Source organism: Bombyx mori, chromosome 19 (assembly GCF_030269925.1).
Source record: "Bombyx mori chromosome 19, ASM3026992v2".
Lineage (NCBI taxonomy): Eukaryota > Metazoa > Arthropoda > Insecta > Lepidoptera > Bombycidae > Bombyx > Bombyx mori.
Genome location: NC_085125.1, coordinates 6,710,586 through 6,816,558, shown reverse-complemented (window position 1 = coordinate 6,816,558; position 105,973 = coordinate 6,710,586). Strand labels below are relative to the sequence as shown.

The window sequence follows — 105,973 nt, the reverse complement described above, 5'->3', positions numbered from 1 at the left end:
TCTCACGACATTTTTCCACTGAAGTAGGAAACCTATGGAAATGAAACGTCAACAAAAAATTCGTGCCACTGTGACGTCATCTGGCCACAAAACATGGCGGTTTTAGTGCTGCCCAGAAGATTTTAATGTTAGTAGGTTTTATCGATAAACGTTCTTGGCTTATTTTATTTTAAATATTGTTGAGTATGAATATATTTGTAGAATTTATACTTTAATAGGAAGTAAGTATATTGTTATGTGCAAAGATGATGTGATTTAGATATTATGTGAAATCTAAGACTAGTTCGTGCTTCAAATTTTCCAAGTAAACGATATGACGATTTTTAAAATTTGCTACACTGATTTTATAAAGTTGTCGTTTGCCGTTAAACATAAAGATATGGCATAGTACAGTGCCATCAGCCCATTTCTAGCATGCTGAATGTTATCGTATTTTGAGTACGTGTTTTTCTTAGACTATTACAATCTATTTTAATTGTTTTGCTGACTTTAAAGTCCGTAACACACTACTGCAGCGCACCTCAAGGAAGGTGCACCGCACTACCGCACCGCACGCAAATTTTAAACTTATCAAGGGACCGCCTGATAAAAAAAAAAACACCCACAGAACATTTATTCATTAATGAAATTACAAACGTCATTCCTTGTAACTTCCTCTCTAAAATAACTTAATTAATAAATATTTAACGAATTTACAATAGTGTTTTACTCACTGCGGAATAAAACTATTTTATTTAAATAGTTCCGAAGAAATTTTGTCGGTAGCCTTTTTCCCGAAATATCTAAACAGAATGTCTAAATATGTTTTGATGACATATTTTAAAGAGGTATTTATGATTAGTGTCATGATGAATAGATTCCGACCGAAAAATGGTGTCCGATATTTCGGATTCAAATATATTAAGTGTATAATCTATGTTTCGGATGAGGGTTCATAATGAATTTAAATATATATAGATAATAGTTTTGGGGCATCGACTTTCTTGAGATCCTATAAAATATGTTTTAATTATTATTTTTGTATGTTTTAAGCATGATAAAATTAGAAATTTTATATAAGCAATCATATTAAATCGATATCAAAGTCAATAAATAATGTACAACCCAAAACAGACGTCCGAACTGACGTGACAATGACATTTGGCGCGCTAAGCATGGCGGATTTTCGGCCTCATTAGACGGAGACGGAGACATTTACGTATATTCATGTTTCATTTTATGTACGCACTGAAATACTGTTATATTGTTTTCCTGCGAGTTAAAGTGCTGAGTAAGAACGAGATAGATATATGTTTATGTGTGTGCCTTCAAAATGGGTGCTATTTATATAAGCAATTGTACGTATAGAACAATATGTCGTGTCCCTATTATATAGGTCTATGCATTTTTCCCTCAATCTGACAGCCTGTCTTTCTTTTTTTCCGGATGTCTACCGTTGTTAGTCTGTGTGTGAAAAACCATTCACCACAAATTTATTATTATTTTAGTACTTCACGTACTATCTGCCTAGTTAAATATGGTAGCGTTTTTGTGGTGGTTTGAGGGTTCGCTAAATTTAGTGGTTTCTGGTGGCTTTTTATTTTGTTTCGATACAGCAATTTGTGGATTCGTTAAAATAAAGCTGGCAGCACTATTTAAGATTTTTATAGTACTACTTTAATAATTAATCTGTGCCTACAAACAACTAATCTGTGCTTGACGCTATGGGTTCGAATATTTAAAAATTTAAAAAGTGCATTCTAAACCCACTATAGTCGGATTTTTAATTAGACGAAGTCAGCTGACAGTAGCTAATGTCACTTTGTGAAATAATGTTGCTATATTTAAAGTAATAGTGATGCGTTCAGTTCTCGTTCAATCACATGAATGAACAATGAGTGTGAAGAGTTAATCATTAATTTCAAACTATAAAAGAATATTATTTATATTTTACAATAAAATTGTATTAAAGTGCTCCAATATATGTTACTAGTAGTATGTAACTACAATCAGTTTTTTTTATTTTCATTACATACCTTTAATTGTTATATTTTATACATCTATAATTTCAACTATATGATGTATTGGAAATAGGACAGTCATACAAGCTTCCTCGCAATGTTTTTCTTAATGTTTAAAACACTCGGTATTCAGTACAGGTAGATACTATAGGAACATAATATTTCGTCGAAAACTCGTTGGTATGTACAAAGCACGCCTAAAATTCGAACCCCGTACCCGATATCGGCAATTGGGCACACCAACTATTCACTAGACAATCGAGGCAATTTCGTTAATTCAGGAGTTTTTTCAATCGTTCACTTTGTCACAACACTATTTTTATTTCATCAAAACCTGACAACACAGTAAACGTCAGTTGACTTCGTCTAATAAAAAATCCGACTATACCTACCTACGTTAACTTTGAAATTTAAAGAAATAAAAAGAGTTTATAGAAATGTCTGAAATCATGTTACGACCAGAAATCACTAGATTAGTTCCCGCTTCTATAGTGAATAATGTCTCAAGTTTCGTATTTTACGACAACCATCCGCGCGACCAAAAACTTATGGATATCGTAATATGCAGCAATTCCGGAGAAATCCAAGAGTTTTACCAAAGAGACTTGATTTGTTCTTTGTTACTCGATAACACATCAGGACCTTATAGCATTAAAATGCTCAGAAACCCAGAAGCTGACTTATTTTACTTGGTACAAACTAGAGAAGATTTTTTCGTTTTATCCCGTAAAGAAACTTTAAAAGTAATCAAAAGAATATCCAGTGTCGAGAAATATGAAATTGATGATACCAAATGTACTGGTAGAATACAATTAAAAGTTTATTATAAAGATGATGCTATTCCTCTGATATTTGATGACAATTTAGCAATTATTGAAGAAAACACTACGACGATTGAAGAAGATGAATCGCCCATGCTCGTAGTAGAGTTGCAGAGTAAATTATCTGAGGCAAAATATAATTTAGAGTGCAATGAGAAGACTTATCGAGAGCTGGTAAATCTACGTCAAATGGCCTCATATTCAATTTACCAAAAAAATCAGGGTATCAGTGATAATCCACAACCAAAATGTGTAAAAGAGGTGAGCCAGTATACAATTTAAAGTAATGTTTCATGTTTGATAGTATGTTTGTTTATTTATTTATTTCATTTCATAGATTCAATTGTTTCTCTTCTCTACTTTCAGATGAGCGAGTTCAAGTTGAAATTGAAGTCACCATGGGTGAAGTACTGTAACAAAAAAGTTGTCATAGCCATTGATACTTCAAATCATTATCATGAGTAAGTATTCAAATTAATCGTCAAGATAATTTTAAAAAAGTATGTAGCATTTTGGAAAGTATTGACTTAGAGTTCAGTTTCGAAGTTTTTTGTTATAGATCTGTCAATCTCCAAAGAGTAGTTCAATAAATAACTATTTAATACAATTAATGATAGTCTCACATTTTTTTGTTAACAAATACTAGTAGCCAATTTAATTAGTAGTTTATTGGATTGTGGCATTGTTGGCCCTTATGAGAAGATAGAACATTCTCCTCATTTATACTGCGAAGCCCTCATACGTTCTTGTTTGAATAGACATTATACATTAGAATAGAAGTTGATCTTGTGTCAGTGCTAAAATATTCCATTATTGTGTTTTTTAATGGTATACTGGAGATTTAACAGCCTCACCAACTGTGAACAAAACATCAAAAACAAAAAAATACTTTAATTTTGTTATATTCAGTAATTGTATATTAATTATATAAGATGATTGGGGACTGTTTTTTTTTCATCAGAACCAAATATACTCTATTTTTAGGAATGATAACTCGAAACATAATTATTTTGACTATTAGGATACCAATACCAATTGAAGAAGTGCAAAGTGCAATCTGCAGCATAGATTTATATTTCAATATTTTTTAATTAGTTTACATTTTAAGTCTTTACTTGTATTTTACAGAGATGTGGAGGAACTTCACCTACTTTTGAACAACAATTGGTCATCACTAACATACACAACAAAATTATTTAAAAAATACCACAAACCACCTTATTGGATTGAGAAAAAGAAAAATATGATGGAACCAAATTCAAAAATCACAATCGTCGTGATTATAGAATCTGATGAGTTGTTTAATACAAGTTTCAGTAAAGTTGAGTTGGATGGTGTTGTAGCTTTTAAGAAAAATGGAAAAGAGTACCTGGTGCCTTTTGATCATGTTTTGATATCCTCTATGGATGCTATGGGAGAGAATTTTGATGTATTACCCAGTGATTTTAGTAAGTTGTGACATTTTGTTACCAAAGCAGATACACTTACATGACTGCATTATATGTGATTATATCAAGGAATCTGCAAGAGTACTATGTGTAATCTCAAAACTTCAATTATAACACAATCATGAGAGTACAAATTATTCCCTGAAAATGGAATGTGTATTAAATACTAGATAATGTTATTGAAGATAGGTAAAACTAAAAACTTCAACCTTGGTTTTTTGCTTTTTTAACTTCTCAATACTGAACATCCTGTTATGTTCTAACTTATGGCAACTTATGCTTTATAAGTAAAGTCAATAAATTCAAAAATATAAGACCTAGAGCCTTTATTCAGTACCATTGATACTTTTACCTCACGTTTCTAGGTGGGTGGCGATTTTCACATTGCAATATCTATGAAAACAGTAAAAAAAACAAAAATGTAGTACCATGTCGTTATTTATAAATACTATGAAACAAATTGTAGTCTTTGTTGTATATATGTTTATAAACAAATTCAATGTAACGCAATTAAAACTACTTTTACCGCTGACCGTCGTCAGTGATCACGAAAACTGTAAAGTATTTGAAATATCGGAAATAATATGTATAATGACACTAAAAAACACGAGATTAAACCGTAAAAGTAATTCTAATTATGTATACAACAAGCAAATATCAAAATACTATTTTTAGTGTAGTTTAGATACGAGTTTAAAATATCTTTATATATTTTTAGATTACTCTGAAAATAATGCGAATGTTGATGATTGTTTTTCAGCTGACCAACACAGTGTTTTGGCTGCAATAACTAGTACAGTAAAAACGGATCTTATTCTAAGACTTATAAAAGCTGAAATAAAGCAAGACTTTCTAAAATCATTAAAAGCAATTTTGTGTGACTATTTACAAATGGAAACAATTCCTAAAATGGATAATGTTTTGATTCATAAAAGATCTCCATATCATAAGTTGAATGGTATAATCATTGTTTTCAATGATAAATACACACTTGAAGAAGTGAGATTTGATGTCACAGCTTATAGCAGGTGAGTTAAAAGCATGCCATGCATGCATCAAAAAAATAACAAAAAAAGTTCTTTAGACGTTTGGGTGAGCTCACAGCACATCTGATGTTAAATAATTATTGGAGTTAATAGTTCTTGAAATATCAGGTCAATCTGAAAACTTGATAGCTTTGCCAAACATAGATTGTAATATTTACCCAGTATAATATATTTAAAATAAATAATATATTCAGGTGATATATTATTCTATTATATTCATATCATGATATTTTTTATTTCAGGACACCTTCACAAGTTTTGGCTCTAATACGCTACATTTATGACGCTGTTCCCTTCAAAATACTCATTACGACGGCAGACCAGAAAGTAACTGCAAAACTAGATGAATTTTCTTCATACAATGATACTCTTGAAAGTCCATCAACTGTGAATAATTTAGCGTATGCATCATCAATACTGAATAGGACCAGTTTAGTGTTAGAATATCTAGATCGTTCAATGATAAAAATGAATGAGAGCAAAGATCTGACTGTGAGGGACAAGATCGGTAAGGTAATTGATTTGCTTGCGTGTGGCCAGACTGATTATAATAAGTTTAGAGCGAAAATGTCAGAACTAGGGGCGAAAGGTGTTATAAAAATGTTGGGGGATGATGATAATTCTGACAACGAAATCGAAGTGAACAGTGATTGATCAAAAACATTCATTACAGTCAATATATGTCTGAGTATTTTTTTAAGTGGTTTTTTACCTATAGAGTACAATGTGAATGTGACCACCTACTTTGAGACATGAGGTCGAAATCTCAATTACATTGTATATAGGTACTTTATAAAATATCAATTAAGAACAAAACGGCACCTGGTTGTGCAGGCTTAAGCTATAGTTGCATTGCCGTAACTGCTATACCCCCCCTTAAGATAAGCGTGCTAAGTGCGAGTTTTTTAACTTCTCGATCGCGTAAAAGTATATTGAAATTTGTATGGAGTTAGAACAGCGCCCATAGCGGCAAACGAAGGAACGAACCCGCACTTTTTTTTTTTCCTACCTAAGCTGATAGACTTGAGAGGCTATTTCAGCGGGGCTCACGGGGCTCAAACCTGACGACGTTGCTAACACGAACCCTAGCAAGAGCAGTGATCCGTAGAATCTCTACCACCGGATCAGAAACGCGACCCACTGAGAAGATTCGGCGATAAACTCAGTACAAACTCGCACTAAGCAAGTATGATTGTCTCGCAACCGAACTATGCGGAACAAATAGGCAATGCGTTTTTGTAATATAAGGGTCTGTATGTTTTTTGTTAATAAAATTGTTAATGTCTGTGATATTAAAGCAATATGAAATTAGTTAAGTTTAAAAATAAAACGAATTTTCTTAACATTATAGTAGTAGTTTATTTCAATACAATATCAGTCACCTTTTTAAAATACTTAAAACTATATTTAACGAAAATAAATTGACAAAACAAACACAAATAAGATTTTTATAGTTTGGTATACTTAATAAATAAAAAAATTCGATGCATTTCAGTTTTAAGATTTTTTTTTATTTTCATCTATATACATATAAATATTTTTAATGAACTAATATTTACAGTAGTCTGTCGTAAAATTAATATTTTATCGACAAGACGATTTTTTTCCTATGTCGGTAGCCTTAGAGGAGGGCTATGCGAGCGTTATCGAACGAATAGGTGAGCTCACGGGGCTCTAACCTGTGACACTAAGTACACACGAGGTTATTAACGTTATCGATAGCGTAAAAGTTAACTCAAATTTGTATGGTGTTGGAACGTTTACCTACGTTTGTCGCTAGGGGTGCTGCATACAAATTTGAGTTAACTTTATCGAAAACGTTGAAAAATTTGCACTAAGCACACTGGTGTCGATTATTTTAGGGACAATATACCATTATAAAACAGCAAAAATGAATTTTCGCGAAATATTTTGGAAGTAAGAAATTTTTTCAAATATTTAAAACATAATTGTTATAGTGTACGTTTCTAAATACCAATGGGGGCCATTTACTCGATGTCAATGTTAATGTCATGCTAATTATTACGCTAGGGTAATTTAGATGACGTTGTAGTTAAAAACGACGCATGTTTTGCAAAACGAAATTGGTGATCATCAAAATGCATTGGACCCGATTGGTAGTGTAACAAAAGTGTGAAAATAAAACCAATTTTCAGTGTGCTTAGTACGAGTTTTTTTTACGCTCTCGATAGCGTGAAAGTTAATTCAAATTTGTATGCAGATGGAACGTTTGCCGCTAAGGGCGCTGATCTAACTACATACAAATTTGAGTTAACTTTTACGCTATCGAGAGCGTTAAAAAACTCCCACTAAGCACAGACGTACATCGGATACTTTTAAAAGTATTTTAGTTATTTATTCTGGTGTTAAATCAGGTGTATTTTTAGTGTTTTTCAACATAACGTCCAAAACATAATTACTAGCATTCATTCACCCTAAAATAAATATTTACATCAATATATAATTAATTATTCTTTCAATGTTCTACAAAATTATAAAATATAAAAATAGTATTTGTATAGAATAAAAAATTAGTACTAGGATTGAAAAATGAGTATACATTTTTCGAAATTGAATACATTTATGGTACGTATCCAGTTTAACCCAATAAACTTTATAGCACCGTTTACTCAGCGACTTAAAACTATAAATTAAGGCTTTGCCCCAAAAATACTACTAGCGCATTTAAATTACACACAAAATAATCTTAAATTCTAAATTAACGATAAAACAAAATATCAAGGAACTAATTCGAACAATTCTAAAACGTGACTTGTAGTCATTTATAATAATATCAATAAAATTAACATTTATAAAAAATATATTGAAAACATGATATCTATTAAATAATATCAACCACAACCGAAGACCCTTAGCTTGTAACGAACAATCCGAATTAAAGAAAGTGATTTTATTTAAAATCTATTATTATAAAATCTTTCGATTCCTGTTAATTCCATATTGAAATTAATGTTCCCAAAAAATCAATAAAAAAAGAAAATGAATATTTTCATTTTGACGCACTGATAGAAGTTAAAATCGCCGGCCGCCATTAATCGAATATGCTGTAGCGCACATTGTCATATTGTATCAATCAAAAGTTTGTGCGATCTATTATGATATTGTAGTCTTCATTGAAATTCCACAAACAGGTACCTACTAAATTTTCTAATGAATTACTACGTACTTATCCTGTATTGGTTCATGGACATCGCTTAATAACAATCAAACCACTATAAATTTTAATTTGTGTAATTAATATACAAATGAAATGATCTTCAATTCATATTAAATGAGATGTATTTTGAAGCAGCAATTAAGATCCATCATGCCGGCACTATATGATTTACGGGTCCTCGTGATCAGTAACTTGTTACAATTTATTGTCATTTTTAACTTTTTTCTGTGAAGGAAAGCAGTACTGGTTTCCCAAAGGCATTTTTAAACGCATAGAGAATCGTTGCGTGTAAACACGATTGCTCGTATGACTAGAGATATTTTAAACTGTAGGCAGCGGCTTGGCTCTGCCCCTGGCATTGCTGAAGTCCATGGGCGACGGTAACCACTCGCCATTTGGTGAGCCGTATGCGTCTGGGCCGTCTACCTAAAAGGACAATAAAAAATAAATAAATAAAACAATTTATAGATTATGTCAATCTGTTTAGAATATAATATGCGACGATACGGTAATCTGCAATAAAAAATAAATTTAAAGATAAGTTTGTCTGCAACCTATTTGTGTGCGTATTTAACCAAGATAAAAATGAAATGTACAGGATTGTTCGTTCCAACCAATTTCCTAAGCAAAAATTATATCGACAAATCAATATGCTCTAAACGGAGAGGGTACATTTACCCTTTCTGGAGCAATATTTGACGACAAATAAGGATTCGCTCTAAAGGTAGTGTGAAATATATGGAGGGTGGAGGTAAGGAGCACCATCTTGTATAAAGGCTCACCGCTCACCGAAATAGCGGTAGTGTAGGAATTGGAAATGACATGAATGTAGCATATTTAAACAGTGAAATGTGGTAGTTTATTACGCTGTTTTTAAAATTCTTTCTTCCACTTTTTTATTGCTTAGATGAGCGTACAACCTCACGGCCCGCCTGGTATTAATTGGTTACCGGCGCTCATAGACATCTACAACGTAAATGCTTGAGTTGTAAGGTCTCCGATTTTACAGTACAACGGCTACCCCGCCCTACCCTTCAAACCGAAACGCATTACTGCTTCACGGCAGAAATAGGGTGGTGGTACGTACCCATACGGACTCACAGGAAGTCCTACCACCAGTAATTACGCAAATTATAATTTTGCGGGTTTCATTATTATTACACGATTAACAATTCCTTTGTGGTACGTACCCGTGCGGACTCACAAGACGTCCTACCACCAGTAAAACCTATGGTACCACCATAACTGCTATCTCCTTTTCAGCGGACACCTTTTAATACACGCTGAGATGGTGCTCCTTGCTTCTACCCTACATAGCGAAATATCATGATATAGGTTACTAGTTTTTGTTACCAAAAGTAATTAACAGTCGACGGGAAGATGTGACCTACTATGTATCCCTTGAATTTATAACCTCATCGCGTTGACAATTCGTAGGAAGTTTTAGTTAAAGTACAGAATGTGCGTAATAAGAAGGAGGCATTGAGATACTGAGATATCAGGCAATTAAAAAAAATGCTACAGTTTGAATTACTTAAAAATGAAAAAAATTATAAAGGTTAACCTTTGACTAATAAATAATTAGCATTTTTGTGGCACACGTGTACGAAGTGATATGTACGAACGGTTTTGGTATACTTGAAATCTACAATGTAGATTTATATCTATGTTTTCCTACCGCCATGCTGCACCTCACTTTCTGTTTAACAGGGACCGAGTTTTTATCTGTATCTATAGTTATTAATCTCATGAATTATTCATATATCGTCAGGAGATAAAGTCTTAATTACTTTTGGTCAATAAAAATAGCACTGTATACCTACATAGGAAAGATAAGTGAAATAAAAGAAAAACCCTTTTCGCAATAAAACAAAAAATGTTATCTTAATTATGTCAGGTACTAGGAAGCTAAACAATGCTGCCTGACTCTTCATAAACATATACAGCCTATATTATATTTAAATTAAAAAAACAAGAGAATCATACCTACTCATTGGATATGTCATAAACTTAAAAATAATATTGCACGTCCGGCCATTCATAGAATCTAAAAAATTAAATTAAAAAAATATATTTTATAATTTACTTACAATTAATAAAATTTAACTATAAATTAGACCTATATTCACAAAACAGAGTACACAAAATGTTGAAGAGTATTTAATTTACCTAACGTATTGCACTATGAATATTGCACACAGTTCGTAAATATTGCACACAACGTTTAAATTATAATCAATCGTCTTGAGAACTCTTGCTACTATCGTTATAACTAGTACTTTCGATATTAATGTCTTGCTCTCTAAAACAGTTAAAAAACACTGAATGAGTTTCTACACTTTCAGCCCCGGATTCACTTCTAGCTTCATTTTCCGTATCGTCACTTTCACTGCAACTCACAATTTTTGCTACAACTAACTTTCGTTGGAATGGCGTTGAATTCGTCGAATCACTACTCAAGTAACCAGAATCTTGAACGTTTGTACCTTTCTTTTGTCTGTTCCGTGGCTTGTTATCGATTTTGTCATTCTTCACGAATGTATTAGTGTTCAATCCACTACTGGATGCGTCCACTATACGTCGCTTGGTGAAGGTTCTGCAAAAATTGCCAGTCGTATTTGGTTGAGCATGAAAGTTATCGTATTCCGAGGATTGTGATTCGACAGAAGCTCTCATTGGACCACATGGCAGTCCATGATATGATTCAGGAGTCGTTGATGTATCACAGTCCACTATGTCCGTTGTTAAATTCTTTTCAAATGTCCTCGGATTGAGGCTTCTGCCGTTATCGTTTTTTGAATACTCTCCTATAGGTATTCTATCATTTTCTACTTTCCTAGGAGGACTTATTGGCTGTTCGTATATTGGGTAGTCAATCGCGGGGGGTAAAGGCGGAAGAACGTCCGGTCTTGCTAAATTTTTCAATTGCTTTATAGTTGGCGGTGTGGATTGTCGTTGTCTTTTCGAATGCCTTAATTCTAGAGTCAGAATACGTCCTTCGTCTGAGTTCCATTCTGTTGCCTCATCCCACGTTTCATCTGTAGTACTGTCTAAGCTCTTCGAGCCGCTAAAGGAAGTTACAGAGAGCTTAGGTCGGTCGTGAATAGGTTTTCTTTGATCACATGCGTTCCGCAAACTGTGAAACTTCGTTGTAGACAATACTTTTTCATCAGATTTTACAAAAGTTCCACTACTTCTCAATTTTATACGTTGCCGTGGAGGACCTTCCTCATTCTCAATACTCTCAATAGATTTTATAAAATCTCTCCTACTAAATTGTACATTATCCATTAAATCTTTGTGTTTTGTATGCTTTCTATCTAATGTATCCGGTTCGAAGCCATCAGATTCATGAATTTTAATATAATTTTCTGGGGGATCTTTTACTTCTATTGTCAAACAACCAGGTTTTTCTTGTAAAGCATTGGTAAGGATAAGTTTCTTACTTCCCATGGAACATTCTGATCCACTTGGAGATGTCGGTGTACTTCCAAAGTTATAATTATTATTTACATACACTTCGCTTACTAGACTGTAATCATGATCCTGATTTATTATTTTACAAGACTTACTTTTGTCGTTTGTTTGACGAATAGTTTCATAATAATTTGGATGCAAAGTAATGTCGTGATGAGGTGATGGGGTATTACTATTGCTACTCGAATTAATTTTGTATATCGCATTGCGCATCGTAAGCTCTTCTTCTAAAGGTAAAGCATTGCTTAGACTTGGACTAGCTTGGGATGATGGAACATCTGGATATTCAGTTGGTGTTACAACACCTTTTTTATTGGAATTTCTTTCCAGACTGTCAGTTTCATATTCATTTCCTGATGGTATCTCTGTATTACGTCTATTTAATAAAGCGATATGTCTACCCTCGTTTAATTCGTCTAATATATTACCATTAAGTTTCTCATCGTCTGAGCTACTTGCTTCATTGTAAGCTTTAGAACTATCTAAAGCTACAGCCTCATTTATCATGTCAGGTAAAACATTATTATTTTTAGGTATATAGTCAATTTTTCTCGGAATACCTGAAAAGTAATGTTCTACATCTAATGCGTTCATATCATTAACTTCCGCAATGTTTTGTCCATATCGAGAATAGGTTATATTATCAAATTCAGGCAATGGCAAATTATGATTCCGAACACCTGGTTCGGATCTTATTGACATTGTACCAGAATTTTTGGGCACGTAAAAGTCATCCCCGTTGTTCATAGAACTCGATGTTGTAAAGCTGTGTTGCTTGCGTATTTTGGGAACTCTGTTCTCTGTTAGTGGTGGTAAGGACATCATAGAATTAACAACGCCATGTTGTTCGGCTAATCTTAAGAATTCACCATCTGATTGCTTAGCTGGTGGTATATCCTCCAACCATTTTCTGATACTGATCTGTTTATCTCCTTTATTCCCTAAACAGTTAGAACAAGACGGGAGATTGTGTTTCACAAAATACTGCATATCATTTGAATTTCCCGATTGGCACCCGGGACATCCAATACAATCTTTTCGTCTGCTATTGTCTCGTTTCAAACTAAATACGCTGTCACTTTTTTGACTTCCCAAACGTTGATATAAATCTAAGTTGTTTCCACTTGACGAGTAAGTTTCTTCTTCTGGTATTTCATTGAGAACGGGTTGAAATCTTTTAGTTGCCATCTTATGTTTTGCTATAGATATTACTTCTCGTATTTTCGTTAAAAATTCTAAAGCTGCTTCTGGAGGTTCCTGTAATCAAAGAAATCATTTATAGGAACTTATTTATCCACTAATTATTCTTAGTTGCACAATTTTGGCTATAGCATTATCTTCTATGATTCTCAAGAAAGACTGAATTTATGTCACTTTATTTTTAGTTCTGCATTTCGTGACACGTTTTTACGACTTTTCATAGTTAACGATAGTTTTTGTTACTAAGCATACTTTAATAATGCTGTGCTATCTCCAATGGACCCTAAAGAGTTGTCCGATGATTGCACAGACTAAAAATTTGTTGATACTTACAGCCATTAGTTGAGGTTCGAAATAAGCCGGGTTGAAATACAGCTTCCTACGCGTTGTGCCAACTGGTCGCATTATCTCTCTATCGTCCGTGGTTTCGACAATGGACACGTGCTCGTCTGGTAATCTTTCGATTCCGGAATCATCACGATGCGATAGTTCAGGGTTATCACGGTTAATTTTGAATTCTCGATGTTGGTGGATGAGAGCTGATGTTGTTTGGTTCTGTAATATATCATTACATGAATACCGCTTTAGGATACTGAGGTTTATAAGACTACTGGTGGTTCGACATATTGTGTACAACACCTTAGCAATTTTTTATTTTTTTTAAATTGCTTAGTTGGGTAGACGAGCTCACGGCACACCTGATGTTAAGTGGTTACCGGAGCCCATAGACATCTACAACATAAATGCCGCCACCCACCTTGAGACATGAGTTGTAAGGTCTTACTTTTTAACAGTACTACGGCTGCCCCACCCTTCCAACCGAAACGCATTACTGCTTCACGGCAGAAATAGGCGGTGGCGGAGGTGATACCTGCCCGTGCGGACTCATAAGAGGTCCTACCACCTTTTTTTATTTCACAATATATATGTAGTATAGGGGTCGCAGCGCATAAAATAAAACTTCCACTGTTACAAAATCTTCTGTTACTGTAATAAAAAATATATCTAACATCTTTTAGGTACGCCTTAATAGTCTTCGCCATCTTCATTTTTCTGTGTCATTGTGTCTGTCATTCTCACATTCAGACCTTAGAACTCGTATCTCAAGGAGGGTAGCGCATTTACGTTGTAGATGTCTGTGGGCTTCAATAACCGCTTAAAACCAGGTGCGCTTTGAGCTCGTCCAACCATCTAAGCAATAAAATAAAAGCAACTAACTTACATGATACAGGTTGTCATCACTCATAACACTGCTATCACCAAAATCATCAGAATCCGATATATTGCTGGCGTCACTAATAAAACCTTTGTGATCTGTGTACGTGTTGCTTAATAGTGGATTTTTCTTGATCATTCCATCATCCTGTCTCATTGCATTCGGCAAAGACTGCATACGTTCGTTATTAATTCTAATTATATCTCGTTCAGTGATAGGAAGGCCGTCTTTCTTATTTGATCCTTGCCGCCTTTTGTCTTCGCTAGAGGTTTTTCTGCGTTTACGAATATGTAAGAAAAGGAGCACTGAAGCAATATATATGAGGCCGAGCAATAAGGAGCTTATTCCGATAGCAACATATTCGGAGATGGAAAGTCCTGATGTGGTTGTGGCGTCCGATACATGGGCGTTTGGCGCAAACTGAACCTCTGATACGTCTAGAAATGAATAATAACATAATTTTATTATACGATTATTAATGTACTTACTGGTGTAATTTACTGGTGGTAGGGCCTCTTGTGAGTCCGCACGGGTAGGTACCTCCACCCTGCCTATTTCTGCCGTGAAGCAGTAATGCGTTTCGGTTTGAAGGGTGGGGCAGCCGTTGTAACTATACTGGGACCTTAGAATTTATATCTCAAGGTGGGTGGCGGCATTTACGTTGTAGATGTCTATGGACTCCAGTAACTACTTACACCAGGTGGGCTGTGTGAGCTCGGCCACCCATCTAAGCAATAAAAAAATGTCTAGCTTTCGTTTATGTATTACTTTGACTAATTGATAAAGTTTATGTTTGAGATTGATCATATCGAGAGGTGAAAGGTTATTTTGTTTAAGCGACATCTGTGCAACTTCACAGGAGACATTTAAAATTTAAAATTTTAAAATTTTGGAACAATTTCATAACAAAAAAAAAACTTGTTCAGCTATTTCAATGGAGTAAACTTAATTGAAGTTCAATTAAAAACATCGAACTGTTGATGCGGTAGAAACGGCAGAAATAGATAGGTATTAACCTATCTATTTCTGCCGTGAAGCAGTAATGCGTTTCGGTTTGAAGGATGGGGCAGCCATTGTAACTATACTGAGATCTTAGAACTTATATCTCAAGGTGGGTGGCGGCATTTACATTGTAGATGTCTATGTTCTCCGGTAACCACTTAACACCATGTGAGCTGTGAGCTCGTCCACACATCTATGCAATAAAAAAACAAAGACCGTCTGTTGTAAGTGACATGGTCACTACATAAGAGGGTCGCGGGTTCGAATCCCGCCAAGGGAAGATATTTTTATGATAAATATAAATTTCTTTTCCAGGGTTATGGATGTATATTAAATATAATATGTATGTGTATAATAAAAATCTTACATTTATTTCCGTTATCTGGTACCTGTAACACAAGTTCTTTACGAACTTATCACGGGACCAGTTAACGTGGCGTGATTGTTAGTAAATATTTATTTTATTTAAATCTTTCAATCCTCGAATATGGAAAAATAAGTTTATAGTCGTTTCTACTAGGGGAGATATTTGAGTCGTCTATTATCAAAGGTGGCAATCTGTGCATTTGGACAAAAAAAATTATTGATATGTCAATACAGATTGATTTGAATATAATCGTCTCCTTCAAAGAATACGGTTCAAAACCTGCATTAAATAAAGGTTAATACTTAACCTGTTATTTATCTAAGATGTCGTTCAGAAGAGTTTTGTGACTGCCAACGGAATACAAAGTCAATAATTCGTTTTTCTGATTTACCAATAATTGTCCAAAAGTCACATTGCCGGCTTTGATAATAGTCGACTCATTTATAGACGTACTTATATAGGCTTTCGGGGGTGTTCCTTGTACTCGGAACGCGACGCATGGCGTGAAGACTCCGCGGAGATCTAAAGGTGAATTAGGCGTGGCGGCCACGTCCCGACAAAGCAGACGCACCAGCATAACACGTCCTGTCATACGTGCACGAACATCATTCTCACCGTTCCACTAAAGTAGCAAATGAATAAATAAAAAAAACAATTAGAGCATTTATTGATAGCATCACAAGAACCAAATAGGTATGAATGTGAGGGAGTCCATATAGAGTCCCTTCTTTATTTCGCCGTAAAGTCGTGTTTTATGTAATTAACACCACAGTTGAAACAATAGAAATTTTATTGTTGTAGCGGCATAAACAATTCTAAGTTATTATATTATATTAGTTAATAAACACGTTATAATTTATTTTAGCGTTTTAAATTTTTGGCGGTACACAAAGGTCCCGTGTCACAGACTATATTCTTCTTCCTACCTCTCGTGCGTTCCGGCTTACGCATCATAAAAAGGTGCGTTCTTAAATGTCACAAATGTAACAAAAAAATAAGGCTAACAACATTCCGTCTGTGTTTAAAGTCAGAGAAATATTAACATTAATATAGCACATATAGGTATATAAAAATACTTTTAAGGCTTAGGTTTTTAAGGTGTTCTTTTCATTTTATTATTTCGAAAGTTTCAAATTATTTACAGTTTATCGTGCTCACGGGTGATTCAGGTATTATTCGTCGATATTTAGTTGTCTTTTTAATTTATTGATGCACAAAACAAATTACAATCATTACAGTACAAATTAGCTAAATCGTACAAATAGTAGGTACCTAAATTTAATCTGGATTGCAATCTAAATGGCATATGCACTCAGTAAACCCGCAACAATGTACATAGCTTTGTCTATTGAAAACGATACTGCAAAAAGAAATAAAAAATTACGAATAAAAATAAAATAAAACGAATTCCATGAAAAAAAAACGGTATCCATATATTAAGTAGGCAACAATACAACGATTTGTGAAGACCGAAGAAAAATATAATATACAATAAATAAACTATTAATACTATAGTAGTCGTAGCCTTAAGGATGTGACGCCTAAGGGTATGCTTCGTATTAAGTGAAGCGACCACTCTGATATTCAAATCCTGCATGCAGTTTTCGATTTTTTGGTGTAAATGAACATTCATCAAAAACTACAATTTTTTTTCAATACGATTCTCGTTTAAATTCGCTTAGCGCTTTTCTTTAGGAATTTATATTATATGTCTCCGTTACAAGTAGAAAAGCACATCCTTTATTACAATACTAATCTTGATTTATTTGAAAATAGTTTTTATAAATATTGTAAATTAGTTAAACTTATTCTCAAATAATTAATATTGTCCAGTTAATAATACATTAGATTTAATTTCATTAGATATTAACTTAATATGTGTGTGAGTGTGCCTGCGGTTGTGTGTGTGAGTGTATGTGTGTATGTATATACATGTATATATACACAAGGTATTTAGGCATCTGTTCAGTTGTTATAATTTTTCTGTATTGCACCTGTTTTGAATTGCAATCCAGATTGTTATATTAAATATTTAAACTTATAATTTCTATAGTTGTAATTTGTTTTGTGCATCAATAAAGGACAAAAAAAATACTCATTAAAAGATGGTTGATTGTCTTGAAATTTTAAGTTCCTACATAAGTTTTAAGTCTCACCTGAAGGAAAGTTCGGCCTTCGTCTCGAAATAAGTTGAAAGGTACATCCGCGTCTAGCGTGTTTCGTATGTCAACAAAGCCTTTGCGTGTAAGAAACTGGGCTCCTGATACAGCGCATATAGGAGTTTTGACGTCTGAAATAAAATCATTTTGGGTTTTAGATCTTAAAATTTTCGAACGTCTCTATTAGTTTGATATACTCGTATATGATTATATGGAACGGAATCTTTCAACGTCATTCGAGATGTTCTTATTAACTTGAAAACTTGAAAACGCATCAAGGACCGATGACAAAAAAATAATTGTATAACTTCGATCTAACATCCTGAAGAGTAATAACAGGGAACTTTACTGGTGTTAGGACCTTTTGTGAGTCCGCGCGGGTAGGTACCACCACCCTGCCTATATCTGCCGTGAAGCAGTAATGCGTTTCGGTTTGAATGGCGGGGCAGCCGCTGTAACTATACTTGATACTTTAGAACTTATATCTCAAGGTGGGTGGGCGTTTACGGCGTAGATGTCTATGGGCTCCAGTAACCACTTAGCACCAGGTTGGCTGTGAGCTCGTCCACCCATCTGAGTAATAAAAAAAAGGGTGAAAAAAAATATTTTTCAGGCGGCTCAGGTGTCAATTTGTGTAAGAATAGTTCCTCCAGTAAAACTTCTTAGAATATTTTAAAAAGAGTTGATGTCGGCACTGGCTCCTTAAAAATCGGCTTTAACGAAACACACATGCGATTCCTTTAACAATATGAATAGGTTCCTATTCAACCATGAGCGACGTTGAAGACATGCCTTATGCAATTTACAAATGACTTTTAGAAACCAATCTCAAAACTGACCTCCGACAACGCCGCCGCGTGCCACCCCTGCCGCGTTATAATGAAGATGTCAACAGTCACCAGTGACTATTGCCGACAGTAACCACTCAAGACAAGGTTGGCTTTCATCGCATCCTTTAATGGTACCCATACACACAGCTCACTGAGTTTATCGCCGGATTTTCTCAGTGGGTCGCAGTTCCTATGCGGTGGTAGATACTGCAAAGCACTGCTCTTGCTAAGGATAGTGTTAGCAAATTCTCTCAGGTTGAACCTGTGAGCTCACCTACCAGTCCGGGCGTAGCTGGAATAGTCCCTTAGGCCACCAGCGAATAGGTAAGGGAAAAATCAATGGCGAACGAATTCTGAATATGCTGCACATTAAATTATGATTTATTGTTGAAATTAGGCTAAATACTCACTTTGAAAAGTAATTTCTCTTGAAGGATGAATGATTTGACCTTTCAGAGGTAGATAAACGAATGGTATCCGTTGGTTGCTTAGGCCAGTCCCGAACGTTGCTAGTGCGCATTCTGCAAATAATAATACACTGCCAATGTAACGTTGATAAATATCCGAAAACGTACCTTATTTGTACGTACAAAATGTATAATGTACGACGTATATATTTCACTGGTAATAAATGCTCTTGCATAACATTAAATATAATTTGGTTCCCGGTTAACCGGTATATAGTGTTGTGTTAAAATTTGCGACCATGACAGTTTATACGTTGTTGTTCCGAAATCGGAAAAGGCCGATGCGACTCAGATTTGCCAGATCCATTTGACCTTTCAATGCATGGTTTTACCAATATAAAATGCATATGGTTTTGAGTACGGCATATCCGAAGCATGCTGATTTTTTTTTGTTATGAAGAAAAGGTTTACTGTTACTGTTGGCCCGAAGGCCTTTCCAGTTTCACCAAGACAAGTGGGCGAGCACGTGCTCAGCCAAGGGAGGTGGGGTTTGCTCACAGCTGCCCGAGCTCCTCCGATGGAAATCTAACAGCTCAAGGGCAGCTGCTTTGAGAATGTATCTACTACAGGATCGAAATCGCGACCCGCTGAGAAAATCCGGCGAGAAACTCAGCGGGCTGACGTATGGATTAGGTTGCATGTCGGACTGTTTTCAGAGTTCGACGAATACGATTACCAAGGTCCCTAAGCGTGCTCCTTCTGCTAGAGCTGCTGACGTCTAATAATAGTGTTAGTGGATCGAAAGATCCTCGAGTGGAGACCACGTACTGGCAAACGCAGTGTGGGATGGCCACCTACCAGATGGACCGACGACCTGGTGAAAATTGCTGGGTCACGTTGGATCCAGGTGGTAACGGACCGGCTGCACTGAACATCAGTTCGAGAGGCCTATGTTCAACAGTGGACAGTGGATAGGCTGAGATGATGATGACGATGATGATGATAGATCGGAAGGATCCGTAAAGATATGTCCAGGACGTCGACGGTAGTTGGTTCTGGTAGTTGGGTATCAGAATACTGATACAACGCGACGTGCACAACAGTTTATTTTAAACTATTCTATGCGTTTTAATTCTTGTCTATAAACTATAAACAGTCCGTTAAGATTATTTACAAAACAAAATATAGGACTGCAGATGTCAAATATTAATGAAACAATAAAAATACAGAAAAAATTGTTGATAAAATCACTGATTCACGTGTTGAAGTTTTTAGTGGACATCTCGTTTATAAAAGAATTCATACTTCGTAAATCCATTGCGTTATTAAGAACGAACTGGACAAATAGCACGTATTAACATCAAAAGTTTAATAACAACGATGTAAATTACGAGCCTCGGTATTTTAAATCGATAAATAACCGAATTAGCGAAAATGCGTGAGATTAAGTTCACAAAATTTACATATTGTAATATACTTTATATGATTTAAGTTCCCTTGTAAGCTATAAGTATTAACTTGTTGTGTTATGTTGGGATAAAAAAGAACATGGCCTGTGCTGATTTTAAAAATGGCGATAGAATGCGTTAAGGTCATTGAAAAATGGATCTCTGATTGAGGCGCACTAGGTTGTAATTGTTAATCCCTAGTAGAACACTCAGGGACATAAGGTTGAAGTATATTTTATGGTACCTTATATATTATACCTTTCAAATTGGAATTGATGATGTTCGCCGACAATAGGCCGGATCTATTCTTACAGAATTAGATTATTGCAATAAATTTCAAAAGGATTTCAATTAAAATTTTAAGCTTAGGATAATACGATAATATTATTATAATTTTTTTTTCCATATCTAATGTCTGGTAGTCTATGGGGCTATTCCAACTACTACACGCATCAGTAGGTAAACGTACGGAGTTAACCTGAAAGAATTGCTATCAGTGGCCTTAGCAAAAGCAGTGCTTCGCTGACTCTACCACTGAATTTGAATCCCGTCTATATTAAGGGATAGCGCAGCAAATTTTATCGATACATTGCTTTTAGATTGTATTTGTGTCAAAGCTGGATTATAAGTTCCGAGATTTAATCCTGTTTAGAAGCATCACTTAACTATCTACGCTTAGGATTCTATTCAGTGCGTTCTATTCTATCATAAGTAGCTTACACGGTAATGTAGATTCTTTGTAAAACTAAATACACTTACTAAACACGTAGGTATTCTCAGACTAAATACTTAGTAAAATTGCGTTATTTTAATAGAAGATATCTTAAGCCTGTCGCGGAGTAACGAAGTTAAAATGATTATTATTGGCGCGTTTGATATCAATGATGTTGTTAAGAGAATTCCTTAAACACTCCATGGCTTTCATTTACTGAAGGGTTTATAAGTATGGACGACGGACGTAAGTGGATTGTAAGCTGGTCTGCCTTTTTTTTATTGCCCTTGTAGCTAGACGAGCATATGGCCCACCTGCTGGTGAGTTGTTTCCGTCGCCCATGGACAGAACCAAGCCGCTGCCTACCGCTTAATACTCTGGATAGAAATTGTTTTTGTTACCTGGTAGATCATCGACGCATAACTCTCTGTCTTCCCTGAACAAGGGGGCTCGCTGCGGACAAACGCAGGCGCATCCTATGCCATCTTCAGCGCCTTGACCAGCCCCGTGCTCTGCGCATTGCGCAGCCCCACATTCTTCTCCTTAAAATTTACAAGAAAAAGAAAAAAAATATTAAGAAACATTTTTTTTATTAGAACCTCTATGTTTAAGTTAACAATATTTTAAAATTCATTTTCTTTTAAGTGTAAGGGATCAGTATTTTTTTTCTTAACCGTAAATGGTTATAACGTCCACATCACGAGCTCTTCGAAGCTAAGCGACTAAGAAACACTGTCGTCAGTTCTACTGTCAAACACAAAACCATCGGTCAAAACCTCAAGTCCATTGGACCAATGGCATTTAAAAATCCAAACATTATACCTATTCAAATTGGGGTGAGAAATAATAATGTTAATTTTAAATGCCCAGCGAAGCAGGCGAGTACGGCTAGTCGTATTATATAATCGTGATATACCTATTAAGGTGAAAATATCGCCCGTATCACGCCTGGCGAGGTCCCCGAGTCGGGCGGCCGCCGCCGTGGCCAGCAGTAGCAGCAGCGTGGCCATGCTACCCCACGCCGCCCGCGCGACCACGACCGCCCGCCACCGGCATTGCTCTTATACCTACAAAATACAAGTAAATACAAGTAAACACAAGTAAATGAGATACTGGTGGTAGGACCTCTTGTGAGTCCGCGCGGGTGGGTACCACCGCCCTGCCTATGTCTGCCGTGAAGCAGTAATGCGTTTCGGTTTGAAGGCTGGGGCAGTCGTTGTAACTATACTTAAGACTTTAGAACTTATATCTCAAGGCGGGTGCCGCATTTCCGTTGTAGATGTCTATGGGCTCTAGTAACCACTGAACACCAGTAGGCTGTGAGCTGCTCCACCCATCTATACTAATATTATAAAGAGGAAAGATTTGTTTGTTTGTTTGTTTCGAATAGGCTCCGAAACTACTGGACCGATTTGAAAAATTATTTTTCCATTAGAAGCCGACATTGTCCCTGATGAACATAGGCAACTTTTTTTTTTTTTTTTTTGGTTTCATGTGTGTTTTAATGTTTCCGAAGCGAAGCGAGGGCGGGTCGCTAGTTAAGAAATAAAAATAAATAACTCATTTGGTATCACCAGTATTTTTCTTATAAATACTGTCAAGAGAGCGTAGTTTAGTTTTAGTTTATTTTGTTTTTTTTGTTTACCTATATTTTGACTACTTTTAACAAAATTTTATATAACACATAATTTTATCTTACTTTAAAAAACAGATAATGTAACTGGTAAAAAATAAAAAGAAATGTTGCAATATTCAAAATATCACATTAAACCTTTAAAACACTCTCCTGTAAAATTAGTAAGTTTTGGGATTATACAGTTTTAATGCGAGAGGACGATATGTCGTCTTGTGAGGAAGAGGTAGATAGAGCTTAGAAGAAATGGATGGATTGCGTGAAAGACGATATGTGTAACAGGGTAGTGAGCGAAGATGGTATAAGATAGAGGAGTATGGAAGCAGAAAACATATTAAGCCGACCCCAGATGACTGGGAGAAGGACAGGAGAATGATGATATGTCGTCTTGGGAATCCGCATTGATACATACCACCACCCTAACTATTTCTGCCGTAAACCAGTAATGCGTTGAAATTTGAGTACAACCAGCGTATTTAAGCTTGTATGTCTATAGGACGCGCTGACTATCTAACACCAGATGGGTCATGAGCTCGTCCACCCATCTAAGCAATAAATAAAAATAAACAAAACTAAACATGTTTGTATCCTTGTATAATTATAAAATATGTATCATTAAATAAATTTAAAATTTCCGACGGCTCAAACAAATACATATTCGAGTTTTTAGTTGCCACCGGTTTCACTGTAAAATGTTATTACCTGTAACAAGAATTATAGTTAACTCCGAGAAACATTTTAGATAAGTAGTATTCTAGGCCGGTAATTTGTGAAGACTAAGCGGCTTGAAGTTGATAATATTTTTCTGTAGTAGGATCTTTGAGTATTCTCGCCCACCCGGATCTTAAATGTTTTTGCTGTAACCTTAAAATACAAATAATGACTTCAATCTTGTTGCTATCAAAATATTTATTTATATATATCCAGTAAATTTTAAGATGGCATTGTTTTAAAATGGATGTTGATTAACGAAGTCTCGCATGTTTTAATTTTATGTTTAGAAGACCTTTTTTTCATTTTTCATTCTTAATTTTTTCATAGATATTTCATATCAGAAAATAAACAATTTCAATGATACGTGCAAAAAAGAAAGAAATGAATGAAAATGAAAGAAGTGGATGAGGAGAGCCGCAGACCGGGCTCAGTGGTGTGGATTGGGAGAGGCCTATGTCCAGCAGTGGACGACTGTGGGCTGTTGATGATGATGATGATGATGATGATGTGCAAAAAACGAATTAAACTCCCGGGATGAATTTGCATCCAGCAAACCAAAATCACATTAAACTAGATTTACAAAAGGTTTAGTTCAGATTCGCGAATTTTGCAGCGTATTGAAACATCATACATTTTTTTTTGTAATAATTAATTTGTTTGAAGACGCAAAAATTGAAAACTGGCAACATTAACGTCCAGGCATAGATAATAAAAGACAACAAGACGAATTACCTGTGAAAGTAACCATTGTTCATTGTTACAAAGCTCCCGTGATTTTTTTACATAACCAACCATTTAAATTGTAACTTTAATAACGTAATAACATGCATCATTATCAAATACAATACGGAATGCAAACGTTGAAGCGTAAACAGTCCGGTTTCACCGATCTCATACGAAACAGTTACGGGTTTTCACAAAAACGAGCGCCCGTGCACGCGCCGATGACGTTTGCTTTTCGTAATTCCGCTGCTCGAGTTTGTTTAATTAACTGTAAGCCGGAATCGCACTTTAAAAAAACAACCAAAAACGGTATTTAAAATATTAACGAGGTGACAAATTTAGATCGAATAATGACTCGAGTAAATTTACACGCGCGCCGCCCGCCCGGGTCGACGCGGCCGTCTCGATGCTGCCTATACACACATAACGGAACATGGCAAAATTGAACAAGTACTCGCCACTTTTGGGAACCGATTTAGAAATCGTGATATCGATTTTCTGATTCCTTTATTTTTATAAATCCCTCGTTTTATAGTCCATGAACTTTTTATAGTATTTTGTACAAATTTATCACAATTAATATTATTCTCCTGTAATATTCTCATTAAGAAGAGTAAGTGTGTTGTTACCTTAGGACACTTTTTTTTCCCCACTTATGCAGATAGCCTTAAGGGGCTATTTCAGCTTCACCCTATCGTGTAGGTGAGCTCACGGGGCTTAAACCGGAAGTGTTGCTAACACTGGCCCCAGGAAGAGCAGTGCTTCGTAGAATCTACCACCGGATCGGAAACGCAACCCACTGAGAAGACCTATAGTCTGGTGGACCGATGACATGGTCAGGACGGCATCGCGGACGTGGATGAGAATGGAAAATGGGCGATGGAACATTATGGCATAAAAGGGGGAGGCCTATGCCCAGCAGTGGGTATCAAAGGACTGAAAATATATGCGTTTTTGGGCTCCACAACAGAAAATATTATACAAAATTGTAAATAAATACTAATTAATCTGGTTGCCTACAAAGAACCGTTCATACAAAAAATTACCTTTAGTTCCAAGAACTATGTACATTGAGACTTGTATAGTCACTTGAAATTTCGTTAAGAATCAACAGTTAAATGCGAACACATCTTTGTTCATGCTTTTCTAAAAATCACATTCGAACAAATCCCATATATAAAATAGACTATTGTATTTAAGTTACTGCGTACCTCTAAAGGCGTTTTGGATTAAGAACAAAGACCACACGAGTTTCATTTAAGTTTTACGGCATGTCATTTACAGAGGACTATGGAAGATTCTGTGGAGTATTCGATTTGCGGCCTCAAATGTGCCGTTTGAGGGAGAACGTTTCTCCGGTTCAGATGTAGAGAGGGACCGCGAGATGTGCCAAGAATTAATAAGAAGGGAACTGTTTCATAGATATATTCACCGTTGTCTCTTAAGTTGTTTGAAATTGCTTTGTCTAGATTTTAATGTAGATTCATGTGCCGCCTATTGTTTTTAAGTTTAGTTTTCGACAAACGGTTCGAAGGACAATAAACTGTCAAGAATTGTTTCAGTAATTTATTGACTGATTGACTCGGTGGTGCAGTGGTTCGCACCTGACTGTCGCGCCGAGGGTCCTGTGTTCGATTCCCACATCAGGTAAATATTGTGAGATGATTTTTTTATTGCCTTTGTAGGTAGACGAGCATACGGCCCACCTGGTGGTAAGTGGTCACCGTCGCTCATGGACGTCAGCAATGCCAGGGGCAGAGCCAAGCCGCTGCCTACCATTACTTGAATAGGTTTACTTACTATTGAATAGGTTTGTTTGCTCTTTATTTGTATATATTTAAAAGTATATGTCAGTCTCTGATATCCATAAAATAGGGAATCCTAATTTGGGGCCGGATGACATGATTATCTTTCTTACTATATTTATTACAAGCGGCCTGCTCCGGCTTCGCTCGGGTCTTTAACAAAAATTTCAACGATATTTGACGTTGTTTTATTTTTTTAAATAAAAATAATCACTTATTGCGGCATAGCTATAATAGTTAGATATATGCTGTCGCGACACTTTTTGTATATAATAATGTGTTCTACAAAGTCGTAGTACATTATTTTATTCTATTATCAATAGTTTTCGCAGGACACGCGATGTTAGAATATTTTAGGCAATTTTTTTACACCTTGGGTTACATTATTGGAGTTTTAGTAAGGATCTCTAATTTTTTTCAAAAGAGATTATAGTATATGTCATTCGGGAATAGTGTAGCTTCCAAGCATAATTTAAGTTGTGTTCCGTAAATTCTTCAGTAATTTCATAACTGAACAGCAACTTAATACTAGTTCAACGGAACATACTTAAATTAACAACAGCCTTTTAGTCTGCCAGCGACATACTAAATGACAGCTAGAACGGGAAGCAATGTCGTTTACTTAACTGGACTCCACCATTTCGGTGCACAGAAGCGCGGATTGGGACCAAGCTAGACTGCTGTCTTAAAACTACAGTTCTAATGTGCGTCCGTGGCTAGTCTCACATCCGTTATTATCAACACTAGATGATGTCCGAGCTTTGCTGTATTTTTCGAGCGGTTTTTTTTTATAAATTGTTTTTTTTTGCTTAGATGGGTAGCCGAGCTCACAGCCCACCTGGTGTTAAGTGGTTACTGGAGCCCATAGACATCTACAACGTAAATGCGCCACCCACCTTGAGATATAAGTTCTAAGGTCTCAAGTATAGTTACAACGGTTGCCCCGCCCTTCAAACCGAAACGCATTACTGCTTCACGGCAGAAATAGGCAGGGTGGTGGTACCTGATCGTGCGGACTCACAAGAGGTTCTACCACCAGTAATTACGCAAATTATAATTTTGCGGGTTTGATTTTTATTACACGATGATATATTCCTTCACCGTGGAAGTCAACCGTGAACAATTGTTGAGTATGTATTTCATTAGATAAATTGGTACCCGCCTGCGGGATTCGAACACCGGTGCATCGCTCAACACGGATGCACCGGACGTCCTATCCTTTAGGCCACGACGACTTCAAAAGACGACGTTTTTTAGAACTTATATTTAAATACGAATTACATTATTGATGAAATGATGAAATATTCCAATTTTCTTTGTAAAACCTTAAACCAAACACTCATTGGCTTCGGGTTTCTTAACAACGCCATCTGCTGAAGTAGCTTTAGTGTTATTGTGTCTTTAAAGCAGTTAGTTGCTCTCAATTAAGAAAAATAGTATTATTATTTGCCAATAGATATCGGGAAGAGTCATAAAGTTGATTATCGATAAAGTTGATTATTGAAAACACGACTAAAACAACATTTTCTGGAAATAAATCGTAACTAGATCGATTTGTCGCCCTCGAAATCCCCTGTATACTAAATTTTATGAAAATCGTTTATATATAAAAAAACATGTGTGCAATTCACACGTGGTAGAAGTGAAACCTTCCAAAATTAAAATACAATTATCCTAAACGTCTTAAGTATATGTAAAATTTTGTCATTAGTAAATAATTGTAAGGTAGCGCCCTCTGTGAATTGATATTTTAATTTCACGTATAATCCTAAATTAAAATTCACTACAAGAGCTATCATACACACGTTAGTATTAAAAAATCTCACAGATGGCGCTGTATTAAATAGTATGTATATTTCTGTCTCATTCTTTGCTGGCTTCATCCTACACATTTTTGTATTTGTGTCTCTTACCTGTCGTTTTTTCCGTTGCATCCGGTTTGAAATCACAACGATTCTAAAGAAGTTTTCACTTCAATATATAATCTGAATCTCGGAAACGGCTCCAACGATTTTCATAAAATTGGTGTGTATATATATACAAGAATTGCTCGTTTAAAGGTACCTATTTGATAAGATAAGATATTCCCGCAATGAACACCGTTGAACAAACAAAACAAAACATTTTGACGAAAAGATAAGATTTACATCGAATCACGTAAAACTGGACAAGTGTTTCAACACTCGTCACTCGAGTTAGTTGATGCACAAGTGCCCTCAAACGAATCTCGGTTGACGTCTTCACAAAAACTAAAAAGCGGAGCTCCAACGTACGTTTCCACAAAATTATGAATAGTCTACACTCGTGTAGCAGCGCGTACTGTTTGAAGAACAAACACCGTATTTGTTTATCAAACATTACAGTTCTGTCTACGAGATATAACGAGGTATCCGCATAATGGAAGCCAAGAGAAATAAAAACAGTTTCAAAAGTACGGCGCGTGTCTGTTGTGGCCGCTATTCTGGTTTCATTATTTAGTTATTTAAGCTTAATAATTTAACGGAATAGCGATGAAATGTTAAATAAAACATCGATAGTCGCTATGAATACATTGAAACAACATGCTTCAATAACAAGTACAAAAGGCGGAAAGGTGTATGGGGAGACCACTTGCTAGTTAAAGAAATGTTTACATTACCGAAGAACGAATTGTAGTTTCCATTAGTATGTATAATACATAGCTTTTGCTGTTATAAAAGACAACAAAGTACTTGTATGTTCAATAGTCCTTATTATTTTATCTATTTTTATTTATGTTATATAATATGCTCCCCTCCACGGTGTTTCCTGAGCGCTATGACATGTCCTTCTTCAAACGAGGCTTGTGGAGAGTATTAAGCGGTAGGCAGCGGCTTGGCTCTGCCCCTAGCATTGCTGAAGTCCATGGGCGACGGTAACCACTCATCATCAGGTGGGCCGTATGCTCGTCTACCTACAAGGGCAATAAATAATAAAAAAAAATGTTATCTTTGTGGTTAAATTGATAAAATTTTATTCTTCTTGAAAAATATTCCTCTAAATAGAACAGAATTATTTTACCATTAAGAAAATGATTTAGATTAAATTTTTGAGGGATTATAAAATATACTCTATAACACCGTCTTTCAGTTGAATAATTAATAATATCATACTTAAATTTGACTTAGCTATCTAATTCAACAGCTTAATTAAGTTCCACTGATTCGTAAACAAGTACCTATTAAGAGCAGTAACTATAATAGCACCTAATTAATCTTATTTTATCTCACATGAAAACTGCAATAGCTCTTCTTACTACAGATAATAAATAAATCAACCGTACCAACCAAAAACAACCAACAGTACTGGAACAGTTAATATCACCACCACTAGAACTCTGCTAGTCGAAATTCGACTATAATTAATTGAAATTATAAGTTTGTACACTATTATGATTCTATTGTCAAAGACTATTAAACTTCTATAATCACAGATTTCGCCACGACTACACTTTAGACAAATAATAATAAAGACAAACAATATTATTCTATTCTCAATTTGACCATAGGCTATAAGCAATAACAAAAGTTTGACAATAAACAAATAAGATGCACCGTGTCAATCAATAGTGTCAAATACATGGTAGTGTGTGTAATGTTTTTTTAAATAATTTAATGTATTTTTTATGCATAATTTAAAAAAATATTAACATTCTGCTAAATTCTATATTCTCTATAAGTGTGGGAAATTTCATAATCCTCCGTTCGCGCAATTTTCGTAAAAAGGGGTAGAAAGTTTTTGCTTCACGTATTAATATATCAAAGATACGACATATCTAGAAAATTAAAAATAAATAATACAATATCTAATGTTTAAATTAAATTTCACAGCGAATCAAATAAGTACGCACAAAACAGAGCAGCAAGCAACCAACAAGCTTATAATTTACAATCACTTAACATAGTTCGCGTAACAACAGTACCTACCTCTATTTAAGAACAAGCAAATCATGAAGCTACAGATAGATTATCTCGATGATTTTACAGGTGACGAAGTAATGATCTTGTGATTAACGTGACTTCGACTTCTCATTATGGATCTCTACAGTGTTCCAGGTCAAGAGGTCTGGCTAGATGCGATAATGATGTTACAGATTGCATTATCATTTCGTGATTAGGTGCTTCAGACGGTATTTTACGTGTTCTCATTTTAAATTTATAATATTTCTATAGTTCAATGAGAACGAAATATATATTCAGTATCACAAACTTTCCCATTATTTTTATTATTGTTTTAGTGATCACATATATTGAACGTATTGAATTTTTTCTTCTACGAGTATTGTTCTTAAATATACATTTTTTTTATAATATCTGTATCAAAAACGTTTTTGGATATTTATTTCACGAAGTACCTGAATGTATGTAATTACGATTTTTACATTTTTAATAATAATTGTGACCATAAAATTCCATCGTTTTCAATTGGATAATAGGTAATATCGTAAATGATATTAAAATAATAAAACGAGTAAAAATTTAAAATTTAATCGAAAGTGTTTCGTAATCGAAATATTCTGAAGGGAATGTTTGATGCTTAAAAATATATTTAATGTTTCTCAAACCTTGCAAATGTAATATTACAAATTTTACTTCTGTTTAAAGCCTGCATTTGGTCGTATAATTATGATTCTAGAATAATTAAATTAAAATTACAACATAATTCCGCAATTATAAATTAATTATATGAATCTGTTTACAAAAATAGCAATTGAATAAGAAGGAGACTCGTTTGATTGTTGAAAGAAAAACCTACAACGTATATATGTCTATGTTTATTTTGTTATTCAATTAATTTTATTAGTGATGCAGGTGTAGTGAGTTTTTTTTTTTTTTTTATTATTGAAAGTTTACTGTTGGCCCGAAGGCCTTTCCAGTTTCACCAGGACAGGTGGGCGAGCAAAGGCTCAGCCAAGAGGGGTGGGATTTGCTAACAACTGCCCGAGCGCCTCCGAAGGAGACCTAACAACTCAAGAGCAATTGTTTCGCGAATGAATCTACTACCGGATCGGAATCGCGACCCGCTGAGAAGATCCGGCGAGAAACTCAGCGGGCTGATGCATGGGTTAGGTTGCACGTCGACCTCTTTGTCGAGTTCGACGAGTACGGTTACCGGGGTCCCTGAGCCTGCCCCTAGTATTAGAGCTGAAGGCATCTAATGCAAAGGTTATTGGATCTGATGGATCCGTAAGGACGTGTCTAGGGCGTCGACGGTGACTGGCTCCTGCATGATCAGGATTCGGGGAGTAGTCAGCGGCGGCAACGATAAAGCGATTATCATGACGCATAGCCTTATCGAAGTATCGTTCCGACGCTGACTTCATGTATTTCCGAATTGATTCAAGGCCCAGGTCGTCGTGTAGGTCAACGTTCCTCACGAACCACGGAGCCCCGACAGCTAACCTGCAAAAGCGGGATTGTAGGGATTGGAGGGTGTCTATGTGTGTGCGGGCCGCGTGAGCGGACACCACACTCGCGTAAGTCATGACGGGCCTTATGCAAGTTTTGTAAAGTGTCACCTTGTTCCGAAGGGACATTTTACTCCGCTTACAGATCATGGGGTAGAGTCTACCGAGAATAAACGCGGCACGGTCACGGACTGATTTTATATGCGGGCGGAATGTCATCGATGCATCCAGGGTGACGCCCAGGTACTTGACCTTCCTGGCCCAGGGTATGGGTTGTCTAAAGAGAGTAATCGGGGGTGTGAGATTCCTCCTCCTAATCCGGGAGGAAATCCGTGTGGAGCTTCCCCTCTGAAATAGCACCGCAGTACTTTTCGCTGGGTTGATGTCTATGCGCCATTTTCGGAACCACTGTCCTAGGGCTAGGGCTGCGCTCTGAAGCTTCTTCGCGATTAGGGACTTATTTCTACTAGAATAGTAAACAGTCGTGTCGTCGGCGAATAAAGCTAAATGGGTCGGCGGCGACCGGGGAATATCGTTGACGAATAAGCTAAATAGGAGGGGTGAGAGGACAGAGCCTTGCGGGACTCCAGCTGTGAGAGGTCGTGGGGAGGAGCGGGTTCCCTCGACTCGATATCGAAAAGAGCGGTTCGACAAGAAGTCCCGTATGATGAGCACGAGACTATCCGGCACGCCCATGTTGAATAGTTTGAAAATCAAACCATTGTGCCAGACTTTGTCGAACGCTTTTGCGACGTCGAAGAAGAGAGCTCCCGTGTATAACGGTTTTGGTCGATTAAGCCCCACAAGAATGTGCTCCGTGAGGCGGTGCACCTGTTGAACGCATGAGTGATTTGTACGGAATCCGAATTGTTCATCGATGAGAATGCCCTTGGATGAGACGAAGTCTCTGAGGCGTTTGTAGAGCAGACGCTCATACAGTTTGCCTAGAGACATGAGGAGGCTAATCGGGCGGTAGCTCGTCGGATGATTTTTTGGTTTACCGGGTTTATGTATGCCGATAACGTCCGCTTCTTTCCACACCGCGGGAAAGATACAGTTCGCCATAGCGGCATTGAAAATAGATGCCAACATCACGATGAGTTGGACGGGTAGAAGTTTAATAACGCGGTTAGATATACCGTCGGAACCGGGAGCCTTGCGAGGACGTAGGTCTTTGATCAAGTCTTTAACTTCTATCGGGGTGATGGGTGGTAACGCATCCGATGGTGGCAAGGAGGCTCTGCGTTCTACCTCACTGTCTACTAATTCTACATGAACAGGGTCCACGGATTGAGTGCTGGGCGTGCACTGGGTTTGCAATGTATCGGCCAGCAGCTCTGCTTTTTCGTCATCATCGAACGCCGCGAGTCGGCCGGAGGGGCCTATGAGGGGGGGCATAGTTACTACCGTATCCGATTTGAGAGTACGAGCTAAGCGGTAGTAAGACCTTTGGGAGGGCGCGAGTCCTTCTAAGAAATCAGATCATCTGGCATCTCGGACTTCGGCGATGCGAGACTTTACGTCGCGTTGTAGGGCACGCATTCGAATACGATTTTCCGCGGTAGGATACCTGTCGTAGGCGCGTATCGAGGCGTTCTTAGCTCTAAGGAGTTCCCTAATATCGTCGGACAATTTGAAGCGGTGAAGGAAGTCCTCCGCTACAACTTGTTTCGATGACCTATCTAATGTCGAGGTGATGTGTGACGTTAAGATGTCTATGGCTTCAGCGGTATCCTGAGGAGACGGGATAGAGTCCGGGTTAAACGGGAGCGATGGTGGATCAGATTCAGCCAGGCTGATGCCCAGCGTGTGCCAATCCACCACAGTCCTCGTGACGGGAACGGAATCGGGAGCGCGACCGAGCTTCATAACGACGGGACGGTGGTCTGAATCTAACTCTGAAACTACTTCGATCGAGTGTAAGCGCAGAGTTACGTTTTTTAATAACGCTATGTCGAGTATATCCGGGCGATGCGCGATATTTAGCGGGTAGTGAGTCGGGGTTAGCGGAGCGACGATATCGAAGGCGAGATCATCGACTAACGCGTCAAGCCGCCTGCCATTCGGGGTTGTGGTGTGTGAGTTCCACCTGATGTGTTTACAATTTAGGTCGCCCGCCAGAATGACAGAGCTCCCCATACCGAGCAGCGCCTCGATATCACTGCTTAGAACGATCTTATCCGGTGGAAGATAAACGGACGCGATAACGATCGGCGCGTGTCCCGTCAGTGAGATTCGGCACACTGATGCTTCGATATTAGCGAGCGCGGGAGGATCGAGCGGGACGCAATGCAGGGCTCTTCTATAGTAAATGACGGTACCACCACCACGGGCAGAGAGCCTGTCGTTCCTGACCATGTTATAGTTCGCAATTTTAGGGTCACGGCGCGCGGGCTTAAGTAGGGTCTCCTGCACTAAAAAGATATCAATTTGATGGTCACGCAAAAAGTCAGAAACCTGATCACGTTGATTTGCGAGACCGTAAGCGTTAAAAAATCCTATCGTTACGGATAGGGGCTTTATTCTACTTATATACGCCATTGATTACCGGCGGAGTGAGGGGAGGACGTACGTATTTAATGACGCGTATACGTCGGCGTATTCCTGCACAACGGCGATAAAGTGTTGTGCAGTGGAGGCAGCGCGAATGGCGTCGCCCAAAGCGTTAACGCGCTCAAAGTTGATCGACTGAAAGAAGTCGATCGCTAAAGCGAGATTTTCGGACGCGGTCGGAGGGCAAGTCGCGGGAGAGGGACGAGTCGCGGGGGCGGGACGAATCGCGGAGGAGGGAGTTGTAGCCGTGTTCGTGTACGGCAGCGGTTTTGCCCAGGCCGAGACACTGGGCACCGCCGCCGGAGCGAACGCTGGCTTAGCCTGCGACGCAGAGGGTGCCGAGGCTTTGATGTCTGGGCCGGAAGCTCGGAGGCGGTTTTGGCGGGCGACGCGGCGATTTATTTTAGGAGCTCGGGGGCAACCACGGTAATTCGCGGGGTGACCCTGTGTTCGACACAGGACGCAGCTAGGCGGTTCCGTCGCGGTTTTTTGGTCACGAGCGCAGAGGGCCGTGGCGTGATCGCCCAAACACTTAACACATCGGGGGCGCGCGTGACAGTTACGGGAAGAGTGCCCGTACAATTGACAGTTATGGCACTGGCTAGGAGTGCCTTTTTTATGGGGGGCTTCGATGGCGATACCGGAGAGCCTACAGACGGTCTGTGTGTTGAAGATTTTCTTACCCTCGGGGGTAGGCTGGAGGGTGACTAGAACCATATTATATGGCTCCCTACCGCGACCGGTGTGCATACGGTGCACAGAATTCACTGGAAAGCCCTGTTCTAACAGATCGGCCTTGACGAGCTCTACATCTAACTCTTTAGGGATTCCGCGTATTACAACGCGGAGTTCGCGCTCCTCCTGGAGCGTATAAGTATGGAAACTTATACGTTCCTTACGGAGGTAAGAAGAGAGGGCCCTATGGTCGTCGGGTGTTTGAACCTTAATTTGAATGCCGTTCGCGAGGTTACGGGCATTCGTGAAATTTATATTTTTGGCCTTAAGGGCCAGGCAAACTCGATCCCAAGCTGCCTTCTCCTGAAGGATAACCGGGGGAGGGGTCTGGGTTTTATTTTGTGCCACCGGACGCGGCGACGGAGTGGCACGGGCTGGGGGCGCAACGGGAGTCTGAGGGCGGGGGCGCGACGCGTTCACGGCTTTGCTAATTTTAGCGGCCGCGGGAGCTCGAGACTCCGCGGCACGCTTCTTACCCTTCTGTACCAGGGTGAATCCATCCGTCGATGAGGCGGGGGCGAGGTCGACCTCCATATCCGAGTCAGAGTCGGAGCACGAGGAGGCGGGTGCAGGCGACCTACGAGCAAGTGTAGGTGTTTTAGAGGGCGCGACGGAGGTCGCGGATGATCGCTCAGCTGAAACGATGGTCACGGCGGACGACGCAGCAGCTTTTCTCGCCAGTATAGGCGACACGGGAGCGGCAGGCACGACAGAGGCTGCGGTGCTCAATGCAGAAGCTCTGCACGCAGGTACAGGCGACGCAGGAGCAGCGAGCGCGGCGGAGTCCTCGAGAGGGCTCGCAGTGTGATTGGCCTTGAAGGCCAGAAACTCTGAGGCGAGCTGTGGGTGGCGAAGTCGGAGGAATTCCGCGAATACAGCGTCCATGATCGCTGAGTACCCAGGTGGGGCGGCCCCGGGTCTTGAAAACACTCGCCTTGCGGCGAGGCCCCAACTTCTCGGACCTGAGCGGTTCTATTGAACACAGGTGGCAATGCGGCGCGATTACTACAGGACAAAGAAAAAGTACAACAAAACAGAAATCACAAAAAGAAACAAAACAAATAAATACTTGCAGGAAAACACTTTGTCGGCAAATATTCCACGAACACAAAAATAACTAAAACAAAACCAATAAAAGCTTCCAGGAAACACACTTGGTCGGCAGATGTATCACGAACACAGGCCGCGCGAACAATGGCCGGGCTAACAAAAGCCGGGCGAACAAAGACCGGGCGATCGAGTGGACGATGAGCACGTCCGCACGTGACGGGTGCCTCTATCGGAATGGTGTAGTGAGTACCAACCTATGTATTCAACACCATGCGTCTTATTTCTGGTAGCTTACATTCACATTCGAAGATTAAATCCGTGGGGTCGTTGCGTCGGGGAAGCCCCTCTGCCCGGGCTTGTAGCTCCCTGCCTATCAAGGCAGGGGTGATGAGCTGCGGGTTGATGAGTGGCGGTCTTGAGTTCGTGATGGGTTGGACTGTCTCTTCTTTCTTCTCTTCTCTCTTGATCCTTCATCCCTTCTTCTTTCTTCGCTTCCTCCGTGCGGCCGCTTCTCTCCTCTTTTTTTTATATTTTCTTTTTTTATTATTTTTTTATTAGTTTTTGTTCGAAGTTACGGCAGCTGTTGGTCTAATGAAAGATCATTCAATCCCCAGTTTGAGAGCTTCTCTTTGCGAAACTTTAAATGGCTTAGAATTACAATAACTTCTCTGGCCCGAAGTTAAATAGTTTAGGATCAATATATCTTTATGAAAACGTGTAATGAGCACATACTATATACTAGCTTTTTTTTTTTTTTTTTTTTTTTTTTTATTGCCTTTGTAGGCAGACGGGCATACGGCCCACCTGATGGTGAGTGGTTACCGTCGCCCATGGACTTCAGCAATGCCAGGGGCAGAGCCAAGCCGCTGCCTACCGCTTAATACTCTCCACAAGCCTCGTTTGAAGAAGGACATGTCATAGCGCTCGGGAAACACCGTGGAGGGGAGCTCATTCCATAGCCGGATGGTACGTGGCAAAAAAGATCTCTGGAAACGCACTGTGGATGACCGCAGTGGCTCCAGGTAGTATGGATGAACTCTACTCCGGTGGCGGGCGGTGCGATGGTAAAAACGAGATGCTGGTATCATCTCGAACAATTCCTCAGAGCACTCCCCATGGAACATACGGTACAAAATACAGAGGGAACCGAAGTCCCTCCGCAGACCCAGAGGCTCCAAACGATCCGAGAGAATGGGATTATCGACAATCCGAACGGCCCTCCTCTGTATGAAGAAGGTTATATCCGTTTGAAGAAGGACATGTCATAGCGCTCGGGAAACACCGTGGAGGGGAGCTCATTCCATAGCCGGATGGTACGTGGCAAAAAAGACCTCTGGAAACGCACTGTGGATGACCGCAGTGGCTCCAGGTAGTATGGATGAACTCTACTCAAAATACAGAGGGAACCGAAGTCCCTCCGCAGACCCAGAGGTTCCAAACGATCCGTGAGACCGGGATTATCGACAATCCGAACGGCCCTCCTCTGTATGGAGTCAAATGGAAGAAGCTGGTATTTGGGAGCCCCGGCCCAGAGATGGGAGCAGTACTCCACGCGAGGCCGGACTTGTGCTTTATAAAGCAAAAGCCTTTGTCCAGGCGTGAAGTACCGCTTCGCTCTGTTGAGGACTCCCAGCATTTTGGACGCCAACTTGGCTTTGCCTTCCAAATGACTCCGAAACTGGACATCGCTCGAAATGTCGACCCCAAGTATCCCAATACTCTCGGAAGGTTGCAGGGATACTCCTTGGAATTGCGGCGCCATGACAAAGGGGTCCTTCTTCGCAGTGAACGCGCAAACTTGTGTCTTTAACGGGTTGAATTGAACCAAGTTCAATTCACCCCATTTGGAGACTCGCCCCAGAGAGTTCTCCACTTCAGACACAAGCTTTGATCGTCTCTCTTGCACCACGCTCCGAGAGAGACTCTGATGGCCGATATATCGCGCATCCCCCGTGCTGTCATCCGCATAGCAATGCATGCCATCAATAGACAGCATGTCATTGATATACAGGATGAAAAGCGTGGGGGAGAGCACCGAACCTTGTGGAACGCCAGCGTTAATGGTCATGGTATCAGAACAGTCACCGTCTACAACGACCGTGATGCTCCGCCCATCCAAAAAGCTAGCGATCCACTTGCAGAGACCCTCGGGGATTCCGTAAGATGGTAGCTTCGACAGAAGTGCCCTATGCCAGACCCTGTCGAAGGCCTTCGCAATATCAAGGCTCACAGCAAGAGCCTCGCCCTTGCTCTCCAAGGCTTCAGCCCACCTGTGAGTAAGGTATACAAGAAGATCGCCAGCTGAGCGACCGTGACGGAAACCATACTGTCGGTCACTGATCAGCTGGCGATCCTCCAGATACTTCAGGAGTTGTATATTAATTATTCGCTCCATCACCTTGGAAAGCAAGGAAGTTATCGCGATAGGCCTGTAGCTCGATGGGTCCGACCGGTCACCCTTCTTGGGGATAGGGTGGACGTGGGCAGTCTTCCATGAAGACGGAACCCTGTTAGCGCAATAAGAGAGGCGATACAAACGCGTTAGCGCAGGCGTCAGCTCAGGGGCGCACGTTTTCAGAACCACTGCAGGGATGCCGTCTGGCCCGCTCGACTTATGGACGTCCAGGAGTCGGAGTTCCCGCCTGACTGCACACTGTGTAAAGCAGATCTCCGGCAGGGAACTATCACACCGGAGGATGTTCGGTGGTGTGGCACCCCCGTCGTCCACAGTCGAGTTCGAGGCGAAGAGTTTGACCAGAAGGTCAGCCTTCTCTTTCGCACTATGGGCCAGACTGTCATCGGACTTGCGTAGTGGTGGGAGACTAGACCTGCAAAAGTTACCTTCTGCAGCTTTGGCGAGCGACCAAAAAGCACGGCTCCCAGAGGGATAGCTCTTCAGTCGCTCGCCAATTCTAGCAACGTGCTCCGATTTCGCCCTGGCAATAACCTTCTTGTAGGACCTGGAAGCGGCGTTATATTTCCGCCTTTCCTCTGAGATGTTAGGATCCCGACGTCTCCTAGCATCATCCCATGCAACGTATGCGGACCGCTTGAGGTGTGCAGCATCCCTGCTGGCATTGTTATACCAGGGTCTGCTGCGACCCCCAACGGGCACTTCAGAGGAGGGAATAAACAATTCCATCCCCTGGAGCACCACGTCTTTAAGACGGTCCGCACAGACGTCAGGATCAGCAGAGGAAAAGCAGACCCGCCCCCATGGGTAGGATGCGTAAAACTCACGCAATCCATCCCAATCTGCTGACAAATACTGCCAAACTCTTCGATACCTGGTCGTCGTTCGACGACTAGGACGAGAGAGTGGTGTGGCAGCACGGATAAGGCAGTGATCAGACGATCCAAGTGGAGCGTCGACCACCACACTGTATCCGGCTGGATCAGTGGTCAGCAGAAGGTCCAACAGAGAAGGCTCGTGCCCCTCAATATCTGGGACACGGGTGGGCTGTGTCACCAGCTGGGAGAGGCCGTAGGCCAAGGCGAAATCGTAGGCAGTCCGACCCGGGAGGTCAGTGGTTCTGGACCCCAACCACTCTTGGTGATGAGCGTTAAAGTCTCCAAGAACCACCACCTCCGCAGATGGGTACTGCTCAAGCACGCGGTTAGTCCCCTCTTGCACATGCTCTATCAGAGCTGAACCTGCATCACTGCTGTGGGACCTGTACAGGCACGCGTAGACTCGGGTACAGCCCCCGTGATCTACGCGCAGCCACAAGAGGGACAGGTCCCGTTGTTCGAGACTTCGTAGACGGCGACAACAGACATCAGCCCGGACGAATACACACACCCCGGCTTTACGCAGGAAGTTGTGCTCCAATACGTAGCCGGGGTATTCAAGGTACGAAGTATCATCCGGAGCAGATATCTGCGTCTCCGTCAGAAAAAGAAGGGCAGGCTGCGCCGTCTCAAGATGGTGGTGTACGGCGTCGAGGTTGCTATGTAGACCCCTTACATTGCTGAAATCCACATTAAATGTGGAATGGGGAGTCGCCATCTCCGCTCTTCTTTTGCCTTTTTATGAAATAAACAAAAATTACTTTTGATAGTATAAGATTTGTTTTTAAATACAAGTCAGGGGCCCGCCAAAATATGTCTGAATCGTCCATGTGGCCTGACTGTCAAAGAAGTTTTCGAATTATAACTTTGAACTCATGTCTTAAAGTTTGTTGTCTCGTTTGTATGTATAAGGCCTTTAATCTATGGAAGAGCGTAACGTTATCATTAGGTGCGGAGTTCTCGGCTACTTTTTGTATTGAGCAATAAAAAATGCGACATGACTGCAATATTATTTTCATTGTGTAGTCCCGGTAGCATTTGCAGAATCATCTGAATCGACTAAAGTATGTATTTTTTATTCTTTCTACAAAACCATATATGTACACAACTGTAAAAATTTTGCATTCAAATACTGTCTGAAGTACCGTCCACAGACGCAATTACGATCAATCAAAAACGGACATCTAATTAAAGATGCTTAGCTGGCACACGTCCGAGTTAATTAATTTCATTAATTGATTCTTTAAAAAAACTAGTTACGTATTAAATGATTAATTACTGTTTTTAAAAAGGCATTCACCCTATTTTCGTGCAGTACATTTTTAAATTTTTATTTTTATTGCTTAGATGGGTGTACGAGATCACAGGCCACCTGATGTTAAGTGATTACTGGAGCCCATAGACATCTACAACGTAATTGCCGCCACCCATCTTGAGATATTAGTTCTAAGGTCTCAATATCCCCACCGAACGTGGTCTCGCCTTGTCGCGGCGGTGGGGCTTAAGCGTGCACCCCGATACCGTGGAGCAGCGTTGTCTGCACAGGGGTGCCGTGAACAAAGAGGACTGCACACCGTGTTCCCGTTTTCCCACCTTTGCTGGACAAAGGGTGCGTGAAGCGGGAGATGGCTCCCTTCTGGAGCCGTCTTGAATGCTAGGCCATGTCCCCGGCAGCTTTTTGGCTGCTAAAGGGGAAGGCCCTCCAGAGGAGGGTACCGGTACGCCGGCGTGGCCACACCGTGGTCAGACGTGTGGGTCTGTCAGTAATGGTAGACCCCACGTGGATGAGAAGTGAACCGGAGGGCACTCCCTTCCGGTCGCTGGTTGCCATGTCCCCGGCTGCCTCTTGGCGGCTACAGGGGAAGGCCCCCCAAAGGGGGGTACCGGTTTACCGGCGTGGCTTCGAAGAAGCACACCGCAATCCCTACCGAGTAGGGGACGGGGGCTGCTGCCTAGCAGGAGCCGTGAGGATGCGAACCTCTATAAAAAATGCCCCAATCCCAAGTTTTTTGACACCTGACGATGGGATGAATGGCTGGAGGGAGTCTAGTCCCAAGGGTTGTCCCATACCGTAATCCCCACTTGGTGGGGGGCGGGGGCCGCTGCCTAGTAGGGGCCGCGAGGATGCAAACCTCTATAAAAAATGCCCTAATCCTAAGCCTGTGACGTGCCCGGTGATGGGATGAGTGGCTGGAGGGTGTCCAGTCGTGAGGGCCGTCCCAGGGGACCGACCCCTGGTTAAATAACAAAGGAACGAAATGAATGATGGCAAACTTACAAAAAACATTACCCCAGGAGGGTACCACTCTAGGTGGAGAATCCCTCCGTGCTTCCACTTCGGTGGGAGCATGCTGCCCCACGTATTCTGGGGGGGGCAAAGCATGCCACGATGAAGGGGGCTGTGCGACGGGCAGCGGAAAACCCGTCGAACCGAGGTGTGCCAGCGCTGGCTCGACGCGCTCTGCGCTCGTCAGCGACTGCGAGGCGGCTGGCCCGAAAGGGAAAGTCAGGCGGAAGAGGAAATCGAGGGGAGTTTCTTCCCGCGAAGGGAAGGGGGGGCTAACGTCGTCCTCTGACACGGATGCCCCACCGGAGAAAGTGGTGGTAGTCTCCGATTCGGCCTCTGCCGCGGAGGAGATGCCGCCCCCTAAAGGGAGACCCGCTCGGGGGAAGGGCGCACCGTCACCGGCGCCGTCATCGGCGTCGATGTCTGTCGCCTCGCTGGACGGGCGGACGACAGAAGAGGAGGAGGGCGGTCTTCGGGACCCTGCCTTGGTCATAGGCAGGGCCATGAAGACCGTCAAGTCGTATGCGGCGACCAGTGCCAAAACCAAAGCTGCTGGCCGCAGGCTGCGGGAAGTCGTCTCGCGAGTCTCGAAGGTTCTGCCTTCGGTTGCTTCCGCCAATGACCAGGTGGTGCAGCTGATGGCGGAGAATTTGAGGCTCCGAGCACGGCTACAGGCGCAGCAGCGGCCCGATGGCAAGGTTGCTGCTACCAAGCGGGTAGCCGCGACGAGGTCGTCGCCCGCGTTGCCGCGTGCCGCTGGGTCGCGGACTCCTCCGGCATCTGTGCCGGCGGTGTCGCCGCTGGTCTCCGGGGTCCCTCGGGGTCCCTGTCCCTCAGCGGCGGCTGGCGACCCGTGGCCCGTGCTGCCACCATCGCGCGCGGTACAGCGGCGTTCGCGTCTCCCGTCGCCGCGGTCTAGGGAGGCGACGGCCGTCGAGCGGCAGCAGGGATCCGCGGGGCCACGGATCTTGGGCCTGCCGGAACCGAATTGCTACAGCCTGGACGAGATTATCGATCGCACCGTCCAGGCTGTAATGGAAAGGCTGGGTGGCGGGCTGGCGGCTCTCGAAGCGAAACGTATTGTCGCTGGTGACGCTGAACGGCCTGCGTCTACACATGCCGCGGTGTCGGGTGCTGCAGTGACCCGCTCCACCCCCGTACAGGCTCCAGCTACTAGGGCGGGCCCGGGGCGAGACAGAGCCAAGCGGGGGGGCGGCGCTAACGCGAAGTGCACATCGCAAGCGCCTCAACCCCGTCCGCTGCCCCCGCCCCCGTCTAACATGGACGAGGGGTGGAATGTGGTGGCCCGGCGGGGTGCCAAGAGGGCCGTACCGACAGCTCCCCAAGTGGGTGGAGCACCGGCCACTGCGGCGTCTCAGGCTGCTCCCCAACAGGGTCGAGCGCCTGTGGCCGCCAAGAAAAAGAAGACGAAGAAGAAGTCGACGCGCGCGCCGCGGTCGGCGGCAGTGGTCTTAACGCTGCTGCCGGCCGCCGAGGCCAAGGGCGTGTCATACGGAGATGTAGTCTCCCGGGCGTGCGCGGCTATTGATCTGGACGAGATCGGGGCGGGGGAGGGCCTCCGCTGTAGGCTGACGGCCAATGGGGCCAAGCTACTAGAGTGTCCCGGTGCCGATAGTTCCGGCATCGCGGAGCGTCTGGCGGCGAAGCTCCGTACGGTTCTGCCTGAGGAGGAGGTTCGAGTGCACAGGCCGGTCAAAATGGCTGAATTGAGAGTGACCGGCCTGGACGACTGCACCACTAAGGATGAGGTGGCGGCGGCTATTGCCGCCCGGGGCAACTGCGCCCTGGAGAATATAACCGTAGGCGAGCTGCGCCTCGGTTATACCGGGGCTGGCTCTGTTTGGGTGCGTTGCCCGGTAGAGGCGGCCACCTCCTTGGCTGCTCCTCCGCCCGGGAGACCGTCGGGGGAACCGGGCAGGTTGCGCGTGGGCTGGATAGCGGCCCGCGTGCGCCTTCTCGAACCACGCGCCTGGCGGTGCCTCAGATGCTTCAGCACTGGGCACTGCCTTGCTAAATGCGCGAGTGCCGTTGACCGCAGCGGATTGTGCTTTCGCTGTGGTCAGCCGGGACACAAGGCGGCCGTGTGCTCGGCTGCGCCGCACTGCTTATTATGTGCGGCGGCCGGGCGCAAGGCTGACCACCGGGCCGGGGGCAAGGCCTGCCCTCCGGCCAGCAAGAATGCTGAACGAAATCGGCGCCGCCAAGCTAAGCGGCGTCAAAAGAAGCGGTTGGCCGGGGGAGCACCGGCCGGCACTTTGTCCCCCGCTGAGGCGTTCGCGCCCGATAGCGGGGGCAATGGAGTAGGGGAGGGAGCGATGGATGTGGTTCAGTCTTAATGGATCACACCTATCGCTTCCTGCAGGGAAACTTGAACCACTCCGCGGGGGCTCAGGACATGTTGCTCCAGACCATGGCGGAGTGGTCAATTGACGTGGCTGTGGTCGCCGAGCCATACTTCGTTCCCCCAGCGGATGACTGTTGGTTTGGGGACGTTGATGGCTTGGCGGCCATACATATCAGAAGAACCGCGATGGTCCCCCCCCTGGCGATGGTGACCAGGGGCCCCGGGATCGTCGCGGTACAGTTAGAAAATATCGTCGTGATCGGGGTGTACTTTTCTCCGAATCGGCCTACCGTCGAGTTCGAGCGGTTCCTGGACGGGCTAGAGGTGATCGCTCGTCACCTCGCTCCCCGTTCAGTGATACTGGCGGGGGACTTCAATGCGAAGTCTATCGCTTGGGGTTCCCCATTCACGGACGCTCGTGGTAGGCTGCTGGAGGAGTGGGCGGTCGCGGTCGGTCTCTGTATCGTTAATAGGGGCTCGATCGCGACTTGCGTGCGGTGGACGGGCGAGTCTATCGTGGACTTGACGTTCGCGAGCTCGCCCGTCGCGCGGCGCATCCTCGGCTGGAGAGTGGTGGTGGGGGCGGAATCGTTGTCCGATCACCGGTATATCCGGTACGATCTTTCTGCCCCTGCGCCGACGCCGGGGTGCCCGCGGGGTTGACCCCCCGCAGAGTGCATCCCGGTCATTCCCTAGGTGGGCACTGAAGCTCCTGAACAGGGAGCTCCTGGTGGAGGCCTCTATGGTGGCGGCGTGGGCGCCCAAGCGCCCACAACCTGTCGATGTGGAAACCGAGGCCGAATGGTTCCGGGGCGCGATGCACCGCATATGTGATGCCTCGATGCCCCGGGTCGGCTCTCGGCACTCTGGACGGCGACAGTCGCCCTGGTGGTCGCCCGAAATTGCAAGACTGCGTGCGGTCTCCATTCGGGCGAGCCGCCGGTGCACTAGACACCGCCGTCGCCGCCGCCTGCGGCGCGACGAGCCCGTCGCGTTCGCGGAGGAGGAAGCTCGGCTGCACCGCGAATACCGCGCTGCGAAGGACGCCCTGCGGCTGGCCATCAGGCGGGCCAAGGAGCAGAACATGGAGAGACTCTTGGAGGCGCTCGAAGCGGATCCGTGGGGGAGCCCATACAAATTGGTACGCGGCAAGTTGCGCCCGTGGGCCCCCTCTATGACTGAGCGTCTCCAGCCCCAGCAGCTGCGGGACATCGTTTCGGCGTTGTTCCCGCAGGAGCGGGAGGGTTTTGTCCCTCCCGCTATGGGCGGGCCGTCTGACACCGTCGACGGCCAAGCTCCTGCTGAGGTGCCTCGTATTACCGAGGCAGAGCTCTGGGTGGCCGTTGTCAAGATGACTGCGAAAGACACGGCCCCCGGCCCGGACGGAGTCCACGGCCGGGTATTGGCCTTGGCCCTCGGTGCCCTGGGGGACCGGCTCCTTGAGCTATATTATAATGGCTGCTTGGAGTCGGGACGGTTTCCGTCGCTCTGGCGGACGGGTAGACTTGTGTTGTTGAGGAAGGAGGGGCGCCCGGTGGATACAGCCGCCGGGTATCGTCCTATCGTGCTGCTGGACGAGGCGGGAAAATTGCTGGAACGTATTCTGGCTGCCCGCATCGTTCGGCACCTGGTCGGGGTGGGGCCTGACCTGTCGGCGGAGCAGTACGGCTTCCGGGAGGGCCGTTCGACCGTGGATGCAATTCTTCGCGTGCGGTCCCTCTCGGACGAGGCCGTTTCTCGGGGTGGGGTGGCGCTGGCGGTGTCTCTTGACATCGCCAACGCATTTAACACTCTGCCCTGGACCGTGATAGGGGGGGCACTGGAGAGGCATGGAGTGCCCCTCTACCTCCGCCGGCTGGTTGGGTCCTATTTGGGGGCCAGGTCGGTCGTATGTACCGGGTACGGTGGGACCCTTCATCGTTTTCCGGTCGTGCGTGGTGTTCCGCAGGAGTCGGTTCTCGGCCCCCTCTTGTGGAATATCGGGTACGACTGGGTGCTGAGGGGCGCCCTCCTCCCGGGCCTCCGCGTTATTTGTTACGCGGACGACACGTTGGTCGTGGCCCGGGGGGATGATTTTAGGGAGTCTGCCCGTCTCGCCACAGCGGGAGTGGCCCTCGTCGTCGGAAGGATAAGGAGGCTGGGTCTCGACGTGGCGCTCAATAAATCCGAGGCTCTGTGGTTTCACGGGCCGCGGAGGGCGCCACCCGTTGACACCCACATCGTGGTTGGAGGCGTCCGGATAGGGGTCGGGGTGCAGTTGAAGTACCTCGGCCTCGTGTTGGACAGCCGGTGGGCCTTTCGTGCTCACTTTGCGGAGCTGGTCCCCCGATTGATGGGGACGGCCGGTTCTTTGAGCCGGCTGCTCCCGAATATTGGGGGACCGGATCAGGTTGTGCGCCGTCTCTACGCGGGGGTGGTGCGATCGATGGCCCTGTACGGTGCACCTGTGTGGGCTGAGCCGCGCAACCGGGCCACTATGGCTCGGTTCTTGCGCCGGCCGCAGCGCACCGTTGCCATCAGGGTCATCCGCGGATATCGCACCGTCTCCTTCGAGGCGGCGTGTGTTTTGGCGGGGACGCCGCCATGGGAGCTGGAGGCGGAGTCGCTCGCTGCCGACTATCGGTGGCGCAGCGAGCTTCGTGCTCGGGGCGTGGCGCGTGTCCCCGAGAGTGAGCTGCGGGCGCGGAAGGCCCATTCTCGGCGGTCCGTGCTCGAGTCGTGGTCGAGGCGATTGGCCAACCCCACGTGGGGGCTACGGACCGTCGAGGCGGTTTACCCGGTCTTTGATGACTGGGTGAATCGTGGCAAGGGACGTCTCACCTTTCGTCTGGTGCAGGTGCTGACCGGGCACGGATGCTTCGGGAAGTACCTGCGCCGGATAGGGGCTGAGCCGACGACGAGGTGTCACCATTGTGGACACGACCTGGACACGGCGGAGCATACGCTCGCTGTCTGCCCCGCTTGGGAGGTGCAGCGCCGTGTCCTGGTCGCAAAGATAGGACCTGACTTGTCGCTGCCTGGCGTCGTGGCGTCGATGCTTGGCAGCGATGAGTCATGGAAGGCTATGCTCGACTTCTGCGAGTGCACCATCTCGCAGAAGGAGGCGGCGGGGCGAGTGAGGGAAAGCTCTCCTCACTACGCAGAAACCCGCCGCCGCCGAGCAGGGGGTCGGGACCGGGGTCGTATCCGTGACCTGGCCCCCTAAGAGCTAGGGGTCCCACCCGTTTTGTGCGGGGAGGGACCCAGACGAGGGGTGGCGTGCTCTGCACGCTCACCCGCAATAGGAAGCCGGGTGATGGTAGACCGCGTTCCCCCGACCGCTCTGGGGGAAGGTGTAACGCGGCGCCATCAAAGCGGGCTCTCGGCCCGCTGAACGAGGGAACCGGTGGTCGTTTCGCTGGCGGCCACCGGTCCGGCGTCCGTGGGACGGTGGGATGGATGTAATGTGCTCTGCGTCAACCCTGTCCCGCCGTTTCAATAGCCCCGACTGGGCTCCGGCCCGGTCCGAGGTAGGGCGCCGGTTGTGAGCGGCAGGAGTTTTTAGTGAGGTTCAACTCCCACATACCCCACCTGCCGCGCGGGTGGGGATCCGGCGATTTTCTCCTGTAGAAAAAAAAAAAAAAAAAAAAAAGGTCTCAATATAGTTACAACGGCTGCCCCACCCTTCAAGCCGAAACGCATTACTGCTTACGGCAGAAATAGGCGGAGTGGTGGTACCTGCCTACCCGTGCGGACTTACAAGAGATCCTACCACCAGTAAACAAGTAACTAATCAGGTCATAAGTATTGTCACACAGTAAAAACTTTTTTTTTAGAATGCTGGCCACAAAAGAGTTTATTGAATTCGAATTTCGAATTGTTCATGAAAATAAAAATGTATACTTTTAGAATAATTTTACTCATTTTTAAATATGGAGTGGATGCTTAAAGAAGACCGTGTTGCAGTTATTGCGATGCATCGTTGCGGTTACGCGCCAATTCAAATTTTTAACATACTGAAAAATTTTAATATAACCAAAAGATTCGTTTATCGTACCATCAAACGATACAATAAAGACTCAAGTGTAGATGACAGGTCAAGAAGTGGTCGCCCTCGGTCTGTTAGGACTCCAGCAGTGATAAAAGCTGTGAAGGCGCGAATTCAAAGAAATCCCAAACGTAAGCAGAAACTGTTGGCCCTTCAGATGGGGTTAAGCAGAACCACGGTAAAAAGGGTGTTAAATGAAGACTTAGGGCTTCGGGCATATCGAAGAAAAACAGGACATCGTTTGAATGCTCGTCTAATGGACCTGAGACTGAAGAGATGCCGCGCTTTGTTGAAGCGGTACGCGGGAAAAAAATATCGGGAAATTCTTTTTTCGGATGAAAAAATTTTTACCGTAGAAGAGAGCTACAACAAACAAAATGATAAGGTGTACGCACACAGTACTGAAGAAGCGAGCAACCGTATTCCGCGTGTCCAACGAGGTCATTTTCCATCCTCGCTCATGGTATGGTTGGGAGTTTCTTATTGGGGCTTAACAGAGGTACATTTTTGTGAGAAAGGTGTAAAAACGAATGCAGTTGTGTATCAAAATACAGTCCTGACGAACCTTGTGGAACCTGTTTCTCATACCATGTTTAATAACAGGCACTGGGTATTCCAACAAGATTCGGCGCCAGCTCATAGAGCGAAGAGCACACAAGACTGGCTGGCGGCGCGTGAAATCGACTTCATCCGGCACGAAGACTGGCCCTCCTCCAGTCCAGATTTGAATCCGTTAGATTACAAGATATGGCAACACTTGGAGGAAAAGGCGTGCTCAAAGCCTCGTTCCAATTTGGAGTCACTCAAGACATCCTTGATTAAGGCAGCCGCCGATATTGACATGGACCTCGTTCGTGCTGCGATAGACGACTGGTCGCGCAGATTGAAGGCCTGTATTCAAAATCACGGAGGTCATTTTGAATAAACTTTAGTGTCATAAGAATCTATGTTTTGTTAAGTTCATTTTGGTATATGAATGGTTACATAATGAATAAACTTGTTTCAATTATTTTACATTAAACATGTGACAGAATTTATGACCTGACTAGGTACATACCTTGAGATTCAATGATATACTATATGTGATATATCAAAATGTACTGCAAGGCATGTATGTGCTGCTCCTTAGCATATAATAGGGATAATATTGTATAGTACTATTATAGTATAGTCTAGTCACTTTATAAACAGGATCTACAGCGACAACCATAAAAGAGGCACATTGAGGAGAGATGGAGTCAAGTAACATATCTACCATCGGCTATTTTCGTGAGTATATATTGAGACATATTCAATGAACCATGCGTCCCATGCCTCCGTTTATGATGCTAGAAAGATTCCTGATATTACATGTAGATAGGACAGATAGGTTGCTAATAATAATTCTGAGCACGGAACTTTCTTTCTACAAATTATACTAGATTTGTATTTTATACGACAGCAGACGCGGCCGGTATGGTAAGGACGTATATCCAACGTTGACTGTCTATTCACAGATGGTAAAGTTTGTATAATTGAAGAAAACCGACAATATCCATAGTTAAGTGTAATATTAGTGTTTAATTTTTTCTTGAATGTCGAACAAAATGCAATATGAAATTTCACTGAAACATGGAATATTTCAAATTGAAAAATCAAATTGATTTCAGAAAATGCAACACCATGTGAACCTACAATGATTTTATTTAGAATGTCAATGCATCTCGCTGTTGTATCGATGTGTACAGAGTGTTTAATTTTGAAACCTAACATTTAAAGCAAATAATGGAAATACATTTTTAACCAAAACATAAGATCCGATTTTGTTTTCGTGTTGCAGTTTTTTTGTGCAATATTCAATAGACAGATGAAAAATTTGCGACGCAATTCTTGTAATTTGGTTACAAAAATTATTACAACATTAAAAAAAAAACCGTCATGTGTAATACTGTTACTGCTACATGATCTTTAAGATCCTACAATTTGCTCTGTACTCACAATGGGTGTATATATAATAATCCAATAATCACCATACAACTTACTGGTGGTAGGACCTCTTGTGAGTCCGCGCGGGTGGGTACCACCACCCTGCCTATTTCTGCCGTGAAGCAGTAATGCGTTTCGGTTTGAAGGGTGTGGCAGCCGTTGTAACTATACTTGAGACCTTAGAACTTATATCTCGAGGTGGGTGGCGCATTTACGTTGTGGATATCTATGGGCACCAGTAACCACTTAACACCAGGTGGGCTGTGAGCTCGTCCACCTATCTAAGCAATAAAAAATAAATTTAAAAAAAAAACAACAGTTAGTAGAGTTTTTATCTAATTTAAAACACGCTGTATACCTACTATTAATTAGATGTACAGTCAATGGGGCTGTCTCCGCAATTCCCTTGGTTATTATATCTGTCAAAGAACAATTTTGCCGTGTGAACGTTGTTTCTATCGGGACGTATGACGTCAGGCCAATTGTCGATATGAGAATGAAAACGTTAGGTGTTGATCACACGTGTGATGTTACGGATACATGTTAAAATGGAATTGTCTCGCTAAATTTTCACGTGATGTGAAAAATTGCCGAACATGCTCTTACTAACTATCATTTTATAATGTATTGTATTAGTACAAATAATGTGGCAAAAAAGGGGACAAACTTAAATAAAACAGATATTTATCGAGAACTTAGTGAGTAGTTTTATAGCATGCCTTAAAAATTGACAGAATAAATCAGGCGCATTAAGTACTACACATTTTAATATCGTCTACTAAAAATAGAAACATGTTTGTTTTTGGTCGTAAAACATAGATTAGACGCGGAATTGCTTAGTCGGATTCCACATTATGGTCTCATAAATCTCGTTTTGACACAACTGTATGCTGCTTTACATGTTATTTTTAAATTAAATTAATACTTTCTTTTAACGTTAGAGATATTCTGGTAAGAAAATATTAAAGGAGCAGTTTTTTTCTCCATTTTTTTTGTCGGCAAGTTGAATGTCCGAATCATGCTGTTTCGTTAAGACTGTAAAGATAAAGTCTTTGTCCATTAGATAATGAGAAGACTTGAACATTTAAACCATGTTCAGAAATTACAGCTCACTTACCATCCGCGCGAAGTAATAGTATCCTTCTCCGACCAACTCATAATTTAATGAGCTTTGGGAGCAAAGAGAAGATCTTCCACCGAACCAGTAATTGCTCGGTAGACTGACGGTCTGAATGTTACTGTCCGGAACTTGTTTATATAAAAAAATGTCTTGAAATTGTCATTAGCGAGATTCAGGAATCTGCTAAATATCTTGTATTCCATGATAGCAACTGCCACAGTACTTGTGAGGCTGTCAATCAAACGGTATAACTTATTGAGGCGTCTTGTGAAATGAATAGCACACATCGGCCTCAAGCAAGAATTTTCTCCTATGTTATGTATTTCAGAAAGATATGGACTTGAGCAAGTACATGTACTCCATAAATATTAAAGACATGATGAACAATCATGCTATCTAACCGGGAACCCGGACTCCGACATACCTATCAATCAGGATTTTGCATTGCTAGACTAATGAGTTGCGGACTGAAGATGATTTCAATAATAAAGTTATACCTGCATCGTGTTTTGAAAACCGACTGATATGTACCCAGCCTTATTTTATTGGGATTGTGCAGTACGTTCCCATGCGATTTCGCATTCACACGTGACTTCACCACTAGTGTCGCGTCATCTTGTTAACAGTTGTTGTGTTCACTCCGATAGATAGAAATTGACAAGTCATTTGTATTTAAGACATTTTTTTTCTAATTCGACCTATCATTGGTGTCATTTATAATATAAGATAATTATAAGATACCTACTTGAGGTAGGTATCTTATAAAATTTAAAGTTTTATTTTTTATTTTGTTTGCATTTATGACCTCAATTCGCTCATTTCGATTTACAATTATATTGATACTTTTACCTCATCTCTAAAAATAAATAGGCTCATTCGTAAATCCTATTATAAAAAAAACAAATTTACACATTCATAAGCACAAAATGTTTTGAAGGATCAGTATTATATACCTAGGAATTACGTATATATTTAAAAAAATTTGAAGTTATACTTCTTTAGGCGCGTTATGAAAAATTGATGAGAGTGAAATTTTACGATGCGCGCGCACCGTGACACAAAATTAACAGAGTGAAGTTGCCCATTAAATCGCTACAATACGACCGACGTAACTTGGCGAGTCTGAATATAGCCGCAGATGAACTTTCCGAACCGTACCGATAATTACCGAATTTATACGATGTCAAGAAAAGGGATGTCCAATATGCGTGTTTGAGGATGTTGTTTGATCGATTTTTTTTTAACTGATTAAAATTTAAATAAAAAAAAAAGAAATAAATTTAATAAAAATAAAGTATAACTTCTTACGCGCGTACATAAGTACACGTACCCTTTTTTTTTTTTGCAAAGTAGCCACCGTCTCTCACGGCCATTGGCAATGCCAGGAGCATCAACAAATCAGTGCCTATTACTATAGATATTTTAATAATATAGCTATAACATATTCGAATATAATATTGTAACTCTATAGATTCTCACTTTCAAACCGATTCAAAAGGTTTTTGTTTAAAAAAAAAGAAATCTAGTTTTTACCGATTTCGAATTTTTTTTATTTTATCTGACACCAATTCAAAAAACTACGATCTCTAGAAGTATTCGCGTTCGTTGCGTTTAAATCGAGAATCAAATTATTTCCAATCATCCGGATCTCTATTTAGATAAGTCTAGAACGCAAAAAAAATATGTTAAAGAACTCCTGACACTACAGTTATAGACATCAATCATTAAGGAAATACCTGAACAAAATTTATTTCCACTTAATACCTACCTACTTCGTTTATACGTGAGAATAATTTTCATGGCACACTGTACGTTATAATGGTCTATAAATTGACTGAATGCGGTAAGTGAAAAGTGATTGCGAACATTCGGTTGCCGATGTACGCTATGGATAATACAAAGTTGATTACATTTTAAGCTATTACTGGTGGTTGGACCTCTTGTGAGTCCGCACGGGTAGGTACCACCGTCCTGCCTATTTCTGCCGTGAAGCAGTAATGCGTTTCGGTTTGAAGGGTGGGGTAGCCGTTGTAATTATACTGAGATCTTAGAACTTATATCCCAAGGTGGGTGGCGCATTTACGTTGTAGATGTCTATGGGCTCCAGTAACCACTTAATATCAGGTGGGCTGTGAGCTCGTCCACCCATCTAAGCAATAAAAAAAAATATATAAATATTAGTTGACGTTTATTAAATATATATTATTATTAAACTGTAACAGAAGTTTGTCTGAAAATGGGAACGATATCCCGGTTCTCCTACCAGTGGTGCCCTGTCACCTATTTTCCTATCTAGCTAACTAATTCCTAATTTACTAGCTTTATTTTAAGTAATATCAGTTCGTACCACCAATCCTAATGTTACTATATCTACACGACTGGATACCATAATTTTCGGTCTATTTCTGTTGTGCTTTCAATTTTTTTTGGTTGGTCAAGCTCACGATCTACTTCGTGCTAAGTGATCATCGGGGCCCGTAGACATCAACAACATAAAAGCCGCTACCCATCTTGAGATATCTACGTCTCAGTTTTTTTAGTACAACGGCTGCCCCAAGCTTCTAACCGAAACGCATTAATGCTTCACTTCAGAAATAGACCGGGTGGTGGTACTACCCCAGTAATACAGTAGTTGTAAGCTGTATTAAAATAACACTTAAATTTATTTAAAGTTGGACAGCACTATCAACGTAAAATCAGGTAGGTCACGAGCAAACGTAGTCATCTTTAAATATAGAACGCTTTACAACTGAAATAGGTGCAACCAAAATGCATATTATTCTGTTTGAACATTTTGGGAGCTGCATTTGACGACCGATAATAATCTCCAAAAGATAAGACACAATATCCGCTTTGTTTTGCCGATTCTTCTTTGGACTGTGACTTTTTTCGGGCGTACTGTAAAGATAATAATATGTTTTGATTACAATTAAATTGAAAGAAATTGTTGCCATGTTACATGAATCCGCGGGACCGTATTGTGTGTGTGTCCTGCTGTGTGACCGTATATGAAATTTATTAATAATAATTTTAGTACTTCCATTAATTTTCAGGACTTCTAATCACTTTCAATATTTAGTTGTCAACGTTTAATTAACTTTCGCATTATCAATAAAACCGATGATACAATAATACGTTGAAACTCATAAAAACATATTAACTAAAAACGATATAAAGCTGTTATCATGTTTAAGAAATTTTAGTTAACAAACAAAAAAAAAACGGTATTATTGAATGTTCGCTACGAACCGTCGCAAGTCAATCGTTGTAAACCATGTCCACTATTTGTCAAACACGTACACAATGTCCATCGTTAGACTGAAGTTATAACGAGGCTGCCCCGTTGACCCAGGGGATTTGCTACGAAATACTACACTTTTCACAGTTATTTTACATAGTCTAAAAATAGAGAAGAAAGAGAGAGAGAGAGTATTCTTTATTGTACACTAACAAAAGAAACAACGCGAAACATGAAATACAAAAAAAAATCGGTAAGGCGGTCTTATCGCTAAGAGCGATCTCTTCCAGACAGCCATCAGGTGAAAAAGAATCGTTTGGAAACTAATTACACGCGGTGTACCAATCAATTGAAATACACACACACACAAACATAAATACATATACATACACAATTCCTTACTTAAATACCTTTATAAATATACATACAAATACACAATGTAACGTAATAATGATTTTGCTTCTTTACACATAAATAAGAATAAACAATTTACATAATAAACATTCTTAAAATACCTATGAAACATAAATATGCAATGGAAGTAAATAAATATGTTTACTCGTTAATTCGCGAATGTAATCAACAGTAAAGAATGAACCACAGCTCCTGGCTGTCTTGGTGTGAAGTTGTTACCGCGCCCACATACATAATAGCGTGAATACTGTCAATCACTTTCTAGGAGCCTAAATTGTATAGTTCAAACGGCTGCCCCGCCCTTCAAACCGGAACTCATGAATGCTTCGCGGTATCATCAAAATAACGACTTCATGTCTCCGATAAATAAATAAACAAGTTACTATATTAAATAATAAATTATTTATTTATAATATCTATATAAGTTATTTATTTAATTCGCAGTACAATCTAAATATCGACCTCATGATCTCCGATATAACGGCTAAATGTTTTTCTGTAACCGATCTAGTAGGAGATTTTCTGCTCAGCTAGAAAAAAAAGCAAGATAAAGAATTTCCCGAAACTAGATACAGAAAAACGGGATTTTTGTATTTTCATTCACCTAGGTATATGTTATATTGCAAAATAATTCTAAATCGATTCTCTCCTAATAGGTCTGTGATTGAATGATTCGATTCGCTCATAATTTTAGTTACGTGTCCGTATTAGTTGTGTTCATATAACGGGTGGTCCCACGTCAGATCCCGTTCGACATTCTAATGAATATAAAAACCATGAATAAAAATCTATAATATATTAATACGTGAAGTAAAAACTTTGTATCCCTTTTTACGAAAATCGTGCGGACGGAGGAGTATGAAATTTCCCCTACTTATAGAAAATATAGAGAAGGAGTGCACAATGCTAATATTTTTTTACAATTATGCATAAAAAATACATTAAATCAATAAAAAAAACATTAGGCACACTACCATGTCTTTGACACACACACACGCATATACACTATATACTGTTTTGTTTATTGTTTAATATCTGTGGTCAAATTGAGAATAGATTAGTATTTTTTGTCTATAATATTATTTGTTTATAGTGTAGTCTTGACGACATCTGTGATTATAGAAGCATAATAGGTTTTGTCAATAGAACCATAATAATGTTCAAACTTTTAGCTTAAATTAGTAATTATAGTCGAATTTCCACTACTGGGGGCTCACTAGTATGTACTAATAAGTCCAAGATGGATTTCCTTCTATGAGGTGAAAATATCGATAATGGATCTAAAAATATACACAATGTTTCACTCGTGTTTTTGAAATGGACGTCTTTTATTTATTTATTTTTTATTGCTTAGATGGGTGGACGAGCTCACAGCCTGGTGCTAGGTGGTTACTGGAGCCCATAGAATAACGTAAATGCGCCACCCACCCGGAGATATAAGTTCTAAGGTCTCAAGTATAGTTATAACGGCTGCCCCACTCTTCAAAACGAAACGCATTACTGCTTCACGGCAGAAATAGGCAGCGTGGTGGCACCTGCCCGTGCGGACTCACAGGAGGTCCTACCACCAGTAAAAATCATCGATGACATAACAAAATATTAATAAAATATTGGTTGCAATCTAGTAATTCGTTGACTTTTTATATCAAAATAGAACGCAAGGTAACAAACACTTTCTGAAGCTAAATAGAATTTAATAACTTAGACTTATATATAACTATATTTTTTGAAACGTCCGTTTTCGATATTCTAGTATAACTGTGGACGGCATCTAATCTTTAATTCTGTTAGTCGATGCCAAGAACAAAACAGTGCCGATAGGGAAATTGACAAACAAATACATGTAACAAACATTTTCACGTAAAAGAAACAATAACATTGTGTAAGTTCTAAATGTGCCTAATTATTTGTTGTATGGCGTACTATGACCTCACGCGCGAAAATATTAGCCTGCTTATTTCGCTCAAATAGTGGTGTTACGTTCCGATTTGAAGAGCGGGACAGCTGTTTTGCAATTGAGGCTTCGACCTCATGTCTCAAGACGTATAGCGGTCATCACGTTGCGATGCACATCGTTTTCAATTATCGCATAACTCCAAGCGCTCTCTTTAGCTAATCAACCACAAGAGGCAAAAAAAGTTCGTCGGAAGATGCTCTTAACCTCCTTTAATAAATCCACTGTTTTATTGTCAAAAATTATCAATCGCCGTTCCGAAGGCTTACCTCAAAACATTATTTATTGACCAAACAATAAAATGGTCACCCATAACCTGTAATAAACAGCACGTTACAGCATAACGGAGTTGTATACATTGATTGGATCATAAATTGATTTACAGCGCGTCCGTGATAGGATCCTGATAGCAACGGTGTAGCTTTCGAAATTCATACTAATTTTTATTACCTACTTCGCTTGTAGCGGTCACAAGCTCTATGACACGGGCAAAGCCGCTTCAAAATCTCAACACCTTGTTTTTATTCTTAAGACAGGTCTATCTCAAATGCATATATCATAATATAACATAACATTGACTTCCACGGTGAAGGAATAACATCGAGTAATAAAAATCAAACCCGCAAAATTATAATTTGCGTATTTACTGTTGGTAAGACCTCTTGTGAGTGCGTACGGGTAGGTACCACCGCCCCGCCTATTTCTGCCGTGAAGCAGTAATGCGTTTCGGTTTGAAGGGTAGGGCAGCCGTTGTAACTATACTGAGACCTTAGAACTTATATCTCAAGGTGTGTGGCGCATTTACGTTGTAGATGTCTATGGGTTCCAGTAACCACTTAACACCAGGTGGGCTGTGAGCTCGTCCACACACAAAAAAAGCTGCCCCTTCAAACCGGTAGGCATTGCTAGTTCGCGGCCCAAATACGCAGGATGGTTGTACCTATCCGTGCGGGTTCATAATAAACCCTACAATCAGAAATTCCTTCATAGCACGTGTTTAGGTTTTGATAGGTTTCTTCTGTTAGATAAAAATTATCGTAAAAAATCCTCTTACTTTCAATCAATAACGCAATTAACCTGTAAGAGCTCAAGATAATTTAGTACGTTAGCAATTAATAATTTTAATGAAGGAGTATCTCAAATTGCCTTAAAGTAAGGGAATCAAATAGTAAAGAGTCCTTCCTCAATCAAACACAAAGTATCGGACTTCGGACATAAATTTCGAAGCGATCGTTAGGCGGCACACATTAATGTAACACGGTAACGGAAGGCAGTAATAACTAATAATAAGGGAGTAAGACAGTAGAATCGATCTAATGAACCATCTTGGATTACCAGGGCTGCTACGCACGTGTCTGTCTAGTGATGTATACAATTGTAAATTATTAATAATGATATTCTTGTAATTGATTTTGTTTCAATCCACTTTCTCGGTAGGCAGCGGCTTGGCTCTGCCCCTGCCATTGCTGATGTCCATGAGCTACGGTAACCGCTCACTATCAGATGGGCCGTGTGCTCGTTTGCCTACAAGGGCAATAAAAAAAACTAAATGTTGATAAAGATCACTAGTTTAACAAACAATCGCATTAGCATTTTCCTTTGATCTCTTAATGATTCTTCACATTTAAAGAAAAAAGCATAAAATACTGATGCTTTAAACCTTAAAAACTTTAATTAAAAAAAAAAAAAAACAAAAAAAGAAGCAATTATAATTAATTGCTAATTTATAGTGCTAATTACACGGCTAAGTGAAAATTCCTATTTCATTTAATACTGCAACGTGTTATTTTCATCAAAGTCGATTACAAGATATTTATTTATCAGTTGATGAACACGTTTCAATGTCATGGACAACTCTAGTGAATCAAAGTGTTGAATCATTCATGATCTCAAAACGTTGTATTCACAAAGCCTATAGGGGGTGCGTGAACAAGTAATTTTGTAAACTACACAGTAATCGAATGCTTAAATAAAATACAGAGCTGTCAGCGCCTAAGGCCGTCGAAAAGCCTTTTAGAAAGCAACATTTTCCATTCCTTAATCTTTAAAAAGACTAAAGATCTCTAATTTTTGAAAAAAATCGATTTTTTCAATCGATGTTACACACATCCTCTTTGTGTTTAGCGGTTGTTAGATTCCATAAATAGGGACGTAAATGCATTGCAATCATGGTCAATAAACAAGAATGCATTGCTCGTCAGCAAAACTAGGGCACTGATGCATACTCGTAGACTCACAAGCCTCTTTCAAATAAAACAAAGTCAATAACAGAACAATTTGAAGATTTTTTTACACGCTTCAACTAACTCAACAAGTATGTTTGTTTGTATGTGACTGGAATCTTTGAACGTCATTTGCACCGATTTAACGTCGCCCGATCAGCTTCAAAATTTGCACACGCATAAGAACCGATGATAATACAATACTTAATCATATAACATCGCTCTAATATCGTGACCAGTAACAACAGGACAAAAAAAACACGTGTGGCACTCGGGGACTGCTGCGGTAAAGCTATTGCATAGCATTTTTTATCAACTTATGCAATTATAGTTAGACAATAATAATTTAATATTAAAACAATACCTAATAAAATAAGACCACGCTATATTTATAAACATTAACAAAAGCAAAACATTAACTGTCCCCTTCACACTTATAAGCTAGACCGCGCGAGAGAGAAATGGACAGACTTTTCATAATGCGCATGCAGTGTGACGTCACGCCGCGCGCTTACTCACAAACACTCCACAAGCGCAACGTGTAAATGCGTTGAACGCGAGCTTCATGGTAGGCGGAGTGGGGGTGTTAGGTTTTATTTTCGTTACGGAATTTTTTGATTCGGTCGCCGCGCTCAATGCGGCGATGCGAGCGTATGCAATAATGCAAGCTTAAAAATATGAAATTAAATATAGGTTCGTTTTGAAATTTATCAAGGTTTTTATAATAGTCTTTATATGTATAATTGATTTACATATATTACTCTAAATTATGTGTAACAATTCCTATATTATGTGTCGATTGTGTACTATTGACGTCTATGTATAATATTATATCCTATGAAAGCACGCAGTAGGTAGACCATTTTTTCATTAAATCAAATACTGGTGGTAGGACCTCTTGTGAGTCCGCACGGGTAGGTACCACCACTCCGCCTATTTCTGCCGTGAAGTAGTAATGCGTTTCGGTTCGAAGGGTGGGGCAGCCGTTGTAACTATACTGAGACCTTAGAACTTATATCTGAGTCGTCTATTATCAAAGGCGGCAATCTGTACATTTGGACAAAAAAATTTTATTGATATGTCAATACAGATTTATTTGAATATAATCGTCTCCTTCAAAGAATACGGTTCAAAACCTGCATTAAATAAAGGTTAATAGTTAACCTGTTATTTATCTAAGATGTCGTTCCGAAGAGTTTTGTGACTGCCAATGGAATACAAAGTCAATAATTCGTTTTTCTGATTTACCAATCATTGTCCAAAAGTCAGATTGCCGCCTTTGATAATAGACGACTCATCTCAAAGTGGGTGGCGCATTTACAGTGTAGATGTCTATGGGCTCCAGTAACCACTTAACACCAGGTGGGCTGTGAGCTCGTCCAACCAACTAAGCAATAACAAAAATATATATATATATATATATATACAGCCGCGTTAGAATAGTATAGTTCGTATACAGAAACCGCGAAATTTCTTGGATAAAGTCGAACAAGCACACTTGATTGCTCTTTTCCACAACTAGCTTTTGTTTTACGTAGATTAGTCAACATGGCAAAAATGCGAATATTTTAAAATTTAATGAATAATAATATTCCACGCATCTTTGTCCGTACAGTTGTTTGTACAAATTGGAGATACGCATTTAATAGTGTGTACACAATACACTTACAATACACGTACAACTTTTGTAGTAGTATTCTTTAATTTCCTTAGAAGTCAATTAGTAGTAAAAGATTCTTGTTAATTTAATTGTTAAGTATTTTTTGGACTATATTATATATAAGTATTATTTATATATTATTTGGACTAAACTCAAATAGCACAAAGTCAAATTAGAAAGATTGCTGATTGTATTTTATCATTTCAACTTAACATTCATTAGAAACGGGAAATACAAAGACAGAACAATTGGGAGTAGAAATGTAAACCCAATCATAAAACATAATAATTATTTTTATTGTACTGCAGGCGCCAAAACTTTGATTAGCGCAATGCCCTTTCTTAAATCAACAAAAACATTACGTAACTTCATAGTATTACAATACGATTGCGCTGTCATAATTTCTTCAATGTCTCCCTCCTACTACGGGAACAAATTTCAAACAATCGCTGCTCGTAAAGACATAAAAAACTTTCATTGATTACAATGTATTCAGTTTTCATTATTACTTGATTATCCAACAATAGTATTAACTAGATGGCTGTTAAATTCATTATGGGCACGTTAATTTCGTTCGATAGTCGAGTTTTTGTATATTTTTTCAACAATAGAACCGCTGGTTTTTTTTTCTCCTTTTTAGACCGTCACGGACTTGATTCAATAAAATTTTCTGATGGGAGATCAATGGTGTTTGATTGAGCGGTAATGTGGTGTAGCAGTCTTGTTAGCAATTGTGAAGAACACGATATCGCGTTTTGTAAAATATGTTTTGTGATTTACGTTGAAGTGATTGTCGAATTAGAATTTATGCTTATAAAAAAAAAACATGCCAAGTAGGGTTCCACGTGTGTTTGGAAATATTTTTATTTTGTTTCAAAACAACAATTCAATATTTTACGGGAGTAAAAATCAACGCCAACCGAAAACTCACTCGACAAATATCAAAAGTGAAACGCTAAAATAGTTTAGGGCCTTATCTTCTTCTTAAACAGAAATTAAAACAGTGAACCGACTCCCATAAAATATTTTACTACTATCTCCTTGTACAAATAACCATAATCTTCGATGTATTACGGATTTTATTATCACGCAATCAAAACTAATTATGATAATAATATTAATACATAACATTTTCGTCAGTTAATTGCATTTGGGTTTTTAATTACAATCTTGCTATGCTATTTTTGTATTCATTCGCATTGTATGTGTTTAGTTACTTTTTAGCAAAATATGATTTCGTTTTTATTCTCTATAGCCGAACTCGCCCGCTTCGTTGGGCATTTAAAATTAACACTAGATGATGACCGAGCTTTGCTCGGTTTTTTTTTTGATAACGCCATCTTGTTGTGTCTTTAAAGCGGTTAGTTGCCCTCAATTAAGAAAAATAGTATTATTATTCGCCAATAGATGTCGGGAAGAGTTGATTATTGAAAACACGAATAAAACAACATTTTCTGAAAATAAATCGTAGCTAGATCGATTTACCGCCCCCGAAATCGCCTATATACTAAATTTTATGAAAATCGTTGGAGCCGTTTCCGAGAATCAGATTATATATATATTAATATATAAGAATTGCTCGTTTAAAGGTATAAGATTATTATTTATTGTCATTATTATTAGGGAGTCCAACACTCATATAAATATTAGTCTATCCATTAAGTACATGTATTTTCTACATGGATACCAAGTTTCAAGTCAATCGTATGTATGGTTCAGTAGTTATAACGGAACATCCGTAAAAACCACTGTAAATTTATATATTAGTATAGAATAGATTATAGAAATTCTGTTTACACTATAATTTAAAAAGATTAAAATTAAGCACTGATACTCCACAAATTCTGTAAAAGAACTCTTACCGATCATTTATCGTTTTTTAACTTATAAGTCTAAATGCATTTTAACAAGATTTTATTTCGAGATTGATGGTTAATTTGGTTTTTAGAAAGTGATTTAAATTATTAGAATTGATGCATAATATACGGTAATAATATTTCGTTTAGATCGTGGTATTCCCGGGAAACACGTAACCTTAGAATATCATTGAAAACTTCGGGGTCCATTACAACAAATTGATGAGTAAGTACTTTAAAGGACCGGTCTGACCGCTCACCCGACGTCTATTTGTATTACATTTATTTCTTCAAAGCCAGATTATCTAGAAAACGATAGCTTTGAATGATGATTGTACAGTATCATCATTATTCTCCTGCCCTTCTTCCAGTTACCTGGGGTCGGCGCTACATGTTTTCTCCTTCCATACTTCTCTATCACATACTATTTCTTCGCTCACTCTCCTCTTATACATATCGTTTTTCACGCAATTCATCCATTTCTTCTTAGGTCTACCTCTTCTTCTATACCCTTCCACATTCATAGTTAACACTCTCTTACCAACCTCATTTTCATTTCGTCTCATGACATGTCCATACCATCCCAAACGCGCACTTCTCAGCTTCTCTGTCACAGGTGCCACTTTCAGACTTCCTCTAACATATTCATTCCGTATTCTATCCATTCTCGTTACTGCACACATCCATCGCAACATTCGCATCTCTGCTGCATGCAATCGCCTTTTATCCGCCATTGTACAGTATATCTTACATTATTGCCTTGAAGGGCCGGGCAGCCGTTTTGATAATAGAACTGAGAGTTACAACTCGTGGTTTAAGATCGGCGACGGTGTTTACAATTGTGGATGTATGTGGCCTCCTGTAATTAATTAACACCAGCCAGACCGTAGGCTCGTTTGATTAGAGTGATCAACACAAAAAATCTATCGATAAAATGTGTCATAAATTCTAAATACCCACGTATGTTTTTTTGCATAAATTAAAACAAGAACATAATAATATATGTTATAATTATTAGGCTGTGTTATTTACAAATTTCCGTTTAAAATATTATTTCTACTACCAAGACCAGTTCACGACACTTATAGGTAGTAGGTATTTGTATTTGTAGGTATTATGTAGTAACAGCAGTGTTGTTCCAATTACTTTAGCCACTACAATTGTTAAAATTATTTATATAATGTGAAGGCACTTAATATTTTCCTAAAGTGATGTTTAGTATTTTTTCTGATTCATAATGAATGATGAAACTATTCAATATAATGAGAAAAAAAATGTTTTTATTTAAGATTACTGATACGTGACGGGAAAAGAAATCTATCTCATTCTACATTCTCACTGTACGGGATCAGTACTGGAGTTTACTAAAAGGTTCATGAGGCACTGTGGAACAATGAGGAATCCATCAAGTATCAATCTCCAACGGTATTCCGAGAACCTGACTCTCGATGAAGCGAACAATAGTGCATTCATAATTGTTATTTATACGTTTTGTGTCGCATTTGCTGTAATTGACTTACTACGTTTGGAGCCAATGAAGTAAGCGTTTTAAATGTTGCAAGGTTTCAATCAAATTGTGTTCGACTTTAAAGAAAAGAACTAAATAATAATGATAGGATTAACTATGATTATAAAAATTAGTAGTATTTTTGGTTTTAATGTATCTGGTGGGTCTCATATAACCTGTACTTCGCTTCGATTTAACTTTCTATTTTTATTACGTGTTGAATTTTTCTAAGATCGAATCTAGAATAATCCTCTATGCAGATTCCAACTGACACTTAGGTTCCAACTGACACTTAAGTTCCAACTGACACTTGGTTCCAACTGACAGGTTCCAACTTCATAAATGCTACTTACTTAAATTAGTCCATCCAGCTTTTCTCGACTGCATGCAAGCGTCATCTCCCCTTTCATTATTTCCCACTTTGCAGATGCAAATCGAAATATCTTTGGTCAGTAATAATATCAATGTGGTTTGTATTCGTTGTTCTTGTCTATTGTTTTCGTTGGAGTAAGTATTTATTTCATGTTCTTACTTGTTTACTTACGTGAGCCATTTAAAGTTCCTCTGAATGTTGGTCTAAACCGTATTGTATTTACAGCGGCGAGAGTAAATGGAGTGCAAATATTTTACACTATCGGGTAAAGCCTTCCATTAAAGAAGCAGTTCTAGATTAAAATATTTGTTTATGTGAGTTTTAATGTGATCTTATCTTAGCTGCAGATGAGTTTACAGTACACCTTAGTCCTTCACTCCACAATGTGACGGCTACTGCCCATTTAAGACATAAGTCTCAAGTGCCAGTTGAAATTATAGCTCTATCGGCCATTATGCTCTTCAAATCGGATCCCTCGATTGGTTTCTTACAAAGACACTTGAATTACTTTTGTGGGCTTACACTATATGTAATCGCGATATAATAACCAATATATTTTCACGAATTTAAGAATATTTTTTATTGGCAACGAAGGTAGACTAGTCCACAGATGTCATACTGAACAATTAACAGTAACCTCTCGTTTAAATTGCCAGCATCACGGTCATATCAATAAAGAGGTATAATATGTTCTCTTGTACAAAACGAAAACCCTAAATTTTTTTTTTCGCATTAACACATTTTTATATCTATTACCGTAACAATAGAACCGGTGGAAAGCAACTTGTCTCAACAATGTTACTTGACCTGTTGGCTTAGTTCGTAGAAGACAACAGGAATTAAAACAAGCATTTTGAATATTTAAATGGCCACTTTTTTGGCACAATGATATATTATTATGGTATGTATCTTAGAAATTCTGAAGATTTTTAACCTAAGAGCGAATAATAAAAAAACAAGACATTATTATAATTAGGACCGTTTGTTTGATCGTAGCTTAGTGATATTGATTCATTTTTTTCCGAATACAGTAAATGCTTTATCTAACAGATATATCACCATTTTAGAAATTAACTAATGCAAATCGATTCAAAACTAAAGACGAAATCGTTTTGAAATTCGATAAATTGCCAGCTCCGATTTGTTGTTCTTGTTTTTGATGGCGCTTGAAAATACTTAAAGTTCTCAACTTTAAATAATAATATAACCAATTAAATAAGCTATGTAAGCATTATATAATTACGTAAAAGTGCCTTTGTACCAGTGCCTTTGTACATAATTTTCCTATAACACTGTACTATGTCATATTTTTTGTGTGTACATAAATAAATAAACAAATAAAATAAAATTAAGAAAATATTGCACGAATATATCATTTTACTAATTGTCGGTGATATAACCGTCACAGGAAATTTACTAGGCTTCTTTAGGCTCCTTTAGGACCCTTTGAGAGATTTTTACTAAAATTCTCCCTCCTAGTCAGGGTATTCCCAAGTATTTTAAAATCAAATGCGATATGGATTGCAAAGTTTTGCAGAGCCGATGTCGAAGACAAAAGGTTATGTGGGAAATAAGTACGGAAACCTATGGCGTATAAACGAAAGAGTAACTGCTACAGCAGATGATGCTCTATGTCAAATAGATAAGACAGCATTCAATTCAATAGTAGATACATGCGTTTTACTTATAAATTCAATTTATCGTTTGTACGGTCATTATATTAAAATAAAACAATACCGCTACTATGTACCTCTTTATCAAAAGTCTAAATATAGATGAACAATGCCGTAAGTTGTTAACAAAGAATTAGAACGAGAATTCATTAACAATAGTATCATCAGTCTATTCATTATAAGTACGGCACGAGTTCACGTACAAAAATCAATTGAGAATCTTATTCAAATAGGTTTTGACTGCTTGTCATGTAATTAAAATTAATATTGCGGTCTAAACTCGCGTTATTATTATCTGAGTTTATGCTCTGAAATTTAGTGTGGTTCGACTTAATTTAAGACTCAAACTTAGATAAATCCTACAAAATAATTGCGCAAAGGCTAACGTTTTAAAGCGAACAAAAAGCTATTTAATATTGAAACATAATGTCTTAGCTTGGCTATCGGCAAGCCAATGTGTAAAGAAGCATGAACATCTAAATTCGAACAAAAAAAAAAATGTGTGCGTGTACTAGTGTACACACGTAAGAAGTGAAACATTAATGCTATCCCTACTCCGTTGGAGAAAGTGAAAGTACTCTTCGTCTGAACCAACCGTGGTAGGGGCAAGAAAAAGATGGCGCGTAACGGAAAAATGTGACGCGTAACCGAAAAATGTGACGGTAAATTTTTTTCCAACGCCGATAAAGAAGTTTCACTTCAAAAAACTCAAAATATGAAACGGAACGTTATTTGTCCAAAAAAAACAAATATCACGCCAGCTCACAGCTAATCCCTATTTATGAGGCATTTCCTTTTTTCCTTTTTTTGTGAGTCCGCACGGGTAGGTTACCACCCTGCCTATTTCTACCGTGGGGCAGTAATGCTTTTCGGCTTGAAGAGCAGGGCAGCCGTTGTACTGTTACAAGTGAGACCTTAGAACTCATGTCTCAAGGTGGGTGGCGGCATTTACGTTGTAGATGTCTATGGGCTCCGGTAACCACTCAACACCAAGTGGGTCGTGAGCTCGTCCACACATCTAAGCAATAAAAACCATATTTGTTTTTTTATCGTAATCGTATCGTTTTCATTACCGTAACATAGAAATTAGAACATAAACAAACACATACGTTCTTTTAAACAACGTGAGATAATGTATAAATAATATAATATACATGAGATAAAGACTATAACCATCAGGTTAGGTTACTCTGCAGCTTTCTGATAAAGATAAGATAAAGTTTTTTTTTTTTAATATTTCGAACGCTTGGTTTATAAATTATAAATTAATAAAATTAACATGAGGCTTAAGCCGTATAACTTCTTGAAGTTGTTATTAACAGTCTTCAATGACAGAATATTATTTTTACTTTTTTATTTGCGATACAGATTCCGAAACTATAATTTCCCGCGCGGGTAATTCCATCTTGCTTATTTTGGCCGCCAAGCATCCGTGCGTCCCGATCTGTAAACAGAATTATTTATCTCTTTCCAACGTATCTCAACATTGACCACAACAGTCATATTGTGATTCCAATTTATCAATAATTTGTGCTCAACACCCTAATTTTAGCTAAATCTAATCGCTAAAATACCAGTATTTCGCCGTCTGACCCTTCAGAGTTCAGATGGTATCGAACAGAGTTGTCAAAAGCATTAAAGAATCTGACCTTGACCCGTGTTGATTTCACTGATCCGTATCGCAGGTCGCTTAGACGGTGCAGACGGAACGCGTCTATTGTCTGCCTCCACACCTCTCGGGTCGTGCAATTATTTCTGAGCCTTGTTAAGAACCGATACGGAATATTAACAGTGAAATGTATCTTGTGTTGTCCGCTACAACAATAATTCGGAGAGTCCGTTGTCTGACATCTCTGTTGTTTATGGTTTTTTTTTCATTGGCACTTCTAAATCGGACTCGGATAGTTTACGTTTGTCGGTATGAAAATTTTTGAAGACCCATTGCCCAGCTTTTAAAATTTAATATTTATGAAATAAAATAAATACGTGTATACTTAGAACGTCTTCACGATTGACTTCCACAGCGACTTTATTTCTGAATGCAAGTTTCCCGCTAACGTAGTAGCAAACAATGAACCACAAGGCTACGACATAACAATCTAAAAAAAGATTTACTGGTGGTAGGACCTCTTGTGATTCCGTGCAGGTAGGTACCACCGCCCTGCCTATTTCTGCCGTGAAGCAGTAATGCGTTTCGGTCTGAAGGGCAGGGCAGCCGTTGTAACTATACTGAGATCTTAGAACTTATATCTCAAGGTGGATGGCGAATTTACGTTGTAGATGTCTATGGGCTCCAGTAACTGCTTAACACCAGGTGGGCTCTGAGCTCGTCCACACATCTAAGCAATAAAAAAAAAAAAAGATAAATCTCGTAATAAAATTACAATTACAAACATGCCAAAATCGCGTTTATTAACACCGCATGATAAAATTAAACTTAGAATTTAAGTGTCGCAAAAATGACTTGTAGTGGTTCATACAGTGAGGTCGTAAGTAGTACCAGTTTTAGTAGATTTATAGGTACAAGAGGCGCTGCTATAGATACAGATATAATGAAAAATTTCGACCATCTTACGTTATGACATCTATCTCATTTACAGTATAAACAATCGATTAAAGATAAAGCCACATGGCTACATGCAATTTTGAAAGGAGCTGTTAATATTAGTAAAAAATTTAATTGCGAATTTGTTGTCAAGAATGTTAGAAGCAAAGAAATTTATGCTACGTTCAGCAAAGGCTTCGTTAAACCAATCGAATCGGTTGAGGTGGGTAATTGTCAACTAAAAAAAGCAGATGTCATTATAGTCATTAGAATAGAGTGGATGAGTGAAAAATAACAAAAACCTCCTTGGTCGCAACTTCGTTTAAATTAATTGCCACTTTAAAAAAAAACGCATAGTTATACCTTTGTCCCAAAATATTTTGATGTGGAAACATTTCTGTTATTAAATAACGTACTAAGGTTTAATGCATTTAATTAATAATTTTGTTTTCATTAATAACGATTCATTATTGAAAATAATAATACGTAAAATTACGACGCGCTTAAATCATTAATTTCTAATTGACACTTAAACGTACATTACAAATACTAAGTCTGTGTGCTTTCGTTTTGCTGTTTTTGGTTTGCAACGCTTTCTATTGTGAATTACAGCTTAATTCATATTTTAATGGGCTGTCGAATAATTTAGGAGCTTTGTGGCTTTCCTATTATCAAAAATACGGTTACTATTCATTCGCGAATATCGTGTATTGATTGTCTTGTAAAAAATATGTAATGATACATTAATATAAATGCGCGAACTATAGACGTTGGCTTTTTTTTATTGTTGTAGTTGGACAGATGAGTTCAAGAACAAACTATAATAGGATTAAGTGGTTATCGGAACTCATAAATATTGTAATTTGTGTTTTTCGATGACACACGATGACCGTCTTGAATGTGATTCATAGCTGTCTTCTATCTTTCAGCCTCACTACAACAATCGGTCCCTCGCTTCGTGCGTCCAGCGTATCCCTGCGATTCTCAATAGGGCGTCGGTCCACCGTGTGGAAGGCCTACCCACCCTACGTAACACGGAAGACGTAACGTAACCGTAACGTAACGTAACGTAACGCAACCCACAAAATTATAATTTGCTTAATTACTGGTGGTAGGTTGTAAGTCCGCCACTCTGCCTATCAGCCGTGAAGCAGTAATGCATTTCGGTTAGAACTATGGGGCAGCCGTTGATCTCTCTGGGCTCCGGTAACCACTTGACAACAGGTGGGCAGTGAGTTCGTCCACCCATCTAAGCAATAAAAAAATAACAGCTGTTTTGCTGAAATAATTAGTGTGATAGCACCTACCCACGCTGGTTCAGCATTTGACCAGCTATATCCAGATGACTTCCAGAAATACTTGAATACTTTATAATCTCTGTAAAATATGCACGTCATAGGTTGGGGAAAAATTCTTTTCGCATTATAGTATGTATGAACTTGTAATTAAATCTCTTTGTCTATACTATTTGTATCTGGCTAGTTTTGGTATCATTAAAATTTTAAATTTTAAAGAAAATAATTCCAAATTCAAATCAGGAAAATGTGTGATCTTTATTTATTTTTCGTACTGTCAAGATGAGTTAATCTAATGAAGGAATTCGATACATTTTAAAATTTTACTACAAAAAATGTAAAATATATTTCAAGGCGTTTACTGTCAAAATTAAGGTGCAATTAAGTCAACTCAAGAAATCTTCAAACTGTAATGATACAATTATGTGTTAAAATACATTTTCTGTTCGGTGATATTTTTAAAATGTTTAAGAATGTACATACCGATATACGATGTACGTATCGATAAATCATTTTATATAATTTGATAGATTTCTCGGTAAGCGCTTGTAGAATCGAACGCGTACATAAAAGACTGCAATTTGTTGAACAGAATTGACACGGAGATCATTATTTCGATATTGAAAGGATGCAAGATTGTAACGTTGGATTTCGTTTTGTACCAATGTTTTAATTACGACTTCATTGTACATTTTAATTACAATTACCGTTCTTGCCTTTAAAGTGTAGAAAGTTTTCTTTTATATCTTGTTACGGCGTGATTTTTCAAGTGAACGTTGAGGGCTCCAATATATTTCGAGAGCAATGAATATTAATAAGAATCAAAAATAATATGGAATATTTTCAAAAAAATTTATTAATCAAAAAACATCGTCCTGTATTATACTATTTTCTCTGAACATTTGTATTCTTATTTTAAGTGTCGCGTCCGGTCAGCGGATTTCCAGCGTATAAGCGCCATAGTGTCATGTCAAATCTCAATACAGTAGCGTGATTGACTTATTTATTTCTGACTGGAAGTTTCCCGCTAATATGGTAGTAAATAACGAACCACAAGGCTACGACATAACAATCACAAGAAAGATAAATCTCGTAATAAAATTACAAACATACCAAAATCGCGTTTATTAACATCGTTTTAAAAAAAAAACGATAAAACGGCAAACGCGCTTCATAGAAAGTATTCGCGTATCTGTAAGAAAAAGTATTGAAAAATGAAACTACGATTTCTGTGGAGAAAGTCTTCTGTTGCGACGTTCGATCTAACAATAACACTCAATCATAAAGTAATAACTCCATTACTCGTAATTTTATTAATATTGTTACGATTAAACTTCGAAAGCGTTTTTATGGTTTTATTTAAAAAATATAATATCACAGATACGTTTTTGTGATTCCTTTAGTTAAGGAACTTGTAGGATAAACTGAAGGCACATGTTTTAGAAGGACAAGTAATATTTAAGTGTAAATGCAGTAGTATAATATTGTTAGTAGTAGTTTCAAATCATTGTGGCTTAAAGGGTAGGACTTCCAGTGCATTAATATCGAGCGTTGTGACTTTACAAACATTCACGAATGACTTCCACAGTGAAGGTATGACATTATGTAATAAAAATCAAACTCGCATAATATACTCTAATCTGCGTAGTTACTGGAAGGAGGTTTTGTTAATCCGCATGGGGGTGGTACCTGTTCAAGATCTACATAGCGTGAAACGAAATGCAAAATGACGTTTGACGTTTTGACGAATGAACAAGTTTACAATAGCTGAGCATTGCTTCCACTTTGGCGCCTTTTTTAACTTACTATAATTTTCACAAAATAGTTAATTAGCGGACTAAAAATAAAATAAAACCTTTTTTTCCACAAACTGAATAGGTTAGGTGAAATAGATCTATTCGATGATTTGCAAGCGAAGAATTTGTCCCTTAGAAATGAGGTGACACTCTACAAAACTTTTATACGTCCGGTCATGACCTAGTGTAGTGTTCGCTCACGCGGCCCGCGTAAACTTGAAACCCTTTCAAATAATACAATGCCGTTTTTGCAGGATAGCCGCCGGAGCCCCATGGTTCATCCGAAACGTGGCCCTCCACGACGATATGGATCTAGAGTCCATCAGTAAGTATCTACAGTCGGCATCAGTACCCCATTTCGAGAAAGCGGCACGACACGAGAATCCTCTCATCGTGGTCGCCGGTAATTACATTCCCGATCCTGTGGACCGAATGGTAAACAGTCGACGTCACCTAAAACACATCATTTCGGCTCATACCGATCCAATAACAGTGCTTTTAGGTACCCCAAGTACCGGTCATCGTTCTCGTCGAACCCGTCGCTTGCGACGAAGGGCTCGGCGAGTGCTCTGAGGAATTGTTCGAGATGATACCAGCATCTCGTTTTTACCATCGCACCGCCCGCCACCGGAGTAGAATTCATCCATACTACCTGGAGCCACTGCGATCATCCACAGTGCATTTCCAGAAATCTTTTTTGTCACGTACCATCCGGCTATGGAATGAGCTCCCCTCCACGGTGTTTCCCGAGCGCTATGAATGTCCTTCTTCAAACGAGGCTTGTGGAGAGTATTAAACGGTAGGCAGCGGCTTGGCTCTGCCCCTGGCATTGCTGAAGTCTATGGGCGACGGTAACCACTCACCATCAGGTGGGCCGTATGCGCGTCTGCCTACAAGGGCAATAAAAAAAAAAGAAAAAAAAAGTAACCCACAGACACAGCCCATTGAATTTCTCGCCGGATCTTCTCATTGGGTCGCGTTTCCGATCCGGTGGTAAATTCTGCGAAGTACTGCTTTTGCTAGGGTTAATATTAGCAACGATGTCAGCCCCGTGAGCTAACCTACTAGTCGAGGTTACGCTGAAAATGGTCTCTCAAGACCATCAGTTTAAGTAAGAAAAGAAAGGTGGTACTTGGTATCATTAACCATAAAAAATAACCGCAAACCACAGTTATGAGCTCATACAATTCACAGATTATGTATTAACGTAACCGTGGATATGTATCTAAACTAGAAATGAAAATAATACTCTGTATCATACATGTGCGCAGTAACATTAGTATACCTAAACTGAATTCTTATTTGCAATTTTCTGGAATTGCTACGCCTGTCGCATGATTCAAAATGCAATGTAATTGCGACGTGTCTTCGACATGCCGCTACGGTAATCACAGAACGCAAACTGTTTTGCTGGTCGATAGTGTCGATAGTGAAAGATCTGTTTCTGACAAGTTTTATTTATTTTTATAGCCTTATGAGATAGACAAAGCGATTGCCAATAACAGGGATTCAGAAAAACCATAGCGAATTTACCCATAGTGAATTCTGCTACAACCTTCTTAAGCTTTGAAGAAGGGCATGTGATAACATGTGAGGTGTTTTATCCGATGTATTTCATTACAAAAGAAGCATAAATTTGAGGTGTGTATTCAATATTTTATGTCAGCTGAGTATTCGGACAATTTAAAGTAAATATTTTGCCATTTTTCGGGTCCCGTCACGCAAATGAGCTTTCGAAAATTTAATTTCGTGCTCGCAATTCACTTCTATTTTACTCAGACTATTCTTTAAATCGGTGAATTTTTGAAAAATATACTTTCATTAAAGGCTAAACAACAGTGTACCGAATTTACGAAATAAGGAATCAGAAGGTTTCATAACGAGACATGTAGAGTATCATCTGAAAACGATATCCAGGAAAATTAATGAGATATTGAAATAGTGAGACAGATTGAATCAACAAATTCATAAAATAGAGGGTACCCCCCCTACGTTCTGAAATTGATTTTAGAGTTTACCTAATTATACGTCAATGTGTTTTTGATTATTTTGGAATAAGAATATTGCCACTCATGAAATAATAATAATAATTCCATTGCAATAATAACAGGCCTTAAAATAAGTTTTTATTGTGTCTGCAATTTCCGAAACAGATACATCATTATTGTTTGCGGCAAAGAATTTTTGATGTACTATTTTTAGGCTCTGTAACTTATTCCGCATATGGTGCAGTCGTGATGTAAAAGAAAACAGAAGTGTAAAAAAACAGTGCTACATCCTCAATAAATACAAATATCCAATTAAATTTGTAAAATGCGTTTTAATATTCTCAGCTCTAACAATACGCTCACAATATTTATCTATACATCACGAATACAATTTTATTTTTTAATTCGCATTCAATGAAAACACCTGTCGGCTTTCGAAGCGCCGATGGACGTGACTCGTTTTATCATTCTCGTTAATCAGTCCTCAATCTCGGATCCATTACTATAATTCCTTTATGCGAGAACAATTAGCAAGCTTGTAACAGTGAATGCGCCTTATGGAACTTTAGTACTCCATAAAAGTACCGACAGCACAAAACGTATATAATAATTCGGGATGAAAACATTCGATGGTATTGTTATGGTGAATATGATAGGTTGGGGAAAAAGTTTCTTCGCATTTTTTAAGAAGATTCACAACATTTTTTACTGTAGTTTATTTACATTTAACTAAAGTATGTAGGTACCATTTTGTTCGATAACTTTTTGCCATCTTGTAGGTGGGGACATTGTCCCATTGCTATAGAAATTTTGGGGCTTCTGATCAAAATACCCCGACAATTGGTTTTGGCAGTCCTCGCGTGATGTTAACCTGACACTTCCTAAAGAATTTTGAAGAGACCGAAACAGGTGGAAATCTGAAGGTGCAAGGTCAGGATTATACGGTGGATGCATTAACACCCAGTCAAGCTCTCTTAATTTTTGCTGAGTGGCTAAAGATGTGTGAGGTCTAGCGTTTTCATGATGAAAACCACACTGCTTCTGTTGATTAATTCCGGCAGCTTTCTCTCAACTTCTTGCTTGAATCTCATCAGTTAATCGCAGTAGTATTCAGAATCGATGGTCCTGCCTGGTGGTAAGAGCCCATAATGAATAATGCCCTTCCAATCCCGCCACACACACAGCATCACCTTGTTGCGAGTTAACCCAGATTTCGACACAGTCTGTGAAGCCTGACCGGTCTTTGACCACGACCTTTTTCGCACGTTCTTGTCGTAAGTGATCCACTTTTCATCACCAGTTATCAGCTTCTTCAAAAATGGTTCGGATTCATTACGTCGTAATAAAGAATCAAAAATGAGTACACGGTTCATTAGGTTTCTTTCAGGGAGATCGTGAGGTACCCAAATATCGAGGTTTTTTGTGTACCCAGTTTTTTTTAAAATGTGTCAAACCTTTTTTGTTATCAATTCCCAGTTCTTCAGCATACATACTATATCATACTATCATCTTCATACATACTATAATGCGAAAAGACTTTTCCCCAACCTATCATATGAAATGGTTAGGTACCGTACACAAGTAATTCATGTCAAGAAGACAATTTTTTTTTCATCTGATCTCCAGTCCAGAACACATCTGCTCCATAGGCCATCGGTTCTGCAAAACGTGTGCCGTATCGTCGTCGTCGAATGTCGTACGTATGTATTTTTTTAAAATAAAGATCATTAACAGTTATCGTGTTACCAGGACGCCCGAAAATCACGTTAAAAACATTGAATTAAAGAAACTCAAAAATTTTAAATAAATATGTGTTTAGACGGTCCATAATAATTGTATGTAGGTACCTAATGTAATCGAAATCAAATGCAATTTGTAAGTTGATAAAACGGTGCGCGAAGGAGTCGTTATCGTTAGCGAGAACAATATTTTTTATCTGTGTAACAAAAACTACAGAATTTTTTTTTTGTTGCTTAGATGGATGGACGAACTTACAGCCCACCTGATGTTAAGTGGTTACTGGAGCCCATAGACATCTACCACGTAAATGCGCCACCCACCTCGAGATATAAGTTCTACGGTCTCAGTATAGTTACAACGGCTGCCCCGCTTCGAACCGAAACGCATTACTGCTTCACGGCGAAAATAGGCAGGGTAGTGGTACCTACCCGTGCGGACTCACAAGAGGTCCTGCCACCAGTGAACACAAAATTAAATAGTATAAATTGAAACTGTTTTTTTTTTTCTATAACAGCTACAGTAGCCGACTTAACTTAATAGGTATAATATAAGGCTCTAATAAAGAAAAAAAAACAGCTACATAATATTTAGTATTATGATGTCTTTTTCATTTTGTAGGTACAAGAAAACCGTTCTAAGACAAAAACAGAATAAAAATGTTAATATTTAAATGAACATAAATCTTGAGGTGTGAGCGATTATCGTCCAATTTCAAAACGCTGGACGAATATCTACTAGTTAATGTAAGAATTTCGTAAACCCGCAACATAAAGCGAAATGAAATGGTAGAAGTGACATACACGAGGCCGTTGACCCCGAGCCATAGAAAACTTGCGTAGTGTTACATGATATTTAACGCATATGTTTTATTGTTCGCTATTTTTCTTATATCAGCGTGTCAAGAATTATAACCTGCTTTCAGGAATATTCACGTCATATAAATTAAAAAAAAATATCTACTAACAAATGTTTATTTTCCATACGAATTACAAAAAAAACAACTTGATATAATTTAAAGATCTTGGTAGCAGTCTTATCTTTAAATCGCAGAGCACAGGCAGTTACGAAATAATAAACTAACACACTTTTATCGATTAGAATTAATTACGCGGATGTTTTAGAATTTTTTATCGAAATCACAGTAATAATAAATAGTTGCCAATACGTAGCGCACACGCATTCGCCGAGGCAGGTATTAGCTAAATAATATCGATTTTGAAATACGTTTCCGTTTTTCATTCGTTGCGGGGCAAGGAAAATTACAGTGCCTCGACTCTCATTACTAAGCTAAGAAATGCATTAAAATGACTGCAACTATGCGGGCACTGCGCTTCTCTAGTAGCCATTTCCTTCCCCGCCCCCGACAGGAGTGACAAGACCAAAGACTATTATTCTCGATTGCGCAGATGACGTGAAAACCACACACGCTAACGTCTTGCTGTCGCGTACCAAAGATTATATGCTACACTAGATTGATCTGCCATTATGTGATCGTATTATGATGATCATTCTACAAGGTGTTATTTTTGGATACGCACGCAGCATAAGAACTAAAAATAAAGTTAAGTGATAGTGCAAGTTTCTTGGGTCGGTTACCATAAAAAATCCATCGAAAGTGTATATAAATAACTCACATTTTACATGCAAACTATTATTGTTGAGTGAGGCTGTTGATCCAACCCGGAGGGAGCCGACGCCGAAGTGCCACCACTGCAGTGGCTGCAACGAGGACACGGCGGAGCACACGCTCGCGTACTGCCCCGCTTTCGCGGAGCAGCGCCGCGTCCTCGTTGCAAAAATAGGACCGGACTTGTCGCTTCCGACCGTCGTGGCTACGATGCTCGGCAGCGACGAGTCCTGGCAGGCGATGCTCGACTTCTGCGAGTCCACCATCTCGCAGAAGGAGGCGGCGGAACGGGAGAGGGAGAGCTCTTCTTCCCTCTCGGCGCCGTGCCGCCGCCGTCGGGCCGGGGGTCGGAGGAGGGCGTTTGTCCAGCTCCAGCCCCTATGAGGAGGCAGTCTCCTCCCGGTGATGGTCACGGGGCGACCTAAGGGGGTTGAGGCTGCGCCGCACGCTACCGTCACTCTAGCGCGCTGGCACCAGGAGGACGGGACGGCGGGTCGGCGGCTGCGGACTGCGATGCGGTCCGCATTTTCGTCATCGCTGTCGTCGCCGAACATACTGTTGAAGAGCAACCCGGTCGGCGGTGTATCGCGTTCCGACCCGGCAGGCTGGTTCTGGCCCAGCGGGATATCCCGGAACACCAGCGGCACCGCCCGGGCGGCCTGGTAGGGCCGCCGTACCGCGGAGACTGACGTCGTTGGTCGTCGACTATCGCCTCGACGACCCGTCGGTCGGGCGTCCTCGGGGTGGCGCCGCGTGTCTGGTTGTAGTGTTGACCGCGGGAACCCCCCTACTCTGAACGGGTTCTGACCCCGGACGGAGATCGGACGTCGGGTGTAAGAGTGCAGGGGAGTCGTTTAGTGGGTGGGCCCTAAAATCCTTGGGCCCGCGATCTGCTCTCAACACCTGCAGATCGTTGAGTCTCACATACCCCGCGCGCCCCCTAGGCGCGGGGACCTCGTAGGAGGTTCGGCCCTCTACCCGAAAAAAAAAAAAAAAAAAAAGGCTGTTGATCCAAAACTTTTGTACGTTAATCATTGTTGGCTCACGATACATACATAAAATCTCTTGAATTCTTATAAACAATAGAAGGGTGAAGGTATTTTATAATGCGTTTTGGTTTTAAAACAATCGAATAAGGGCAAAAGCAAGCTTAAGTTCGCTTTACGAATATTAGGATAAATACATATGTTCGCCATGACGACCGATGATATTATAACATCTATGAATTCCTTATATCTACTTATACAATAAAATGTAACCATTATCTTTTTATGAACTAAAGAGGTTATTATTATATTTTACGAATCACTAAAAACCTGCATGAATTTACGTTACCTACATGAAAATCCGTAGACAAAAATTTATAACATATTAGTGAGTACAAATTTCGTTAAAACTCAAAAACTTTTGCGGCTATGCAACCATGCGAGTTGAAGGCAACTAAAATAATAATCGAATCGAAGAAAAGCATCAGCCTAACAATCGTACATCCAATGAATAATGGCACGCGACTTGTATATGACACCCATCGCGTGCGCAGTGTGATGCGCGGATAATACCGGGCCATTTGCGGTTAGACATGCCAGTATTACTTTTGTAATGGTCGATGTAGTTAATGGAAGATGTACGACTATACGGTTGTCGATTTGAAATGCTCCGATTTGGCTTTACATCGTTATTTTATGAAGTACAGGTAATTTTTTATAATAATGAGTTATCAAATGTTAAACTGTAGTAGCAGCCGTTTCTGGAAAAAAATTGGCTCAAACATTATCTGTTTGGTTTTCAATGTATTCGCTTTATAGGTTTACGAAATAATTTAAATTCGCCAATACGATAGATACACTTCTTAATCTTCTATATTTAAAAAGTTTTTTTTTTTCATTTAATTTTTGGTAGTTCGTATACTAGACATACACAGTAGCTTGGCCCTTAAATTTGGAATTCATTATCAAAATTACGTTGCATTTTCTCGAAATAAAAATTTGTTTGCGTAAATCACTGCTCTATAAACTACTAGTAGAAATGTAGATTCGTTTGTACGTAAAATTACGGACTATCAAACACGCTGTCGCATTTATTAAACTTGTTTAATCGTAATTAATCGTATTTATTTATACAAACCAAAAGGCACCGAAAGAAGTGAAGAAGCTCTACAAACAACTATTCAATATCAACGAAAGATGCGCAGGAAGCACAAAAAATTTAAATAAAAAAATAATTAACAGCTATTTTTACGGCTTAACAACATAACGGAATATATTAAATGTTTTTAATGAAGTGAGCAATACTTTTTCGTAAGTAGACACTATTTACATATCTCTCATTAGTTTGATCTACATCATTACATTTTATTTATATATCGAGAAGCTGGAACGTGAGATAAGATCGGTTCATTCAATCATTATATTGATGATACGATTGTTTCATGAAATCGAGGTCGGATGCGTCTTATTCTGTATTCTTTATAAAAAAAATTATTTTTATTGTGACATTTTGTTTCTTCTGGTGGACCTGTGAGCCTGCTGTAGCCCCATCGTCTTGCCTATTTCACAGGACAATGAGGCGTTTTGTGTAAACAGAGTCATTTTTTTTAATATATTTAGTGTTGTGTTTTATTTTTATTTTTTTTATTGCTTAAACGGGTGAATGAGCTCGCAGTCCACCTGGTGTTAAGTGATTACTGGAGCCCATAGACATCTACAACGTAAATGCGCCACCCACCATGAGATATAAGTTCTAAGATCTCAGTATAGTTACAACGGCTGCCCTACCCTTCAGACCGAAATGCATTACTGCTTCACGGCAGAAATAGGCAGGGCGGTGGTACCTACCCGCGCGGACTCACAAGAAGTCCTACCACCAGTAAAAAAGTGTGTGTATTTTTTAGTGTTCATTTATTTACTGCGTAAATGGTGGCACGGGCTGACAGTTCTCTTAGTGTAAGTCGTTACCGGAACCCTTAAGTATTACAGGGCGAATATCGCCTTTGAGCCACGAGACCAAAGTATACCTACGTTGTATTGTGTAACAGCTATCCCCTACCCTTCAAACCGTAACGCATTACGGTTTTGCGGCATATATAAGCAGAAAACCTCCAGTGCGAGGGCAACCTCAAGCGGCAAAGTGACTATAATCATCATGACAAGCTTTCTTGACGGTAATATGATATATTCACAAAATATCATAATGATCGTAAGCTGATATTCTCATACACTTCTTAGCTACATTCTCGACGGAGTGGTCGTGGCCGTCATGTATTTAGTGACCGGTTTTATAACCCAGTTCCTCGTCAGTGTGTTTGTGTGCAGACCATAATCTGGTCATTCAGTCATCTTAACAGAAAACCGCCACACGGCCTGACACCTTGCCTTTTTTTTTTTTTCCTGTCACACATCTCTAAAATATGTCAGCATTTTTTCTCATATAAAGCAACAAAGACACAACGCATTTTATTCCAATTTACAAATTACAGAACAATTAAATATGCGACGACAATAATATCAAGTACCCACGTAGTCATTTGAGCGACTTAGTCTGTAATTTGCTGTAATTTTGTATTTCCATTGCGAATACGAAAATATCACCACAAGGATACGTTAGAATTATCCGGTGGCTAATTATAGGAACCCAGACTGGTCTAAATGGAAAGGGCTGAGTTATTATTGGCAATCAGGTAATTTAATTCTGGTTAAATAACTAAGATAAATGGATGAATATTTTAGTATTAAAGCGTTTTCTTGTACGTTGTTTTATAAAATTTCTATATGTGTTTTCTTCTTTTTGCCCTTATCCCACTGTGTGGGGTCGGCGCAGCCTGTTCTTTTTCCATTCAGGCGTATCACACGTAATATATAGTGAGTATAGTCATGTCTTTCTCTCGCATATCCTCTGTCACACAGTCTATCCGAGTATTATTAGAACTTTAGAACGGCCAAGAAATTGTTTAGCTGCTTGTAAAAAAAAAACCAAAATATCATGAAGTCATATTTTGAAGTCGTCGTGGCCTAAAGGATAAGACGTCCGGTGCATCCGTATCTAGCGATGCAACGGTTTTCGAATCCCGCAGGCGGGTACCTACCAATTATTCTAATGAAATACGTACCTAACAAAATGTTCACGATTGACTTCCATAGTGAAGGAATAATATCGTGTAATAAAAATTAAACCCGTAAAATTATAATTTGCGTATTTACTGGTGGTAGGACCTCTTGTGAGTCCGCGTAGGTAGGTACCACCACCCTGCCTTTTGTCTGCCGTGAAGCAGTAATGCGTTTCCGTTTGAAGGGTGGGGTAGCCGTTCTAACTATACTGAGACCTTAGAACTTATATCTCAAGGTGGGTAGCGCCTTTACGTTGTAGATGTCTATGGGCTCCAGTAACCACTTAACACCAGGTGGGCTGTAAGCTCGTCCACCCATTTAAGCAATAAAAAAAATCATTAAAAAAGTTCAGCTTAAAGTAAACAAAACAATGAATTTTATTGTTTAAAAATCGATTTGGATTTCAAATGACGTTGGGGCTTTAGCTGAGTTGTAAATTAATATTCAAGCATATCTAATCTAAACTTTTGCTTTTCCCAACCTATCATTTGTATAGTTGAACAAAGAACCAGCGATTACTTCACTAATGGATCCTGTCAGATTGTATGTAGATATTCCTGACCTCCCGAGCGAGTGTCAATGCTTTGTGAACTATGCCACGGTGTGTACCACAACCACAATACTTACACAACATATAGCTTATAAATACAGCACTATACGCGGAAAAATAAATGTATATAATAATTCTTTAACATCGTTAGATAAAATCATAGATATGTCACTCCCACAAACTTTACCATACTTATTACAAGTCTTCAAATTACCATTTTTTTATTGTTCATCGTGTATGTTAGAGCCGACTTTATTTCAGTTCTTAGATATTTTTTTATCGATTTAATATTTTGTTTATTCATTTTTTTTGTTAGACGCAACTTTGAAAATTTAATATCCATTAAATTATTTTTGTCATTGGATTTTTTTTAAATGCTTTCAAATTAAGAAAATTTTACATACCTCAAGTCTTCATAGTCCAGTTGATCGGTGTTTTGCAGAAATCTAGAAAAAAATATAATAGACAATAAATATTGGCATTAATATAAAAAAAAAAACGAAATTTGTTGATAGAAATCTTAGTCATTCGTAGGATAATAATAACGGGCCACAAAGAGATTTAAACGTGCACAAATCGGAATAAAACTCTTTTGATCACAGTATAATTACAATCAAGGACAAAATATAACAACAATCCGTAAGTTTGTTACGCACTGAACGCAACCATATGTAATTACAATAAACGAATATCATATCATAATTCGCACCTTTAGGATTTAAGTGGCTTAATCCAAAATTTCTGGTTTTTTGGTAGCCGCCAAAAATGTAATTGAGCGATTTTAATCTCATTTTTTTGTTTTTTGATTTAATAGTATACATACTTTAAGGCCTTGTTCGGACTAGGCGAGTATTTTAGTCGAGTACCGAGTAATTTAGTGGCTAAACTACTCGCTACTCGCCCGAAAAAATAGAACAAAATGGATTGACTTGACTAAATTATTTACTAACCTACTCGACTAAATTTTTGGTGCTCAGACACATTTAGCTACTAAATTACTCGATACTCGACTAAAATACTCGCCTAGTCCGAACAAGGCTTAAGGAACGCACGCAATTATTTAAAATAGATTAAAAAAAGTACGTTTTTCCTTTCTGGACTAAAAGAGACTGCTTAATTTTATTAGCTTATAGAATATATAGGTATGTTTATAAGCAGTTCGAAGTACAAAACACATTTTCTTAAAATTTTTAGTTAGGCCACTTCAATTCTAAAGATGCGATATATCGAATCGAAAGCAGCTTAGCATATTTAATTTATGGCATAGCATCAAGCACATTTATCGATTTCTTTGTGATGCTAAACGAGTGCAAATTACGAGCTCATACAATAACTACCTAACTGACTCGACGTTGCAATAGATAGCATCCCTAACTGCTGAGCCGAGGGTCGTGGCTTCGATTCACACATCGGGCAAACATTCGTATGATGAACAGGTTTGTTTACGCTTTATTTGTCTATATTTAACGGCCATCTTGTGTAGTGGTAACCGACATGGTCACTACACAAGGGGGCCGCGGGTTCGAATCCCGCCAAGGGAAGATATTTGTATGATAAATATAAAATGTCTTTTCCAGGGTTATGGATGTATATTAAATATATGTACGTGTATAATAAAAATCTTACATTTATTTCCGTTATCTGGTACCTGTAACACAAGTTCTTTACGAACATAGCACGGGACCAGTTAACGTGGCGTGATAGTTAGTAAATATTTATTTATTTGTTTTAAAGTATATATGTATGTATGTCCGTCTCTGGTACCCATAACAAAGGACATCTTAATTTGAAGCCGAGTGACCGTGCGTGATTCGTTCCCAGATTTAGAATATTCAAATTTAAAACTATCCCTGACGAGAAATTTCAATACCGAAAATCATATATAAGGTAATATTGAAAAAGAAATTAAAATATGTAGTTAATGAAATAAACCTCAAAACAATAACAACAGCCCCGAAGAAACTACAAAAATAAAATATTCTATTAGTTGAGTACATTCGATTAGTGAAGAAAGTAATAATACAGTTTACCTGAATAATTACACTAATAATAAATCCGTGCTCGATATGCCCACTGCCCATAGTTCATTCACTTACAGAACAATTATAATAAGTCATATTACTTCAAAATTAGAGGATCGGGAATATAGATCGTAGCACTCAACCTTAAGGTTCTTTTTAGCATTCGGGTATACGATAGGTGAGATATGGTACGATGGTCAGCAGCCAAGCGTGAACGGCTACCCAGAACTACAACTTAAAGGTTGCTTCCTTAGTTTTTACGCAGCCGATACGCATACAAAATTGCTGCTATTAATCTCGATATGATTTTTTATGATTCATATTTTAATTAGATTCCAGCGTTCGTTTAGAATAACGGTTTATTTACGGTGCATATTAATGAACCCATTATGGTTCTATTATCTTGAAGTATCCACTTTCGCAAATCAGTGTCAATATAAGGTGCCTTAAAAGAGACAAACTTTCATAGGTTCAAACAAAGAGCAACAGTAAAATCCGGACTCTAAAAAGAACCGTAATATTTGTATAATAAAATAAATATAATAAATTTCTATTCGGTGGTCGAACTTGTGTAATTATTTTTTTTGTGCAAATGCTTACTACATTCACGTATCTAACCAAACAGTCGCCTCTGTTGACTCGTTTATTCTGCCTCACTCTATAGCTGCGGCGTACTAAAATATAAAGCTTTACAAGTCAATAAAACGTAAAGCCCCAGACAAGGCCACGTATTTCATTAAGTTTAGATCTCACAATAAAACAATCATAATTCAATTCATTAGTAGGTATAATAAAATATAATAACCGGTTTCAATTGGTATTGAAACTTCAGACTTGTTTATTAGAAGAATTATTTTTTTCAATTTGTTTAGTGCTCAATTTTGGATGTATTGGCTCGACAATCGAGAGGGACGTAAAATTAGGCTTTATTTTCGATGGAATGATTGTTGGACTACTAATTAAAACATAAATTACTCAGTGGTAAGAAATCGACTCATCCGCAGAACAAAGTCCGATGTGATCATAGAGCAAAAACGAGTTATATAGCTAGGCGAAATAAGGGATACGAACTCTACGGACGTGTGTTTTTGGAATTTTTGTATCTCATTTAGTTTCGGAAATATATAATTGAATAACGTTCTATCTGTCGTTAGCTCCGCATAAAAACGTACGGAATGATCAAGCGCCGGCCCGCACGGAGCGGCCGCACTGTTCGTTCGTCAGTCCGGCCGCTGTTCGTTGGACTTGTTGGAGAGAGGGCGTCTTTGTGTCAAGCGCTTAGGTTTTTACTGTTTGATTTTAAATTAATAATGTAACACGTATTTTGCTCGATAAAAAATATTTTTAGACATGTCACGATCACGGAAAATGTTGAATATGCTTAAGGCTGATACAGAAGACCCTGACCTTAGTTCATCATTTTCTAATGTAGCTGCTGTTCATATGGAGAAAAATGTAAATAATATTAAGTTGCCAACTTTTCAGTTGCATTATTTCATAATTCACACGCTATTAAGTTCTAAATTAAAAAATATTATCTATATTGCTTTTTTGTTTCAATAAGTGCTTGTAGTCGATCGATGTTTTTATAAGACGTTTTTTGACGAATAGGTAATGAAACGCATTTTTAATGCAAAAACACAATTGGCGTAATGCATATTCACAGGAGTAATCAATCTTTCTATAATAATTAACTGTTAAAAATAAAAGCGTTATGAAATATTAGGACGATATTTTACGAACACTATTGAACCTCTAAGCGTTCTATGTGAATATGGGACATTTTTTAACGAACTCTGTGACGCGATTTGTTGGTTCGTTAGATAGATGAGACGTTGTTACTGGGATAATGAAATCAGTTAGGACGTTAATCGTGTAAAAAAGTTGTTAAATATAACGATTTTTTATTTAAATTTTGTTAAATTATTTCTGTATAATTAAATTGTTTTGCAAAAACATAAATATAAATAGTATTTTATAAATTGTCATAAAAATATGAGTTTTTTTTTAATTTTAAGTTGTAAATGACGATGATACCTGTAAGACATACAAACGTCACCTTTGCCTCCTGGACCAGTAGAAATCAGTCAGGTACTAGCTGATGTATTGGAAAAATGCTACATGAAGATAGTGGGACCAAGAAAATTACCTGCGACAGCTCAGTACCTAATCTCGTGCCTGATGTATCTGCCTTGGATGCTTACAGCAACCAACCTATTATATTTTGTTTGAAAGTGCCTTTAAGTTACGAAAATTTACCACATATTCAGCTTGAAGATTTAGAAGATCACCACAGTTGTACTCCGTTCAATTTGGAACTGTCAGTACCAGCACTCATGCAATCTCCTACTAATATCCATTCGATCTGCAACACCGTATTCTGCCCTAATCATGTATCATGACCCTGAAAAATACAACACTAAAGCCATAAAAGAACGCCAGTATCGTGACATTGTCAACTCAAACTTCAATCTAGGTTTTCATACTCCCAAAAAAGATTAGTGCGAGGAATGTCACGTTTTTCGATTGAATAAAAATCCAACTGACCAAGAGAAAGAAGCTTTTCAATAACACCAGACAAATAAGAAGGCAAGGCATTTAAAAAGCCTAGATAAAAAAGATGCTGAGGAGTCAAACGGAAACATGGTTACTGCTGTTTGATTTTGAAAAGTTTTACAGTGTCCTCTAAGCGATAAAAATATATTTTACTATAACAGAAAGCTATCTTCTTTTAACTTTACGGTTTTTGATATGGGTAAAAAGAAGGCCATTTGCTATTTGTGGGATGAATCTGTACAAAAACGTGGAGCAAACGAGGTAAGCAGTTGCCTCTTAAATTTTATACAGACTAATGTTGAACAAGGGACCAAGGAGTTCCGCTTTTGGTCAGACAATTGTGCTGGCCAAAATTGTAATCGCTTTGTATATTCATTATACATTTATGCCGCAAAAAGTTCAACATATACATTACACACGGTTTTTACAGAAATGGCATACCCAAAATGAGGGGGACAGTATCCACTCTGTCATCAAGAGAGCTTCTCAAACCAAAACTATATATACCCCTCATTAATGGCGTTTATTAGTAAGATGGGCCAAGAGTGAAGGAGAACCCTATGTTGTTCGAAACGTAACCCAGGATGACGTATTCGACTTTAAAAGTCTTGTTAATATTAAGGTTTGGATCGAAGACATTAAGGGCAAGAAGATTAACTGGAATAACATCCCAACAAATTTGTTTTTTAAATATGATCTAACTCAACCTGATTATGATATTTTAGTAATTCGTAGTAATACGAGGAACTCGGTACAAGCTGAACTAAAAGCTGCATATTCTGGACCTATTATGATTCCTGCTGCGAAGTATAAAGATTTAATGGATATGTGCCGCTCAGAACTTATTCCCTTAGAGGAACTCCATACTTTAACTCTTTGCCACATCATATAACTGTTACTGCTTCTGAAGAATCGGATGATAATCTATCGGAATAATTTTATCTAGTGTCTGCTTCCTCTTTTTAGAGCTGAATTCTTCCTACTAATTTAGCGAAGCAATGTTAATTATAATATTTAATGTTTGTCTACATGCCATTTCATTGCTATTAAGTATGTGCACCAGTTATAAGTCTAGGTTACTATGTAAGACTGATTGATTAATTATGAAGGCTGATTATTATAGATTAGTGATTAGAAGATTAGTTCTACGATTAGTGAGTAGATAGTTTACTGGTGGTAGGACCTCTTGTGAGTCCGCACAGGTAGGTACCACCACCCCGCCTATTTCTGTCGTGAAGCAGTAATACGTTTCGGTTTGAAGGGCGGGGCAGCCGTTGTAACTATACTGAGATCTTAGAACTTATATCTCAAGGTGGGTGGCGCATTTACGTAGTAGATATCTATGGGCTCCAGTAATCACTTAACACCAGGTGGGCTGTGAGCTCGTCCACCCATCTAAGCAATAAAAAAAAACTTTGAGACTGCTGATTTTAATGTTGTTATTATAAAAAAAAAATAAGTTTTATTATCTTCGTCCGCGTCTGCGTCCTGCAATGTTCTAATTGATACATGAACCTGTAAGTTTTCTGTAATTTTTAGTGTTATGATTGCTGTTTATGATGATTCTTTACACCAGTTTTGAGATTTTTTCGCTTAATAAACGATTTTAAATAATTACTATCTTTTTTATTTAGTTATATAGGAGGGCAGTGATGATATGAGGAACGTTATGTTTAAATATTTCAAGGTTGTTATTTACGTAGGACTCATTAGTAGTTAGTAATTCCAAAGAAAACCGACTCATGTTAATATAGAACGTCATTTAATTTACATGTGTCCATAAAACAACGTGTAACGTTCACTAAGGACCCTCGCTGTTTTGCCATAAAACGTCTTATGTTAATATAGAACTCACTATCTCCAGAAATAAAAGAATAACAGTTATAAACTACACAGTATTTAATAAAGCTGAGACGTAGTAACAACATACCAAAAAATTTAAACAACAAGTCGCACCGTTTAAATGTTACACAAGTCAACAACTTCTTTAACCTCTACTGAAAACTATCAATCCTATAGATAGGACTATATTCTGCGGATGAGTCGAAATATTCAAAGGCAAAGGAATATTAAGCGTAAATATATGTATTTCCCCAGCCATATTAACCCTATTTAGTTGTGGTGACTCTAGTTAAGAGGTTGAAGTTTCTCACAGTGGCGTAAATTAAAAAAAACCGCAGCTCTGTTCTCGCTAAGGGCATCGTATCAACTCTAATAATGCGTAATGATCATGTACGTCGCTTAGAAATGAGGAGTAACAGACCAAAACCCCTACCACGGAAGTGTATTATTTTTTTGCAGGAATTCATAAATTAATAAACATTTCGATGAATTAGACATATAATATAGTAAGGCAATAAAAACTAATAGGTTTGAATTGATTGATTGAGTACGACAGTAAAGGTTAAATGATATTTATTTTTGTATTGGGTCGCAAAATTCGAGCGGTTTTGAAAAAATCCTATCCTCCCTTTTTTGCTTTTTATTTGTTTTCTCTTCACAGTTTTGATTTCGTTCAACATTTTATAATAATTTTTTGCGGAACATCACCACGGCTGCTTACTTTACATGGATCTATTAATTCAATTTTAATATTATTTGCACCTTCAATTGGCATGTATATCAGAGATGTTTTATTAGAGTTCTAATATTGTATTGCTACGCCGTTGCTATAGCTTGAAAAAATAAGTCGTTATTGACACTTTATATCTTAATTACTAGTCTCTCAGGCAATGAATCAAATACTCGTACAAGGTCGCACATGATTCATCGAGCCACTCCTACCACCTTACTATAATCTTTTTTTTATTGCTTAGATGGGTGGACGAGCTCACAGACCTGGTGCTGGTGTTCAGTGGTTCACGACTCACCTGGTGTTCAGTGGTTACTGGAGCCCATAGACATCTACAACGTAAATGCGCCACCTACCTTGAGATATAAATTCTGAGGTCTCAGTATGATTACAACCGCTACCCCACCCTTTAAACCGAAACGCATTACTGCTTCACGGCAGAAATAGGCAGTAGGTAGTGCGGACTCACAAGAGGTCCTACTACCAGTAATTACCAACGCAAATTGTAATTTTGCGGGTTTCATTTTTTATTACACGATGTTATTTCTTCACCGTGGCAGTCAATCGTGAACATATATTGTAAAGTACGTATTTCATTAGAAAAATTGGTACCCGCTGCGGGATTCGAACTCTGTTGCATCGCTCCATATTCAGTCCTATTTCATGTTCTAAAATTACGGTTTTAAAGTAGTCGTGCATTTTTTTATTGTTGTTTCTATCTCAGTATTCAATGTTTTGTCTGACGGTGTTGTATTTGTGGACTCCAGTTACAGCATAATACCAGATTGGATTAAGTTCGTTTTCGCAAATAAAACCTAATCTCTACTTATTGAAATGTGAAGGACCAAAGGAGGCGTTCGATCTATAAAACTTCTTTAGAGCACTTACGGTGCTAAAAGGTCACTGCACTTCCAATAGAAGGTATCTTAATTAGTAAATTTTTAAATTCGGAACCTTGAATAACAATTAGTCAATTCTTTTATCAATCAAAGATGTCCTGAAAAGGAATATCGGCTTGTGGATTCATATTGGCTCGGTAACTTAAAGAATCTCATTACAAATTTGATGATTACGATCAAAATTTATTAAAATTCGTTAGGAAACGATTTGTCATTGGATATAAATTTATTTTGGCTCAATCCAATATTTTTTTGACGACAGTTTTGCCTACGTAAATGCTACGTAAATGCCGCTATGTTTTATTTTATTCTAATTCCATATTATGCACCTCGTCGATCCTAATATTTTATGTATTTGAAGAAGGAAAAACGGTAACCGAATATAATTTGAATACAAATGTAATCTGTTTATTTTTAGAACATTTTATATTGAAATTGGTGAATTTTATACAATACCTAGTAATTTCTTCTAAGTTTTTCAAACAAAAAATAGTTGTTTTAACCAATTGTCAAAAAAAAATTGTCAAAAAAATACGATATTGTTTTTTTTTGTTTAATTTTTATTTTTTAAAACCATCTCAGAAGTAAAATAACCTTTTATATTATGTTCAACCAACATCTTATTATGCGTGTTTTGCATACAATATAACGAGAGAAATATTATAATCAGATTTAGTTCATCGTTCCACAACACATTTTACGTGCAGAATGCAAAATGAATTAAAATTTCATTTGTACAAAACTCAGCAATATTATATAAATGTATAATCAACTATACTCCATATACAGAAAAATATACAATTTTAATACATATATTCATAATCAATTTTTTATTATTATTTAAGCGTATGACTAAAAAGGCGTTCGAATTGATTAATAAATTAAGCAACTTTCTAATTAATGTTAAGACAGAATTATATTATAATTTGAAAGCTACTTTGAAACCGCAACTTTCTAAAGAAATGAAAAAATAAGAACTGAAAAATAAAACAACGATTTGAATAAATCATCTAAATGTCATTGCAAGTCATAGTTTTTACAACTTTATAGCTATTTTATTTTATTCTAACAAAGAAACTTTAATTAATCGATTACATTTACATAATTTCTGATTTCGTATAGATATTATCCGATCTCATATTATTACGAAAACAGTATAAATTGTATCGTCATAGTACAATTAACCTTGGATTTATAAAATATACGTAATCCGGATTTAATTGAAATATAATTCTGAACAAATGTGTAAAAATAAAATTGATTTTAAGAAGTGATAAATGCATTGACTATGAATATAATATATCGTCACTGTCGCCTCATATGTCGCAAAGCTGTATGCATAGTACACATTGACGCGTATACAGATTGGTCACTCACACAACTAAGGGCGGAGCGCAGTCGTACTTTGCTACAAACTTACTGGTGGTAGGACCTCTTGTGAGTCAGCACGAGTAAGTACCACCACCCTGCGTATTTCTGCCGTGAAGCAGTAATGCGTTTCGGTTTGAAGGGTGGGGCAGCCGTTGTAACTATACTGAGACTTCAGAGCTCATATCTCAAGGTGGGTGGCGCATTGACGTTGTTGATCTGTATGGGCTCCAGTAACCACTTAACACTGGGTGGGCTGTGAGCTCGTCCACCCAACTAAAGAATAAAAAAACTCCTATCAATTATTTTGACGCGGCTCTTGAACTAATTCTCGAGGTGTCTCTCCAATATTGGAGCTTGGTCGTCAACTAACCAAACTTGTATCTCTGACCATAGACAAATTGGTTACTAAGCCTATATCATTATAAGTTTTTTAAATATATATTTTTACGTATACAAGCGTATGAAATACTGAAATAGTCTAGAGTCTGCGCGGGGAGAATTGATGCCATCTCCGAGCGACGGTAACCGTTCAAAACGAGGTGACAATAAATATAATAATATATGTAGTTTCAAAACTAAAAAAAGACACGCTTAAACAGTAAATAGAACAAGCAATTTTTTTTTCCTGTTGATACTTACTGCTAAGAATATTAGAGCGAAGTTACAAAATTATTGTATTGTTATCAATTCTTGTGTCAAATTATCAAGTTAGTTGTACGTCTTAAAGTCGACGAAAATGACATATAGAGATTCCTTTCCTTCCTTTCCTTACATGCAATCAAACATACATACCAAAAAAAATGAAAGCGCGTTAAAAATTATTTATTTACCTATAAAAATCAATCGCTGACTACAAGAATAAATTCTAGATTCGTAGCGACCGACGGCATGAATCTTAATATTGAACTAGATAGATCATATCAGAGATGTTTGACATTTGAAAAGATCGAAAAGGCTTCGCAAAGCTTTATTATTAATTATTAAATCGAGTCGACTGATTTATGCAGTGATTGAAATGTTTATTCTTGTATTCATCATTTAACATTCAAATCATGTTGTTTCACCCACATTTTAATTATTAATTCGACAGTGTTGCGTGTGAACGATAAAAATACACAAAAAAAGTTTTGCAACGAACGTTGTAACAAAGAAAATAACACACCATTTTCTATCTGTTTTAATTCCGTCATCATATCTACATGAATTCTATAGGCTCATCTTTATTCGAATAACCTTTTGTTAACAAGAATAATATCGGTTGAGGCCACTTACAAAATACTTTCAGCATGGTCTTTTAGTAATTCAATATGTTTTTTTAATTGTATAGTCAAGCTCGTTTAAATTGGCTGTCCAATTTAGGCGGTTACTAAAGTGATCAGACATCAATGCACCTGCGTATCTTGGGACAAAATATTGAAGTTTTCACTGCGTTGATTGATACCCTGGTTATCTTTTAAGTCAGAACGCATGAATGATTTGCGGCAGAAATATATGTAGGTACATAATAAAGAATGTTTCAAAATAGGGGTTTAAATAGCTCCTTAACATTCTAGAATTAAAAAATATTTTCACTTTCTACGTAAATAAAGTGGCGTGTAAAATTTAGCGTCATGCCTAAGTAACTGTTTCACGTGGCCTTGTTAGATTGCAACAACCTCATCAACTTTGTTTTGAGTAAGGAAATTTTTTAGAGATACTCCAGAATAATTAAGTAACTAGTAGCTCTATAAAAAAATCAGTAAGCTGTAGCACATTTTTAAAAATTTTGAGAGGGCTAGCAGTACAGTGTGGTTTGCGCAAAGAATTTCTGGGTGTGGCCTACACACACTATACACCACATAGTACATCCTAGAAAGCAGGAGTATAATTATGTTATAATAGCAATAATTCAAATTGTTTGCCATGTGAACGGTCCAATTTGAAACAGTTGCTTTTCTTCCTTATTCCCGCAATAAACCTGCAAGTTGTTGCTGCATATAATGCTTACTTACATTGTTATTATGCTTCACCAATTATGAAAAACAGGAATAATTTATTTTTACCATTACATGACATATTTTAATTTTTCAATAAATAATCCAGTTCCGATTTATTTAAACTCTAAATACTAATGAAAGTGTAATTTATCGAGAAAGAAAAGCATTATTTATTATTAAAAATTGATTGTCAATAGTACAAAACGTCCTGCTAATACTTATTGTAAAAATGAAAGTTTGGGAGAGCGGATGGGTGTTTGTTAATTTTTTAAGCAAAAACTACTGTATGATTTTTCATGAAACTTTACAATTTAATAGTACGTACGTAGAATATTAAATGAACTATGATAAATAATATTATATTATAGTACGATCAACTAGCGATAGGTAGCGCTTGAGTAGTTTCAAGAAATTTATAGTTTTCATATGATTAATTATAGTTATTTGGAAGCGTGACAAGTTCTCACCAGTCAAGCATTTTTTTTTTTTACTTTCCCGCCGTACCTTCTGTTCTTCACTGTTACTCCTGCAAACGATAGATTATAAACATATTTATTTTATGTTGACGCTTGTGCAAAAACAAACTACTACAATCCAGTGGGGTAATATTAAACTCATCGATCATTCCGATTCGATTACGGCTTCGCGATTAAATTCCGAATCGCAAGTCATAATAAATATGGGATCCGATGACTCTTCATTTATAATTTGAAAGATAATCGAATGTATTTTTAATTTAAACAAATTAACAACATTTTACAAACTAATATGAATATTAACGGAAATATTGTGCAGCTGTTTCGTAAATATTCATAATATTTTATTCCAAGGAAGCCAGTAAAATAGAGCTTATGCGATTTTAAAACACCAATCTATCTGATCTATTATTTAGTGACTTTATTACTGTACAGTTACGAAAATTTTCGTGAGCATTAAAGATCTTTAAAATACGCAGAATGATTTTGCCAATGAACAAACAATTATTGTCGTCGAATTGAAATTCGAATCGCCTAGAAACCGTGTTTTCAAAGCTATTTGTATGCGACTGATAATCTAGTGCGATTTCGTAAATCGACTATCCGAAAAACTGATGGAGCAAAGATTAGACATGTATTTACGTGAACTGGAGTCAAAATTGTTCTATGACGTAATCAAATTTATTACAACACAGTTTTCCTATATTTTAACTACGGCCTCCGGTAAACATTTAATACCAGGTGAGCCGTGAGCTCATCACACGTCTAAGCAAGAAAAACATTAAGCCTGCAACTTCCTAAATTAGTTCATCACAGAAGATGAATTGAAATCGGAATTAGAAATATAATTTTCTTGGTCAAACAGTCAAAGTATAACGTACTAAAGTGACACTGACACTGACAAATGCGACAGGATAAATTAACACTTGAATTTCGAGTAAATTATTTATTGTACAAATTAAGTTCAGTTTCTCTCGATTTACAAAAACCGCAAATAGGCAATAATACTGTGACCGCAAATTGATTATTCCTCGTATGTATGCGTCGGTCGTGTGACAAAGTCGTGCCGTCTGAAGCTACTTTTACTTAAAGCGTTGTTGCACTGACAAGTAGACCGTGATGCGTCTAGGGTTTTCCATTTCTTTGATTCTAGCCGTGTTCTCTTCAAGCATCTATATATTAATACGTGAAGCAAAAACTTTGTATCCCTTTTTACGAAAATTGCGCGGACGGAGGAGTATGAAATTTTCCACACTTATAGAGAATATAGAGAAGAAGTGCACAACGCTAATTTTTTTTTTTAAATAATGTATAAAAGATACTTTAAATCGATAAAAAAAACATTACACACACTACGTACCATGTATTTGACGCACACACGCATGCATACTATTTATTGTCAAACTTTTGTTCTTGACGTCTGTTGTCAAATTGAGAATAGATTAAATATTATTTGTCTTTGTTAATCACCTAAGAAATAAAAAAAAAAAAAAAAAATATTTTTTATAGTGTAGTCTTGGCGAAATTTGTGATTATAGAAGTATAAAATACAATCATAATAGTGTACAAACTTACAATTCCAATTAATTATAGTCGAATTTCGACTACTACGGGACCTCTAGTTTACTTAGTTTCGTTAGATTCGAAGTCTGTTTTGTGTGATACCAGTTTTTTACGATACTATTTGATGACGTCACGAGAATATACAATGTTACATGTAATGCGAATTTCTTGTTGATTATAATTAGATTATCGTTCAAAGAGAAGCTTTTTGCAAGATCCGGTGTCCGATTAATTTAAGTGAGTTTTAAAGATTGTCTACCAGTTGATGACTTTCAGATACATTGTGATTCAGGCATCAGCGTCACTTAATCTTTCTTTCGTGGTTTTGATTTCAGCTGGAGGATGCCCGGAGGATTTTTTGTCTGATGTTAATCGAAAAATACTTCGTACTATTTAATTTTTACATTCGAAGTATTGTATTTAGTGTTTTCTTTGCTTTGCTTTCCTATCTAACATATCTTCTTCTACTGCACAGTCTAGTTCTAATATTTAGTCGTAGTGGTAGAGTGTGTTATGAGCTTCTAGCGATGTCGTCGTCCAACTTATTTTAGCAGCGAATCAACCACTACTCTTGCTAGGGCTAGTGTTAGCAAATTCTCTTGATGTTGAGCCCCTGAGTTCGCCTACCCGTCAGGGTGAAACTGGAATATCCCCTTAGGCTACCATCGAATAGATAGGAAAGAAAGGTTCGGTAGGCAGCGGCTTGGCTCTGCCCCTGGCATTGCTTAAGTCCATGGGCGACGGTAACCACTCACCATTAGGTGGGCCGCATGCTCATCTGCCTACAAGGGCAATAAAAAATAAAATAAAATAAAAACTCTGAAACTTGGTTGGAACATTTAAATTCGCTTGCTATCTACCTATCTATGTACATACATACCTTCAAAACCTTAGAACCTTATACGTTGATGTATAATCATTACTGTACCCTCTAAGGCTAGCAGCTTATGCAAGAAAAAAAAGATCATTACTTTTAATATTTGTCGTCTGTTTTCACACGCAGACTTTTCTGATCGCATTTCACTAACAACTTGACGCCACACGATATTTGACCATAAAAGAAACAACAGTTAGACATATACTCAAACGTTTCTAACACGTTTCCTTCGAGATGTGACTATGAGAAGCACGTGCTCCTTTCAAACATTACGACTTTGTGTCGGTGTTGATAAACAAATAATAAGATTTCACGCAATTCCCTTCGCCCGCGGAGCCCAGTCGTAAACGTGATCGCACATAAGTGTTGCCAGTTAAATACACTGTAAAGTTTAGCAGTTAAAATTGATATTGTGCTTGTCCAGTCCTGTTTCATTTCAAATATATCTATCTATATATATAAAAATGAATTGCTGTTCGTTAGTCTCACTAAAACTCGAGAACGGCAGGACCGATATGGCTAATTTTGGTCTTGAATTATTCGTGGAAGTCCAGGGAAGGTTTAAAAGGTGGGAAAATATAAAAAAGCTCGGAGTTATATAAAAACAAACAATTTTGTTTTTTCTTTGATTTGTCCCCTTGATGTGTCTTTTATTTATCGATTGAGGCACTACGAAGTCTGCCGGGTCAGCTAGTACTTTATAAAATAAATTTGTTATTCGAATAGGATCTGATGTATCAAAACCCTCAGCCAAATTATGACTAAGTTTTTGAATTAAACTTTTTTTTTATATTGCTTAGATGGGTGGACGAGCTCACAGCTCACCTGGTGTTAAACGGTTACTGGAGCCCATAGACATCTACAAAGTAAACGCGCCACCCACTTTGAGATATCAGTTCTAAGGTCTTAAGTATAGTAACAACGGCTGCCTCTCCCTTCAAAGCGAAACGCATTACAGCTTCACGGCAGAAATAGGCGGGGTGGTGGTACCTACCCGCGCGGACGCACAAGAAGTCCTGCCACCAGTACTACAAATATTTGCAGCTTTTAGTAAATCCGTGCTTAAGTCATGTGAAGTATAAGCCACCGTCCGCTACTTTCTAGTCGTGAAATGTTTTGTTTTATTCGCTGCATGCATTCATTAATCGATAATCGTTCTGTATCGAGTGACTTTACTGAAATCGCGTGCTTATGAATATCGCCCGTTACGACGCACGGCCCGTTACCGAATATACTTTGTTATCTAACGGTCAACAGAACGCAACTGTAGTCTGTTAACGATGTTATAATTGTTCTCAATCTAATAATAATAATAATAAGCATTTATTACTGTTTTACTTACTAATTACTAACTTATTATATTACTTAATAATAATTTAAATTTCAATTCATCATTCTGAATCTATCACATCCTTATTCTTTTTATTTTTTATTGCTTAGATGGGTGGACGAGCTCACAGCCTACCTAGTGTTAAGTGTTACTGGAGCTCATAGACATCTACAACCTTGAGATATAAGTTCTAAGGTCTCAGTATAGATAGAACGGCTACCACACCTTTCAAACCGAAACGCATCACTGCTTCACGGCAGAAATAAGCGGAGTGGTGGTACCTACCAATGAGGACTCACAAGAGGTCCTACCAGCAGATCTTATTTGCATCTTCTGATAGAAGCCGAATAAGGCCGTAGCCCTTTTTTTTATTGCCTTTGTAGGCAGATGTGCATACGGCCCACCTGGTGAGTGGTTACCGTCGCCCATAGACTTCAGCAATGCCAGGGGCAGAGCCAAGCCGCTGCCTACCGAGCCAAGCCGCTGCCTACCGTGGATATACATACCCATGGATATATATACCCATGGATATTTTCTTAACACAAATCAGCTGATACATCCAGAGATAATCAGGGTTCAAATCCTTTTTTTTTTAATATACGCCTACCTAATTGTGTTCAGAAAATTTCTCAATAACGTTTTTAAATTTAAAAATTCGTTTTGGTATTAGCAACGTTTGCTTTACGATTGATTTAAGGCTACAAATAGTGATCAGATCATATATTTTTTTCCTTTTAACTTTTAACGTAAACACGAAAAGTCATTAATTCCGAATTCATTCGATTGTCGATAAGTATTTATTTATTTAGCCGCACCGCCTCTGCGAAGTTCGGAAGGCGTTGCCACAGTGCGTTGGCCAATGTGCTTGCCATAAACATTAGCAGAGCTGATGCGGACCACGCCTCGACGTGACCATTACGTACTTGAGCTCACTATCGGACAGTTATTACTCACTGCGGAAGTAGACAGTACTGATACCGACCATCATAGCTTAGTGCACGGACTTATCATAATGAGGGTGCTGTTATTTAATTAGTTCAAATTAATTTAAATAAATTTCATGTAAATGAATTAACATCTAAAAGACAATATTTGTACGAGCGGCGATCTAGAGCCCTTCAGTTGAATTTTTATTTTTATTGCCCTAACTAAGCCAGATTACGTCCAAATCCGACTTTATGTTTTTGGCAGAGCCCTTGGATACCACCGCGAAAGCCACACACTTAAACAGAAGCTAGAGTATCTAGTATTAAATACAGTACCTTAGTTGTTTTTTTTCATTGCATAGATGGGTGGACGAGCTCACAGCTCACCTGGTGTTAAGTGGTTACTGGAGCCCATAAACATCTACAACGAAAATGCGCCATCCACCTTAAGATATAAGTTCTAAGTTCTCGATATGGTTACAACGGCTGCCTCACCCTTTAAACCGAAACGCATTATTGCTTCACAGCAGAAATAGGCAAGGTGGTGGTGCCGTGCGGACTCACAAGACGTTGTACCACCATTAATAAATAAATAAGCGATTAAATATTATTACCATCTTTTTTCAATGAAAATTTAAATATGCAAACATTATTACAATCGCAGTTCATGTTAATTTAAGTCAAAAATGAATACAAACAATTTATCACTAGCTTCCTTGCTACTCCGACGGTGTTTAAGCACGAATATCAAGGATTAATTGAGGACTAGTATGTGTAAACGAAAATGATCTATTATAATTAATAAATACTTTGAATTTTTCTGTCAGGAACGTTTAGCACAACACGTAATAATCGTTATGTAATAAATAAATAAAAAAAAAATCCCTACCTATGCTGATAGCCTTGGGAGGCTATTTCAGCTTCACCCTAACGTGTGTAGGTGAGCTCACGGGGCTCAAACCGAAGTGTCGCTAACACTGACCCTAGCAAGAGCAGTGCTTCGTAGAGTCTACCACCGGATCAGAAATGCGACCCACTGAGAAGATCCGACGAGAAAGTCAGTGGGCTGTGTCTATGGGTTAATTCGCTCGTCGAGCCTTAAGCTAAACTGCTTGTGGTGCCTAAAAGCACCGTTAATGGATCAGGAGGATCCGTAATGACGTGTAAAAAAAAAGCTGTAAATAACGTAAGTATTAGACAGTCAGTGATCTTTTAAAAATCCCACTAAAATTCACGTTTAGAGTTTGTTATGGACTTAGTAATTAGTAATTGAGAATAAGGATTTCTCATCTAACCGGCTACAAAGTCATATGCTAAATTCATTGAATAACCGGAAACAGGTACTCATATCTATATCATTATTCAGAATGATTATCGATTGATATTCACACGAAAACTATTTATATCGTATATGGAAAGCTAACTTGTTACACTAATCATATGCTTGGCAATTCTGACTAGAAAAAAATCTCGAGACATCTCTCTGTGCATGTAATGAAATTGGCGCTATAAAAAAAGATAAGAAGTTGTAAGTCATTATATTGTAATAACAGTATTTATTTGGATCGAAGTTTTTCACCTTGCTATTACAGTATTAAAAACGGAACACATTCCACAGTAACTTTTATAGTTCATTTGAATGGATTGTTTTCGATTTTATGATTTATAATTACTTCCTAATTAGTTATCCGAATCAATAATAAGTTATTTAAGCTTCTGAATGTCTAGATTAAATATTCTATAAAGGCCATACATACGTTCACAAATTTATCGTGAATTAAAAAAAAGGCATGATTCGTAACTCTGCTAAAACCGAAACCCAATCAGCAAACTAAACTAAGACGTCTACATGGATTTATTTATTTAGAAGTCTTGTAGTATTTTTGTGATGGTACGTCCCTGAAAACATAGTTTGTCTTAACGATCTAACAATAAAGTCAAGAAAAATAAGTGTATTAATAAATGTTGGACATATTAATTCACCACGTCAATAAGACTCTTTAAGTCTTTGAGGAAAAAAAAATAGGTGCTAAAACCAAAAGCTGATTAATATTCAGGCGTCCACTGCGTCGACGATCATCAATTAAAACTTGATTATCATTAATATTAATTATGTATTTGGAATTCGTCCATGTTCTGAGTGGACGATATGAAGCAATAATACAAAATGAGGTCAGCGCGTATAATTTTTGCGGTTTCGGTGAGAGGACTAAAGTGACTGTCGCTTCTTGGTTCACAAGTGATAAACGAAAGGTCGAGGTTCCAAAATTACAATTAGCACACATTCGATTTTGCATTCCTTCAGCTAATTTTTATCCGGGTATTTGCTGGTCACATACCCGGATAAAAAGTACACGTTCTTCTAAGGACGGAGGCTAGTTCTTGTGAATTGGCGGTAGTTCTTTTGACGTTCAACAAGTATGTACTTTCATTTATGTTGAATAAAAAAATTTTGATTTGATTTGATTTGATTTGACTGACTCGCGTCGCCTAGGATCCATGGCCACTTTATGAAGATCTCTCACTGAAAAGACTCTGGTTAAATCGCTTTGGATCTACTAACGAACTCTAACACAAGACAAAGCGTATGAATTTATGTTTATAATTCATGGCTTAGGCGGGTAAACGAACTCACGGCCCACCTGGTGTTAGGTGGTTATCGGAGCCCATAGACATCTTCAAAGTAAATGCCGCCAACAACCTTGAGATATGAGTTCTAAGGTCACAGTTTTTACAATACATCGGCAGCCCCAAACTTCAAACCGAAACGCATTACTGCTTCACAGCTGAAATAAGCAGGGTGGTGGTTGATATCTATCCGTGCGGACTCACAAGACGTCCTACTATCAGTAAAAAAATGTAATATGAGCAACAATAAACTTGAGTGAGTTGATACTACATTAAAACACTTTAGGTACGGAACAGCGTTAAGCATTGAACAGGCATGTCAGTTATGTTTTTAATTATAATAGCTCTCTTTTTGTAGCGCGCTGTGGGAACTAACCGGAACAATATCATCGGAAGAACGCTCCGATATTCATATCTGATTTAGTTATCGTTTATTCTTCAAATATTACAGTTGTAGATAATTTCGAGATGTCAACTATTCCACTATTAAAAAAGACAGTAACGTTTCAAACGGTTTATGGACGGATGTAAAATAAATATATCGAAGGATGAAAGGCTGTTTGGTTTAAGCGACATTTCGCTTAAAATTTATTTTTAAGCTTCTATCGCGGGCCTTGAGCGCAGCGACTGAATCAAGAAATTCCGTAACAAAAGCGCGCGGCGTGACGTCGCACTGCATGAGCATCATGAAAAGTCTGCCGATCTCTCTCTCACGCAGTCTAGCTTATGAGTGTGAGGGGGACAATTAATGTTTTGCTTTCTTTAATGTTTATAAATATAGCGTGGTCTTATTTTTATTATTGTTTTAATATTAAATTATTATTGTCTAATCGTAATTGCATAAGTTGATAAAAAATGCTTTGCAATAGCTTTACCGCGGCAGTCCCCGAGTGCCACACGTCTTTTTTTTAAATTAAATTTGCGTATTATTTGGTATTAGCATCAACAGATCGTTTTTTGTAATTGAACTTCAAATAAGCTTACTCCATTCAAATGGCTGAAAAATGTTTTTCGTTAAGATATCTTTTCCAAATTTTAAATTTTAAGCGGAGCTCCTGTAAAGTTGCAAAAACCTCGCTTAAACCAAACAGCTTTTCACCCCTCGATATGTACATCCCTTTCTTGGTGTAACGTGAACTTAAGACGTAGAATGCACGCCGACACCTACTTAAGGATACGTGTTCGAAGTCTCAATTATAAAGCTAAAGCCGCAGTTGCATCTTTCAACCTAGAGATAATACTGCTTGCTTCCCAGCGGAAAAAGACATAACGGCTCATTCACGTCAATATACTTAACTTTTTTTTGGGGTTTAGGACATAGTATTTGATGGTAAACAGACATTTATACTTAGATGCTAGAACACTGACATTAACCAGTATAGGTATGTCATAATAAAAATTAGAGGGAGAGTAAAGTCAGTTAATAAGATGTGAATAAGTATTGGTTTCAAGGACGGAAGATAGAGTTGTAGTAGACGCGGCGATCTTTTTATTTTTATTTATTGCTTAGATGGGTGGACGACCTCGCAGCCCACCTGATGTTAAGTGGTTACTGGAGCCCATAGACATCTACAACGTAAATGCGCCACCCACCTTGAGATATAAGTTCTAAGGTCTCAAGTATAGTTACAACGGCTGCTCTACCCTTCAAACCGAAACGCATTCAATCAAACGGACTCACAAGAGTTCCTAGCACCAGTTCGTATTTGTATCTTCTGATAGAAGCCGAATACGGACGGAGCCCATGGATACTTTCTTAACACAAATCAACTGATACATCCAGAGTTCAAATCCTTTTTTTTAATATACGCCTACCTAATTGTGTTTTGGAAATTTCTCAATAACGTTTTTAAATATAATCGAAATGAAAACGGTGGAAATTAGGTCCATAGGCACCGACAGCCACCACTGGATAGGCCCTGAACCCGTTCACATATCTAGGCGATGAAAATATGTTTTTTTTTTATTTGGATACGAAAGTCGCTGTTAAAACACCATTGAATCCCTTGATCTTATCTCGGCGTGCTCGTGGTGAATTTTGGGTTTGATATCTACGGATTCCGATGACTATTTGATGTCACTTTGACCTTGAGTTGATCTAGCCATCGTAGCAACAATAATAAAAAACATTGTACTTGAATGACTTAGAAAGCACGCTCTGATTGCCAATCGAATTAAGATTTTCATTACTTTTACCTTTCAGATACCTATCAGGGTATTAGGCCAAAATAGGAGAATTATTGTCATCGATTCTTTGGAGTGCAAATTGCGAAGTCAATTGGGTGTTTTGAAATTGGTGAAAATCATGTTAAATAATCCCGTTACATAGACATGTGAAACCAATAATAGCGTTTCAAAAAACATGATCGATGCATTGCCTTGAATTAAACATTCAAAATACCAAAGAAAAAAGTATTATATAAACACTTTTTTTTATTGCCCTTGTAGGCAGACGAGCATACGGCCCACCTGATGGTGAGTGGTTACCGTCGCCCATGGACTTCAGCAATGCCAGGGGCAGAGCCAAGTCGCTGCCTACCGCTTAATACTCTCCACAATCCTCGTTTGAAGAAGGACATGTCATAGCGCTCGGAAAACACCGTGGAGGGGAGCTCATTCCATAGCCGGATGGTACGTGGCAAAAAAGACCTCTGGAAACGCACTGTGGATGACCGCAGTGGCTCCAGGTAGTATAGATGAACTCTACTCCGGTGGCGGGCGGTGCGATGGTAAAAACAAGATGCCGGTATCATCTCGAACAATTCCTCAGAGCACTCCCCACACACAGTTTTACTGTTTAATCTCCGGATTTATATAGATAATCGTTTTAAGAATTTCGATATTCCGAATACTTTATTATTGTCGAATTTAATGTTTTTTAAATTATGTTAATCGCTTACTTATAATACGGATAATACAATCGGAATTTGAAATACGTTATAAATAAATCTTTGACAAATCACTTCATTCGTGAACAAACTGGTGTCGAAACACTGGAAGTAACATGGGATAAAATAATTACAAGATTAATTAACTACATTTACATATTTTAAGCGGTCTAAAACTCTTGAAAACTTATAATTTCCTAAAATTAAATGCTACCAGTTTATAAGTCTGGTTCAAATTTGTTTTTGTACTAGGTACAACAGATTTTTTTTTTTGAGAATATATTTACCATGTAGGTTTAAAGTTTCACTAATAAATAATTCTATATTTAAATAACTTATGCATATATCTTAGCTTTGTTCTACGTCTAGGACCTTTTTCACCTAGCATTTTATGCTAAGCATTAGTATCTCATAAAGTTAATAACTGAATAACACAGATAAAATTTCATACTTACTAATCTATATATATAAAAATGAATTGCTATTCGTTAGTCTCGCTAAAACTAGAGAACGGCTGGACCGATTTAGCTAATTTTGGTCTTGAATTATTTGTGGAAGTCCAGAAAAGCTTTACAAGGTAGATAAATATGAAAATGCTCGGAATTAAATAAAAATAATAATTTTGTTTTTCCTTTGATGTGTCCCCCGTCGGACGGATTCCTTTTGTTTGTTTTAAGATTATTTTATACAAAAGTTTAGGTTTTTTATTTATCGATTGAGGCACTACCTAGTTTGCCGGGTCAGCTAGTAAAATATAAAAATAAAATAATTTAAATTTAAACTCTACTATAGAACGGTCCGTTTTTATTCTTCACCGTCAAGTCTTTAAGAAATAAATTAATAATACGGTTATAAATAATAAGGAATGTCGATAAAAGCTATAATGCTATCTTAATGTTATAGTCGTTAATTAACAGATTTTCAAATATATTCCGTATCAGTTTTATCATTAAAAAATACCAGATAAAGGAAAATGATCAAAACACTTTTTTGATGCATTATACATACATGCACCTTTAGTCATACAATTTAAAGTTTATATTATGTATTCTTACCGAATAAGAAGCAGCGCAGCGTGCGAAACTTTCAAATGCCCCAACGATACATATTATCTTGAATTAATAAAATAAAATTAAAAGTTCACACAAATCTAGTCCACTTTGTCATGACACATTTTAAAAATGGAATTCAAAATCAAGGTCCTTATTACGTTAGGCGCTCGACATTTCTGTACGATGGTTCGCGGGTCGCACGTGTTCCCGGGGAGTGCGCTCGCGAGGTGACTCGCCGGTACCGCGCGTGTCGAATAAATGGCGAATGGATAAAGGCAGCACCTGTGAATCTCATCTGCGGACATGTGGTAATGCACCTAGCGTGTAGCATTGCTATCATTCGTTACTGTAAAGGCAATCGTCATCAACGTAGATAATTTATTAGTAGGCCGATTCCAAAATCTCACAAAAGTAGATAAAGTTTTTGCGCAACGATTCATGATAAAAATTAACAGTTTTTATCAATAACTGCAGTTATATAGATAGGCGACCGTTGAAATTTTGAGTAGGTTTAAATTCAACGATGTCGCTAAGAACAACAAGGCATATTATAAAGTTAAGGATTATTTACTAGATGGCACTACGTGGGAATGAGGCGTTCGCTCCTGTCCTTTTCATTTTCATTTCCATTTTTCATTATTATTATTTTTTAATTGTATTTTTTGACTTGTTTTTTCGTTTACTGTAAATATTTTTACTTATTTAAAAAAAAAAAGAAAATATTTGAGAAAAAACAAAAAAGAAAGCCCGCTGAGTTTATTTCGCCAGTTCTTCTCAGGACTGTGGTTTTTTTTGGAACCGGTGGTAGAGTTAATATTTTCATTTATATTTTGACATTCAACAAGTGTGTTATGCTGACATCCAAGTTGAAATAAATGATTTTGAATTTGAATTTGAACAAGAACCATCTTTCTTACATCATGAAAGTGTAATTTATGTAACCAAATTACGCAAAATTTTAGATTTTATTTAAAGGCAAGGTTAGATGTTATTATTTTATCATCTATTGTATATTTCGTAAGCTTTGATAAAAGTGACATTAGCTTACGCAACCTGTCGTGGCGATCTTCTAACTCATGACACAACCAATGTCTTCTGGCATAATGATGAATTAATAGTTTTACGATATCAACGATAGGTATACCTTTGAGATTGTTGAAGTTTGACAGCGCCCATTAGGTGGAGCATAATCTAGCCTTTTTGCAATCTAAATAGCTAAATCTAGTTAGCCATGATAGACTAAATGACAATATTAATGATCATTACTCAGATAAGATTGATGCCGCGAGAGTA

General features: G+C 38.8%; 2 protein-coding genes and 1 long non-coding RNA gene across 3 annotated transcripts; 2 read left to right on the top strand and 1 right to left on the bottom strand.

Annotated features, from left to right (window-relative positions):
• The first annotated feature begins 2,340 nt into the window (after positions 1 to 2,340).
• On the top strand, positions 2,341 to 6,663 carry LOC101743288 (uncharacterized). The gene is made up of 5 exons (XM_038017692.2): positions 2,341 to 3,082; positions 3,188 to 3,282; positions 3,950 to 4,269; positions 5,030 to 5,297; positions 5,558 to 6,663. The coding sequence occupies exons 1-5, from the start codon at positions 2,438 to 2,440 to the stop codon at positions 5,967 to 5,969; spliced, it is 1,740 nt and encodes a 579-aa protein (XP_037873620.1). The 5' UTR covers positions 2,341 to 2,437; the 3' UTR covers positions 5,970 to 6,663.
• On the bottom strand, positions 6,650 to 104,943 carry LOC105842602 (uncharacterized). The gene is made up of 10 exons (XM_012696585.4): positions 104,684 to 104,943; positions 81,950 to 81,991; positions 22,228 to 22,378; positions 21,713 to 21,853; positions 19,155 to 19,265; positions 17,912 to 18,045; positions 16,209 to 16,377; positions 14,393 to 14,823; positions 13,504 to 13,725; positions 6,650 to 13,227 (listed from the first exon to the last, which is right to left on the bottom strand). Exons 3-10 carry the CDS (start codon positions 22,319 to 22,321, stop codon positions 10,729 to 10,731), a joined length of 3,801 nt encoding a protein of 1,266 aa, XP_012552039.2. The 5' UTR covers positions 22,322 to 22,378; positions 81,950 to 81,991; positions 104,684 to 104,943; the 3' UTR covers positions 6,650 to 10,728.
• Positions 29,750 to 30,965, top strand: LOC134200670 (uncharacterized). The gene is made up of 2 exons (XR_009975682.1): positions 29,750 to 29,931; positions 30,035 to 30,965. It is a non-coding gene; the product is annotated as an uncharacterized LOC134200670 (long non-coding RNA).
• Positions 104,944 to 105,973: the final 1,030 nt, after the last annotated feature.

Bases quoted from the DNA above. Each gene is read 5' to 3' on its own strand.
- LOC105842602 (XM_012696585.4), bottom strand. From the start codon at position 22,321: ATGGCCACGCTGCTGCTACTGCTGGCCACGGCGGCGGCCGCCCGACTC. The intron at 14,824-16,208 runs GTACGTCTATAA...ATTCATTTCTAG, and splicing joins ACCCCCGAAAGCCTATATAA to ACGTATCAGAGGTTCAGTTT. The intron at 13,228-13,503 runs GTAAGTATCAAC...CTTTGATTACAG, and splicing joins TCGAACCTCAACTAATGGCT to GAACCTCCAGAAGCAGCTTT.
- LOC101743288 (XM_038017692.2), top strand. From the start codon at position 2,438: ATGTCTGAAATCATGTTACGACCAGAAATCACTAGATTAGTTCCCGCT. The intron at 3,283-3,949 runs GTAAGTATTCAA...TGTATTTTACAG, and splicing joins ACTTCAAATCATTATCATGA to AGATGTGGAGGAACTTCACC. The intron at 5,298-5,557 runs GTGAGTTAAAAG...TTTTTATTTCAG, and splicing joins GATGTCACAGCTTATAGCAG to GACACCTTCACAAGTTTTGG.